The 144,179-nt window shown below is 39.4% G+C and overlaps 1 protein-coding gene across 1 annotated transcript; it reads left to right on the forward strand.

The window, feature by feature from the left end:
• Positions 1-16,786: 16,786 nt before the first annotated feature.
• itgb8.S (integrin subunit beta 8 S homeolog) lies at positions 16,787-96,835 on the forward strand. Its single transcript, XM_041567494.1, has 14 exons — positions 16,787-17,673; positions 45,713-45,798; positions 54,156-54,330; positions 58,800-59,046; positions 62,031-62,196; positions 63,177-63,335; positions 64,737-64,832; positions 64,917-65,006; positions 67,563-67,697; positions 73,876-74,281; positions 80,046-80,250; positions 85,648-85,751; positions 92,304-92,467; positions 96,026-96,835. Exons 1-14 carry the CDS (start codon positions 17,568-17,570, stop codon positions 96,146-96,148), a joined length of 2,262 nt encoding a protein of 753 aa, XP_041423428.1. The 5' UTR covers positions 16,787-17,567; the 3' UTR covers positions 96,149-96,835.
• Positions 96,836-144,179: the final 47,344 nt, after the last annotated feature.

Raw genomic sequence — 144,179 nt, forward strand, 5'->3', positions numbered from 1 at the left:
TTTAATATCACACCCAAAAAGGCCAATTTTTTCTGATTATCGCCCAAAAACCACAAATTATTCTGATTATTGTACAAAAGCTTAGAGCAAAAAAAAATTGGACTTTAATAATAAATAACCCCTTAAAAGATGTGGGGGGAAAAAGAGATCAGATAAAAAGAAAAAATATATTCATGTAAAAAAAATTTTTGCTGCCCTTGTAATCTAGGATGTAAAGAAGTTCCTGGGTTAAGACTCCCTTTGTGACCCAAGTCTCTGTTCCATATGTAATATGCCCTAAAGGTTCATTTTTGTATATTTACCAGCATCTGGAGTTAGTGTCTGATTGTTTTTCTTAGTAGACGGTTACTATGAAATGTGTCAGAATGGATTGCTAGTGCCTTCTGTTTTTTTTTACTTCTAGTTTTTTTGTAGAAATAAACCAACAAGAAGATGAGAAATTTAAGACAAGATGCAGGATGGATATAGTTGAGGCCAAGTCACCCAACACACATTCCTTAATTCAGAAGTCCTTTCAAGTCCACAAAGATTCATATTGATTCAAATCTGAAATGTAGGAAAGCTATTTAGTGTGCAAGTTGCATTTGTGACACAGATGGCCCACACTCAATTTTACATTGTTTTATAAATCTATTGATTTATTCGATTTTATTAGTCAGTCAATGTCTTGCCTTCTTTGAGCCAACAGGGATGGTCTTACTTACAAGAGTAGGATGGATATAGTTGAGGCCAAGTCACCCGACACACATTCCTTAATTCAGAAGTCCTTTCAGTCCACAAAGATTCATATTGATTCAAATCTGAAATGTAGGAAAGCTATTTAGTGTGCAAGTTGCATTTGTGACACAGATGGCCCACACTCAATTTTAAATTGTTTTATAAATCTATTGATTTATTAGATTTTATTAGTCAGTCAATGTCTTGCGGTCTTTGAGCCAACAGGGATGGTCTTACTTGCAAGAGTCTTTGGTTGGATCAGTACCATTCACAAGTGAATATATTACACAATATATCAGCCCATGGTCAATCTGAAAACTGGCATCTGTTAGTCAAATCATAACACCATCAGTTGTCTTTTTTAGCATACTTTGGTCCCTAAGAAATTGCTCTCTTTATTAAACCATTACTACATATGCATTAACTACAAAAAAGGAGATTCCCCAGAGGATGAATGGGAAGCATTATTATATGCAAATTCAGCCCAAGTAGACTGGTTATGGGACACATAACATCGAAGATATTGCTCAAGGGATTGGTTGACCCTTTCAGTTTGGCCATTTGTCTGGGGATGATAGGCAGAAGAAAAGGACAACTCAGTACCAACTAAAGAACAAAAAGCACGCCAACATTTAGAAACAAACTGAACCCCTCTGTCAGAAACAATATTTTCAGGAAAACCGTGTAACTTAAAAATATGAGTAATAAACAGATCAACCAGGGTTTTAGCAGAAGGAAGGTGAGGTAGAGGAATAAAATGAGCCATTTTACTGAACCTGTCTACCACCACCCAAATCACAGTTTTCCCTTGATATCCACAATAAAATCCATGGAAATGTGGGACCATGGTTTTGCAGGGATGGGTAATAGATTTAGCAGACCCTGGGATAAACTATGAGAGGATTTGGATCTTTGACAAATTGGAAATGAATTAACAAAAGCCTTAGTATCCAACTTAAAAGAAGGCCACCAAACATGACGGGAAAGTAGAGAAATTGTCTTTGCAATACCTGGATGACCTGCCACCTTAGAGTCATGAACCTCCCTCAACACTTGTTCTCTAAGCCCCTCAGGTACGAACCATCTACCAGATGGAGTTTCAGCAGGAGCAGAAGACTGTAAAGGGGACAATATGGAAGAGAGGTCAGACTCTAAGGCTGCAACAATTATTTCTCTGGGAATGATGGGAGTACACTCACTAGAGTCAGATGAAAGTGCTTCGAAACTCCTAGAGAGTGCATCTGCATTGACATTTTTCGATCCAGGACGAAAAGTTAAAGAAAAGTTAAACCTTGAAAAGAATAGGGCCCATCTGGCTTGCCTAGGATTGAGGCGCTTAACAGACTCTATATACAAAAGATTCTTATGGTCTGTATAGACCGTAACAGGATGTTTCGCACCTTCAAGAAGATTCCTCATTCCTTAAAGGCCCACTTGACAGCCAGCAATTCACTGTTCCCAATATCATAATTCACCTCTGCCGGTGAAAATTTCTTAGAGAAGAAGGCACAGGGATGCATCTTGTTGGTTGTCGGGTGCCTTTGAGAAAGGACTGCCCCAGCTCCTACTTCAGAGGCATCTACCTCCACAATAAATGGAAGAGAAGAATCGGGATAACGGAGTATAGGGGCCGAACTGAACTCTCTTTTAAGAATTTCAAAGGCTTGCACTGCATCTGGGGGCCATAAGCTGGGATCAGCTCCCTTCTTGGTTAAACTGGTAATAGGGGCAACAAGAATGGAAAAATTTTTAATGAATTGACGATAGTAATTCGAGAAACCGAGAAACCTTTGAGTTGCACGTAACAAAAGGGGTTGGGTCCAGTCCAGGACTGCTCTCACCTTGCTTGGATCCATTTCTAGACCCTTGCTGGAAATTATAAACCCCAAAAACTGAACAGAAGCAACCTCAAAGGTACATTTCTCCAGTTTCGCATAGAGATTATTTTTTCTTAGCCTACGTAACACCTCACAGACATGTTTACGATGTTCAGATAAATTGGAAGAAAAAATTAGAATATCGTCAAGGTAGACCGCTACGAATATTCCCAACAGGTCCCGAAAAATGTCATTGATAAACTCCTAAAACACAGCAGGAGCTTTTCAAAGACCGAACGGCATTACAAGATATTCGTAGTGGCCGTCCCTGGTGTTAAATGCAGTCTTCCACTCGTCCCCCTCTCTGATTCGAATTAGATTATAATTCCCCCTAAAATCAAGCTTGGTAAAAATCTTAGCAAATCTAATTTGGTCAAAGAGTTCAGATATGAAGGGAAGGGGATAGCTGTTTTTAATAGTGATCTTGTTTAGTCCCCTGTAATCAATACAGGGACGAAGACCTCCATCCTTCTTCCCTACAAAAAATTAGAAGGTCTAATGAAACCCCTCTCCAGGTTTTCACTAATATACTCCTTAATTGCCTGGGCTTCGGGCAATGAAAGAGGATAGGTTCTACCCCGGAGAGGAGTTGACACAGGAACCAGATACATTGGGAAGTCATACTGCCGATGTGGGGGTAGAGTCTCGGCTGCCTTTTTTGAAAACACATCAGAGTAACCAGAGTAGACAGAAGGTAACCTTTCTAGTATGGTAGTGGCCACTACCGAAGGAATACAAACACCCCAACACTGAGACCCCCACTGAGTAAGCTCCCCAGCCACCCAATCAATAAGGGGGTTATGGACCTGAAGCCAAGGTAATCCCAATATAAGGGGGGAAGAAGCACCTTCAAAAAGGAAAAAGGCTATTTCCTCACAGTGGAGATTATTTATACACATTGATAAAAACATAGTCTTTCTAGAAATTTTCCCTGACCCTAAGGGTCTCTTGTCCACCGCTAAAATTTTCATGGGGACACTTAATGAGACGGAAGGAATATTATGTTTGGCTGCGAAAGCAGCATCCAAGAAATTTCCCTCCGCCCCCGAGTCCACAAAGGCGGACACAAAAACGGAGCTCGTAGGCCAGGTTAATTTGACCGGTAACAGAATCCTTGAGGCAGATTGGGGAGAGGAAACTCCTGTACCCAAATGGAGCTCCTCTTCTCCTTTAGGCTTGGGAGTTTCCTGGCCTCTTAGGACACAAGTTTAGAAAATGACCTTTCTCTCCACAATATAGGCAAAGACCCAAGGAGTGCCTGCGTGCCTTTTCCTCAGGGGTTAGATGAGAAGTGCCCATTTGCATAGGTTCCTCCTGAGGAGAGGGCGCAGAGGCCTTAGAAAACTTATCAGATGTAACGTAGGCAGATTTATCACTGGAAGCCCCAGGAAAATTAGACGAACCCTTTTTACCCCTTCTCTCTCTCTCTGTCTCCTATCCACCTGAATAACCAGGGACATGAGATCGTCCAGGTTAGACGACAGAGGATAATGAACCAGACTGTCTTTGACATGATCTGACAGCCCTATACGGAACTGGCTATGTAGAGCCATATCATTCCACACGGTCTCTACTGCCCACCGGCGGAACTCAGTTCAGTAAATCTCCGCATCCCGTTTCCCCTGACGTAACCTACGAATCGTGGTATCGGCCGAAGAGGCACGATCCGGGTTATCGTAAAGTATGGCCATGGTCTCAAAGAAAGTATCTAAGGAGAAACGGGCTGGATCTGAGGCGGGAAGTCTAAGAGCCCAAATTTGGGGATCACCCTGTAATAGGGTCATGGCAAACCTTACTTTCTCCTCACCTGTAGGAAATGAGTAAGGGAAGAAACCAAGGTAAAAAAAAATGTTGCTCTATCCCCACTGAACTTATCAGGAAAAGCTATTTTGGGTTCCTGGGGTCTAGCAGAATTACCCCACATTGCAGAGGAACCCACAGGGGAAGAAACAACAGGACTGATTGGCTGCTGTGAAGTTTCAAGCTTGCGGGTCAGACTGTGAAACCCCTGAAGCAAGTAGTTTTGTTTCCGCTCATGGTCCTCCATGCGCTGAAGCAGGGCAGTAAGGAGTGCTTCGGTGGTAGTTGGAGGAGGCATAACAGAAGCAGCAGCAGAAGCACCGTCTAGACTTTCGTCCTCCATGGCCCGTGATAATGTCACAGCCGGCACCCAATACCAGAACAAGTGCCAAGCACCCTGGTCTCGGCTCGGCTTCACCAGTAGTGTGACCACCGTTGGGCTTCGGGAGGCGCCCTCAGCTTACTTGGGTGCCACCTGGACTTAACGAGGGGTGCAAGGCGAGATGTTCTGGCTGGAGAAGGGGCACGGCTGTTTAGCAGAGTCTTTAGGCCGAAGGTCACGGTACAAAGGACAAGGCAAGCGGATGGTCAGACAGGCTGGGTTGAGGCAGGCGGATAACAGAATCGTCAGGCAGGCAAGGGTCAAAACCGGGTATCAATCAGACAGATGGGATCAGGCAAAAGAGTGGTCAAAGTTCAGGCTGGGACAATATTCAGAGTTCAGAGTAGTCAGTATACAGGCAGGGTCAAACACGGATTATCAAACAAGATTTAGGTTCAGGAACAGAAAGCACAAGGCTAAGAAGCACCAGGATAACAATCCTATCACAGGCAATGACAAAACAGTAAAGTACCCCTTTAATACTTTTAAATTTCGCGTCTTTACGCGCTGACGTCATTACATGCGCCTACATATCACGGAAGTGCGTGCTGCACGCACACTAAGGGGAAGGCAGCGCATGAGAAGAGGAGCGGCGCTGGACCACCAGGGTGAGTTACCTTCCATACACTACGATAGGTGACTGGCATAAAGTTTTTCTGTTGCTGTTTTCCTGCACAGAAGGTCAACCCTTACTATTGGAAAGTTTTTTAGATTCTAATCACATTTTAAAGACTTCTTTTCGGGCAATGTGTTTGCCTATTGCACTTCATGCTTGAGTTGTTTCCATTGTGACCATGAACTTTCCTGGAGTTGCAATATGCTGTTTACCTTAGTTTTAACTTGCAAGTTTCAGGGAATTTATTTTTTTAAAAAGAAACTGGAACTAAAATGTGTATGGCCAGGAAACACTGATAGGTATTGTGCTCATGTTTACGTTCACTTTAGATTAAATTACTTCTCATTATTTTGTGCATTTGATCTGTTCCTGCTTCCCTGCATTTATTATCTTTTTTTAACAAGATCTAAAAGAACAGTCATGAGCCGAATATAAGGGAGTTTCCCTTCAGCACATAATTATCATTTCAAGGCTGCAGCAGTAGGTTTTCAAAAGCTCAGTACTTTCCAACAGCCTCAGAGACAAGTTTTCAGTTTTTCTTTTCTAGTTATAAATAAACAGTGTCAGACTGGCCCACCAGGATACCAGGAAAAATCCCTGTGGGCCCAGGTGTCAGTGGGCCTCTTGCTTCTAACCATTTGGCCTATTTCATGGTCATTCTCTATTTCTTTATGGGAAAAAAGAGGCAGAATGGAAGATTATAGTAAGTAGATATAAAAGACTAGGAGAATAAAGAGGTCGAGTGAGGAGAGGAGGAATAATAGTTTGGAAAGTGGGCACACAATCTAAGGTTTCTGGTGGGCCCATGGCCTAAGGTTTTCTGATGGGCCCCTGGCATCCCAGTCCAACACTGTATATGAATTGCTGTTTGGGATTGGGACCCATATAATCTCAATGGAAAAGCAATGTCAGATCAGCATTGTCCCCTTAATAATTCCCCATAATTTATGTGTGGCCACCACTGTGGCTGCCACAGAAAGAACCCCAGGTCCCCCAGCCTCTTAATTAGTCTTTGCCCCCTTGGCCAGAATGCACATCAGGGGGTTTGGGAATTCTGGTGGGCCCTTTTTTTTGTTGGTACTTTTGCTTCCTTTACTGACACAGATACCCTCTCTTCTAACTCTGAGGCAGCTTTTCGTTCACTTGATATTCTCTGCAGTAACATATTAAGCAGTAGCTTGGCTACTGAATTTTTGCCTTGGTACAGTTATTAAGGGGCAGGACTTGATTCGGGGGTATTCATTGCTCACAGACTCTGTCACAAATAATGTTCTAAATATGAACATAAATCTGTTTTTGGGATCTCCATATGCCCATGTCACATGTGTCTCTCTCTAACATTAGTCTAGATCCAGCAGTCTTACTACATGTGAAGGCCACTTTTCCCCTGCAATCCAATGCTATATAAAAAGCATGAAAAAACCCAGCAAGGCATTACTAAAAGGGAAGCTACTTACAAAGAAATAAAAGGAGACATATAGGATAAGTGAAATCCCCCTAATCTTGTAGGCAATAGTGAATAGTATATAGTGTTGGCTTTACTTTGGGCTAAACATGATAATTAACTTTAAACATTTTCCCTATAGATCTGCTACAGTCCATGTTTGTGTTTCAAATAAGGGGTGGGTGTGCCCTATTGGTCCCTGCCAGAAGGACAAGTATTTCCTTCTACAGTATTTTACTCCTTTTGAACTTTCATCTTACATTGGCTGAATGCAAGTTATGATGATATTGTGCAGGAATAGTAAATTAAATTGCTTAACTCCAAATATGAATAATATAATATAATTTCAGCTAAATCTCTTATTAATAACCCCTGTTGTATTGAAACATTATTAACAATAAATTAATCTTAGAACCAAGTTATTTCCGTCTCGTTGTTCTTGACATTTCTACTATGCAGAAAGGGGTAGCTTGGACTAAAAGTTCTACCTGTTTATTTCTTCTACATATTTTGTGTCTTTTTGCACTGCCCTTACCCCTAGAACTAATAAGTGACTACAAAAATAAAAGAGAGAGAAACAAAAGCATTTTCAAACAGGTTCTTCTCCAAAGGTGTGGCAGTTGTAGCAATTTTCATCATGCTTCAGATCATGTAGACAAACATTGCCCAATCTTTTAGCTACCAAACATAAATAAAGGGGCACACTTAGCCAGAGGAACAGTGATGGATCAAAGGAATACTGTTATAACACAATTACCGCCTTTTTGCAGCAGTTTTGACTTCAACTCAAGGGGCAGATTTACTAAGGTTCAAATTAGAATTAGAATCCCACATTCACCAACTTGAACCTGGGAGCTTTTTGTGTCATTTAGCTAGAGTTTGGAGAGCTATCTGTTTGAGTCAATGCAAGTGGAAGTATTGGATTTCAGTGTACTGTTTTCCTTTAGGGTGAGGCCACACTGGGCGTTTTGGGGAGATTTGGTCGCCTGGCGACTAATCACCTCGTTTTTGCGGCGACCAATGTCCCCAAACTCCTTCCCTCACTCTGCGCCGGCTAAAATGAAAAAAACGCTGGCACTAATCACACGCGGCGATTCGTTTTCCGAAGTCGCCCAAAGTTTCCTCATGAGGCATCTTCGGAAAATGGTGGTGATTAGCGCCGCCGTTTTTTAATTTTAAGCCGGCACAGAGTCAGGGAAGGCGTTTGGGGAGATTGGTCACCGCAAAGACGAGGTGATTAGTCGCCAGGCGACCAAATCTCCCCAAAACGCCCAGTGTGGACCCTAATGCTTGACTGCTCAGCATTGAGTTTCAAGAGCCACTGCAGATTTGTCATCACTACAGTCAACAAGACTTCTTTAGGAAAAAAGTGGAAAAAAAGGTGCCACGAAAAAATGCCTTTCATTTACTTCACAACAAAAACATCACTAAGATTAAAAAGTCATTGTGATAAAAACATCTATCACAATTTTTGCTAAATTTTCACCATTTCTCAAATTTTTGCAGTCCTGTCGAAGAGCCCCATACACAGGTCCATCGCCAGTTTTTATTGGCTTCTGTGTGGTCACATTTAGGGACTGAGGTCAATATTAAGCAGTATTGTGTAGCACCAGAATAGTTGCATCCATAAGTCAGGTCTAAAGAAATATCTCTCCAGGGTTGTTTCAACCAGTTAAACTATTCCTCTAGGAAATTGAGATGGAAATACATGAAACAATTGTAAATAGCTAAAAAGCATCCTGGAGGGAAACTGGACATCTCACTGCAGATCAAAAATTTTTAAAGAAAGGTCCCATTTTCATAGATGAAATAGTTTAGTAGTTTGTTCTTTCTGATTCCGAACTGATCTGATTCAGGAACCTTTCTTCTTTAACTGATTGCATGCCTCTATAACCAGCATCATTGTAAGTGTACCCTGAAAAAGAATTTTCCTTTTTGCAAGATTCAATAGCTGCCACTCTTTTTCTGACTCTATGATTAGAATTCAACTGTAAAAAACAGCATTGGACTGGGGGGTCTGGGACCCACTGGGGCTGCTACATCAGGGATCTAGCACATCCCCCCCAGGTCCACTGCCCCAGCTACAAGATAAAAATAACAACGCTCCTCACTTTTTTTTCATTGAAACATCTAAATACTATGGCAGGAATCTAACCTACATAATCAGGCCATAAAGTATCCATTTTAATATGATGTGATGTAAATATCCCAAATTAAAAACTGTAAGCAGAGACTAGTCAATGCAATTTTAACAGAAGTATAACAGTAAAATTGAAACATTAATTTTCTTAGTTTAATTGAGCTCAGAATAAAGAAGTATACTGTATATTATGTTGACAATGAAAAAATGATTGCTGTGCCTCTTCTACATATAAGGCCTATGAAATATAGAAATATAAAAAAGATACCAGAACTTCTCTTCATATTTCTAGACCTCTTAGACCTCCCACAACTGAAATGACAGGGGAATATGTGCATTCTTCTGTAACACACAGTTTAAACAGTATTTACGATGCAATAAAAACATCCAGGAAGTTGAAGAGTACATCTCGTAGCATTTCTGATCAGGGTTATAAAATTTTATGTTTGTATCGGAGGTATTTTTAACTCTTATTTCCATGGGTCCAACAACTAATTCACACTTGAGAATTTATTACTATAGATAAATGCTTTAGATAGATGATAGATAGATAGATAATAGATGATAGATAGATAGATAGATAGATAGATAGATAGATAGATAGATAGATAGATAGATGATAGATAGATAGATAGATAGATAGATAGATAGATAGATAGATAGATAGATAGATAGTGAAAGCCCCATTGGTGACCTCTATTAACAGTGGACAGGGCCCAGATAAATGCTTTAGATAGATAGATAGATAGATAGATAGATAGATAGATAGATAGATAGATAGATAGATAGATAGATAGATAGATGATAGATGATAGATAGATAGATAGATAGATAGATAGATAGATAGATAGATAGATAGGGAAAGCCCCATTGGTGACCTCTATTAACAGTGGACAGGGCCCAGATAAATGCTTTAGATAGATAGATAGATAGATAGATAGATAGATAGATAGATAGATAGATGATAGATAGATAGATAGATAGATAGATAGATAGATAGATAGATAGATAGATAGATAGATAGATAGATAGATAGATAGATAGATAGATAGTGAAAGCCCCATTGGTGACCTCTATTAACAGTGGACAGGGCCCAGATAAATGCTTTAGATAGATAGATAGATAGATAGATGATAGATAGATAGATAGATAGATAGATAGATAGATAGATAGATAGATAGATAGGGAAAGCCCCATTGGTGACCACTATTAACAGTGGACAGAGCCCAGGATGAAGGTTGATTAGGGTGAAATTTAGGACGAATTCTAATTTTTCTGTCCTAGATACTAATGGAATTTTAGAATGTAGTGATACTGTTTACCAAGCTGATATTAATCCAGGAGGTAGGGCTAAAACATCATTGCACTCTGTAAGAACTGAGGGCACCTGGATGAGTATTTGTAAGAGATTATCATAGAGGGCAATGATGTTTTGGCCATGCCTCCTGGGTTACTAGAAAACATTACCTTTTTTGACATGGACTACTTAGACATGAAGTGTACTAATTCAGAAACCAATATGCTATATATAGCATATACATATAGCATATATTTAAAGTGAAACATTGCATCCCATAGAGCAAACAGTTTAAAATATCTTACTTACTTAATAGGGTCAGAAAATACAGTCAGTTTTAGACAACAAAAAGCATCTCTTTTTTTGAAGTGTTATCTTCAATCCACTTAGAATTTATAACAGAGAAAGCTTATATAAGAATTCCTGAACAGCACATCTTACATAAGAAATAGTGCCCCAGGCAGAAAAATAGCTTTACATCTATAGAAGTAAGAAGAAATTCCAAGATTCATTTTTCATGTTTTACTTTCTCTCCATCAAAGCATTTCAAGAAAACTTTACAGTGCTGTTTAAATTAGTGGGGGTTTAAGTTATAATAAATGAAAAGTCAGACAAAAGGTTGCATGTTAGAACATCTGAACAGGTCATGGAGGGTGACAGTCTCAAGAGCAATATCACGTGTTGTTATTTTTCACAAAGGTTACTGGATTTATAGAGCCATTTTTCAACACAGTAGATATATATTACTTTAGGAAAATTAATAGTATACCACTTCGGCAGAGACAATACCCAGATCTACAGGATTTCTCTGCCTCTGACCTTTTTTATTTGAAGTTCATAAAAGGTAGAAGAATGTCTACTGCTGCCTTATGGATGAACCTTCATTGTCTTAAACCTAACATGTACAAAAAAAAAATCTTACTTTTCCCTCCCAGACCTGGTCATGATCCCTAAATTTTAATCTCGACTAATTGTACCACTGTGCTTTCATTTCCAAAACCACACCGAAGGCCGAGTGTTTTTATACAGGTCATGGAATTCCGAGGTAACTTCTAATATCCTCACATTTTGCAACTGGGGGTACTTTATTTATTATAATACACAAATTTCAGTGAGTCATGTGACAGAAATGACATCAGAACTCACCGTTTATAACTGATGACATCAGAACTCACCGTTTATAAGGATATAATTTACAAGATATTCATAGCTTTTGTGTATTATATATATATAATACACAAAAGCCATGAATATCCTGTAAATTATATTCTTATAAACGGTGAGTTCTGATGTCATCAGTTATAAACGGTGAGTTCTGATGTCATTTCTGTCACATGACTCATTGAAATTTGTGTATTATAATAAATAAAGTACCCCCGGTTGTAAAATATGTGGATATTAGAAGTTATCTCGGAGTTCCATGACCTGTATAAAAACACTCGGCCTTCGGCCTCGTGTTTTTATATGGTCATGAAACTCCTCGGTAACTTATAATATCCCTATATTTTACAAAAGGGGGTACTTTATTCACTATATATATATATATATATATATATATATATATATATATATATATATATATATATATATATACACAGCATGGCAATTGACACTTTTGATTGGCTAAAAGATGAATATGCCATTATGTGTGAATTATTATGATGTTAAATTCTTTGTTACTTTAGTTTGCTGAATAAATTACTTGCCCTGTTCATTATTGAATATTGTGCACTGCAAGTTTTTCATAGCTGTAAACATGGTTACACTGGCAGCAAATGATGTGAATAGTTTGTTGAAGTGTGAGTAAATTATCCAAAATGTATGTATGTCCCAGTCCTTTCAGGACAGAAAAAAACTTGTCAAAATGTCCTTGCGCATCTGCAGTTGCTTCACCTTTATTTGAATGGTAAATGCGTTGCCTATGGCAGACAGGGGTAACTTGAGCAGGCGTGAGTGTGCAACAGTGCAAAAATAGGAACAAACTGTGATTTTTGTGCTGTCACTTTTGCCTTAAATTCAGCATAGACTGAGGCATGTGGTTAAAATTGTAAAGCAGCTTTGAAATCAATATAGTGGATGTGAGGACATATACAATGCATAGGCATGACAAACACAGGATCATCATTAGCAATCATATATAGAATGAATAAACTGTACTTTGTACAATACAGATATTTAGGTTGAGGTGGTGGCAGTAATGTAACTATCACTGGCAGGGCCCAGATACAGGACGTGTTCCGTGTTTTATATGTAAATATTTTCATTTTGCTTATACTTTGATTGTGTACACACCCTAGTTAATTACAGACTAGAGAGAGTGTGTAATTCTTGAATGGAGGCAAACACCCCTAAAGCTGTGTTATTTTTGGTACAGCAAAATAAATATATGATTATTTCCTGGTGTGTGTTTGCCCCAATATCTGGCTAATCCAATTGTTTTGCTCTTGAGCCAAACAATTGGATCGCACCAACGTCAATGCAGGGACAATACTGATTCAGTCCTCATTCAGAAAGGATTTCTATACCCACTCGATAAATAGCTGGACCATTTTTGGATAAATATTGGTAAGAATGCTAGTAGCAGGTGCAGAGCAACTTGTAAGAAATCCCATCAAACAGAAAGTAAAGTTATTGAAAGCAAGTAACAGCATTTTCAACCCTACCCCTAATAGAAGCAAAGTGCTGAGTGTGCCATACACCCTAAGCCATTTTATGTATGTTTCTCAGACTGTATAAGAAAAAACTACCAGGCTTTCTATATTTTTATCACTCTTTCTCATTAATAGGTGGCAAGTATCTGTTATACAATGTGCTTGTTATATGCATATAACCAAATAGAGCACTGCACCTGGTGTCTGTGACAGTTAAGAGGACTGGACTCTGGGTTACAGGTAAAGGCAGGGCTGATCCTATCAAATGTGGGGCCCAATTGGGACCATGTTGGCGGGGCCCCTAGACAAAGTGTTGCTGGCTACTGACACACCAAGTATTTAGTAAAATAAGGGCATACAGGCACAAAATAGAAAGGAAAGGGGTAGACAAGGTAAGAGAGTGAGAGGGATGAAATAGGGGCACATAATAGGGGCACACAGGGTAAGAGAGAGAGGGAGGAAATAGGAGAGTGGACTGGGCCAATTAGTTTGGGGCAGGCTGGGCCAATTCAGCTTGGGAGCAGGTTTTGTTGGATTGGGATTGGGGGCAGGCAGGGCCTATCAAGGTTGGAGGAAAGCTGGGCCTATGAGAGTTGGGGGCAAGCTAGACCTATGGAGTTGGGGGATAGACTGGCTTATCAGAGTTGGGGGTGGACTGGACCTATGGATTTGGGGATGGGCTGGACTCTCAAAGTTGGGGGCAGGCCAGGCAGCATCATGTGCTGAGGGAAATATTATCTGTGCTGCCCTGTGGTGCGGGGCCCCCAGAGGTGCGGGGCCCTATTGGTCCCAATTGGTCCAATAGGCCTAAGGCCGGCCCTGGGTAAAGGATTCCTTAACAGGAAAACTGAAAGCTCTGAGTTATAGGAAGGACATCTCCCTTGAAGGGGTGGTTCACCTTAAAGTTAACTTTTAGTATATTATAGAATAGCTAATTCTAACAACTTTTCAATTGGCCTTAATTTTTCTCTTTTTTTATAGTTTTTTTAATTATTTGCCTTCACTGACCTCATCTAAAAACAAATGCTCTATGAGGCTACAAATTTATTGTTATTGCTACTTTTTTATTTCTTATCTTTCTATTTAGGCCTCTCCTATTCATATTCCAGTCTCTTACTCACATTAATGCATGTTTGCTAGGGTAATTTGGAGAGTTGTTGGAGAGCTGCTGGATAGAAAGCTAAATAACTCAAAAACTACAATTAATAATCATCATCATACTAAAATTTAACTCAAACGTGAACCACCCCTTTAAGGTATGTGGTCCAAATTACAGAAAGATGCCTTATCTGGAAAACCCCAAGTCCCAAGCATTCCAAATAATTCCGATCCTATACATTTATACTGTAAATATATATTAAATCCCTCTATGATGTTAATTTGTGTTGTCAGGAAACACATGCCACAGCACAAATCAAAGAGGAAAGTATAGAATCCATGTAGCTTGCTGGCAGGTACTTGATCTGCAGCAAACAATTAAATCAATTTATGCTGCTCCCATGACTGCAGTAGGAGTCAATATGATTGCTTTTCAAATAGGAGTGCCAATCTAAATAGAACTAATGCATTCTATTATTATTAGAATAGGACAGTGTTGTTTGGTGATAATGATCAGGGGCGGATTGATACACAGGCTCCTGTCTGGAAAGGGGTGGGTCTTCCTCATAGCTCTTGGTGTCCTTCCAGCTAGGTTGTTCCCATTGAGCCTGGGTACACCAAGGCCCAGTAAAGCCACCGCCCTAAAGGGACCTGTACCTTTAGTGTTCAAGTCAGGGACCAGAGAACCCTGTGAATGAGGATTAGTAAGAGCAGGATAGATCTTTTATAGACTCTCTAGGAGAGTGAGAAATACAGGTTATATAGCAAGAGCAGGTGTGTGCTCCATCGAGGAGCAGTAGCAGGGAGTAGCTTCCCAAAAGGCTTCCTTGTATGCCTTTAGTGAAGGGACCACTGTGGATATGGTATTAGGCTAGACTTCTTTTCCCTAACCACTCCACTGGATGGGATCCGGACCACTTCGGCCTGAGAGAATTGATGTACACTTGAATACTGTGCCTTATGAGAGTCACATCCTTCATTGCTGTATCATCCTACTCTATCCATTCTCATATCTGATATACTAAAACCTCCTAATACGTGAGTAAAACCTGTGGTAATTTATCTTGTATAAATAAATCATCCTTTTTGTTCATACTAAGAACCTCCTGGTGTCCATTCATTCCTATTTTTTGTACAGTATCCTGATTGTTGTAGTTCCACTACATCCCTATGGGAACCTTCCACTTAGGCCCTGACCTGAAGTGTGAGTCGCAGTGTAACCCATGCTCCTATAACTAGCTGGACACTTAACTATCTGTGGTCTGGATAGCCCAGGTCAGCGTTACATTATCTTTATTTGCTCTGCCAGCTCCGGTCAGGCAGACCTTCTGGGAGAAGAAGGCAGGCAAGGCTTGACCTGTCGTAGAAAGCTTGGGTGCACTCATGCCTGGATCTGCACCCATCCAGACCCAGCAGTAGCCTAAAATGGAGGCATGTGGCAGCTGTGAAGTGGGATTTGCCTATGGATGCACTGAATCCACTGTTTTAGGATTTGGACAAAACAAGAATCCATTGCAAAGGATTTGGCCGAATACTGAACCAAATCTGAACCCTAACTTGCATATGCACAGTAGGGAAACAAGGGGGAACAGTGTCGGACTGGGATGCCAGGGGCCTACCAGAAAACCTTAGACTGTGGGCCCACTTTCCAAACTATTATTCCTTCTCTCCTCACTCAACCTCTTTATTCTCCTAGACTTATATATCTACTTACTATTAGGGATGCACCGAATCCAGGATTCGGTTCGGGATTCGGCCTTTTTCAGCAGGATTCGGATTCGGCCGAATCCTTCTGCCCGGCCGAACCGAATCCGAATTTGCATATGCAAATTAGGGGCGGGGAGGGAAATCGCGTGACTTTTTGTCACAAAACAAGGAAATAAAAAATATTTTCCCCTTTCAACCCCTAATTTGCATATGCAAATTAGGGTTCGGATTTGGTTCGGTATTCGGCCGAATCTTTCACGAAGGATTCGGGGGTTCGGCCGAATCCAAAATAGTGGATTCGGTGCATCCCTACTTACTATATTCTTCCATTATTACAAAAAGAAATAGGGAATGGCCACGAAATAGGCTAAATGCTTAGAAGCAAGAGGGCCGACACTGAGGGGGAAGAGAACCATGTACACTGTGTTTGTGCAAAGAAAAAGCCACATGATTTTTGGGATTCGGTTCAGCCAGGCATTTGGATTCGATCAGGGCCGGATTTACATAGTGGGCGCCCTTAGGCCCACTGTCGTTTGTCACCCCTGTCCCCTCCCCTTTATTTGTGCAAATTTTCATCATCTGACTGGAGCAATGGTGATTGGCACATGGGAAATTTAAAAAATGTATCCGCAGCGCATCCCCAGTGTTTTTGAACCAATGTGGGTGTGGTTAGGCAGCATGCTGCCCCCCTAAAAATAAATCCTTTCCACAAATCCGGGCCTGGATTCGATTGAATCTTGCTGAAGAGGGTGAAATCTTAGCAGAATCTAGAATCAAATCGTGGATTTGGTGAATCCCTACTACTATTGCCTCAGATTGGGTTGCCTGTAGTAACAGATACAAGTAGACAAATGCATCCAGTGCAACCAGGGAGCACTTGTCTTTGCCAGAGCAGGTGAGTAGTAGTTGTTCTGGGCCACTTTGCTTTGTCCTTGTTTTTTGCCCAATATATGTATTAGGTGAAGCCAGCATCCCTCCCACAGCTTTCCCTTAATCCTCAAAGTCGCACTTGGGCCAAGGAAAGTGAAGGAGTTTTTATTTTCCCTGGAGCAGGGCTGGTGTGACCCTGAGCCCCCCTGTGGCAATGAAGGGGTTTCTTCAGAACAAGGGAGCCTGTGAGGGCGAGCCAGAGGGAAACAAAGAAGAGTGGGAGACTGCTCCAGTGACATCACGCTCCACCAATGTCCCGCCTACGCTCACACAGAAAGCCTTGCGGATTTATAGAGTGTGAGGTCCGGGTCTCCTAGCAACATCCGAACCCGGAGCGGGTCACGAGCAGCAATCATTCTGCATTGAGCGGGACCGTGATCTTGAACTGGCACGGGCGTATATAGGACCTGGCTTAGTGCATGAGCTCCCCCGCCTGCTGCTGCTGCTGCGATACACAAGGAAGCCGGGGACAGGTTTCTTTGTTATCAGTCAGTGGGCAGCGTCACCACTGGTACCTCAGCAAAGATGTGGCATGAAGGCGCGGAGCTTTCTTTTTAAGTGGCTTTGATTGCACTGAGCATGCGCAGAAGCTGTGCCATAGAGCTGACTCGCTCGCTTATAAGCCCACCTGTGCGCTCCGCTACTCTCAGTCTGGAGTCACATCTCCGGGGTAGGAACTTGTTATTGTGCCGGCGGGGAATGGAATCAGGGCTGGACACGTTCCACTGGCAGCACTTCGGTACCTACTGCACATGGAGCGCTTGGTGAGGGGCACATGTGGGTAGCCGCTATGCAAGTCGGATCGTCCCGAGAATATCTTCACTCTGGAGACAGCAACTGCCAAGGATCCCATTCCCATTGGACACATTCTGCTTTGCACCCCAAAAACCTGCTTGAGCCGGACTATAATGAGCCCAGCAGCGGCTCCTCATTGTGCTGCTTCCCCCCGGTGTCCTGTGAGAATCCTGCCGGCCCTCGGGCTCCTCTTCCTCCTACTGGGACTCTGCCAGTCTGGTGAGTGATCCACTAACAGGTGCCAGTGCCCTGCACTTACTGCTTGACTCCATTGGCCAGCTACATGTGTACTATCTCTATGCACGGGTCACTAGTCATCAGGGGTTAAAATGCCACTATTCTAAGCATTTTCCATTATTCACACCTCCTTCATCCATATATATATATATATGTGTGTGTCTGGAGTCAGTGGGGGCCACTTATCAACACTGGGCAAATTTGCCCATGGGCAGTAACCCATGGCAACCAATCAAATTGCAGCATTCATTGTTCTACTTGCAGCTGGCTTTAAAACACTAATCTCTGATTGGTTGCTATAGGTAACTGCCCATGGATGGGCAAATTTGCCCAGTGTTGATAAATGAGCCCCAGTGTGACCAGCGGCATGAACATCTTGTCGGATGAATCAGTTCATCATACTCACATTCAGCCTTGTGGTTTGGAATCAGTGGCAGCCTAGCACTTTTGTTTGACCCATTGTACAGTGGCATGCATGTTACTTTTCCGATTACTCAGTTTAAGGGGAAAATAGGTCAAACTGCAACATACGCTTATTATACGTTAACAGTTGCCTGATATTTTCACTCTAATGATCAGGGAGCTCCAGCCTGCAGCCCTCCAGCTATTCCACCACATCTACCAGCATCCCATAGACATCGTTATCCCTCATTTATGTACTCCCTTTCCCTAGGGTTCCTGCAATGCCGCCCCTTAGGGATGCACCAAATCCACTATTTTGGATTCGGCCGAACCCCCGAATCCTTCACAAGAGATTTGGCCGAATACCAAACTGAATCCGAATTTGTATATGCAAATTAGGGGTGGGAAGGGTAAAACATTTTTTTTACATCCTTGTTTTGTGACAAAAAGTCACGCAGTTTCCCTCCCCGCCCCTAACTTGCATATGCAAATTAGGATTTGGTTCGGCTGAGGAGAAGGATTTGGCAGAATCCAAATCCTGCTGAAAAAGTCCAAATCCCGAACCGAATCCTAGATTCGGTGCATCCCTAATATATATATATATATATATATATATATATATATATATATATATATATATATATATATATATATATATAGTGAATAAAGTACCCCTCTTGTAAAATATAAGGATATTATAAGTTACAGAGGCGTTTCATGACCATATAAAAACACGAGGCCCACATTGCCCGCATTCCAATATAGATGAAGCCAGAGGTGCATGATCAATATGTTGAATATATGTAGAAGCAATATCAGCACACTCTGTTAGTAGTGAAAATGTGATTGTTTATTCTACAAAAAGAAGCATTTTATCCGACGGATAAAATGCTTCTTTTTGTGGAATAAACAATCACATATTCACTACTAACAGAGTGTGCTGATCCTGCTTCTACACATATATCTATATATATATATATATATATATATATATATATATATATATATATATATATATCTATATATATATATATATCTATATATCTATATCTATATCTATATATATATATAGATAGATATATATAAGATATATATAAGGTTCTGCTAGTATTGGTTTTTGATTTGATGTGAAGTTGGCCATAATAATTGTGCTAAGCTTGCTGGAATCATAAACTGATTTTTTTTTTACATCACTTGACTTCTACCCTGCAGTCTGGTATCTCTGTGTACATTCTTCCAGCTCCACTACACCCTGCACTGGGTTATCACAGGCAGCACCTACTATGTATAAACAAAAAGCACTGTGTTTAAATAGCACATCCCAATAACGCTGTATTGTTTTATCCAAGTGGGGATATGATGCAATAATTTAATATCAGACTAACCGTGCACTCTGTGATTCACAAGGAAGAATCAACAGTAGCATAATAATATCCATTAAAGACAAATCCAGGGTAGGTGCCGGTTTGTACAGACTGTCGTACTGGCAAAGGTTTGCATGGGGGTATTACGCGGAGTTTACACTATACATATACAACAAATTAAAACCATATCTCTGGCGTAAGTGTTTCCTATAGCATAAAGAGATGTACAGTACAGAGCTCACCCTGCTGCTCACTGCAGCTTTTGAACAAAGGATACTAGGAGCACATTTCTGCAGGCAGTGGTACATTTAAACATCAGACCCATCCGTATGAGCAGGTATTAGCTGCACAGGCTTTCAGGAGAAACTGCAACAAATGAAAGGTTTGATTTAGCCTAGGGATGTCCTTTTGCTTCATCCTGACGGCCAGAAATGGTACTTTAGAGACGAGTGTGTGTGTGTGTGAATGCAGTTCAGAATTAAAGTTCAGGTTTAACTTAACTCTTATATTTATTCAGAGAGTAGTTTAGTAGCATAATTTGCAGTATGCTGGCATTTTTGTATATCATAGATTTTGAGTACTTATTTTTTTTGTACTGAAGTTTACAGACTGAACCCAAATAAATTCTTATACTGAAATTATTCTGATTAAATGTCTGTCTATGATATAGTTTAAGCTAACTGCCCTATTAACAACTGGAGTGCTGTAGATGTGAGCCTGTGTTTCCTCTTTTCTCCCCATGAATTCTTGCAGTTCAAAAAAACGATAATCCTTCAGTATTTACTCTATGACTTCCTGCTGCGGGAAGGTGAAGTCACAATGTGGCTGTTACATTAGCCAACATCTTTAGCTTTGTTTATCTAGTAAGATCTAATCACATGGCACTGAATAGGCTGCTTAGAGAATACTGCATTCAGAACCTGCATTACAATACCCTACATAATAGGAGTAAAAGCAAATGTAAAATGATGCTCTTGTGTCTAATTTCAAAATCACTTCCTCTGCAGAATCTGCTGGAGCAATTGATAGTGTTATTATTGTCCAATGAGAGGATAATCCTAAAACTCTTGAATGTTACCAGAGAGGCCATCTGTCCTGGGCTTTAGTTTAAAGGGTATATATTCCTTCTATATTGCTGCATTATTTGTACACTTATTTCTGGAATGTGATTAAGGTAAAGGATCAAGCTAGTTAGTAAAGCTGGCTAAATGTCTTTGATCTTTGAAAAGTGGTCCTACAATTTACTGAATAGAATTCCTACATTTATGTGAAGCCCAAAATAACCCTGATCCTCTCGGGGAGCAGTGGCTATCAGTATGTCATTGACTGCCAGCAGCCCATTGAAAGAAACTAAAGCTCAACAAAGAACTAAACTGCACTATTGATTCGATCCGACAGAAGATGGTAAGCGTGGTGATGAGGGGGAGTCACCGGACCCACCTCAAGGCGGCCAACGGGGTCCAAGTCGCCCCTATGTAGACCTTTTGTTAAGCTCCTTAGCTAGCCCACTAAAGCCCAGAGACCTAAAAGGAGGCAGTAAAGATGCGTGCCCTCAATAGGTTCCATCTGTTGGTACAACCTAGCATACCATATAACAGGCAGATTCAACAATTCCCTTCTTTCAGGAGATTTTCTTGGTACTTGGCGTTGCATTCCATTGCAAACAACAACAAAAAAATCTCCTTATTGCCTTGTCATAGTTGAAACAACAGGAAAAAGTATGTTCAACAGAACCCTATTCATTGACCCAGTAGTGCTCAGTGGGGGTTTACTGCCTCTGTCAGCCAAAAACTGTACTTCACCCACACTAACCTGGAGTGATTTCATTTAAAGGTAAACTAAAGTTACAAGTACTGGGGGTGCCAAAATGTTAGCCCCTCCCCAGTGATTTTAATCACTTACCTGATGCCCCAGGTGGCTAAAAACTGCACCGGTCTGGGGTATTCCTGTAGAAATTTTTTGTCACCATCTTCTTTGGCTTCTTCTGTCTTTTTTGTTCCAGGCAGGTGCATGCACAGGGTGGAAAGCCAAATGCAGACACACAAATCTGGCTTTTCACTGTACTGTGCATTTAACTGCCCACGCCTGGAGAAAGGAAGGCAAGTAAGATTGCACCGAATAAGCTTCTACATAAGTACCCTGGGATGGTGCAATTTTGTGCTGACAGGAGCACCAAAGTGTCAGGCAAGTTGTGCCCAACAATACCTTTAAAAAAGTACATTAACTGAAAAGGAAAGTGACTGCTGCTTAGATATCACTAGGCTGAATCATTCTTGTATGCAGGCCCGGATTTGTGGTGAGACCACAAAGGCCTGGGCCTAGGGTGGCAGATTATTAGGGGCAGCATGCAGCTCAGCCGCTATATGGGGAGCACTGGGGATGCGCTGTTCCTCAGGTCTCCGGCACTTTTGTTCGTCCACTGGGGGTAGGGTGGGCACTAGGACCATGTGGTCGGGTGCTATGACCACGCAGCCTACAGGAGCCCGCCCCGCAAATCCGGCGCTGCTTGTATGACTTCATTAACTTGGAAGCATGTAATCAACATTGTTCACATCAGTAAGCCCATAAGAGTTCTGGAGAATGTTTGCTTATAATAAACCTCAGATGAACTTGTATGTAAAATGTATTTAAAATATGTTCACAATCTGAAACATGCATCCCAGTTAGTAGTTTTAAGTCACAATTTACTTTGCTGCTGTTATGTGTAAATAAAGTATATATACATTTTGAGGGAAATTGAGCTCTAATGAGCAGGGCCCTTTTAAACTTCTGTATTGATTAGTATGTGTATGTATTTACATGCCGCACCTATCACACCTTAAAACAAAAATGAAAGGTTTTAACTCTCACATAAGGAATTATGGGGAGAGACATGCAGTGCTGTGAGTGCAGCATAAAGCATAAAGGATACCTTTAGTGAGAAGGCTTTACACTGCATGTCTTGCATTGCGATGGGATCTTTAGCCCCTTTTAGCCCATCTCACCCTCACCAGGTTTGGTTTCTCTGTTTTGAATTTGTATGCAATCTGTATCTGAATCTGTATGTAGTCTGTATTCGATGTATACACCTTTTTAGTGAACAGTGCATGCAGCATGTGTTTACAATAGAGACCCATAGAAATAAGCGTTAAATGTTGTCTTATTTACGCACAGATAATAGAAGAAGTAAGATGTGTGTTGCATTAAAGGAGAAGGAAAGGTTTTAAGTTAAAAGACTTTTCTCCTTCAAAGCCAAACAAAGTTTCATTAGTGTTTTATAGAGTTTTATATGATAGGTGGAAAATGTGCTTCTAGTCACTTCAGCAAGTAGTATTTCTGAGTCTTATGTTTAAAAGCAACATCTGATCGGTTGCTGTCAATTACAAGACATTGACTTTGCTTTCTAATGACATTAACGTTGTTTTCACTTGATTTGTAAAGGAGAGCTCTTGCTATTACAAAAAAAGAAATCTAGTTAACTATAGGGGAGAGTTGTTGAGAAATTAGTATTAGTGTGTACCTAACTTTTCTATTTCTATAAACAACTCAATCATTTGCTGTTTGTCAGAAGTGCATTGCAAATGGAATCATTGTACGAAACGAATTACCGTACGATATTGGGTGGGTGTACGACGGCAGACGAGCCGACCAATAGTGGAAGAAGGCTTGAATATCAGTCGACTTGTCGATTGGCCCAGGTGGAAAATTTTGATCAGTTGCCTTTAAAGGCACCCAAACATCAGCCATTGGAAAGTGCTGAATTGTCAAAATGTATATCTGACCATATATATGCCGGCTATAATGAGAAATCGCCAGCGGGATGGCACTCGCGGCGCTTCGTTTTCCAAAGTTGCCTGAAGTTGCTTCACAAGGAAACTTCGGGCAACTTCGGAAAACGAAGCGCCGCGAGTGCCATCCCGCTGGCAATTTTTCATTATAGCCGGCGGGAAGGTAGGGGAAGGCAGTTCGGGGAGATTGCTCCGAAGAAGACGCCATTAGTCGCTGGATGACTAAATCTCCCGGAATCTGCCAGTGTGCCCTTACCGTTAGATTGCATTGTCAGGCACATTGGAATGTAGTCCATATCTCTGGCTTAAGGTGGCCATAAACGCAAAGATCGCCAAGGATCTTTCCCCGATATGCCATTAACGAGCATGGCTATATTGGGGGTAATATATTATACATCAATTGGGAGTCCACATCTGATTTCCATTTAGTTAAGCCTAAGGGACTCGCCCCAGTTCTCAGGCGATAACATATAAGGGCCTGGTGGGGTTGTTTGTAACTGAATTTTAATGCTAATTTAAATAAAATAATATTTTTTATGGAAAAAAAAGCCTTGGGACAGTTATCTTTGGATAAAGGATTTTCTTATATATCGGGGGTAACCTGAACTTTCCGATTACGATGCGCAATGGGCTCCGGCTGGATCGGTCAGGTCAAAATCAAACCTGTCCGATCTACGCCGGACAAAAGAAGTCTGTACTCACCACACACAATCCGAAAATCGTACGAATCCTCGATTCTTAGGATAGGATCTGTGCGTCTATGGCCACCATTAAGCATAGAAATGCAGATTTAAGCTTCTTATCTTACGAATGGTCTTATGGCCCTATCTCCTGACCTGCAACTAATCATTCAGATTAAATACAGTAGTAAAAGAACAAATCAGATTATGTTCTGCCCGTGACAACAATCGTACGAAGGTTATGTCCGACAAATACTAGTGACTAGTGTCACCCATTGAGATCGTCAGATTATCGTTTATCGTCAGAAATCTTTCTAACCTGTCCGATCAACTAAACGACCGATTGACATGGTACGAAAAAATGTCAGGACAATCCACACACGGTCCATAAATCATACGAAAATAATTTTCGTTCATCTTTATCTTTGCATCTATGGCCAGCTTTAGACATCTGCAGGGGTTGGTATATGTGCGTCTTCTGGAAGACATCAGATCTGGTTTACAGGGTTACCCGTGTGCTGACCAAGCAGCCCATGCTCTTAGCCACGGGATAATTGTTATTTACATGCACTGCATGGATTGGTTGTAGAAAATAAGTGAATTGAACCTAATTTGGTAAAATCTTAAAACATGAGCTTTTTTTGCCTGCTCTGTCTCAGTTTACCAGTTCCAGATTTTCTGACCTATCTGTTCCAAAGCAACACGCATGGAGCTCTGCACACGTGTTACTTATTCTGAGTACAGTGAGGCTGAGATCACATACTGTATTTGTGTCAGACAGCTTTGTGGCTAAGCTCAGAGCCAGCTATGCTTACACAGTGAAAAAGGCAGTCATGTTCTGAAATATCAGGCTTTTCTCTCTAAGAATAAACGGGGGCGTAGTTTATGTAGAGATTCTGAAGGGAATATTAGCTTAAGTTAAATAGAAAACTTGTTTTTTTCTATTTTAAATGGTCAACAGGTCACTTGTATTTCTGTATACTAAGGAATACCTGTAGTTCCTAGCTAAAGCTGGCCATAGACGCAAAGATCCGATCGTTCGAATCATCGGACTTCCCCATCTCCCGACCTGCCACTAACCATTCCGATCAAATAAAGTAGTAAAAGAACAGATTATCCAATGTTCTGCCCCTGACAGCAATCGTACGAAATTTTATGTCCGACAAAGCTGGTGACAGTCATTGAAAATCGTACGATCGGCAATACATGCAGAGAAATTATCAGCAGTTTTTATAAACTCCCATAAACTCTAAATTCGACCCTTGATAAATATGTCCCTTACAGTTAACTCCAAAACCAATGAAAATATTTAATGTGTAATGACTTTTATTATGGAAAAAATAGTTGGATTGCTGCCCTAAATGTTCTTGGGACTTTGAATGGCTGATTCTGCAGTGTTTCCATGTGCAACTTCATTATCAGCTTGGAGACCAAGATAAAATGCTAAACCTTAAAAGTGAACTAGAGATTAGAAAGTATATAAAGGGCATAATTATATTCAGAGCTGTAAAATCCCCTTTTAGAGCAGAATATCTCTTCTACAGTATACTGTAACTCAAAGGTAGAAGTGAAAGTAGAGTATGTAAGATAAGAGGTGGTGAGATAAGGGGGAACTTTTTCTGGTAAGCAATATGGAAAAAGATGTATTAAGGAGAAGGTAAATTTTGTTTGGTTTTGTTAACTTAGCATGGGTATACATCATGGATCCCTACAGTTTGGCAGCTGGAGACTACACCAGGGTTTTCATAGTTGCTGGCCACGTCTGCTTCCTACAGGTGACTTGTGAATGCAGGGAGTGTACCTTACACTAATGAATTTTGGTAGAATGGAGGTTTTCTGCCAGACCTGGCCTGCCAACCCTTTCATTTTGGCAAATGCCAGTATATTGTCCAAAGATGCCATAAACAGTTAGTATTATTGGGCATGTGTTTGGGTTTTCATGTATTTGAAATTCCATGGCCTATTTTTCACATTGCCTCCAATAACCCTCTTCCCCCATTGCTCTCTGTGGGAATCACATCGTAATGCCAACACAAGCAATTTTTACATTGTTATGAATATCACGTTATACTGATGAATTTCAAATCTATATACCTTCCGCTTGTATAATCCATAAATCCCAGCACCCTCCAACAACTGCTGGCTAATAAGTGGATCAGTGGACTTTGGATGCCTTCAATAATGAGGCTAAATTGTAGCTGGTTACATGGATTTTGCTATGAGCCTGGCAAACCTGTCCTTGCCAATGGGCTCATAAAAAATTCCAAAACATCAGAGTTAAAAAAGTTTCCTTTTAATTTTATTTAGTTTATTTGAGTGTTATTCGGTGCACAGATTTCTATTATAAGAAATTTCCATCTCTTGTTTCAGAGAGTAAAATGTATCAATCACTCACAGGTTGTAAAATATTTGTTAAAATGATGCCAAGGCTGCAGGCACCATCTGAAAATAGCTTGCCCAATGCAGCTGGAAGAACGTGCGCTCTATCCCAGATTTGAACAAATTATGGGAAGTTTTCCTGAAATATCCAAATGACACAATGTACCCTATCATATGGAAATATACTTTAAGCATTACTTTGGCTTAAAAAGATGTACACACCCATCATCAGTATACAGAGAACAGCTTATGTTGTAACTGCTGTATGGGGGGCCCTGGCAGATCTCACTAGGCAGGGTGTAGCATTCTCAGGATATAGACACTCAACACATTCCAAAAAATATTGTAAAGTAGCAACTGCCTGCTTGATGCAGTACTTAAAGGGATACTGTCATGGGAAAAAAAATTTTTTTCAAAATGAATCAGTTAATAGTGCTGCTCCAGCAGAATTCTGCACTGAAATCCATTTCTCAAAAGAGCAAACAGATTTTTTTATATTCAATTTTGAAATCTGACACGAGGCTAGACATTTTGTCAATTTCCCAGCTGCCCCATGTCATGTGACTTGTGCCTGCACTTCAGGAGAGTAATGCTTTTTGGCAGGCTGCTGTTTCTCCTTCTCAATGTAACTGAAGGAGTCACAGTGGGACATGGGTTTTTACGATTGAGTGTTGTTCTTAGATCTACCAGGCAGCTGTTATCTTGTGTTAGGGAGCTGTTATCTGGTTACCTTCCCATTGTTCTTTTGTTTGGCTGCTGGGGGGAAAAGGGAGGGGGTGATAATCACTCCAACTTGCAGTACAGCAGTAAAGAGTGATTGAAGTTTATCAGAGCACAAGTCACATGACATGGGGCAGCTGGGAAATTGACAAAATGTCTAGCCCCATGTCAGATTTCAAAATTGAATATAAAAAAATCTGTTTGCTCTTTTGAGAAATGGATTTCAGTGCAGAATTCTGCTGGAGCAGCACTATTAACTGATTCATTTTGAAAAAAAAATTTTTTCCCATGACAGTATCCCTTTAATGTGCTTTTGATTAAAGCAAAGAGTGAAATTAATGAGGACTCTCTCGAACGATCGGACTTCCCCATCTCCCGACCTGCCACTAACCGCAATGCACTCGCGGCGTTTTGATTTCCAACGTCGCCTGAGGTTTCCTCGTGAGGCAACTTCAGGCGACTTCGGAAATCGAAGCGCCGCGAGTGCCATTGCGCTGGCGTTTTCTCATTATAGCAGGGGGAAGTCAGTTCGGGGAGATTGTCGTCCCAAAGGAGAGGCGATTAGTCGCCAGGCCCATGTGCCCCTGCCCTAACTCAAAGGTAGAAGTGAAAGTAGAGTATGTAAGAGAAGAGGTGGTGAGATAAGGGGAAAGTTTTTCCGGTCCCTTACTCTTTCAGGTAAGCAATATGGAAAAAGATATAATAAGGAGAAGGTAAATTTTGTTTGGTTTTGTTAACTTAGCATGGGTATACATCATGGCTCCCTACAGTTTGGCAGCTGGAGACTACACCAGAGTTTTCATAGTTGCTGGCCACGTCTGCATCCTGCAGGTGACTTGTGAATGCAGGGAGTGTACCTTACACTGTGCCTTGGCTGAACGGAGTTAAAAAAAAAACAGGGTTTCTGCCAGACCTGACCTGCCAATCCTTACATTAAGCAAATGCCAGTATATTGCCCGAAGATGCCATAAATAGTTACTATTATTGGGCATGTGTTTGGGTTTTCATGTATTTGAAATTCCATGGCCTATTTTTCCCATTGCCTCCAATAACCCTCTGCCCCCATTGCTCTCTGTGGGAATCACACCGTAATGCCAACTATTGCATTATACTTATGAATATCAAATCTATATACATTCTGCTTATATAATCCATAAATCCCAGCACCCTCCAACAACTGCTGGCTAATAAGTGAATCAGTGGAATTTGGATGCCTTCAATAATGAGGCTAAATTGTGGCTGGTTACATGGATTTTGCTATGAGCCTGGCATACCTGTCCTTGCCAATGGGCTCATAAAAAGTTCCAAAACATTGGAGTTAAAAAAGTTTTCTTTTAATTTTATTTAGTTTATTTGAGTGTTATTCGGTGCACAGATTTCTATTATAAGAAATTTCCATCTCTTGTTTCAGAGAGTAAAATGTATTAATCACAGGTTGTAAAATATTTGTTAAAATGATGCCAAGGCTGCAGGCACCATCTGAAAATAGCTTGCCCAATGCAGCTGGAAGAGCGTGCGCTCTATCCCAGATTTGAACAAATTATGGGAAGTTTTCCTGAAATATCTGGAGGTCACAACATACCCTATTATACGGAAACATACTTTAAGCATTACTTTGGCTTAAAAAGATGCACACACCCATCATCAGTATACAGAGAACAGCTTATGTTGTAACTGCTGTATGGGGGGCTCTGGCAGATCTCACTAGGCAGGGTGTAGCATTCTCAGGATATAGAAACCACATTCCAAAAATATAATATTGTAAAGTAGCAACTGCCTGCTTGATGCAGTACTTAATGTGCTTTTCATTAAAGCAAAGAGTGAAATTACTGAGGACTGAGTGTTACTGCAGTTCCTATGGCAGCTATGAACATATCAGTGGGCAAGCACCCATAACCACTGTCTAAAGTTGGTCATACATGATAAGATCCGCTCATTTGGCGAAATCTTTCCCCTGTATGCCCAACAACGTCAAGGAGATATTGGGTTAATCCGATCGTTCAGCTCTAGGGCCAATCGATCGGATTATAATGAAGGAAATTGACAGAACGAGGATCATTGCGACCCTCAATCACATAGAAAAATCAAACCTGCCTGATCAATATCTGCCCAATTTTTGGCCAGAGATCAATCGGGAAGAACCATCGGAAGCCCCCATACACGTGCAGAATCGGTAGCTTTTATCTGCCTGTGTATGGCCACCTTTACTCTCATGAATTTAAAAGCTTCCATATGGATAGACACATTTTTGGGGGATTCTTTGTTGACTCTTATGGTACCACACAAAAAACAATATGTTTATTGTAAGTAACTGACTTGACATGCAGGTAAAATCTGATTACATGGATATTATGCACTGTGATCCCAGGTCTTTATACATACACTTAGCTACATCAGCTCAGTCTCACATGACTTATGTACCATTGTTCGGCCACACTCAGCATTTCAAACGATGCACAGGCTTTCTGTGCTGCTACTCCCTGAACGCTTGGTAATGTTTTTTACAGTCAATAGAACTTCACACATTTTTATACAAAGTGACATGATTGATCCATTTTTTAGCCACACCCATTTTACTGTTTTGGGAGGAGGATCCAGGTATATATGTTTACAAATAGTTGTGCACCCGTCACAAGCACCTCAGTATTTTATCTGGCAGAGTAAGTGCAGGGTTTTGGGGACTCCTATTCACATAATTGAAAGGTGTATCATTGACAAAGGTGACCCATGTCTGTCTGTCACTGGCACTGCTTAATCTGTATATGCCCTGTCTCTGTTCTCTTTTGCACCCTAAAGAATTACCCTAAATGACTTTCTGTTTCTAACATTTCTGGCTGACACTAAGAGCACGTCAGTTGCCCCGGCAGGCCTAGCTGTAGTGTAATAAAGGCAACCCGGCACTGTGCCTGTATAACTTGTTTTTCCTGATAATATTCCCCTTATGCTATTTTACTTTTACTCACTTTTACTGGGTAATTTTTATTAGCAGATGTACAAATGACTATGACGATTTTCATTCACTCAGGTTATAGTATGTCTAATATAAGTAATTCTAAAACAACTGGACTTGCTGAATAATTATTGAAGACGTTTCACTACTCATGTGAGCAGCTTCTTCAGTTCAACTGACTGGTATGGGAAATCCTCGTCATATAAACTCTTCCACTTATCCAATCACAATGGCACATTGTAACTCTTCAGAGTGGTGACATCTGTAATTCACAGAGGTGTTGATTCTGTGTAGTTACTGTGATAGGATTAAAAATGTGTCATGTAACTGCTAGAAACAGGTGTAACTTGTGAGAGTTGCATGAATGGATGTGTGAAGTGTTCTGAAACCTCCGGGGTACAGCATTGTATGTAGCAGACATGTGGTGTCGAAGGCCCCCGCCTCTGTTCAGGGATGGTTTCTGCACCTTGAATTAAAGCGTAGATGGTTTCAATAGTCTGCCAGTTTTCTATCTGTTCTTTCACATTCCCGAACCAGTTTAAGAGTATTCTCTTCAAAATGAATGGCAATATGACTATGAAGATTTTCATTTATCCAGGTCATGTTATTCTGTATATATATATACAGGTCATGGTATCTAATATAAGTGATTCTAAAACAACTGGACTTGCTGAGTAATTATTGAAGACGTTTCACTACTAATCCGAGCAGCTTCTTCAATTCAGTTGACTGGTGTGGGAAGTCCTCGGCATATAAACTTTTCCACTAATCCAGTCTCAATGGCACATTGTAACTCTTCCAAGAGGTGATATCTGAAACTCACAGGGGTGTTGATTCTGTGTAGTTCTGTGTAGGAGAAACAGTAGATCTTGCTGTTTGTAATACACAGGGAAACTGGAACACTGAATAGCTGTTTTAGAAAACAAAGAATGTCACAGGAATTGCCATCGACCAGTGACTTATAAGGAACATTTAGCAGGTAGCATTTACTGTTTTTTGAAGCAATATATGCTTGCAATGCATCCCTTGATGTTCTATTGGCTTACTGTTGACGATATATAGGGGTAGGTGGTTCTTCACAGTGAGGACAATGGGGTTGTGGAATGCACTGCCGGGTGATGTTGTGATGGCTGATTCAGTTAATGCCTTTAAGAATGGCTTGGATGATTTCTTGGACAGACATAATATCAAAGGCTATTGTGATACTAAACTCTGTAGTTAGTATAGGTATGGGTATATAGAATTTATTAAAAGTAGGGAGGGGTGTGTGTATGTGGGTTTTCATTTGGAGGGGTTGAACTTGATGGACTTTGTCTTTTTTCAACCCAATTTAACTATGTAACCATATACCAAAAATGTCTGCTGGGGCATTGTCCCAATATATAATTGTTTCACTAGCTATAACACTGCATTATTAATTTTTTCTATCTCATTAAAGGTCAGATGGGGAGGCATATTATCAAGGGAACTCACGAATTTGATTTTACTCGAAATTCGATTATTTATTAAAAAAATCGAATATGTAAAACTCCAGGGGAATTTTACCGACCCAGAAAACACATTTGATTTGAATTCGACCAAACTGAAATGAAGTTTTTTCTCCGAAAAAACTCGAATGTCAGATTGGTCACTGGACATCTCCCCTTGACATACATGAATTCGGCAGGTTTTAGGTGGCGAATAGTCGATAGCTCAAATTCTTAAAGGGCCAGATAAATCTTGAAAATCAAATTAATTTTTTTTTACAATTTTAATTGAGTGTGGATAATTCCCTAGTCGAATTTGACAATTTTTAACATACATTTTTAAAAAAAAAAAAAAAAAAATCTAATTTGATTTTTCAATTCAACTTTTAATAAATTTGCCCCTTAATGTATTATGCATTTTAAGGAAGCAGTAGTTAAATAGTTCTGCCTCAGAAGATCAAGCACCTTTATTCTTTCATCTCTTCCCTTGTTATAGCTATGTTAAAAGTAACCAAAAGAAGCTTGTTGGCGCATCAAGGGCAGAGACACACGGTCAGATTCCGGGACAAATCTCCTCTTCTTTGGGGCGACTAATCTCCCTGAACTGCCTTCCCGCTGGCTAGAATGTAAATCGCCCCGTGAGGCAACTTCGGGCGACTATGGAAAACTAAGCGCTCCGAGTTCCTTGGTCATTTGTAATAAAAAGTGGCTACTTCAAGCATTTGCACCAACATCTCTAATAAAGACGTCCATACAAATTTAATGTACCGCCCTGTTCAAATTGACTTAAGCGTAAGATCACTAGCGACTTTTTGCTAGGCATAAACGAACAAAAAGTCGCCAGCGTTCGGCACCCAGGACACAACTTCACATTGTAGTGAATTAGCGTAGTGGTGTGAATCGGTTGTTAACAATTCGCCCTTTAGTGAATCTGCCCCTATGGGAGATGGCCTTCCATCCAATAAGGGATCCAATCAATACCTGTATATCCAGCTGCTGCCTCAGATAAATTATAGCCTGTAATGATCTTTTCTTACTCTAATTACCCTTTGATTACATGGTTCTGAAAGTCCATAGATTCTAAATGATTGGGTTCCTGATTACTCCGTGCAGTTTAGTATTCACTGCATGGGGGGAGGCTTGTAGCTGTGCAAGGTTGGACGTCTGGAGGAAGGCCCTTCCATTTGCATGAAGGACACTGACACCCCAGTCTGACCCTGACTCCATGTTGGCCAGCTTGTGCAATATCAGGTCTCAAAAGTTTAAATGGCAACACAAATTCTTTCTTGTCACAGATCCCATAGCATAAAAGTGAATATTTGCTAAGAGTGCGTTCTCTGTAGGCAGAGGGTAAATGTGCCGGCTGAAGTCTGCAGTACTGCAATTTGCGCTTCCTGAATGGCAGAGGCCTTGAATTGTCCCTAAAGATAGTAATGTTTGGGGAGTGAGCCTATGTAACAAGTTTAAGGCTGCTTGTAGCAATACAATCATTTCTTTTACATATGTTATTACATATACTAATCAGCCACCCACCATCTCCCACTTGTATTCCTCTCTGTCTACAGCCTGTGCACAGAGCACTTCCCCATTTTTTCACTTTTTTTTCTGTTAAAAGCCTGTACCTTACGTATCTATATTTTTTTTAAAGAAATTGTAAAACTCCATACTTATGAAACATTACTGTTTTCAGCCTAACTGAGTTATAAGGAACAGTAATTACTTCCAGGTTCATAAACAGACCCAGCCCTATAAGAAATTATGTAGAAGAATTCAGCCTTAATATGTCTGCTTATATCTGTAACTTGTCTGGCTTTTAGCTTTGGCTACCAGTGCAGACCAGGTGCTATACTGAGGCTTTAGATATCTATTTGGACAATTTTATTACAGATGCACCGAATCCAGGATTCGGTTCAGGATTCGGCCTTTTCAGCAGGATTCGGCCGAATCCCTGTGCCTGGCCGAACCGAATCCTAATTTGCATATGCAAATTAGGGGTGGGGAGGGAAATCGCGTGACTTTTTGTCACAAAACAAGGAAGTAAAAAATGGGTTCCCGTTCCCACCACTAATTTGCATATGCAAATTAGGGTTCGGATTCGGTCGAGATTCACCGAATCTTTTGCAAAGGATTCGGGGGTTCAGCCGAATCCAAAATAGTGGATTCAGTGCATCCTTACATTTTATGTAATTCATTCCTCTGAGATTCCCCTTTAGATACAGTAAGTTATGGGAAATGTGTGCATGCAGAGCCATGTTTTCGGGTGACTTCAGAAAACGGATCGCTCCGAGTGCCATCCCATTAGGAGATTAGTCCCCCGAAGAAGAGGAGATTTGTCTCCGGGCCCTGAATCTGAGTGTGTGCCCTGACCCTAAAGAAGAAAATGCATTTATATATTTCCACTGATTTAGTTCCAACTTCAGAAAGGGTGGTTTATGAGCTGTCAGCAGAAAGGACCTGGTGCTGTTGTAGGTGTCACCGACTATAGGTTAAACCTGAGGTGGCATCATGTCTGTGGAGGTAGTTTTTACATTAGGTACTGAACAAAGCCTCACCTTTAAATTGTCATCATGGTGAACCCTGTGCTCACATAATATAGAAATGCCCATTATCTACATTAGAAACATGTTCCTCTTTCACAGGACAACATTACTGTAATTTCTGCCGAATAGTCTAATAAAGTTAAATCAGACACGCCTATGGGCCAGGCCTTTTTAGTTAGAGTACAGTACTTTCCTATGCACACAAAGGCTTGCATCCTTCAAAATGCTTTATATATATATATATTGGTGATTATACTTATTACTTAGTGTAACACGGTTAACACAGTTAAGTTAAATATATAAATGTTCGCCAAATATCTCAGATCTGCAAGAGGTTAAATTCCTGACAGGAAGAATCACTTGGACTATACCAAAATACTGACCAAAAGTGCAGAATATACCTTTGAATGTTTTACTGTTAATTATGTTCTAGTTAAGAAATAAATAGTTCTAACAGAGCAGCTAACTTCTGTGGGAAAGATCATAGCCACACTCTAAACAGAATCTTTACCAGACCACAATCCTTAATGGACTTTCCCTTACCCCCTGTCTATATCCTACCATTTGGTCTGGTCCCTCCTCAGTGCTTTAGTTCCACAGAAGAGGTAAGATGTCTGTTACTGCTCTAATCACCTCAAAAGTTTTATGGTTGATTTTAAGAGTTATTCTTTTGCTGAATCAACTTGTCTTACCTCCAGCTATAGCAGCATTATGCTTTTATCAGGTTAGTAGTTTGTAGCATATTCCCAAAGTGATTAATGGAGACAGGCAGAGCACATGGGATCTAAAATGTCTGCCATGAGAAAACCTGTATGCTGTAATCCTCACAGTTATAAACTGCTTATTGTACTATGCTGAGGTTGTTATGTACTAATGTGCTATGTATATTAGCTATGTTGCTTTTCCTTACATTTTCCTGTAATATGTCAGTGGGGGTGTATTGAATTAACTGCCTGTTGTAATGTAGGTGGGCTGGTGGCCTGTGATGTACCTGAAATTGGCAGCGTTCTCCTTACTGTTTTACAGGTATGTTTATACTTTATGTTAAACTTCCTCTGTTATGTAAAATCCACTATACGATCACTGTTCTGTTCCTGAGTGCTTTAGTTCCACAGAAGAGGTGGGCTGGTGGCCTGTGATGTACCTGAAATTGGCAGCGTTCTCCTTACTGTTTTACAGGTCCCCAGCAGACAGTGCCAATCAATAAAGCATTGTAAAGTTATGATATCTCTGCCTGTGTTCGAGTCCTTATGCCTGTTGCAGTAACAACCCCTACACTGGTGGAGTGTGTGGAATAGAGGGCCACGTGGGTCGGTGTGACAGAAACAGAGGGTTACATTTGGTGCCGTGACTCGGATTTCATCGATTTGCACCGGTGACCAGTGAGGATTCTCATATTCGCCAGCGGTAACTGCAGCTGATAAACAAATAAGTGGACTTTGTTCAAAGGTTTGAGAGACTATTTTACAAGGACTCTGTAAGTGGTATAGAAAGACAATATGTCTGAGCATCGCACAACACCTCCAGGGCACTTACAATCAACCCCTGCACCACGGGGAAGAGGTATTCAATCACGTGACAAAATAAGTAATGTAAATTTAAGTTTTGGCATGTCAGCAATTCAGCCTGAAAGTTCACTGACCAGGTCTGGTTCACCTGCACTAACTGGTCATGGTGTAGCTGAACTGCAACATCAGCACGCTGCACAGGTAGGAGGAACAATACAAAATAGTGACCCTTATTGCAGAGGTGCAGCTAGCTACATGCAGGGTACATCTGAAAACCCTCAGTTTTTGTCCGATCTTATAAAAGAAGTTGGACAACAGATTAGCCACTCAATTATAACAGGGTTAGCAGCCCAAAACACCAGACTTGGTGACACTGCGCCAGTGAGTGACAAGCAAACTGAGGAGTGGGCTAAATTAAATTGGATACTCAATGCAAAAGTAAAGGAACCCCCTGTATTTAGGGGAGATGAAAATGATAAATGTACTGTATATGAATGGGAGGAAATTATGCAGTCTTACCTTACTAAAAAGGGTTACCAACTTGCTGAGCATGGTAAAGAGATTATGGATAGACTTATGGGTCGTGCAAAAGAACTAGTGAAAATTGGGGTCAGAAATAACCCATCTATAGATATTAAACGTGACCCAAGAGCGATTTACAGTATCTTGAAGCAACATTTTGGGGAAGCCATATCCTCCGCAACCCCATTAGCAGACTTTTATTCCACACTCCCAAAGCTTGGTGAGAGTAGTCTAGACTACTGGATTCATTTAAATCAAGTCATTGATCTTGCCAATGAGTGTTTAAAAAGGCAAGGGAAATGTGTGGAAGACCCAGGTCACGAGGTGGCAATGATGTTTATTAGACACTGCCCAGAGCCAGATTTGCAGTGTGTATTCAGGTGTAAACCCGCTGAAAAGTGGACTGTGGGTGAGGTTCAAGAAATGATGGATAGTTATCATAGAGACAAGAGACTGAGGCCCGAATGTAAGCCAGTCAAAACCATAGCTAGCAAGAAGGGGGAGATCTTAAATGTATCAACTGATTCCCACTTTTCTGAACCTCCAGTAAAAGAGAACCTTCCATCTTATATTAAAGAGGAAGATAATACAAATGTTGAGAGATTAATTACATTGCTAGAGAAGGTAATCCCAGTTCAAGGGGCCTATCAGCACCCGGTGCTGCCTGTAACAGCTGGGTTAACCCATTCAAGGAGGCACAATACTTGTGATATATGCAAAGATGGCAAACACTCTACAAAAGCACATTGTATGATGAACAATTTATGTTTCCTGTGCTGGCAATCAGGTCATAAGAGGCAGGAATGTCCAAAAAGGAAACTGACACATCAGTTAAACTAGAAAGCCTGCATGTAGAGGGGTGTAGTGTGGGCACAAATTCACAAACCCCAATTTCCCATGATGTCCATGACCTAGAGAATTGCTATAGGGAACATGCTCAATCCATAACTGACAAGACATTGGTAGTATTTCAACGAACACAAAGGGTCGCACCATATGACAACTTGTTCTATACTACTGTTGTTGTTCAAGAAAAATGTGAACTAAATGCTATGATTGATAGTGGCTCAATGGCCTGTACAATCAGTGAACAAGTAGAGGAGAAATTAGTGCAAGCTAATTTACTAAAACAATGTTCTGGTTCACCAAGTGGTATTGTACTTGTAGGTTGTGGTGGCAACAGAGTAAACCCAAGAGCTCAGTACGAAATACTGTTAGAAATGTTTAACTGTAAAATGATTGTGCCAATACTAGTGGTGCCAGGGCAAACTGATGATATAATTATTGGTACAAATGTTATCAAACATATTATCCATCAGCTAAAAAAAGATGACAATTTTTGGAAAGTGCTAGCGGCTCCTGAAAAGCATAGCGATGAAGATTCAAATTCCTTTTTACACCTTTTAGCTAATGTAAGCCGATGGAAAGGTGACATGATCCCAGAGAAAGTAGGCACCGTAAAGCTTAATACTTGTATTGTCTTACAACCCCATCAGGAACATTTAGTATGGGGTAAACTCCCAGAGAAGTGTAGCTTATCAGTTGGGAGCACAGTTATTATAGAGCCTACTACTTCCAAGTCTTGCCCACGTAATGTATTGGTAGGGCGCTCAGTTACATCATTATGGGGTGACAGATGGATTCCCATGAAGGTGATTAATACATCTGATAAGCAAATAACCATTCGGAGAAATGCAAAAATTGCTGATGTCCACCCTTGTATTGCTTTAGAAGACTTTGAACTGGACTGTCAGGAAAAAGCAAAGCTGTTACAATATCACACAGTACATGAAAATACTTGCACTGGTAATTCTATGAAAAGAGAATGTTCCATACCTGAGGAGTATAAACCTCATGAAGATATGAGGATCGTACTGAAAAATCTTGGCTTGGAAGAGTTGAATATAGATTTATGTGAGGTCTCAGAGTTCTGGAAACAAAAACTGGGAGAACTAATTACTCATTATGAACAGATCTTTTCCAGGGGGAAGTTGGACTGTGGTGAGGCCAAAGACGTTATACATCGTATAAGACTAACAGATGACCGACCTTTTCGCCTTCCATACCGAAGAGTCCCTCCTGCACATTTTCAAAAAATGCGAGAAGTCTTGAATGAAATGGAGGAGAAGGGAATTATTCGGAAATCCAATAGCGAGTGGGCCTCACCACTTGTCTTAGCATGGAAACCGTCTGGGGAACCCAGGATTTGTACAGATTTCAGGTGGCTGAATGCTCGTACAATAAAGGATGCATATCCCTTACCAAATCAAACAGATGCTCTAGCTTCTCTTAGTGGGAATTGCTGGTTTAGCACTATGGACTTAACATCAGGTTTTTATAACATCCCAATACACGAAGATGACAAGAAGTACACCGCTTGCATTACACCTGTTGGACTGTTTGAGTATAACAGAATGGCACAGGGATTATGCAATAGCCCTGCAACTTTTGCCCGTATGATGACATCAATCTTCGGTGACCAAAATTACCTAAGTTTGTTATGTTATTTGGATGACCTCTTGGTGTTTGGAAAGACTGAACAGGAAGCCATTGACAGAATCGAGATGGTCTTTAGTCGGCTTAGTGAACATAACCTGAAACTAGCTCCCAAGAAATGTAAACTATTAAGGCAATCTGTCAAGTTTTTGGGACATTTCATCACAAGGGAAGGAATAAAAGCTGACCCAGAGAAAATCTCAGCAATAACCAATGTTGCTGTGAGTGACCTGATGGAGATGGATAAGAGAACACCATCAGTAAAGAAAATACGGTCATTTTTAGGACTAGCAAATTATTATTCTCATTTCATTCCAGGACTTTCGAAAACAGCTAAGCCACTTTACCAGTTAACAGCTGAGCCAAAACAAGGCAGGCATATGTCAAAGAGAAATGGACAAAGAAAAACCATTATAAGGAAAATTTGCCCTGAAGACTGGACTATAGAGTGTCAGAAGGCTTTTGATGATTTGAAAGCAGATTTCCAAAACACGGTGATGCTAGCACACCCAGACTTTAGCAAGCCTTTTATACTGTCAACAGATGCATCTATGGATGGACTTGGCGCAGTACTTAGTCAGATGTCGGAATGCGGGAAGAGGGCTCAGCCTATTTCATTTGCTAGCAAGGCTCTAACTAAGTCCCAGTCAAAGTACCCAGCACATCGCCTTGAATTCCTAGCTCTAAAGTGGGCAGTGTGTGACAAGTTTAGCCACTGGTTAAAAGGACACCGCTTCACTGCATGGACTGACAACAACCCCCTCACATACATAATGAGCAAACCAAAGTTGGATGCTTGTGAGCAGAGGTGGGTTGCCAAACTTTCACCGTATGATTTTGACTTGAAATATGTGCCAGGAACACAGAATATACCAGCTGATCTCCTAAGTCGTCAACCATTTGTAAAGACAAGAATCAACAACAGAATCGTAGCAGAACCCTACCAAGATCTGTTGGAAACTTGCCAAACTTTTGATAAGGATGCAGTTCAGGAATCATTTAGACTTTCAGTGAGTGTCCAAGGAGTGGAGCATACGCCACTTCATACAGTCCCTAATTCCTGTTTGATGACAAGTGAAGAAGTTAAAGCAGTAATGCAAAACCACTTGCAACCTGCATATGGTCAAATACGCCACACAGTACTGATACAACCAAGAGTGAATACTCTGATACAGCAAGTATCAATTCCACTTCCAAAGTTCTCCTTAAAGGATCTTCAAACTAAGCAGAGTGAAGATGATGACCTTTCCAGGGCCATATACTTTGTCCAAAGAGGGAGAAGACCATCCCGTAGGGAACGTTCTTATGAATCCCAAAAGACTTTGAGATTGCTAAAGCACTGGGATAAGCTCAAGTTGGACAATGGAATTCTTTACAGAGTTTCAAGGAACAGGTCTGGAATTAAGAGATACCAGTTTGTGGTCCCTTCTTCTCTAAAAAGGGAAGTTCTGAAAGGAATCCATGATGATGCTGGACACCAAGGTCAAGACAGAACAAACTTTCTAGCGCGTGAAAGATTTTTCTGGACTCAGATGGAAGACGATATTAAAACATATGTAAGACAATGTAAGAGATGTGTTGTCAGTAAAACTCTAGAACCAGAAGGAAGAGCGCCTCTTGAATCCATTCTTACTACCCACCCAATGGAACTTGTATGTATTGATTTTTGGTCCGCTGAGGACAGAAATAATGAAAGTGTTGATGTTCTAGTTGTTACAGACCATTTTACAAAAATAGCTCATGCATTCCCATGTTTAAACCAGACAGCCAAGCAAGTAGCCCGTAAACTTTGGGATAATTTCTTCTGTATATATGGATTTCCTGAAAGATTACATTCAGATAGAGGATCAAATTTTGAAAGTGAACTGATCAATGAGCTTCTACAAATTGCTGGAGTAGAAAAATCTCACACAACACCCTATCATCCTATGGGAAATGGTCAAGCAGAACGTTTTAACCGTACTCTAGGAAATATGTTAAGGTCCTTAACTCCGAGAGCAAAAAGTAAATGGCCACAGATGATCCAAACACTGACCTTTGCATACAATTGCACTGTGCATGAAACCACAGGGTATCCACCATTTTTTCTTATGTTTGGACGTACCCCACGGTTGCCTGTAGACATCTTGTTCAGAAGTGTATTAAAGGATGAGACAGTTACAAGCCATGATGAATTTGTTGCATCTATGGAGAAATGTTTGCAGGAAGCAATAAGTATAGCACAGAAACATTCAAGTCAAGAAAAAAAGAGACAGGCCAGGAAATACAACCAAAAAGTAAAAGGCTTTCAAATTCATACTGGTGATCATGTTCTACTTGTAAACAGAAAAGAACGAGGAAAACGTAAACTAGCTGACATTTGGGAGTCTACAGTGTATGAAGTTGTCAAGGCCAATCCAAAAATACACATTTTTCAGATACGTGATCCAAAAACTGGAAAGATCCAAGTAGTGCATCGCAACTTAATACTACCAGTTAATTTTCTGCCTTTAGAGATCCCTGATGAAGATTCATCAGACAATTCTTCTACTGTGTCCAGTTTGGAAGCAGAAGATCATCATGACTCTTTTGGTGAGGAAGGAGATACTGAAAGTACCCTGAATTGGGTTTTGCAAAATAAAGAGAGTAGTAGCCCAATAAATAATACAGAGAGAGGAGATTCACTACAGTCATGTAATGATATAAATACAGCACAAACAGAAGGCATTGGAAATGAAGTTTTATTTGACCTACAAGTACCCAATGATTTGTCGGATTCACAGCTTAGTAACCAACAAGGTGACTTTGTTTTCCAGTCAGATAGGCAAAGTGATGTTACTCATGCTTCAAGTGACAAAGAATCTTCCCATTTACCCAGAGTTCCACAAAGTCCAGTAGAAGGTTTAACTCAAACAAGTTCTGGTAGGATTGTAAAGCCAGTGGACAGACTTATTTGCTCAATGAATGCCATAATATCTAGCTGCCAAACTGAAAGTCAGTTGCTAGAAGTACTTAAATTGCTAGGCAATGCCCTTAACAAATAAAGGATAGAACAAACTATCACTCTACTAGCGCTTTGATAGGAATATGTAAGAGCTTATTTTACAAAAATAAGGCAAGACAAATGGTGTGTGTATGCATAGTTTAGTGGCATAAAAACCAGAAATTGATAAGGGGTTTAGTACCATATGTAAATAGTATCTCCTCATTTAAGCATTGTGTAAATGGCACTTTGTGTTACCTACTGTACGAGGGTAGTGCACACCCTCTAAGTAGTTCTTAAATGAACCTTTGCTAAAGGGCTGAGGAAAAGGCTCTATTACCTTATATTGTAAGCACAGATACCTATATAGCTTATTGTAATATAAGAACGCTATGTTATATTATTCCAATTTAATGAGTAGATGTGAATTTTGGTAAGTCTCACAACATACTATGTAAAGTTTTGATTCAGTTGGTGTAACAAATATTTGGCGAAATTAAGGAGGGGTGAATGTAACACGGTTAACACAGTTAAGTTAAATATATAAATGTTCGCCAAATATCTCAGATCTGCAAGAGGTTAAATTCCTGACAGGAAGAATCACTTGGACTATACCAAAATACTGACCAAAAGTGCAGAATATACCTTTGAATGTTTTACTGTTAATTATGTTCTAGTTAAGAAATAAATAGTTCTAACAGAGCAGCTAACTTCTGTGGGAAAGATCATAGCCACACTCTAAACAGAATCTTTACCAGACCACAATCCTTAATGGACTTTCCCTTACCCCCTGTCTATATCCTACCATTTGGTCTGGTCCCTCCTCAGTGCTTTAGTTCCACAGAAGAGGTAAGATGTCTGTTACTGCTCTAATCACCTCAAAAGTTTTATGGTTGATTTTAAGAGTTATTCTTTTGCTGAATCAACTTGTCTTACCTCCAGCTATAGCAGCATTATGCTTTTATCAGGTTAGTAGTTTGTAGCATATTCCCAAAGTGATTAATGGAGACAGGCAGAGCACATGGGATCTAAAATGTCTGCCATGAGAAAACCTGTATGCTGTAATCCTCACAGTTATAAACTGCTTATTGTACTATGCTGAGGTTGTTATGTACTAATGTGCTATGTATATTAGCTATGTTGCTTTTCCTTACATTTTCCTGTAATATGTCAGTGGGGGTGTATTGAATTAACTGCCTGTTGTAATGTAGGTGGGCTGGTGGCCTGTGATGTACCTGAAATTGGCAGCGTTCTCCTTACTGTTTTACAGGTATGTTTATACTTTATGTTAAACTTCCTCTGTTATGTAAAATCCACTATACGATCACTGTTCTGTTCCTGAGTGCTTTAGTTCCACAGAAGAGGTGGGCTGGTGGCCTGTGATGTACCTGAAATTGGCAGCGTTCTCCTTACTGTTTTACAGGTCCCCAGCAGACAGTGCCAATCAATAAAGCATTGTAAAGTTATGATATCTCTGCCTGTGTTCGAGTCCTTATGCCTGTTGCAGTAACAACCCCTACACTGGTGGAGTGTGTGGAATAGAGGGCCACGTGGGTCGGTGTGACAGAAACAGAGGGTTACATTAGGCTTATTGCATGTGGCTTAGTATTTGTCTTTCATTCCCTGGAAAATGTAGTGATTAAGCAATATACATTAGTTCACAGCTGTATAGAGGTAATGGGTGTGTTATCTGGAAATCCATTATCCAGAAAGCTCCAAATTATGGAATGGACATCTCCCATAGACTCCATTTTCATAAAATAATTAAAAAATGTCAAAATGATTTCCTTTTTCCCTGTAAAATAAAACTGCACCTTGTACATGATCATAACTAAGATATAGTAGATCTTTAGTGAGGCAAAACAATCCTACTGAGTTTATCTAATAGTCATATGATTGTTTAGAAGACTTAAAATATGGATGTCCAGATTACGGAAAGACCCCTTATCCAGAAAACCCCTGGTCCCAAGCGTTCTAGATAATAGATCCCATACATATTCTCTACATTTATGGGGGATTATCTTGCACTTACATTGAGGTCAGTCAAAAAATATAAAAAAATATATATATTTTTTCATTTGTTTGCTTGATGGGTTTATGTGTTCCCCAAATATTGCTTATTCCCAAATCCCCTGCATTGATTTACTCAGTACAGTTGCAGCTGGCTCAATTTACATACCAGAGCTGGAAAAAAAAACTGTTTTAAGTGTGCTTCAATCCATACTGCTATTTAAAATAAAAAGTGGCACAAGAATTAGGGGAACACCCTTTCCTCAGGTGCACATTTCTCTCCCCTCCCCACCCAAAAATTAACCAAAAGTTCACCATTATGCACTAATTTTGTTTGGACTCTGCCCAGTTGAAAACAGAGGTTTCTTCTGTTCACTGGCATAATTTTTTCCTATCCAAATGACCTAACTAGTCATTTTCCAGTTTATGTTTGTATTCCTATCCCTAATAATCAAAAACAGTAGGTTCAGGAGCTCTCTGCGAGTTTCCCCTCATTAAGGCATCAAGGCAGTTTTCTATTGCTGGAATGTTTCAGAATCATAAGTAACTCTTTGTCCCTGTTACCAGCTGCCTGAACTGACTGCTATAGATATTTATTATGCCCCATTCAACTATATGTATGTATTCAGCCTATTTCTAGGCAGTGTAGTTACAGCTGGGGCTCATCTATAATGATCTGCAGGTAACAGAAGAGATAATGGAGTAAGTTTAAATTAAAACCAGGCGCCATTATAATATCTCATTACCTGGCAAAGTTCTGAGTCTATGAGCCATATAAATGTCCTATGTATTTAATGGCAACATACAGCATGTCAAGATCAAAGGTGTGATCAAAAGACAGCGGTTTAAATATTATTTTTAAAAAAGTGAATTATTTGATTAAAATAGAGTTTATGGGAGCTTTCTGGATAATGGTGCTCTTACCTGTTTAAGCAAGTAGGTGGCAGTCAGCTGAATGCAGGTGTAACAAGTAAACAAGTAAAAAGCCTATGAGTTAGGGCTCTTACACATGAGCGTTCTGACCTGCGCTCCCCTGCGTTCCGTTTTTTGGCGTTCAGCCACAGGGGAGCGCAGGAATAGACGCAAGTCATTATTTCAAATGGGGCTGTACTCACTCAGGCGCGTGTAGGCGCTGAACGCAGGAAAAATGCAGCATGTTGCGTCTGAACCTGCGTTCGGCCCCTACACGCGCCTGAGTGAGTACAGCCCCATTTGAAATAATGACTTGCGTCTATATGAACGCCAAAAAACGGAACGCAGGGGAGCGCAGGTCAGAACGCTCATGTGTAAGAGCCCTAAGTGCCCACAAAGGCACGCGTTCGGCCTATGAATGTCTTAATAAAACCTTTTTAACTCAATGAAATCCAGAGCTACTGCTTTACTTGGAAATGGGTATCACCCTATTTGGAGTAAAGGAATGAAACCTGCTCAAGACAGTCATTATATAAATATTTTAAATGATAAAAAGCCATGTAGATTTCTTAAAAATTAATTGTTTGGTAAAGTTACAGACTAAGAATTCATGTTTAATGATTCTACTTTTGGACATTTGAACCAATTCTACTTAACTCATTCTAATGGCTAATTTTCATTAAAAAACATCTATAAACCTTTGGCTTTTGTTGATTTACACGGATCACAGTGTTAATTGTGGGTATTTAAGGCATTGATGCCCAAGATGATGATACATTTCTGGAGATATGAACTTGCTTTCTCTCAAAAAGCTGCCAAATGCTCAGTGCTAGTGGTTCTACGTTTGGTTTAACGCGATCTAGGTGGAAATAAATCTCACAGATGGACTTACCCTGAGCAAACTTGCTGGTCATCTAAAGCAGGAAAAGTTGAATTTGAATTCAAATGTGAGATTTATCACAGCTTGACCCTGGATTACTGAGCTGCCAGAATGAAAGTACAGAGTAGAGAGCTAAATTACTAATAAGGGCACTATCGCTTTAGGTCCCTTTGCAAAAAATTTTTTTAACCCACTCAAAATCTCACATTTTGCCCTCGGTTGTCAGTGGAAATTGTGTGCAATCACAAGGGCTGTTTTTTTTAACAAGCCTCATTAACAATAGTAGGAGGGGGGAATTTTGATTCCGAGAATCACCCAGGCCTAATTCCAGACTGGAAAAACCTTTGCCTTTGTTGCTATATGAGCCTGTAAATTCTGTATTTGTCCCACACCATAAGAAAGCTGCTTTCAGTCTGGTGGTGAGAGTAAACAGCACAAATGATATTTATATTTTGTTTTACAGTGGAAAACAGGTGTTCCTCCTCTGGTGCAACGACATGTGGGAAATGCCTTGCCCTGGGACCAGAATGCGGATGGTGTACTCAAGAGGTGAGCGTCTTGTTTGATTTTCTCATGTGCTGTTTGCTGTCAATCGTTGTTTGTTACCCTTTGTCTGTTTTATGATTTTTTTCTAGAATTCTCTGCACCTTTTTTTTTTTCATCTTGTGGCCTTGTAGTAGTCCCTGAACCTTAACTCTAAGCATGCCTTAACAAATGTGCAGGGAGTTGCTTTTCACCAATACCTGGTTGAACCTACCTGGTGTACTGGCCTGTATAACCTCTATTATTGTATTGGAATAACAACTGGGGGTGGGGGGGGGGATGGGGTCAGGGCAAGCAGGCTAGGCAACTTTACCCCTTTTATTCTGACCCACATGTGAAATAGATGTTTATTTATGGCAATAATTGAGTGCGTCTACTCCTGCACTCCCCTGCAGCTGGATCCAGGATTACCCCAGGTCCCAAGTATTCTGGATACTAGGCCCCATACCTGTACGTGGGGTGTACAGAGGAAGGTTTGATGGTCATATAGAACTAAAAACTCTGCATTTCATATATGGGATTCTTTCCTTTAATGTGAAAACATGATGTATATCCTCATACATGGCATATCCCTCATTTTACATTCTAATTCCTGTGCATGTGCTTTGACTGGTTCCCACTATTATCTGTTTAGTTTGGGGGGGGGACCACTGCAATTTAACCAAACAGGTGTTTTTTGACAACATGCACCTATTTCCAGTAGGGATGCACCGAATCCACTATTTTGGATTCGGTCGAACCCACCCATTTGCGAAATATTTGGCCAAATACAGAACCAAATCCGAATCCTGATTTGCATATGCAAATTAGGGGTGAGAAGGGGAAAGCATTTTTTACTTCCTTGTTTTGTGACAAAAAGTCACGGAATTTCCCACCCCTATTTTGCATACACAAATTTCGGCTCCGACGGGCAGAAGGATTTGGCCAATCCTGCTGAAAAAGGCAGAATCCTGGCCGAATCCTGGATTTGGCACATCCCTAATTTCCAGCCAATCAAATTCTTTTTTAGGACAGCCCTCTTGGCCAATATTTTATTTTAAAGGTGGCCATAGACGTAAAGATCCTATCGTACGAATCGTGGATTCGTACACTTTTCGGACCGTGTGTGGAGAGTCCCGCCATTTTTCGCCCGGCAGAGATCGGTCGTTTGGTCGATCAGACAGGTTTGATTTTGTCCCGACCGTCCCGTCGGAGCCCATTGTGCTCTCATCGTAATCCGATTGTTCGGCCCTATGAGATCACCCCCGATATAGCCATGCCCGTTAGTGGCATATCGGGGAAAGATCGGCTTGTTTGGCCATGTCTCCAAACTAGTGGATTTTTGCGTCTATGGTCACCTTTAGGCATTTTTTCGGGCAATTTTATTAACAGTTTTAAAGTTATATATGTAATACATATTACTTATCACTAGGAAAGCAAATAGGGTTTGGAAAGGGTGCATGGTAAGGGTGGATCAGAGGATCAGTGTTTTTTTAAAGTTTTTTTTATATATTACTTATCACTTGGAAAAGCAAATTGAAATTGGAAAGGGTGCATGGTATGGGTGGATCAGAGGCATCAATGATATTTAACCTTTTATTTGTCTGTTCAGCATAGATCAAAGAGCAGCCTGGAATTCTACACCAGGCAAGTGAACTACATCCTTGGCAGAGTGCTGGTTATGCTGGGAGAGATGTAGTTCAACAGTGGTTAGACTGAGGACAATAGACTGTACATGCCTGCACCTAGCATGTGCTAAAATGAATATGTTTACTCTCCGAGAACAGGACAGACTGAATATCTCCTGCTCAGCATTCTCTTACTAGGAGATTATTTTAGCAAGTGAATATGACACTGTAATGTTTTATCTTGAGTTCATTTCCATTTCATTTCCTGAGTCTTGTGGAAAAACTGATGTTCATATGAAACCTCAGGGGTGTTTTTTGTCTGCTATCTTCTCATTTTAATATTCCTTTGTAATCTCTTGCCATTCACTAGCAGTGAGCTAATGTTTTGGAACAGTTCTCTTTTTTTTTCAGTTATTCTGCTTTAGCAGAGTTTTAATTTTAGTTACCAGGTTATGTAATTAGCAGTGGTTATGTGGGCTAAATATAGTGCACTTGGTAATCACTTCCTTTTATTATTTTAGCTTCGGTGTGGGTATTTGTTCACTTTCACAACTCAAATTTATTTTTAATCCCAAAAGTGATTTTGGACACTACTCTGTAATCCAATGTGCTGATCAGATGCAACGGGAAAATGTAAAATATCAAGCTTTATATTTATGCTTTTTGTAGAAAAAAAGCCATAAACACAAACATTTTAACATAGGTTCAGCTCACCTCTTCTTTAAGAAAAAAAACCTGCTGGTCCTGGGATCTATCTTCCAGAGTGCTGCAGCTTAATTTTTTCCCAGGTCCTCCATTGGCCCTGCTCCGCTAAGTAATTAACTGCAGTTAACCAAGAAGCCCCTGTATAAAGAACTGTTTCTTATCTCAAAGCCTAACAGACTGCAACTAGGCGAATGTGGGCTAAATATAGTGCACTTGGTAATCACTTCCTTTTATTATTTTAGCTTTAGTTTGGGTATTTGTTCCTGTTCACATAACTCAAATTTATTTTTAAGCACAAAAGTGATTTTGGACACTACTCTGTAATCCAATGTGCTGGTCAGATGCAGTGGGAAAAATGTAAAATATCAAGTTAATATTTATGCTTTTTGTAGAAAAAAAGCCGTAAACACACATTTTAACATTGGGTCAGCTCACCTCTTTTTTAAGAAAAAAACCTGCTGGTCCTGGGAACTATCCTCCCGATTGCTGCACTTTCATTTTCCCCAGGTTCTTCCTTGGCCCTGCTCAGCTAATTGATTAAGTGCAGTTCATCAAGCCCCTGTATAAAGAGCTGCTTCTTATCTCAAAGCCTAACAGGCTGCAACTGGGGGAAGGGAGGGGTTTGTTGATACCAAGACTCCTAAGTGGACTCACCTTTAAGTTAACATTCAGTATGTTATAGAATGTTTTGTTCCTAGCAAATTTGTCCTTGGTCTGCAAGATCTGATCTTTACAGTTTTTTGTTATTTATTTTTTCCTCTTCTTCTTCTTCCTCTTTCCAGCTTTCAAATATCAGTCACTGACCCTGGCAGACTAAAACACATCACTCTATTTTGCTAAAAGTTTTATTGTTATTACTTTTTATTACTCATCTTCCTATTCAGTCCCCTTCCTGTATTTATTTCAGTCTCTTATTCAAACCACTGCCTGGTGACTAGAAAAAAATAAAACCCCAGCAACCAGATAGCTGCTATAATAACAAAATGGAGAGCTGCTAGACAAAAATCTAAATAACTGAAAAAAAACATTAAAATTTACAAAAATTAACATAATTGCTTATTGTCTCTGAATATCACTGTCTATGGCATGCTTAATTTAAACGTGAACTTTCCCTTATAGCCAACTTATATAAACCAGGAAACTGGAATGAGGCTTATTTACTGCTCTGTTTAGTGAAAGAAATCCATGATCAGGTGCGTAACTACAGAGAACGCAGACCCTGCAGTTGCAAGGGAGCCTAGGAGTGTAGAGGGCCCAGTGAGGTCCTAATTAGTGGGAAATTGCAATATATCATTATTGTATTGGTTAAAATCCCAATGTTTTGGGGTCCTGAATTATATTTGCTGTGGGGCTCAGTAACATCTAGTTACGACACTACCCAACATATCAAGGTATTTCATGATTATTTTCTTGAGCTTATGTTGAAAAGGGTGGTTATACTGGATATTTATTTATTTATTTTTTTGCAAAGATGGATTGAAGGGAAATAGTAATTCAAGCAGTAGTGCAAATATCATTGAAGTTGTCTCTGACAACTTCTCACACTTTGTTTGAATGAATGATCTCCATTAAAAGTATAGTTTCATAAGTAGGCAGTGGAAAAAGAAGGGTTACTTACTCAGAAGTTGTCACAGATGCGACTTTGACCTATTATTCACACTTTGATGCTTTATAAATATCGCCTTAAGTAAATTAAAGGAAAACTGTACCCCCAAAATGAACACTTAAGCAACAGATACTTTATATCAAATTAAGTGGCATATTAAAGAATCTTATCAAACTGGTATATATATATTTAAGTAAATATTGTCTTTTACATCTCTTGCCTTGAACCATCTTTTCGTGATGGTCTGTGTGCTGCCTCAGAGATCACCTGACCAGAAATACTACAATTCTAACTGTAACAGGAAGAAGTGTGGAAGCAAATGACATAACACTGTCTGTTAATTGGCTCATGTGACCTAACATGTATGGTTTGTGTGGTATGTTTATGTGCACCGTGAATCATACGATCCCACGGGGCGGCCGTCATTTTTTAAAATGCCCGTTTTCTATTTATGATTACCCAATGGCACATACTACTAAAAAGTATATTATTATGAAAATGGTTTATTTAAATGAAGCAGGGTTTTATATATGAGCTGTTTTATGGAATATCTTTTTATAGAGGTACATTGTTTGGGGGGTATAGTTTTCCTTTAAGCATTCTATAACGTTTTTTCTATTTCTTTACATTTTTTTCTGTGTGAGTTGAGTTTTAGTATGACAGACGTATTCATTGGAAGAAGTTGCCAATTTTTTAGACACCCCCAGCGGCTCTGATTGCTAAAAGGTGACCTTGGTGCTCCTCTTTCCTAGCCCAAAAAATTTTTCATTAGAGCGCTGCATAGCTTTCTTCTCTTTTTTCCCAATCCACCTGTAAATTTGGCTTTCCTTGGCTTTTAGGAGACAGTGATGCTTTCAAAACCAGTTGCTCTTCATTTAGGGAAATCTTCCACAGGAGGCTGGTTAGTCAAGTTTAAAAAAAGGACCTTCATGAAATAAAGTAATACAATTGGGGAAGAAAATATTCATAATAATTCTATTAATTTGAAATTGTATTAAACTGATACAGAGATATGTTTACAGCAGCTGTTTGTGTTCCCTAGTGGCACTACAGTATTTAGATGGTTTCTAAGGTGTCTCCTATTGTTGAATAGGGATTTACAGCAGAACACTGCACAAACAGACCATAAAGAAGCAAGCGGCTGATCCAGAAGTACACACATAGGCCCCTATTGTACTTGCACAGCTGTTTATTTGATCACATAACATAAGATGGTCAAATACTGAGCAGGTGTAGAATCTGGAAGCACTTTGGTGGGCTCCTAGCTCTACCTCTCCCCATATTGGATTTCTTTCTTTCTTTCTTTCTTTCTTTCTTTCTTTCTTTCTTTCTTTCTTTCTTTCTTTCTTTCTTTCTTTCTTTCTTTCTTTCTTTCTTTCTTTCTTTCTTTCTTTCTTTCTTTCTTTCTTTCTTCCTTTCTTTCTTCCTTCCTTCTGTGTTTTGATTATTCATTCATGAATTGAATTACTTTACATTAACCACGGAGACTGTTTATAATTGTGTGTAAAATCAGCTTAATTATAAAGATTTTTAAACAGACCTTAAGACTTTATTTTACACCACTGAAGCCTATGGGATACATCGAATTGGCAAAGAATTTAAAATACCTAAAACATGGTGTGAAATTTGACAGCCATGGGTTAAGTACAGATTTAATAGTACACTCCCTATATAACTCCTACATAAGAGTTCGAGATGGCACTAGTTCACTCCCAGCTTAATAAAGCTTAAAGGTTGGCAAAAAATGACCATTAGTCTCCATTAGTTTGGTTTTAGTAAATGTTTATTGTTGCTATAGCATTTATGGCGGTAATATAATGATGATGTTAAAAAATAAATTTACAGTACAATTTATTCTCAAAACTAACAAATGACCTGTTTAGTTCTGTATACAAATGTACTACAAAATGACAAATTAAATTAATCAATTCTATTCATAGAATAGGTTAATAGATGAAAGGCTATTTTGATATCCTTTTTGATGCTTAGTTACTGGGAATGACTCCCAGGCGTCTTACAACAAATGTAAAAAAGGGCAGTCCAATCCTCGCTAGATCCCTTCTACAACAGTCCACCCCCTTCCTCTCTACCATAGGGAATGAGTAGAACGTTAACACTTCGCTATAAATGTATGAGTTACAACTCACTTCTGTTTCAGAGATGTCACTGGCGAAAGGCTATCTAGGATAGAGGGCTTGGAAATCTGGTAAAGTAATGTTAACCCTGAGTTTATGCATTAACACTGTTGGTTATCTCCTCCTTCCCCATGTCCCCATTCTCTCTAACAGTTGAATGATCACACTGTATGAATAACATGCTTTATTGTTATAAATTGACTGTCGAGATGTTATTTTCGTGTATGCTATATCAACCAAAAATAAAGATTATATAAAAAAAAAGGGCAGTCCAAGATTGTTAATACTTTGAATGATGTAAAATGTATGCATATTTGAATAAATCATCAAAATCATTTGAATAAATGTACAAATAAAAATATATAAAAAAAAAACATGGTGTACAAATTAGTAGCAACCAGCAACTTAGTGGGGAAAAGGCATTTTTGTTACATTTCAATTGTAATTGTTTTATAAGTAAAGCTTTAATTTCCCACAGACCTAAACTTTTTTTATGGAATCTGTTTAAGGTTTCCTCCTTTTTTTTATATTCACTTTGGTGATTGGCACATATGGCCACTGCCCTGTCCATCTGTCATTGGTCCCAATGTTCTTAGGGCTCTTACACACCTTTGTGCATTCCTCTGCAAGGAACCACATGAAGAATGCAGCCTATTCCTTTAAATGACTTTGCACTCGCTCTGCCATTCCACCTGTGTTCCGCACTTCTCTGCTGGAGAGTGAGTACAAAGAGCCAGTCTCTCATTCAAACCATTGCCTGCTTGCTAGGGTAGATTGGACCCTAGCAACCAGATAGTAGCTGCAATTCCACTAAGGAGAACTGCTGAACAAAAAGCTAAATAAATTAAAAAAGGACAGGAAATAAAAAATGAAGACAAACTGCAGATTGTCTCAGAATGTGACTGTTAAACGTCAATGTATGAAAACCAAATCTTAAAAAGATAAATAAAAATGTATTGCAATAAAATTAACGTAAAAGTCAACTACCCTATATTGACAGGGCAGTCTCTTGTTTAAAATATTATGTACCTGGGTGTTTCTCCTTTGGTCTCTTTGTGTCTCATAGTTATGTTTCTTGATTGTTGCTGCAGAATTTACCAGTCATGCAACTTGTATTGTACGTAGTTCATAACTTGAAGAGCTTTATGCTACAGAGGAATAAAAATATGTCAAATATAGGGGCAAATTCACTAAGATCCGAAGTTATGACAGCTTCGCTGCACTTCGCCAGGCGTATTTTCGCCAGCGCTACGCAAATTCACTAAAATGCGAATTTGCGCTCAGGGAGGCGAATGGCAGCGAAGTTGCGCTAGCGTTAATTCGTCAAACAAAGCGAATTAACGCTAGAGATGCCTCATTTGAATACTGCACCAAGTTAAATGAACGTATATGTAGCAACAAGTACATTGAACTACTCAAGGCTGGGAAAGCTTCATAAAATAAAATAGAGTTGTTATTTTGCCCTATACATGTGTCCATTGTATAGTTTAGGTGCCATATGTTAGGAAATGTAGGGGGGAAGGAGGGTGCCCCCAAAAAAATGTATGATTTTTTTCAGCCTATCACCCTTAAAAAGGAAAAGACGCCAGCGTTTTTTGGGACTTAAAAAAAATGTCAACTATTTTGGGAAATTTTTCAACTTTTTTTTTACAACTCCTATCTACTCTATTGCACTTCCGCCTGCTCTAACCCGGCGAAGTATACTCTGGCGAAGGAGGTCACGTTCAGAAAAAGACCAATGTTAGTAAATTCGCCAGAGTGCAACTTCGCCAGCGTTAGGGTGTGAAGTTGCGCTAGGCTATCATCATAGCTGGCGAATTTTCGCCAGGGTGACTGATAGTAAATTTGCGAAGTTGCGAAATGACTTCACGGCGAATTTTCGCCAGCGTTAGTCACTTCGCCCTTTAGTGAATTTGCCCCATAGTGTGTAAATGTAGGCTCTTGCAGTAGATTTAGCCTAACCAAGCCACCAATATAGTGCAGTACAAAAACAGAAAGTTTGTGTTCAAGAGACAGCCTTTAAGAGTACTCAGTGGCCTTTTTTAAGGTCTGCCCAATTGTTCACACTGCACAGGATACAACTCTAAAAAAAAGTCTCCTTTGAAATTTTCCCCAAACGATGGCAACTATTGGATTGTTTGTGTAAATAAGGCTAGACGTGGTGATGAGAGGAGAGTACTAAGTCGACTATGATGAATTTAGTTATTCAGGAATATTCAAGAACAGCAGTGGTACATTACATACATCTCACAACAGTTATGTTTTTTTATAAGCATATACAATGATCAATGTTTAAATATTTTAAAACAGGATTTCATGGTGGATTCCACGGAAAATGAAAGATGTGACACAGCTCCTAATTTAAAATCTAAAGGGTGCAGACAAGATTCAATAGAATATCCCACAGCCCATGCTCAGCCTCTGAGTAGCAGGGACATTAATAGTCAAGTCACACCAGCAGAGGTTTCTGTACACATTAGACCAGGTAAGTGCAAGATAAATTTGTGTTTTAAATTTCCAGTCCAAAGTTCTGTTGTCATTTAGCAAAATGCTTGACAATGTGCTATCTAAGGGAACGTGTATATTTTCTAAGTCAACAAAAGTGGTTTAAAAGCTCTACTTTAATTAGATGTGAAAGTCATATTGTTATCACATGTTCTACGTATTAGCATTTATCATTGTCCCAGTACTTGTAATTTTTTCTAATTTGGCCTTTAGGGATACTGGGGCTTACTCTTACAAAATATAGGTTTTCATCCATACACAATATCATTTAAATGCTGCATTATTTCAAAATGTTGCCCATTTGAACCATATATGGAGCAAGCTATGTAGACATTTGGTTCAGATGTCAATGTTTACTTCATCTGTACTGTTTAATAATATAGGTACTTAGATGTATATCGCCTCCTGGATCGCTGCAGAGCGTTGATCAAAGTATATCCAGGAGTCCGGTATCTTTAATAACAACTTGACTTTATTTAGGCGCGTAATCAGGTTACATTACAACTGTGGGTGTACAAATCTAACATGCTTCTTGCCTGCAAACTTCTGATGAAGTGGCAAGTTTGCAGGCACAAAACGCGTTAGATTTGCACACCCACCATTGTAATGTAACCTGATTATGCGCCTACTTAAAGCCAAGTTGTTAATAAAGATACCAGACTCCTAGATATACAGTACTTTGATCAGCACTCCGCAGCGTTCCAGGAGGTGATGTTGTAGTGACTGGCATATCGCGAGAGCTGCGATCGGGTAGGAGAGGGACAGACTGGGTGAGCTCCGCCATTGCGACATCGTTGTAGTCTGTTTGTACACTTAGATGTATACTCTGGAACACTGATTCAAAGATGAATAAGGGTAGAGTAGGGGTTGATAAAACTAGATTTTTTTTAAAGAAAATGGACTCATGCTTCTAGGCTGAGCCTTTAATTTGTGAAGGCAGCATGATATCTTATATAAGGGAAATATGTTGTCTGAATTTGCAATTGACTTATAAACCAGTGGAGAAAAGGTAGACATGAGATGAGATGGGCTACTGTTAAAAATAACACCGTACTCACAGGAGCACATCCATCAACCCCCATAACACAGCTCCTCTGAAATACCCAACTCCAAACCCTAAATTGCGTATACTCATCTATAGCTGTCTTGAAATGTCTAGTCGTTTAAAGTTGTGACATAGGTCCAGATTTTTGTTCAGCTGAACACTATGGATTTGGCTGAATCCAATGCACTAGAATTCGTCCAAAGTGAATTGGGAATTTAATGCTTCCATTGTTTAAAGCTGAAAATAATTAGAAGCATTATTTAGGAATAAAGAATCACAAAAGCACTTCTCCTTCCTGCTATCTCCTGCATGCAACCTCACTCAACTAACTGTAACTTTATTCTAACTTTGGTACAGGTATGGGACCTGTTACCCAGAATGCTCGGGACCTGGGTTTTTCAAGATAAGGGATCCTTCGGTAATTTGGATCTCCGTACCATAAGGGTCAGGGCACACACTCAGATTCGGGGAGATTAATCGCCCGGCGACAAATCTCCTCTTCTTTGTGGCGACTAATCTCCCCAAACTGCCTCCCTCTGGCTAGAATGTAAATCGCCTGCGATTATTACAAGGAAAAAATTAATACTTTTTTAAAATCTGAATTATTTGATTATAATGGAGTCTATGGGAGATGGCCTTTCTGTAATTCGGAGCTTTATGGATAACGGGTTTCTGGAAAATGATTTTTTTTGTACTGAATTTTGTTTTTAGAAATAACAAAAGAAAGTTAAAGTATGCTATCTTTAATTAAGATGGAACTCTCATTTTGCTTATTACAATCTTATTACTGTGCAGATAATTCAAGAGTAACGTGCTGTTATCTTCGGCCCCCGCTTAGCGTAGAAATTGTATTCACAGATATAGTTAAACTGGCATAGAACATTATTTTTAAGGATGACTCATGGCGAATTCAGCACTATTTTGTTCACAGCGAGAAACCCCCCCCCCCAGATAGTTTGCAATTTTACATAAACTCATTTTTAATTAGATTTATTTTCCGTGATGAATGCAATGTTTTTATTTCTTACTAGGTTTAAGGCTCATTAAACAACTATTATACAGCTGAAAGAATTCAAATGTTTCTAGTTTGGCCTATTTTAAGTAATCTAGCTAATGATACTTCTCTGAGGATTTATGCAATCCCATTTATTCGAACTGCTGGTCATACTTCCTATTTTATTTTTTCAAGATTTTACTTTTGGCTATAAATTTTCTTTTTTTTTTAAATAGTCATTATGTAGGCAGAGGCCCCTTGATATGAACCTGATACTTCTAGGGGGTTATTTATCAAGGTCCGAAGTATTTGTAACATAAAGATCCGATCAACTCCGACTGCCCAAATGGACCTTATTTATCATTAAAAAAGTCTGAAAAAATTGGGTCGGGAAAAAATCCGTAAAAAAGTAATTTTTCTGAATTTTCAGACTTTTTGGTCCAAAATCCCCGAAATTATTGGATATCAGTACGGACAGCAGCGCAGACACTGGGACCTTCCCCATTGACTTATAAAGGACCTCGAGAGCTTTGAGATGCGGATTTTCGGAGTCAGACTTTTAAGACCATCAGGCTTTAAAAAATTCTGAAAAATTCGTAGTTTTTTTTTTTTAGTTTGAAAACTACGAATTATTAGAATTTCGGATATTCGGAGCATAATAAATAACCCCCCTAATGTGCTCTGAATTTCCAGATTACATAAATATGCACCAACTATAACTGATGGCTTTGAGAGAATGAAGTAAATATAAAAATAATTTTAATAAGTCGAGGCAGCAGGTAGTTCAGCTTTTTTTTTTTTTGCTATACTGGACACATAGCTTGAGTTTACTAGACTCCCCGTCCCATTTTCCAGTAATTTCGGCTTGCCATGCTGCTCGTTGGCTAGACTCAAAAATCAACCCTTAAAACTCTTTTTTAGAGTAAAATACATCCAGGCTGTGGGCTATTAAGCATGACCAATCTCTTGGAAATTTCCACATTCATTCTTTTATGTCTCAATGGCATTGTCCAATTAGCCGTTTATAGTTGAATCTACAAATTGCCCTAGGAATATGAGCTCATAAATGCAACCACTAAAAAAATTCTACAATAACAACTCTATGAAATAATCGAAATTTTAGGTTTAAAAGTGAAGCAAACCTTGGGCTCTAGGTTATGAAAAGTCTAGACTTTTGTTGATGCTGAATTATCAGGTTTTAAGCTGAGCAGAACTGGAACTCAAAGGTATAGCTACTTATAACGTGCAAAATGATCATATTTCTGGAAATTGCAAGTCAACATACCCATTTCATGCTGGGTTATTTTGCATGCAAAGTACCCTAGTAATTATCCACAATTGCATAGAAATATATTACAAGTATTGTTTATATAGTGAATAAAGTACCCCCTCTTGTAAAATATAAGGATATTATAAGTTACAGAGGAGTTTCATGCAGGTCATGGAACTCCGAGGTAACTTCTAATATCCTCATATTTTGCAACAGGGGGTACTTTATTTATTATAATACACAAGTTTCAGTGAGTCATGTGACAGAAATGACATCAAATCTCACTGTTTATAACTGATGACATCAGAAGTCATCGTTTATAAGGATATCATTTACAGGATATTCATGGCTCTTGTGTATTATAGAGATATAATACACAAAAGCCATGAATATCGTGTGTATTATATAGAGATATAATACACAAAAGCCATGAATATCGTGTAAATTATATCCTTATAAACGGTGAGTACTGATGTCACCAGTTATAAACGGTGAGTAGTGATGTCATTTCTGTCACATGACTCGCTGAAATTTGTGTATTATAATAAATAAAGTACCCCCTGTTGCAAAATATGAGGATATTAGAAGTTACCTCAGAGCTCCATGACCTGGAGCTTCGGCCTCTTGTTTTTATATGGTCATGAAACTCCTCAGTAACTTATAATATCCTTATATTTTACAAGAGGGGATACTTTATTCACTATATAATTTACAAGAGGGGATACGTTATTCACTATATACAGTATTTTACAGGATATTTATGGCTCTTGTATATTATGTATAAATAACAATGTGTGAAGTCCACCCTACCAGTATTGTGTACATTGCGAATGGCTATTTGAGGGTATTGAATGGTATATTTCAGCAATGGATGGAGAGCTATGCTCAGAGGTATAATGAATCATCAACGAAAAGACTGCTGTGGTGCCCAGTTGAGGTCCTAATTTTTGTGTGAAATGTTGATCATGTTCCTTAACATTGGTGCCTAAATATTTACCTGAGGGTCCAGTGACTTGTTGTCTATCCTTGCTTACACTCTGCCAGTCTGTATCATCAAAATACTTATAATTTTAATGCTGTAATGATGATAACTGGCAGACATACTGATATTTTATTTCATTTTCTTTTACCCTAAATTAGGAGCAACGGTTAACTTTCTGCTAAAAGTGCACCATCTAGAGAAGTATCCATTGGATATCTATTATCTGGTCGATATATCCGCTTCAATGCACAAAAGTATAGCGAGGCTAAATTCTGTCGGATTTGATCTTTCCCAGAAAATGGCGAATTTTTCGGATGACATAAAATATGGTTTTGGATCATTTGTGGATAAGCCAGTCTCACCCTATATAAGTATTCATCCACAGAAAATTAAAAATCAGTGCAGGTATGTATAAATATGTTTTATAAGTGTGCTGTTATGTTTGCAGAATAAATATCTGTTGAGCCATATTTGAAGGAAAACTATGCCTAAATGGACCTTACTCTCTGAAACTAAAATCTAAAAATACCTGCAAAGGCTGGAGCAAATTTACTGTAGATTTCTATTTACCTATTGTTCTACCCCAATACCTGCAGTGGACCCTATTCTCCCTTCCCCCTCTGTCAACCATGCCCAACTTACCAAATGTCTCCTTCATAGGTGGCCGATCGCCTTAAATGTCATTGCTCCACCCCTTTTGTGTTATCACCCTCCCCTCACTGTCCCGCCCCCTGTCCCTTTTAGACTGGCTGGAAAAATTTTCTTAGAAAGATGTCAACCCTAGCTGTCAGTCATTTACACCCCAATTTTTCCTTTCCAGTTCCATTAAAATAAAATGCTGGGAATGGAGCTGACAGGGCCAAAGATGCATATCTCATTGTGATTGCTACTTCCCATGATTCCTACCTACATAAAATAATTTCTAATAAAAGTAATATGTCAGCTCAGATACGTACAGCGGTTGTTTACGTAATTAATTTTCAGTATGGTATAGATAGCAGAATTTCAAGACAATTTTCAATGGATCTTTGTTGTTTTTTTTGGGTGGGGGGGTTGAATTATTTTTTGTACTGCAGCTCTCAGGCTTAGAATTCAGGCGGTTTTCTTGTTGCTAGGGGTAAACTACCCTAGGAACCAAGGAGCAGTTTTGAAATAAAAATGGAAATGGAATAGTAGAGAGCTTAAAAAATGAGAAAACACACAAGGAAAAATTAGATTGATTATAAATCTGAAGCCTTACTGTAAATTTGATTTTGGCTGGGTCTTCATAAGTGACACAGGCAGCATGTTCATTTGCTGGAAAAAAAAATCAGAAAGCAGAATTAAAAGCCTAATCATTCAAAACCTTACATATTAATAGGATACTTAATGCAGAATTGATCCATCTATAACACATTAAACATTAATGGACTGGTAAACTTCCCCTTTAACAGACTTACAGAGAAAGTATGTTTTATTTTATTTTTACCATTTGTTTGGGGAAATATAAATCACAGATTATCTCTCATAAACTGGATTTATTTTCCTGTCAGGATTAATAATTATGTCATTATGCTTTAGTGGAAAAAAAGCACAATTATCCCAAGCCACATGTGTATAATGGTAGTCTGACATTTAAGAGGTCAGTTAAACAAATAACTTCATGCAGGGCTATTGCTTTATCCCCCCTTATCTTTCAGGCCGGGCAATGGAGCCTAAAAATACCACAAGTTTTCTTTTCTCACAGAACAATATAAAAATGTAAACATGTAACGCAGGAGATAAGCAAACCTGCAATAACATTTTTGGATTAGGCTGGAATGGGTTATTATCAAGAACTCTAAAAATGGAACCTTGGTAATTCCTCCGTAAATAACTGCTGATTTCTACATGCATGTGTTAAATGGGAAAGACCCTCATATAACAGGACTCAGACTGTTACTGTTTATTAGTGCTGCTATATCAGTGCTGCCCAGTGACAGGAATGTTATTTACTCTGTGCTAGTGACCCACTGCTCTGAGACTAAGGGACTGCTCTTCTCTTTCTCAGTGAAAAAACTACCTTACTTTTTTATATGAACTCATTCAGTTTAAAAAAAGAAAAATGTGCATAACAAATATATATATTATATATATAGAGAGAGAGAGAGAGAGAGAGAGAGAGAGAGAGAGAGAGAGAGAGAGAGAGAGAGAGAGAGAGAGAGACAAAAAGAAACAAATCTGGTGCACAACGATAATGAGAAAACGCCTGTGTGCTGGTCAAATGTCCATGATAATCATATCCAAAAAATACAGCCGCACCGACAGGACTTTTATGAAAACAAACAGTGTTTTTTATTCCAATATATATATATATATATATATATTTTTTTTTTATTTTTTTTATTATTATTATTTATTTATTTTAAACACAGAATACTTGATTACTCAGATTGACGAGAAACCATGATAGTTTGCCCCGACTCAAATTCCTTTAGGCTGGCAGAGTCATTCAACACCTCCCTTACCTTATGCCATGTTCAAGTGATAGATTCTGGTCCCTCTGCTTATAGTGGATAGTGTACAGATTTCCACAAATCAGAAAGACTTCAAGTCCTAGAATCAAGCACTTCAACATAAAACAGACTTGAGTTCCCTATGCTTCATATATCTGTATCAAAATTATATACAGTATGTATCCTTTTTGGCAGCTCAAAAAGTGTATATTTACCCTTTTTTTACATATATATTCTCCTTAAAGGGATACTGTCATGGGAAAAAACATTTTTTTCAAAATGAATCAGTTAATAGTGCATCTCCAGCAGAATTCAGCATTGAAATCCATTTCTCAAAAGAGCAAACAGATTTTTTTTATATTCAATTTTGAAATCTGACATGGGGCTAGACATATTGTCAATTTCCCAGCTGCCCCAAGTCATGTGACTTGTGCTCTGATAAACGTCAATCACTTTTTACTGCTGTACTGCAAGTTAGAGTGATATCACCCCCCTCCCCTTTCCCCCCCCCCAGCAGCCAAACAAAAGAACAATGGGAAGGTAACCAGATAGCAGCTCCCTAACACAAGATAACAACTGCCTGGTAGATCTAAGAACAACACTCAATAGTAAAAACCCATGTCCCACTGAGACACATTCAGTTACATTGAGAGGGAAAAACAGCAGCCTGCCAGAAAGCATTTCTCTCCTAAAGGCACAAGTCACATGACCAGAGGCAGCTCCTATGTCTCCTATGCAGACAAAATATGAACTGATCTAGACATTATATCTAATATATTGAAATAAAGCACTGCTTTAGAAAAGATATGTTTTAGTTTCTGAAGGTTTGTACATGCAAATCATGTTACTGTCTCTTAACTATATTTAAGTATGGATATACTGAACTCATTTTCTGCTTTTCTTTTTCCCTTGCAGCGTTGTAGATCAGGTTTGCATGCCGCCCCACGGATACATTAATGTGTTGCCCTTAACGTACAATACAACAAAATTCAAAAATATTGTTGGTAAGCAGAGAATTGCCGGGAATATTGATACCCCTGAAGGTGCATTTGATGCAATGCTGCAGGCAGCTGTTTGCAATGTAAGTTTATGATGACTAAACCACTGAGGTGCCATTGGATTGTTAATTTAATCAGGAGGGTTAGGAGTTGTCTGCCCACTGTTACACACTACCAGGTTAACTGTGCTGCAGAGATTGAAGAATTGTTAATGGTTACTATAAATCACTTTATTCTGCATGGTTCCCCACCTCATATACACTGTACTGATTTTTTTCTTCAAAAGATTTAGGAAAAAGATTTATCCCCTCGACTAAAATGGTAACTAATGCTGGTATATTTTACTAGATTTACCCATTATTAATCTTACTAGATTCATAATGGGTAAATGTTATAAAAAGGGTGAAGTTTGATACTGGTATAGAAACCCATAGCAGCCAATCATTGAGTTGCATTTTGAAAAGCACGGGTTACATGACTTGGTTATGCTTTAATATTGCATTACATTTGCCTATTAGTTGTCTTTTTTAATTGTGCAGCCAATCACAAGGGAGGTTTTGATCTGTATATAGCAAATGGCCACACAACCAAGCAAAAGGAAAGCATCCAATTTTGCAGGAGTCATTTTCTGGGCACTGTTATTAAGACAAGTTGCGTATAACCCCGAAATCTTGTGTATGTGCCCGAATGGGGGACCTAATGCCCTACACAATTACAGAGTGTGAGGAGGGACGGCAAATGTAAGGAGAGCAGTGACATCTAGAAAGTGCTGATTGGAAAGTGAAAGTAATTGACTGTCCCACCTCTGTGCCTCAGGCATAGAGATGGGGCAGGTAATATTTGATTGACAGCTCAGATATTTAAACACATTTAAAACAGGTATGGATGCTTTATTGAAAACAATAATGTGGGTTCCATGTTTAATTTGCCAATGACTTTTGTTATACAGCTATTTATGTGTAGGTTACAGGTCCACTTTAAGTAAATTGATTATTTTTTATCTTGGATCTAACGTATCAGAATTTAGTGCCGCCTTATAATTGACTTGTTTTTCCTGTTCCAGACAGATATTGGCTGGCGCAAAGAAGCAAGGCATTTGCTCATTTTGATGACAGACCAAACCTCTCACTTAGCACTTGATAGCAAATTAGCAGGGATCGTCACTCCTAATGATGGTGGTTGCCACCTTAAAGACAACGTTTACATCAGGTCGTCGGCTATGGTAAAGAATCACTCATTTCAATATAAGGATGGTTAACATAACATGCCTCTGGGCGGAATAAAGCAGATTTGGCACATTTGGGTATTTTTAGTAACGGGGCACTCTTTGCCCAAAATCAGTAACTGATTACATGTAATGAGATGTTTGCTTTGATTATTTAAACAGCTCTAAACCAGAAAAGGTGAACAATTCATTCGTTTCTATGTGTTACCTGACTAGGGTAAGCGTTGCTCTGGTACTAAAAATATTTATAGATTAATGATACTTATGTTTATTGCATTATATGCTGAATTAGAATAGTCATAAGCAGCGGGTTCTTTCACTTCTACATCTGCCGATGGCCTATCTGTATCCTAGGGTGGGCTAGGAAAGATGACATTTTCCATACAGACAGGCTGAGTGCAATCTGCTACAATTTGCTACATAGTACCGTCAGTCGAAACAATATGTGCCAAACCAAGTTTTGTTGTGTATGGTTACTTTAAAGCTAGCCAGACATGCACAATTTTTTTAGAAACATTTCATTTGAGGTGCCCAGCTCATGTTTGATAATTTGTACATATGTAGCCCTGGCTGACCAATCAAAATGTACCCAGTTCTGTGACTTCTAGGGCTTATTAGAGAACCTGACACCCATTCTCACAACAGTTACATTGTGACAATGCCAAGTGGTATAGAGGCTATATACAGTAGGCCTATGGTCAAAATAAGAAATGGATAATGTTACATTAACTAATCCTTTAAAGTGGTTGTTCACCTTCAAGCAATTTTTCAGTTCAGTTGTTTTCACCAGAAATAAAGACTTTTTCCAATTACTTTCTATTTTTGATTTGTCACAATTTTTCTACCGTTGAAGTGTAAAATTAAATTTTTCACCTTCTGAAGCAGCTCTGGGGGGGGGTCGCCGACTCTTTAACTGTTTAAAATTGATAATTTAAGTTGATACATTTCTTATGCTTGTCCCTGCTGAGCCGAACCCTTGAGTTTCATTACAGGCAGCTGTTAGAATTGATACTATAGTTGCTAATATTCCACAGATACTGTTGAGAAATGTATCAACTATTGTAGCAAATTGTAACAGTTCAGAATCTGCACCTGGATCACTGAGCTGCCAGACTGAAACACCGGACACTGGAACATTAAACTTAAATTTTGGGAAAACTAAAAAAAAATAAAAGATGGAAAGCAATTGAAAAAAAGTCTTCATTACTGGTGAACAATCTGAAAACAACTGAACTGAAAAAAAGAGTTTGAAAGGTAAACAGCCTATTTAATATAAAAACAATGGAAGATAACAGGTTATAAGAAAAAAAGGTATAGTTTTCCACTAACCTTGCAAACCTCTACACTTGCAAAGACTGATGTTTTTATTTATTTACATGTGTTTCTCTCTTGCTGCAGGAGCATCCATCCTTGGGTCTTCTTGGCGAAAAATTAACAGAAAACCACATAAGTGGAGTTTTTGCTGTGCAAGGACCTCAATTTAATTGGTATAAGGTAACATTTACATCATTTGTAATGTATCATGGGGTAGGGATTATTACTGTATTTTCAAAGCACTCCAACAATTTAATTTTACAGGATCTGTTACCATTATTACCTGGGACAGCTGCAAGACAGTTGGACCCCTTTGCATCAAACATGAAAGACTTGGTGTTTGATGCCTATCAGGTCAGTGCTACCCATGTATTTTCATGTTTAATAACATGTCTTGTTTACTATCCTGAAACACAAGGACACATTTTATAATTATTTTAATAGGACAGGGATGTCCTACCCTTTCAAGCAGCTGTTGCACTGAGCATCTATATCATGTGCTAGAAGTCCGAAGAACCCCTAGGTTGGACTTCACTGTTATAAGCAGAATCTTAGCAATTTTATAACATTTAGGACAAGCAAAAGTTTAAATGCCTGTCCACAACTGTGGTCTGGCTCTTCTACACCTATATATTTTTGTACACTCTTTTATGGATGAATTTGGCACTTGCGCTGCTGATTCTTATTTTCATAGTACTGCATTGACATCTGGCACCTCTCCAGATTCTCGAAACATTTTTGCTTTCAGTAATCTACCTCCGTGAATGAACCGGTACCACGTGGCAAACTAGGGAAAAATACTAGCTTGATAATGCAAGTTTACTGTAGTTTATTTACCCGTGGAATCTGACCTTTTTGTGCAATAGCTTCCTCTAAACATTTTTAAAACAAAAGTCACATCGCTATTAAGATTACTTAGTATCAGCCGTATGATACAGGGGATTACCACTTGATGAATTCCAGGATCTGTGTTAGATGACAGCTTGACTTTAAAATAAACACCAAATGAGTAACCTATAATAATATGAAGCTGTTATTAGTATCACTGAGAAGGTAGTGGTAAGGATAGCGGAGTTCAGTAAGCTTTTTTTTTTTTTTTGGAATACTTCAATTACTTTCATTATCCATTATCATCATTTTTTAATATAATATTTTTGGCTAGTGAATGATTTATCTTCAGCAAAGATGTGTCACCTGGCAAGGTAACAACTCTGGAGCTCTGCATTCTCAGTTCTATCTCCATAGGGAAGAGAAGGATGAAGCCATGCCTAGTACCCTTTTCTAAGCCAAATGTGTCAGATTGTGTACTATTAACCTGGTCCACTTTAACTGGACTCTTATATAGGAATTTAATACTGGGAATACTGGTAATATATCTTTATATGGTTTGGTATACACACATCACAAATTTATGGACATTTTATTGGGCATAAAGCCAACTTGGTCTAATGGACCATGGCTATGATTTTATTAAAGAAAAAAAGCAGGGCCGGCACTCAAACAGATCCACAGGATCAGAGAAATTTAATTAAAAGAATATTTTATTCATACAAAGTTAAAAATATAAATCTGCATCTCCATCCACCCTACACATTTCACACCCATTCAGAGCGTTTAGTCATGGGCTCCTATGATTTTATTAGTCTATTTGCCAGGATTTTTTTTCGCATTCCAGTGTCTGTAATTGTCAAGGAGATGGACAACTCCGTGACAGTGGCATATTGGGTGGGTTTTGGGCATTATATTTAGTATTTATAGACTGGGAAGAAATGGAAATAGTTGCTACCCTGAGTTTGGCAGGGTAAACCATTGAGTAGTGTGGCAGCACTTCCAAATTCACCTCTTGAATCCCTAAAATAAGGTTCATTGTTTGGAATAATTGAGGAAGAGACCAATGTTATGTCATTCCACGTGAGTTGTCAAACAGTATTTAATAAAGGGGGTTGGGGCTAGTGCCTTTACTTAATTAGACCAATTATGTAAATCCTCAGCCTATGTTTTAAGGGCTGACAGCTGTTGTCGAGTAACTGCAAGATTTTTGGGCCAGGTTTTAATGTGCCGTCTAGATATATGGGCCTTAGCTTTAGCCATAGAGGCTGGAGTGTGGAGTGCTTGTCTAATCAATTGTGATAGTGTGCTTTGTTAGAAAGAAGTTTGGACAACTTATTTCTAACCCCCCCCCCATGTGTGCATTTCATCTAGGACAGGTGCAAATATAAGTTTCTGCATATTTTATCTGTGGGACCAGTTCCTGTGTTTCCTATATTGTTATGCTGATGCAGCTAGTGCATAACATGACATTTTAGCTTTTTGTTCAGGCTAAGTGCTCAGCTTTTTGGCTATGCCCCCTATGATCACTTTCTATATCATTTTCCCATTTTGGTGTCAGTCACAGTCACTGCAACCAGCACCCAAAAGGTTAATGTACGAAGCCTTTGCAGTTGTTTTTTACTTGCTGATGTTTGTTAGCAGAAAATACATTTTATGATGATACCAGTATACTCCTATGGGTGTAATTTCTCTTCTGTATTATTTACTTGCAGGAAACCTTTCCTGTTTATTCCGTGTATTGAAACCAATTTGGTAAAATCATTAAAATATTAAGACTGTATTTAGCTTTGCTTTTGGCCCACAACCAGTAACATAGTATGAATATCTTTACTAATAAAATCTTTGCTACACGCTGTATCTATGTCCTTTGTTTTCTGGAAAAGAATAAAAGAGAATGGCCTGTACTCGAATTCTGTCATTTGTTTCCATCTTACTGGTAAATAGTACAGAGGGTTCTTTATATGAGAAACAGGGAATGAGTTCACTCACACAAATAAGCGGGTCATTTCTGTGGCAAGCAAAAAAAAAAAAGGATGACATTTTGGGAAATGCACAATTTAATTTGTTTTGGTCTTTCAGATGCTTCTATCAGAAGTGAAAATTGAAGTGGATAATCCTATTAAAGGGATTCATGTTCATGTTACTGCTATATGTCCCGATGGGACTAGACGTTCGGGGAAAGAAGGATGTCAAAATGTTAAAACCAATGAAAAGGTAAAGTATAGAATGATACGGTAAAGTATGGTTAATTAACACCCATTTCTTGTTCCTAAACACCTTCCCTTAATAAATGTCAAGTTCATCATACACAGCAGATCAGTAATTGGCAATTATTGATTTGTTGCCATGGGCTTCTAAAGTTGTAGCAAACGTTGCTCATGAGAGAAGTAACTACACAGCAAGCAGACACTTTAACTACATGGGGCCCAGGAGAAAAAGGTCCCCCATGAGCCAGTAAATTATTATTGATTTCAATGTATATTGGTATAACAGGTCAACTCTGGACATTTTGGGGGCCCTACAATTAATTTCCTGTGGGACCCTGTAGCGTCTAGTTACGAAACTGAATACCTACACCCTGGATATGTGTATGCCTTGTTTTCACTATGCGTTAGGCTTTGAGGAGCTGGAAGGCTAGACAGGGCCTGCTGGTTAGGCATCAAAATGTAAGACAATGTAGTTTTCCTTGTAAACTGGCATACAGAGTAAAGGCATTAAATGGAATCTAGAAGGGGAATATCAGTGTTTGTTACAAAATCCTTCTGGTTCATGTTGATTTGTGTATCATATTTCATCTCTAGGGAATCCTTTGTTTTAGCAGTCCCTTTGGCTGACTGCCCATTATGAGCCAACATAAAGCAAATGGCATTCTGCACAGAACTGCCTAGAAAGTTCAGATAGCGGGCCTTTTTTATACTTTTGTATTCCTGCCAAATTTTTTGTTTTGTTTTTATGCTGAATATAGGGCATATAAAAGTCCTACTATATCACCACAAAGGCCTTGAATAATAAGCAGCCTCATCCTGGCAAAGCTTTAGAAATCTAGATTTACAGTGGGCGATTTATAGTACTCAATTGATCCTAGCATGGGTAACCTCTGTTACCATCATCCCCCCATGAGCTGCTACAATGGGCTTTCATATGTGTGTCTCCAGATCCTGAAAAAACATGACAAACCTGCATCAATTTCTGAGACATGTTCTGTTTATTTACTAAAGATACAATAGAAATGAAATGTGACTGACTAGTTTTGTGCCTTCTTCTGTATCTTTTGGGGTCTTTGTAGATAACAAGTTGTCCCTGGTAAGGCCTCATCTGGAGTATGCCGTGCAGTTTTGGACTTCAGTCCTTAAGAGGGATATAAATGAGCTGGAGAGAGTGCAGCGACTAAATGCAACTAAACTGGTTAGAGGGACGGAAGACTTAAATTATGAGGGTAGACTGTCAAGGTTGGGGTTGTTTTCTCTGGAAAAAAAAGGCGCTTGCGAGGGGACATGATTACACTTTACAAGTACATTAGAGGACATTATAGACAAATAGCAGGGGACCTTTTTACCCATAAAGTGGATCACCGTACCAGAGACCAGAGAAGCGACGTAGAGGGTTCTTCACAGTCAGGACAGTGAGGTTGTGGAATGCACTGCCGGGTGATGTTGTGATGGCTGATTCAGTAAATGCCTTTAAGAATGGCTTGGATGATTTTATGATCTAATTGATTAATTAACCCACCCTGGGAAGGGGAGGGGTTTCACCAATATAGGGACTGTTCACATTTGTATTCTTATCCTGATGAAGGGAGGTTTATCCCCCCGAAACGTTGATCACGAGGTGATATAATAAAGAGGGGTGTCCCCCCAACTGCTGATTATAGCGTGTGTGCGGATCCGTTTCTTGTTTGCTGTTGCTAAGGGACCTGGCCGGGGTCGACGGAGAAACCAGCACCACCAACACAGTGAGAGGAAAGGCGAGTGTGCGGTAGGAACATATATTACAGAATTTGGATGATTTTATGGACAGACATAATATCAAAGGCTATTGTGATACTAATCTCTATAGTTAGTATAAGTATGGGTATATAGAATTTGATAAAATTAGGGAGGGGTGTGTGTATGGATGCTGGGTTTTCATTTGGAGGGGTTGAACTTGATGGACTTTGTCTTTTTTCAACCCAATTTAACTATGTAACTAACTATTTAACTATGTATCAGCATCACATACACAATATAACTGCTGATGTGATATATTATTTTGTCCTGCACGTTGTGTTATATTTTAGTCCTGATGAGGTAACTCTCACAATATATGTGTTCCCTTTACCATATTCTTAATAGTTTCCTTTTATGTTATTATTAGTATTGTAAAGGAGAACTCGATTTTAGCACCCTGGGTGTGTTGTGCTAATGCACTCACCCCCAGTGATGCAAATCATTTATCCTGTGGCCCTGGCTGTTGTGTCTCTTCCACAAAAATTGTAGAAGCTTGGAAGGTTTTCTTTAAAGTTGTTGTGTCATTATAATAGATCAACCTACTGTATTTCCTGTGCCCCCCTAAACAGATGAATATGAATTATAGAAATGTTGGTGAATACTATAGGAACATGGCACCTTAGAAGAAACTACCCTGGGTCAGTTCAATGTTATACAAGGTGCCTGGGCTAACATTTTACCTTAATGGAGGGTACCCAACATATTGGCAGTCCCAGTGTTTTCATCTCTTTTAAAAAGAATGCAGGAATATATAGACCTCAAATGTTCAAGACTGGCCTGATGACATCACTGAGCATATACAGATTTAATTGATTGATATTTGCACATGATCCCTGAGCACCACTGCTAGCCCAGGACATGGCTAGGATAAGCAGGGCTGCCTACATAAATGAAGAAATGGCTTTGTCGTTGATCAGACTGCGACAGTTTTAAAAAAGGCTGATATGATGTACCTTTATTTTTGTAGGGCTGCTGCTTAAAATGATTGGCTGAAAAAGTGGAATTGTTCTATAGAGAGTCACAGCTAAACCATAAGTGTCAATACAGCCAGAAGACAAAGGTGATAAAGACAGGGATGAGGCAGTTGATAGCCTTGTTTTAAATTGCTCCCTGGGTTTCAATAATTTTAGTGGAAATATATTTAAAAAAAAAAAAACAATCATAGCTGACAGTTAAGTGCATGAACTTTTAAAAATTAGCCTCACCTATAAAATTTAACGCAGTGCATTTAGCCTTTGCTTGACCCGCACATCTGTTATGGGAAATTATTGCAAAAACTGTAGATTAAACGTGTCAAGCTATTCCATCTGCATTTTCCACTTTGAGTTAAATTTTTCATCATTATGCGCTCTTGCCAGATTTTTTAACCGTGTCCCAGTTCCAGCGCTTAGGAGAGTTGTAAAGGTCACGTCATTAATCTTTGCATGGTGGAAAAGCTCCTGTCGTGAAAAGCAGAACCCAGCAGTGTCCCAGCCGTGTTGTGAACTACAGCTTACAGCATCTAAGGATAGAAGGGAGTTGTAGAACAGGAATTGCTGAAGGGTTATAATTAAAGCAAATATACTGCTGCCCAAAATCCTTACTGTGCAGTGTTTGATCCGTTGCAGACCAGGCATGGCACCTTGAGCTTGCACGGCACTGACTGTAAGGTATAGACCATTTGCTGAATTATATGTATTGGTGCCAAAACACTTACAGGAAAAGCTGAAGTAATTTCTTTGGCAGTGACAATCTGTTCTCACAAAAAAAGATAATAACTCATAGGTGGGATTATTGGTGCTATAAACAAGATTAAGGTTAGAAATTGCTGTAAGCATTAAAAAAAATCAAGTGAAGCATTGGTGTTATAAGACCCTCTTCTTCCACGGGGAAACTAAAGAGTTGAAGAAATGAGCCAGGATGATTGACTCTTAACTGATTAAGTCAAGGGCCAGTTCCTATGTCAGCACCTTGTGACCTCGGGGAGGTCAGTCATTTCTCTGTGCTTCAGGCATCAAGTCCTAGTTAGAAATCTCAAAAAGGCTGGGTCTCTCTGTTCCTGAAAATGTTTATATTCAGGATTATGGGAAAAATAGCAATGAGCCAAAATGTTTTTAAAGGGCAAGTTATACACTGAATGGTGTACTGTTTCGGTAATCTCCTTCTCAAACAGCCCTTTATTTTTAACTTTTGTAATAATTATACCATTTTCTATATGTTTATTTTATTTTGGCTTGAATAAGTCGAAAGAGGCTGTTTTTATGTGGCCAGAGGTATAAAGTAAATTGTTATTTTCAAACTTTAAAAAAAAAAAGATATGTAATTTTCTGAGAAATTAGGTGTTTATTTCACAGGCATGTCGTGCCCCACACCTTAGGCCTCATTTATTAATCCCTGAGTCGCAAGTCATAAGGGAAGCAAATTCTTTTACAAATAGATTAGTTGGTTAGTTGCACCCATGGGTCTTTAGTAGCCTGTACTTTGCACCATGCACGGAATCCGGCAGAGAGCAGCCTTGTACTTAATGCTTGCTTCTAGGGGGCATTATTATGTGTCTATAAAAGAGATTGTTCACCTTTTAGTATGACATTTTTTATTATGATTTAGAGCAGTGATCCCCAACCTTTTTTACCTGTGAGCCACATTCAATTGTTGAAAGAGTTGGGGAGCAACACAAGCATGGAAAATGTTCCTGAGGCGAGGGTGTTAAGTAAGTGCTGTGATTTGCTATTTGGTAGCCCCTATGTGGACTGGCAGCCTATAGGAGACACTGTTTGGCAGTAAACTTGGTTTTTATGCAATCAAAACTTGTCTCCAAGCCAAGAATTAAAAAATAAGCACCTGCTTTGAGGCCTCGGGGGGGGGCAATAACCAAGGGGTTGGTGAGCAACTTGTCAGGGAACATTGACCTGAAGAGTGATATTCTGAGACAATTTGCAAATGGTTTACATTTTTTATTATTTGTGGTTTTTGAGTTAGTGTATTTAGCTTTTTATTCAGCAGTTCTCCAGCTTGCAATTTTAGCAACCTAGCATCTGTGCATTGGTTTGTATAAACATGTAGCCTTACAGAGCATTTGCTTTCAAGAGGGGGTCAGTAACCAAAATTTGAAAACTTGTCACAGGGGGTCACCATCTTGGAAAGTGACACTCACATGCTCAGTGGGCTCTGAGTAGCTGTTGAGAAGCTAAGCTTAGGGGTCATCACAAATTATCAAGCCGAAAATGAGGTTTGTCTTTAATATAAGCTGATGCTACAGGGCTGATTATTAAATTCTGATGCTAGTTGTGTTACTTGCAATGGTTTCTGCACTGACGTAGTAATTATCTTATATTGTAACATTTATATTCATTATATACAGTATATTGTGAGTTGGTCCCTAAGCTCAGTAAGTGACAGCAGCACAGAGCATGTGCAGTGAATCAGCAGAAAAGAAGATGGGGAGCTATTGGGGCATCTTTGGAGACACAGATCTTTACTGTGGACTGTGGTTGCCTTGGGCTGGTACAGAAGCCCAAAACATAATTTACAACTTTTCTAGCCTACTTCTTTTGTTACACTTTAGTTCTCCTTTAAAGGTAAAACACCCCGCCTGCATTTATGAAATTTTGCACCTCACCCAGCACTTTGTAAACAAGGTATTTTGTCTATATGCAAGATGGACTTAATTTTGTGTGCAGGATATGTTTTTGGAAGGACATATGTGAACTTGTATCAAAACACGGATTTGCTATACAGTTCTTGTCAAAGCAACTATATTTACTAGGGATGCACCGAATCCACTATTTTAGATTCGGCTGAACCCCCAAATCCTTTGTGAAAGATTCAGCCGAATACCGAAATGAATCCTGATTTGCATATGCAAATTAGGGGTGGGAAGGGAAAATAATTTTTTACTTCCTTGTTTTGTGACAAAAAGTCACATGATCTCCCTCCACAGCCCTAATTTGCATATGCAAATTAGGATTCGGTAGGCCGAATCCTAGATTCGGTGCGTCCCTAATATTTACTACTTCTGCAATTGGCAATTCACCCTTTCATATTAGCAGTTTTACAGTGCATGTACCACAATTTCAACAGCAGTGCTTCCATCTGGCCTCCAGAAGGTCAAGTTGACTGATCTGGGATGCGTCTCCCAGCACTTCTCTGTACTCCTCTTTGGCTGTCTAATTTAAAGTCTAAACTGAAGAGGAGAAAAAATATCTCTGGGGACTGGCCAAGACAGCAGCCAAGCACTGCTATTGAAAATTAAAATATAAGTAATGTAAAACGGCTAATATGATGAAAGTTAATGAACAATTTTGCTTTACTTGCCCTTTAACACTTGTAGTTCCCTCAAATATCTCTTTTTACAAAAATGGTTAAAATATATTCTGTGCACCGCTGTGTGATATTAACATATGATTATTTATTTCTGATTTGTTTAGGTATTTTTCAATGTAACCCTTACAATGGACACTTGTGATTTAGGTAATGGACGTGACTACATTGTACTTCGACCCCTTGGTTTCAATGAAACTGCTATAATAAAGGTGCACAGAGACTGTACCTGTCAGTGTAACAGTGTATCACAGGCCAAAGGAAAGTGTGTGACAGATGATTCTACAGACTGTCAAACCATCCCATGTAAAGAAGAAATCTGCAGCTCCGCTGAGTTAGACTATGCGTCTGAAAGCTGCAGGGCTTCCCCATCTCAGTCAGTCTGCACCGGCCAAGGCGTGTGCTTGTGCGGAAAATGCTTTTGTCAAAAAACTAAACTGGGAGCAATATATGGAAAATACTGTGAAATGGACAACTTTTCTTGCCCATACCATCATGGGAAACTGTGTTCTGGTGAGTTCAACCACGTTGTTTATATTTTTATTCTAGCAGCACAGCCTGAAGTGAAAATGTTGACAAAAAGCTTAGTCTAGCACCAGGCAGGGGTGCTTCACAAATGAGGCGAGTTGAGGCTGTCGCCTCAGGCAGCAGCGCCCCACTAGGTACCAGGGGCAGCAAAAATACTGCTCCTGGTACTTTAAGAGCGAATTTCTGGGGTAGGGGGGGCAGCAGCAACTGCTGCTGCCTCAGGTGGCAGAGGGGCCAGGATCGCCCCTGGCACCAGGGGTTCCCCAACCTTTTTACTCGTGAGCCACAATCAAATGTAAAAAGAATTGGGGAGCAACACAAGCATGAATAAAGCCCTTGGGGCACCAAATAAATTCTGTGAATGTCTATTTGGTAGCCCCTACGTGAACTAGACGCCTACAGGAGCCTCTATTCAGCAGTACACAGGGTTTTTATGCAACCAAAACTTGCCTCCAAACCTGGAATTCAAAAATAAGCACCTGCTTTGAGGCTACTGGGAGCAACATCCAAGGGGTTGGTGAGCAACATGTTTATTGAGCTACTGGTTGGGGATCACTGGTCTTAGCAGTGGATTCTGGACCAGACCATTTCATAGTTGGTTGCAATATATGCACACAGATTTATAATATGATCACACCCTAGTGACAAAAGGACAGAGCTCTTTATATTTTGCAGTACATTTCAACCCCTAAATACTGAATTAAGCCAATTTCAAAACTCAGTTTTAACAAGCATTGTAGCATGAAGGTATCAGCTCCTCTGCCTTCAGCATAATATAACTCTTTTGGCCTCAGGGTAAAACTCTAGGAGGATAAGATTAAAATCTGCAGTGACTATAATAACATTCTTCTGTATTACAAGCAAATCTTATGGTGTAAGAATGCAATCATTTGGGACTGCAAGGAACTCTACACTCCAACCCCCCCCCCCCTACACCACTACCACCACCACCTCATCAACAATTCAAGGTTGTACAGTTGTTGTGCAGAAAAAAATCACGAACTCTAGAATGCATAAAGAAATAAAATACCACATTTGCCCATCAGCAGCCGGAATTAATGGCACACAGTATGAAACAAAAAAATATCAGGGAACAGCTTTTTGTGCAGTTAGCCTTCCTTTTTCTCAAACAAACATTTGTACATATTAATGGGAAATATCATACTTCAATATCATATATTCTGTGAAGGCATTCTCCATATTATTAGAACAATACAGTTTACTACCAACCCTAGTTTTGTTCATGCCACCCAGTTATGTACTATGCGTTCACCAATTCTAAAGACAAGCTGGGAGTATCTGGATAGGTAGGGGATGATGGTGATGGGCTCTCTTGCTGAAACCTATTCAGGACTAAGAGGTAAGTGTTAGGGTTTGCCAAACAAATTGCCAGTGACGCTATCATTCATTATTCTTTAGTGAGAATTCTTGTCATTTTACCTATATTGGATACTGGCCTGACAGTATGGCTATGACTACTTAAAAATATCTCTTGTTACAGGTCAGTATTGTTTAAAAGCCTTAGGGCAGAGACACACGGTCAGATTTGGGGAGATTAGTCGCCCAGTGACAAATCTCCTCTTCTTCAGGGCGATTAATCTCCATGAACTGCCTTCCCGCCAGTTAGAATGTAAATTGCCGGCGGGATGGCACTCAGAGTCCAAAGTTTCCAACTTCGGGGGACTTTGGAAAACGAAGCGCTCCGAGTGCCATAACGCCGGCAATCTACATTCTAGTCGGTGTGAAGGCAGCTAGGGGAGATTAGTCGCCAAGAAGAAGAGGAGATTTGTCGCCGGGCAACTAATCTCCCCTAATCTGACTGTGTGTCTTTGCCCTTACAAATACACTTATTAAATTGTGTTTTTATGTAAGCATGGCTGTACAGTTAGTAGGCACGCTTGGGGAAGTATAAACACTAGCTAGAGGTTTATCTATTTTTTGACTGTGTGACTTATTTGATTTTACTTGGAACCCCTATTTCACAGTGGAAGGCACATTATGCACAGCATGCGGCGGTGCATAAGCCATGAAAGCTAGGGGCTGGAGTTCAGAGGATCTCTGCTGTTTATTGTTTTAAGCAGACATTCCTCTGCAGGACAACCATTAAAAACAGAAATGACCTGAACTTGTTCATGGAATGCTTTCCCTGGGAACCCCTAGAACCGGAAAATATATTCTGGAACTACATATATATAAATATTGTCAGTTGCTTGTGATTGCCCTGCATATAACATATAATTGTTTATTATTATTATTGAAAGGTATACCTTGATATAATTATGTATATAAAGAGCTGCAGTGTAAAGCTTTCTGAAAACAGAAGTTATTCAAATGGCTCAGGCTATACACATAACACTGCCCTTATACCAAAAATGTGAAGCTTTAACTCTCACATATGGAATTATAGGCGGAGACATGCAAATGACTAATGTCCCTGTGGTCAACTATGCATCCAGAACCGCTGGTTTTATAGCACAGATACAGCCTATTAGTTCAAAACATATCTCCAAACTTGCAGACAGCCTGTTTTGATCTTCTTAGATTAGTGCAAGATATTGAGACATGGCTTCTGAGGCTTCAGCAAAGCAGAGAACCTCTTTTCAGCTATTCTCACCTCCTTTTAACTCTCCTCACCCTAACTAAATTGGTTCTCTGTTTCACATGAGGAATGTGAATACCTTTTCAGAAGGCCATAGCGTGCATTTCTTACTTTGTTAAGGATTCTTTGGCTTCTTTTCTCCCTTCTCATCCTAACCAAGGTGATTCTCTGTGTATAAAGAGCAAATATATAGCCATAAAGTAAATGGCCCCAATGAAATCAATAGAATAAAAAAAGCAGTATATTGACTGAAACATTGGTCAGGGCAGGACAAAGCACAATGAAGACTTTGTAGTTCTTATACAGAACCAGATAGATTATTTATATGGGAAAATTACCAGATAATACCATTCTAGTTCCGACATAATTAATGATAATCTGGGTGTGAAAGCTGCACCATCTCACAGTCATGACAATCTTTATTAATATAACAAATACAGTCATATGAAAACGTTTGGGAACTCCTCTCGGCCTGCATAATAATTTACTCCACTTTCAACAAAAAAGATAACAGTGGTATGTCTTTCATTTCCCAGGAACATTGAGTACTGGGGTGTTTTCTGAACAAAGATTGTTAGTGAAGCAGTATTCATTTGTATGAAATTAAATCAAATGTGAAAAACTGGCTTTGCAAAAATGTGGGTACCCTTGTAATTTTGCTAATTTGAATGCATGTAATTGCTCAATACTGATTACTTGCAACACCAAATTGGTTGGATTTTCTTGTTAAGTCTTGAACTTCATAGGCAGGTGTGTCCAATCCTGAGTAAAGGTATTTAAGGTGGCCAATTGCAAGTTCTGCTTCTGTTTGACTCTCCTCTGAAGAGTGACAGCATGGGATCCTCAAAGCAACTCTCAAAAGATCCAAAAACAAAGATTGTTCAGTATCATGGTTTAGGAGAAGTCTACTAAAAGATATCTCAGAGGTTTAAACTGTCAGTTTCAACTGTAAGGAATGTAATCAGGAAATGGAAGGCCACAGGCACAGTTGCTGTAGAACCCAGGTCTGGCAGGCCAAGTACAGGAGCGGCATACAGTATGCGGAAGATTGTGAGAATGGTTACAGACAACGATCACCTCCAAAGACCTGCAAGAACATCTTGCTGCAGTTTGTGTATCTGTAAATCGTTCAGCGCAGTTTGCACAAAGAACATCTGTATGGCAGGGTGATGAGAAAGAAGCCCTTTCTGCACTCACGCCACAAACAGAGTCGCCTGTTGTATGCAAAAGTTCATTTAGACAAACCACAGTCATTTTGGAACAAAGTGCTTTGGACTGATGAGACAAAAATTTAGTTATTTGGTCATAACAAAAAGTGGTTTGCATGGTGGAAGAAGAACACCGCATTCCAAGAAAAACACCTACTATCAAATTTGGTGTAGGTTCCATCATGCTGTGGGGCTGTGTGGCTAGTTCAGGGACTGGAGTCCTTGTTAAAGTCAGGTTCGGATGAATTCAACCCAATATCAACAAATTGTTCAGGATAATGTTCAAACATCAGTCACAAAGTTGGAGTTAAGCAGGGGTTGGATATTCCAACAAGACAATGACCCTAAACACACTTTGAAATCTAAAAGGCATTTATGCAGAGGGAGAAGTACAATATTCTGGAATGGCCGTCACATTTCCCTGACTTGAATATCATGGAAAATCTATGGGATGATTTGAAGCAGGCTGTCCATGCTCGGCAGCCATCACATTTAACTGAACTGGAGAGATTTTGTATAGATGAATGGTCAAAAATACCAAAGGCTATAGGAGGCGTCTAGAGGCTGTTACATTTGCAAAAGGAGGCTCAACTAAGTATTGATGTAATATCTCTGTTGGGGGTGCCCAAATTTATGCACCTGTCTAATTTTGTTATGATGCATATTGCATATATTCTGTTAATCCAATAAACTTTATGTCACTGCAGAAATAATACTGTTTCCATAAGGCATGTTATATATTAAAAGGAAGTTGCTACTTTGAAAGCTCAGCCAATGATAAACAAAACTCCAAAGAATTAGGAGGGGTTCCCAAACTTTTTCATATGACTGTGTATGTTTAAATGGCACTTCCAGATAAGTTACAGAGAAAGAGGAAATCATTTATAAAAATTTCTGTTATTTGAAAAAATAATAATATAAGTTATTTGAATAAAATGGAGTCTATTGGAATCAGTCTTTCCATAATTGATCTTTCTGGATAACGAATTTCCATATAGCAAATCCTATACCTGTACATGGAAAAAGGAAATTATTTTTAAAAATTTTAATTATTTTATTAGAATTGAGCCTAATTCAGAGCTTTTTCCGGATAACAGACCTCATACCTGTATATTTATTTATTATAGAGATTTAGTGGCTTTGCTTTTTCTGCCAGCAGCTTAGTAAATATATATATATTTTTCAGATCATGAGAAACAGATCCTGCACATTTACCTGAGGGAATATATATACTGTATAATCACTGCCCTAAAACAACCCATGGCTGCTGCTAAAAATAGCCTTAGTAGTATCTAGAATTGCATTTTTCAGTGTAAAGTAAATTCACTATTTATAAATGAAGGAAACAAAATTTTCTCCCCAAACCACACTCATTTAAAATACTTTATATTACACACTGTTTTAAGACATAAGAATTCTGCTGATGGAATCCTGTAACAAGTATGGCCCAGCTACAACCCCTCCGTCATTTCAGGGAAAGCGTGCCATAAGCTTGTTGACATTCATAGATTATTAAAAGTCATATTCGACACACTCCCATGTTGGAAACTCTGCTCTTCTGTAAAATGCATTTATATTTAGAAAAAGCAAGAGGCTTGTGAGGATAAGGGCCTTTGTTCTATGCAGAAAGCCTGACTGGATCCGGAATCAAACAATTGCACAGTCGCTTATCAGTCTAATTTCATTGTTTGTGGCTCTTTTGAGGTTGTAGATTATTTTGGTAGAAATAAGCAGTGAATCATGAAAAGGTACATGAAAGTTATTTCCCTTATAGATCAATCCAGGAAAAAATCAGTTATGTTTGCAGCAGTACATACAATGGGTGTGCTCTAAATGTGTTTCGCTTTATGCCCTATATATTTTGTTCTGTGTTTTTACAGAAGAGTATACACTGCAGAGCTGCTGTGTTTCTCTATAATAATACCATTTCTTTGTATTGCAGGTAATGGAGATTGTGAAGATGGGAAATGCAGATGCTTTAAGGGCTGGGAAAGTGACCGCTGCCATTGTGCTTCCTCACTCAGAAAACACTGTATGAATTCTAAAGGCCTCGTGTGCAGCGGCAGAGGGGTGTGCCAGTGTGGGAAATGCCAGTGCACTGATGCTAAAAGCTTTGGCCCTTTGTGTCAGTACTGCATGGATAACTGGTAGGAGGCTTGAATTAAATTCACTGGATACATTTGATATCTCCCTGTGGTCCCTAAGCAAAGTCTTACAAGGGGATAGTGCTAGACATAGTGGAGGCACATTTTTATCAAAAGGAAAGAAATTATCATTTTGCATTGGTCAAAGTGACACAAACAGCTGACAGATCACACTTTGTCGGGGAGCCACTCATGTAAAGACCTCAATGCTAATAATTTCTCTTATGGCTACCCCTTTATGGAATCTGTCTTGCAATTTACACAACCAGTAGTTACTCAGGGCATTGCCGCTGGTTTGGTAATATGCAGTCATTCAAATTCACCTTTAAATTAATATTCAGTATGACATAAACATTCATATTCTGAGACAATTTGCAATTGATTTAAATTGTTTATGGTTTTTCGGTTATTTCGCTTTTTGTTCAGCAGCTCTGCAGTTTGGAGTTGCAGCAGCTATCTGGTTGCTCTTGTTTACTTCCCGTAAACTCAGGCAGTGGTTAGAACAAGAGACTGAAATATGAATGAGAGAGAGGCTGAATAAATAGATAAGGAATAAAAAGTGACAACAATAAGATTGTAGCCTCACAGAGCAATCGTTTTTTGGCCGCCAGGGACAGTGGCCCATTTGAAAGCTGGAAAGATGTAGAAGGGGAACGGAAATAGTTTGAAAACTATAAAAAACAAATGAAAACCAATAGCAAATTTTTATAGGACATGCTATAACATACTAAATTTAACTTAGAGGCACATTTACTATTGGTCAAATATCGAGGGTTAATTAACCCTCGATATTCGGCCGTCGAAGTAAAATCCTTTGAATATCGAAGTCGAAGGATTTACCGAAATTCGTTCGTTCGAAAAATGTTATGTTGTAAAAATGTTTTACACTTGAATTATCTGTGGATTTGGTATGGAATCAATTAACCAATTAAGGGTGGAGTGAGCACGAAGACACGGATTGGTTGGGTATGAGACACATGGTTATTTAATGTTTGGTTTTATCACATTTTGTATCATCCTTGAAAAAGGTCCCAAAAGGGACCGAAACGTTGGATAAAGATGCAATAAAAAGATTGTTTATATATCATATCAAAGGGAGTGCTGGTCTGTGAAGCATTGGTATATATATATATATATATATATATATATAAATATATATATATATATAAATATATATATATATATATATATATATATATATCAGTCCAGCGAAAGCACTCACGGCATTGACTCCTCAAAAATACATCAAAAGGTTTTTATTAGTGCATGGTGCATCAACGCGTCGCATGGAGCTGTCGCTGGACTAATATTTATGAATTTGGTTAGCACCCGGCTCTTAACTTAAAATATATATACATACATATATATATATATATAGGTCAAAGGAACTGTGATGGTGTCCCATGTGTTGACATCTAGAATGCAAGATCAAGTCAGTACCAGTGAATAAAAAAAAGAGTAAAGACCATTAAAATAACGATAATAATCTTCCACTACATCTACATCCATGGAAATTACAATGCTCCTATAGTTATTATTGTAATCTATCACAGGGAGCAGATTTATCATGCATGAGAGGTAACAATATGCGCAATATTAATCTTCAAGGAAGTAATTACACACTTCCAGGAATATATGGTATAAGTTTTTATAGTGTTCTGTAAAATTAAAGTGGCCCCTGTCGCCTGCTCTCATGCCTACTAAAAATTATCTGAGATCTGGCTGTAGATATAGGTATGGGATGTGTTATCCAGAATCTAGAGAGCTCTGAAATACAGAAATCTTCTATAAAGTCAATTTTAAGCAAGCAGTTCTTATGTTTTTTTTAATGATTTCCTATTTCTTGGTAATCATAAGACTATACTTTGTACTAGTTGGTAACTAAGCTACATAAATCCATACTGGGGGCAAAATCAGTCTGTTTTTTAGTAGAATTAAGGTATGGAGATCCCAATTATGGAAAGACCCCTTATCCGGTAAACCCCAGGTCCAAAGCATTCCAGATAGTAGAGCCTAAAAATGTGCACAAAATAAAACTAGCAGCCACAAATCTCATCTCACATGATCACATATATGTGATTTTCCCAGGGAACAGAAAAAATTATGCTTTGTAATAAATAGGGATGCGCCGAATCCAAGATTCGGTTCGGGATTCGGCTTTTTCAGCATCTGAATCCTTCTGCCTGGCTGAACCAAATCCTAATTCTGATTTGACTATGCCAATTAGGGACGGGGAGGGAAATCGCGTGACTTTTTGTCACAAAACAAGGATATTTTCCCCTTCCCACCCCTAATTTGCATATGATTTGAATTCAGTTCAGTATTTAGCCGAATCTTTCGCGAAGGATTCGTGGGTTCGGCTGAATCCAAAATAGTGGATTCAGTGCATCCCTAGTAATAAAGTATGTCAATATGAATTTTTGACTCAATGTTCCTTTTTCTAAATAAGTTTGTTCTCTAAAGGCTTTTTAGGAATACATATAAATAATAGAAGGGCTCTGAATATTGTTTTGGTTTATTGTGTATGCTTTCCATAAAAGTGTATCTCTCATAACGTGAACATTACTTGTTTTTTCTCTTATTACCTTTTCTGTCCAAAACTATTAAGCTTAGCATAAAACATTTAAATAGTGTATCCTGTTTTTTAAAAAAAAAAAACAAGGCTCGACTGAAACAAAAGGCCGTCTGTGCTGCAAGTCACAGTCTTTAGTATGTTTATATTACTACTCCCTTCAGTCTACCATGCAAAAAATGTCTTTGTAGTGCCAGGCCAACCTTTTCATGGTTTGTGTGCCTAGCACGTAGCAGAACATCTTTAATTTGTCACTATGGTACATTCTAAATAAGAGTGATGGCCACAAGGCCACTTCATTTATTGGTACATATACTCCCAGGCAGTCAGAAGCAATTATATACTTATAGTAAGTCTGCAAGGCAGTGAGTATACTTTAATGCTTTAGATTAGTTGGGTCATTCATGACCTCTGGGGGCACAAGTGCAAGAACTCTCTTTTTTTGATAAAAATCTTTGAGGAAGGAGTGATGTCTATGTGCTTGATTAATATAAGGATGGTAATGAGTGGGTTGAGTAACAGAACACAAATCCAACCCTACCTAGTCATTTATAGCCCCCACGTGTAGTTATCCACAGTGGGCACCTATGGGAAAGTGTAGTGTCAGTGTTGTCTTGACCCACAAAGCATCATAATCTACACAGTAATGATTCACTTAGGGGGTTATTTATCAAAGTCCGAATTTATCTCAATATTTTCTGCTACAAACTCCGATCAAATCCGCTCGGGTTTTTTACACTTATTTATTATTACATTTTCCCAAAAATTTGTGTTGCGAGGAAAAAATCAGATTTTCACAAATTTTTCTGAATTTTTTATCCGATTTTTCATCCGAAAACCTCGGGGTATTGCATGAAATCCAGCGCACATCAAAAAATCATTGGGACCTCCCATTGACTTATATGCAACGTCGACAGGTCTGAGATGCTGGATATTCAGATTCAGACTTTTTCATCCTCGGGGTTTAATAAATTCCGAAAAATCTGGGATTTTTTTAAAAGTGATTTTTGCATTCGTAAATAACCCCCTATCAGTCCAAACCCACCTAATGTACTGGTGCCATGGGTTTTAGGTCTAACTATTCATTACCAGTTGTTTATGTGGTTCTGCAATGCTGTTTATTCCAGGATAAAGGGTTTATATCATTCCTTTCTGTTTTATGAAATCATTGGTTTGTTATTAACCAACCAATTGGCTAACTGAGCCTAACTTGTTTCAGTATCATACAGAACCACTGGCTAGCATGGGGCTGCATTTAGAATTGTACCACATGGCCTGAACAGTGCTAGTAGGAATCACAAATGGGAATCATGAAGTCATTTGTCCCCAGACCACAATTAATGGTTAGGTATTTACTTTAATTAATCTGTCTCCACTAGGACATTAATGATTGATTATCTGGCTTACTGGAACATGATCTCAGAATCAGACAGAATCTGAATTTGTTGAACTGAAATGCTGATATGTTTGTTCAGCTGCTGATAAATTTCATATCCAGAGCCAGTAGATTGGAAACCCTTTGCCATAAAAGTTACAAAATCTTCAACCTTCCTATGCTTTGTTCCTATTACCCCTTCCCCTGTGGTTTACCTCTCTCTTGAGTCTCAAACAGCTCTACTTCTCACAGCTGAGGTCAAACTGCTTCCGACCCTCTAGAGTAGGGGTCCCCAACATTTTTTACCCATGAGCCACATTCAAATGTAAAAAGAGTTGGGGAACAACACAAGCATGACAAGTCAGTGGGGTGCTAATTAAGGCTGTGATTGGCTATTTGGTTTCCCCTGTGTGGACTGGCAGCCTTCGGGAGTTTCTGTTTGGCAGTACACATGGTTTTTATGCAACTAAAACTTGCCTCCAAGCCTAGAAATCAAAAATAGGCAGATGCTTTGAGGCCACTGGGAGCAACATCCAAGGGGTGGAAGAGCAACATGTTCCTCACGAGCTACTGGTTGGGGCCCACTGCTCTAAGGTCTCATCCATGTAAGTGAGTAAACCTGGGCAAGCACTGACTTTAATATGTGCTAATAATAAGATGTTCTACTGAGGTCAGTGCTCTGCTTATACAAATGTAAATGTGTTCTAATTTTGAACAGAGTAACAATACGGGTCTTTAAAGTAGATCTGTCAGCTTATGGTCTCATGCTTTAATTTGACAAGTTGATGGTGAATTAACAATAGTTATTGTTAGAGAACTTGCTTATTTCTCTCTCATATCCCATATAAGGGGGAAGATTCTTTCTTTGGGGCATATTTATTTTGCTGTGTAAAATGAAATTTGGCGGCGAAAACGGTGTAAAAAGCTGTGTAAAATAAATGGCGAGTTTATCAAAGTGTGTGTAATTTTATGCCATTAGAACGCCAGATTTGACGCGGTTAATTTACATTGCTTCTAAAGGGTCACTCCAAGAAAAAAATCTTAACATTTTACGTCGTTTTTTTACATGGTGAGGCCTGGTGATGTGTGGTGTATTATCTAGCTGTTTTTTTATACAAGTTAATAAATATGCCCCTTAGTGTACATGGAAGATGCCACTTTGAAATGAGACTTTAGCAGTCTGAAGGAATCTGGTAGCAAATTTTTCATAATTTTTGCATACAAATTTGCACTAATCTGTATACGATTAGTGTAAACCACCTCCGCTTACAATCATCTATGAATACATATACAGGCTATAAAATTTAACTTTTGCCTTAATCTAATGTTTTTGATTTGGAATTCCTTCCAGTAAGTTTGGGCTGTATAATTACTTATAATGCATTTGTGGGGCTGTACATAAATTCTCTAGATTTTCACAAGTATCCAATTGCCATTATTGTGTCTTTTATAGGAATTGTGAACACTTCCGAGGCTCCATCAATGTTTCTGAATCTGAAGGGAATCTGTATAAAACTGCATGTGATATGCTGGTTTATTACATTGATCAGACACCAGGTATGAATAGAGTAATCCTTCCACTGCATTTAATTTGACTAATTGTTTTACTTGACTTGTCTATGTATACAGCATTAAGTGTATATATTTTGTTTTAATATTTGTGTGATTGATGTAGAGCCATATTTATTAAAGTTTACAAGGTTGTTTGGTTTATTCACTTATATAATTTTTCTGAATAGATATAAATTCATATTGATCTTATAGGAAACCACTAGTGATGTACAGGTCACAAAAACTTTGACCCGATCCTATATTTACGCTAGGGAAGCCACATCCACCCATTCACACAAACCATTACTTTTAGCTTAGGGGGTGGGGCCTGCTATTTACATGATCAACGGGTAGGTTTCTCAGGAATATGAATCAGAAGTAATGCTCAGGGGCTCAAGGTGGTCTGACAATACCAAAACTGCCAATTCTTTGTTACCCAATCTTACCTCGCACATGACTAGATCGATACTGTTGATCGATACCAAACAATATTAATTGATTGCTTCTGAAAAGAGACCCCATTGAATGAGAAAAAATATTCAGGCGGATCAGGTCTTTAAATTTTAGATGGATTTATGTTTTATATTTGACCCAATATTCGCAGGGACTAGTAAAGGACCCATTGAAGCCTGAAACATTGTATTGAATTGGAACTGGCATGCGCATTAATTTTGGTTCTGTCTCAAACTTATCTGAACTGTGATTGGATCAAATAAACATGTCTGCTATAAGTAAAAGACACATTGACCCTTACTTACCCATTCACTTTCACTTACATACTATGTAATGATGATGAACACTCCCTCTTACTTGTTTTGGGAATGTGTCCAGTTGTGCAAAATATTTATCCTGCAGAAACCTCAGGAACTCTTGCTAGTGATCCATATAAGGTGGCTTGCTGATATAAATAAGGCAAATAGTCCTGACCTTGTCTCAAGCATATACACAGATAGGCATCCTGGAACATGATGGTGTCCAGATGAATTCCAGACATAGCATACACACCTATGAAGGTCAGTTTCAATGGCAAGGTCATGTTGACTGATAGATAGAAAGATGAGGTAAGTTGCAGCCACGCCAAAACATATTTCATTATTTCAACTATTTCAAGGTTATCGCAGGGTCTTATGGTATCAGATACTGTCCACAGCCTGTCTGGGTAATCAACAGGATTTAATTGTGCTGAAGACATGAGGGAGTTAGGATGAAGTGAATAGTCTTACTTGTTGGCAGATAACCGGCAGCCCTTTAGTGGGAGTTGGCTGTGGGGCAGAAAGGCTCTAACTGTGGAAAGATCAGATAGATAAACGTCATATAAAATATCTCTGGTTAATCATCACATTTCCACTCACACATCTAAGCAGATTCTATTTTAAATTGTATTTTATCTAGAATGGTGAATCATCATCATCATCATTTATTTATATAGCGCTGTCAAGATATGCAGTGAATGTGCACACATGAGAACAAATGTGGTTAGAACCAATACATTTACAAAATAATAATGCCAACTAGTGATGGGCAAATTCACAGAACAGCTAAAAAGTTAGACAAATGCATTAAAGTCAACGTGCAATCATTTTCAAACCACGCTACATTTTTTAACTATACACTAGAGTCTTTGGGGGTTATTTACTAAAATCTGCAAATTTCTCATTATTTTCTTAAAACCGCTTTGACCAAACTTCTGTGCACGTTTTTACCAATAAATGTATTCAAAAAAATCTGGTGTGGGAAAAGACTCCATAAAATCCAAATTGTATGTTTTTTTTTTTTTTTTTTGGATTATCGCCCTGATAACCACAAATTTTTCAGATTATTGTTTGAAACCCAGTGCAGATCATGATATCTTCCAATTGTAAATGGGACATTTGCCATTGACCTCGGCAGGTTTGAGATGGACTACTTCTTTAGCAGTTTCTGAGTTGGAAAAAAGTGCATTCTCGAAAACATTTTCTTTTTTTTTTAAAGAAAATGTCCAAATTCTGTCACATGTCCAAATTCTGAATACATGTCACTGTACAAGATATATGTTTTGTAAATATTGGAATTATTGAGCTTGCAATGGTAAATGGAGCACATTCTTACTAGACCAGTGTTAGTGGAGTACCATAGGGGTCTGTTCTTGGTCCTTTGGTTTTTAACTTGTTTATCGGTGACCTGGAGGTGGGCATTATAGTTAGTATAGGTATGGTACCTATTATGCAGAATGCTGTAGACCTCAGGTTTTCTGGATAACGCATCGTTCTGTAATTTGGATCTTCATAACTTAAGTCTACTAGCAAATCATGTTAACATTAAATAAACCCAATAGGCTGGTTTTTCTTCCAATAAGGATTAATTATATCTTAGTTGGGATCAAGTACAAAGTACAGGAAAAAGGGAAATCATTTTAAAAAATTTAGATCATTTGGACAAAATGGAGTCTAAGGGAAATGGCCTTTCCGTAATTTGGAATTTTCTGGATTACAGGTTTCCAGATAACAGATCCCATACCTGTACTGTTTCTATTTTTGTAAATTGTGTAGAACTATAAGATCCATGCAGGATGCTGCCACTTTGCTTCCCAGTTTTCCTATTTAGTCAAATCACTGCAAATTGGAAATTGAGGTTTATTGTTGATAAATGCAAGGTTATGCACTTTGGTATAAATAACACAAGTGCGAGTTATACACTCATGGGGGAATTTAATAAAAGTCGCAAAGAGAAAACTTGCAGAAATAAGAGTAAAAATGCACATTTCCTAATGTAATATTCTTACTTCAACTGTTATTGAATTGCAAATTTTAATTGCCCACTTTTAAGAAGTGCTTGAAGGTAGTGTAATATTTTTTCTTGGAGCAAACAAAACAAATTTTTCAGTAAGAACTTTTATTACATTTACGGAGCACTGGCGCAAACTATAACATTTGCAAAACTTCTTTCACTGTCGGAGTTGGTTGCTAAAGTTGGGTTCAGAAAAGCTTTATTAAATTCGCACAAGGGAAAATTTGTTCGTTCAAAGGCATAACATAATAATGTTACCATTACAGACTTTTATTACATTCCCCCATAAATGTATTATACACTAGTGTATTGAGGGTATCCTTATTTGAAAATAATCTGAGGATTTTTTGTATATAACAAGTTGTCTAATTACAGGCAATGTCACTTTGGGGCTTCTAAAGCAAATAAAGTTCTGTCTTGCATAAAAAAGGCATTAACTTGAGGGATGAAAACATCATTTTTGCCCTAGATAGCAGGGGATCTTTTTTCTATAGAGAATATCACTGCACCAGATGCCACGCCTCCAGACTAGAGGAAAAGAACTTTCATTTGAAGCAGCACAGGTGGTTTTTCACACTGAGGACAGTGAGGTTGTGGAATGCACTGCCGGTTGATGTGATGGCTGATTCTGATCTTAAGAACTACGGTTAAGGTGGCCATACACGGGCCGATAAAAGCTGCCGATAGACCAAGTCGGCAGCTTATTGGCCCGTGTATGGGGCCCCCCGACGGGCTTCCCTGATCAAGATCTGGCCGAAAGTTGGCCAGATCTCTATCGGATGGGACAAAAAATCCCGTCAGATCGCGGCCGCATCTTTTCGTTGATGCGGTCCCGCGATCCGACCCCCATTCCCATTCGTTGGGATCCGATCGTTGGGCCCTATGGACCCACGATCGGATCAGCCTGATATTGCCCACCTCAAGGTGGGCATATCAGAGAGAGATCCGCTCGTTTGGCGACATCGCCAAACGAGTGGATCTCTCCATGTATGGCCACCTTAAGTTAGTATAGGTATTGGTGTGTATATAGCTCTATGAATGTATAGAAAGGCAGTATGAGTATATGTACAGTTAGGGCCATAAATATTTGCACAGACAACTTGTTTTTCTAATTTTAGTTCTGTACATTACCACAATGAATTTTAAATGAAACAACTCAGATGCAAATTTGAGGAACTAAAGCCTTTTTTTTTTTTTTTTTTTTTTTTTATAATCTCTTTTATTTTTCAAAATTAGATACATTGACAAAGAATAATGTAAATATCATTATCAGTACAGAACATTTCAACTGGTTCATATCAGTACAGCTTCATTCAGTATAACATACATCAACAGCATCGTTTTACTCAAGGTTGTAGAAATACATTCCATGGGGCCCAAATTTGTGTATGTTTCTCTACCCTGTCTTCTAATAAAGCCGTTAAATACAACAGATTCTGTGTTTGGGTAATTCTTGCAATTACGGCATGAACATCTATAGTATGTTGTAGCCAGTGTTTCGCTAAATTGGTTCGTGCGGCAGCTAAAATTTGTCCCATCAAGGTATTCTGGAGCTTCGTGAGGCCTTTGGATGGACAGGCTAAAAGAGTCGTAGTGGCCTCAGGGACTATATGCGTATGAAATACTCGCCCAAGTAGGTTATAAACTTCCGCCCAATATTGCTTTGCCACAGGACACGTCCACCAGATATGCAGATAATCCCCAACTGCTGTACAACCCCTGAAGCAAGAATCGGGAGTGGAAGGACTAAAGCCTTTTTTTAGGTCAATTACTTCATTTCAGGGGCTCAAAAGTAATTGGAAAATTAAACAACTAAAATTAAAGGGTTCATTTCTAATACTTGGTTGAAAACCCTTTGTTGGCATTGACAGCCTGAAGTCTTGAACATCACCAGATTCTGGGTGTTCTCCTTTAATGCTCTGCCCGGCCTTTACTGCAGCGGCTTTCAGTTGCTGTTTGTTTGTGGGCCTTTCTGTCCCAAGTTTAGTCTTCAACAAGTGAAATGCATGCTCAATTGGGTTCAGATCAGGTGACTGACCTGGCATTTCAAGGATATTCCACTTCTTTGCTTTAATAAACCCCTGGGTAGTTTTGGCTGTATATTTTGGGTCATTGTCCCAATCAATTTGACTGCATGTAGCTGGATTTGAGCAGACAGTGTCTCTGAACATCTCAGAATTCATTCAGCTGCTTCTGTCCTGTGTCACATCATGGATAAACACTAGTGTCCCAGTGCCATTGGCAGTGATGCACGCCCAAGCCATCACATTGCCTCCACCATGTTTTACAGAAGATGTGGTATGCTTTGGATTATGAGCTGTTCCACGCCTTCTCCATACTTTTTTCTTGCCATCATTCTGGTAGAGGTTGATCTTGGTTTCATCTGTCCAAAGAACTTTTTTCCAGAACTGTGCTGGCTTTTTTAGATGTTTTTAGCAAAGTCCAATCTAGCCTTTCTATTCTTGATGCTTATGAGTGGCTTGCACCTTGCAGTGCACCCTCTGTATTTACTTTCATGCAGTCTTCTCTTTATGGTAGATATCGATACGCCTACCTCCAGGAGAATGTTGTTCACTTTTTTGACTGTTGTGAAGGGGTTTCTCTTCATCATGGAAAAGATTCTGCGATCATCCACCACTGTTGTCTTCCATGGACGTCCAGGTCTTTTTGCGTTGCTGAGTTCACCAGTGCTTTCTTTCTTTCTCAGGATGTACCAAACTATAGATTTTGCCACTCCTAATATTGTAGCAATTTCTCGGATGGGTTTTTTCTGTTATTGCAGCTTAAGGATGACTTGTTTCATCTGCATGGAGAGCTCCTTTGACCAATGTTGTCTGTTCACAGCAAAATCTTCCACATACAAGCACCCCCTCCTCAAATCAACTCCAGGGCTTTTATCTGCTTAGTTGATAATGACTTAACAAATGAATTGCCCACACCTGCCATTGAAATAGCTTTTGAGTCAGTGTCCAATAACTTTTGAGCCTCTGATCCAATTACTTTTGAGCCCCTGAAATGAAGAGATTGTGTTAAAAAAAGGCTTTAGTTCCTCACATTTTTATGCAATCTTTTTGTTCAACCCACTGAATTTAAGCTGAAAGTCTGCAGTTCAACTGCATCTGAAACTAAAAGTTTTGTGGTAATGTACAGAACCATGAATAGAAAAAAAGTTGTCTCTGTCCAAATATTTATGGGCCTAACTGTATATATATGTGCATTGGGGAGATTTCGAGGGGTTGAATTTGGACTTTGGTCCATATCTATAAAAAGATTGATAAATAAATGGGGCAACCCTGCAGCTAAACTGCTCCATCAAATGTCCAAATTATTGTGGTTGGGTTGGTTAACAAGCGCTGTCATTAGTAATATGAGCCTATTAGTCTCAGCAGCAATGATAGGCTATGAGTGTTAATGATCTCAGCAGTGATAGACTACGAGTGGTTCTCTTCTCAGCAGTGATACCTTTCATTTAACAAATGTTTGTGCAGAGTGAGCTCAGAATATCTTTATTAGCCACAGGCAGACATATGTCTAGCATTGTCATTTGGGCAATCTGTGGTAAAATTACTTCCTTCCTTGATTATCCTAATTTATCCAAAGTACATGATTTGTGCACAAAATATCAGGCAAGTTAGTGCAGGGAGACCTGTCCTATGATGTTGTACTAGCATGTACTTTGTTAAAGACAATCTTTAATAAAATATTTTTACAATTCTGTGTAATTGCTCCTTTAATAACATGGCATTAACTTCAGATTCCCGCCTGCTAAAAATGTATTTTCTTTTTGCACAGAATGCTTCTCAGATCCTCGGATCCTCACCATATTTTTCATTATTTCTATTGTCACATTTCTGCTGGGAATTCTGACTGTGCTTCTAACTAGACATATAATCCTCAACCACCATAAAGCCAGAGACAGGTCTGCGTCCAGTTACAGGACACCTACACACAAGAAGGTATGTGCTGCTCCACATCCTAATACTGTTACTTACAGGGCTCAGAACATCAGCAGTGATGTTTTTTCATGAATACATAACCAAAACTATGGAGCAGATTAGCCTTGTCCATTTATTAAAGGGGTGGTTCACCTTTAAGTTCACTTTTAGAATATTATAGTGGCTTTTTCTAAGCCACTTTTCAATTGGTCTTCTTTTTCTAAAAATAGTTTTTAAATCATTTTCCTTGTTCTTCGAATTCTTGCCAGCTTTCAAATGTGGGTCATTGTCCCCATCTAAAGATAAATGCTCTGCAAGGCTACACATTTTTTATTATTCCTTTTTTTTTTTTTTATTGATCAACTTTTTATTCAGACCCTCCCCTATTCCTATTACAGTCTCTTATTCAAATCAAGGTTGCTAGGGTAATTTGCATCCTAGCAACCAGTTGAAATGGCAAACTGGATAGCTGCTGATAAAAAAGCTAAATAACTCAAAACTCACAAATAAAAAATAATAATATATCATACTTGGGGGCACATTTACTATTGGTCGAAGTTAAATCCTTTGACTTCGAATAGCGAAGTCGAAGGATTTACCGCAATTCGTTCGTTCGAACGATTAAATCCTTCAAATTGAACGATTCGAATGATTTTAATCCATCGATCAAACGATTTTCCTTCGATCCCAAATTGCCTGGAAAGCTTATGGGGACCTTCCCCATTGGCTAACATTGGTGCTCGGTAGGTTTTAGGTGGCGAAGTAGGTGGTCAAAGTTTTTTTTAAAGAGACAGTACTTTGACTATCGAATGGTCAAATAGTCGAACGATTTTTAGTTCGAATCGTTCGATTCAAAGTTATAGTCGAAGGTCGAAGTAGCCAATTCCATGGTCGAAGTAGACAAAAAAAACTTTGATCCTTCACTCGAACTTAGTAAATGTGCCCCTAAAAGTCAACTCAAATGTGAACAACCTTTTTAAATTAGCAATGATTATGTCCTAGAAACAATAAAGAGCACTTTTTTATTTCACTGAGCATTTTACACAGTACTACCAATTCATAGCAATGCAGAAAAATGATTATTCACTGGTTTGTTAAGCCCCCAGGTATGTGCACTGCATTCAATTTAATGCAATGCTTGTAATTTTCATGGGATCCGTGAGTCAGATGGGGTGTTAGAGCACGGCGGTTGATTCTGTTTAGTTGAACAAATCGGTGAAAATGTAAAACCAGGGAAATATATTATGCATTATATACAGTATTGGTGGGAACACAAAAAAGGTGCAAAATGGAGGAAAAATTTGGTTTCGATGCAAAAATAGCATCTTGTATAACAGGGGTTATGTTTACTTATCATGTTTAAATGTTACAGTAATTCACAACTACTGGCTAAAGATGTAGTTCATGTAGCACACTCTAAGGGGGTTATTTAACAAAGGTCAAATTTTAGAGGAATGTGAATTTTTTTAACCTCTTATGTTATTTATGAATAAATTCGAACATCTAAAATCCAATCGAATGATCCCGACCCGAAAAGTCATATTTATTTCAAATCGAGTTTTCCTCCAGGGAAAAAAAACGTCACTTTTGTGCGTCAAATTTGTTCTCCCATTGAAATCTATTTTCGCAGCGAAACTTGGCAAAAATTTGGCACATCAATACTATGAAATAGTTCAAGAGACCTTTGCCATTGACTTCTACATGAACTCTGCAGTTTTTAGGAGAATATTCGAATTAGAATAGTTTCCAGGGTTGAGTTGTGATAAATCTCACATTCAAATTCAAATACGAGTTGGTGCGTTTAAATTCAAAATTGTGAGTTTTGACCAAAAAAACAAATTCCAATTTACCAGTCGAACCTTAGTAAATCTGCCCCAAAATCATCTGTGTGTATTGCGCTCTGCTCCATGGTTTACAATAACGTATTGGTTTTAAAGTTTGTAAATGTAATTGCTTTTGAAAGCAGTATCTGCCTGACTGGTGATATTTTTTGCACTATTGACTCCAAGGACAATGTAGCAAAAGCTGATCTGATTAACAAATATGGAGGACTGACTTGCGCTACACTGTTTGAAGCGTCAGAACCTGGAGTCTGCAGAGAACAGAAAGGCATAAACAAATACAGCTTTCAGCATTTACAAAAAAATTTAAAGCCTTTGAAATGCTTAAAGGAAAACTATACCCCCAAAATGAAAACTTGAGCAACAGATAGTTTATATCAAATTAAGTGGTATATTAAAGAATCTTACCAAACTGTTATATATATTTAAGTAAATTTTGCTCTTTTACATCTCTTGCCTTGAACCCCCTTTTTGTGATGGTCTGTGTGCTGCCTCAGAGATCAGCTGACCAGAAATACTACAACTCTAACTGTAACAGGAAGAAGTGTGGAAGCAAAAGACAAAACTCTGTCTGTTAATTGGCTCATGTGACCTAACATGTATAGTTTGTTTGGTATGTTTGTGTGCACAGTGAATCATACGATCCTTATTTTTAAAATGGCACTTTTCTATTTATGATTACCCAATGGCACATACTACTAAGAAAGTTTATTATTATGAAAATGGTTTATTTACATGAAGCAGGGTTTTACATATGAGCTGTTTTATGCAATATATTTTTATAGAGACCTACATTGTTTGAGGGGTATAGTTTTCCTTTAATACATAATGGAAAGTTGTTCGACTTGCACACTATTCAAAAAAACTGTTTTTATCAGGAGATCCCCTTTAAATTCAGTAGGGATGTACTGAATCCAGGATTCGGTTCAAGATTTGGCCAGGATTCTGCCTTTTTCAGCAGGATTCGGATTCAGCCAAATCCTTCTGCCGAATTCACTATTTTGGATTCGGCTGAACCCTCGAAACTTTCGCAAAAGATTTGGGCCGAATACCAAACCAAATTTGATTTTGAATATGCAAATTAGGGGCGGGAGGGAAACCGTGACGTTTTATCACAAAACAAGGAAGTAAAAAAATTGCTAATTTGCATATGCAAATTCAATTTTGGTTCAGTAATCGCCCGAATCTTTCGCGAAGGATTCGGGGGTTCAGCCGAATCCAAAATAGTGGATTCGGTGCATCCCTAAAATTCGTTAGCTTGAAAAATCAATATATAATAGAAAAATGACTAAATGGGAGGAGTTGTCAAATTTACATATATAGCAAAGTAGTCATTTTAGAGTATATATATATCTTAATTCTGTTAATAATAATTTAAATTAAATTAATTAACTAAACACAATAGGGTTGTTTTGCCACCAGTATTATTACGGTTAATAATTTGAATAATTTACTTATAGTGGAGTGTATGGGAGATGGCTACTGTTTTATTATTAAAGACAATAGGAAATCTTTTTTCAAATTATAATTCTATGCTTTAGATGGATGGGCAGATGGTTTTCCTGAAATTTGGATCTTTCTGGATATTAAGTTTTAGATATGGGATTCCATACATGCCTACACAAAAATAATGGAAATCTTGGATAGAGAATAACAGATCAGTTCTAATGAATCATTGTGCATGTTATGTTATAGTCTGGAACGCATGAATTAACACATATTTTTGTGTCTCTTGAAGGATAAAAGTGTGTTACACAATGTGTATACGAGAACAGTGACGTACACCCGTGAAAAACCCGATGACATCAATATAGACATCAGTAAAATGGAAGCGCCTGAAACATTCAAGTGTAACTTCTGAAGAACTGTGTGTTTACCTAGTAATGTTTCACTACGTTGGTTCCGGTATGTCGGCTGCCAGTATTGTCGCTGGTATATTACAACAACAACTAAAACCAACTGTTATATTTAATGACGTAGCTGCTGTAAGGCCTATGGCACCAGGGCGGATTTTGGGCATTCGGCTGACTCCCTTCCCTTTCTGCGTGTGCAAAATCACCTATTCTTATAGTTGAATGGCGGCAGCATAGTTACTTGTCAGCTACATGAAAATGCTTTAGTGCAATTGGTCGGGCAGCAGTTTTCTGACTCAAGCAGTTGCCATTGATGAGAGGCAGCAGGGGGTTATCAGCCATTTTTTTCACGTGGCAAAAAACATCCATAATCTGCCCCGTGTGCCATAGGCCAATTCAATGTGCATTACTACTGTGTGGTACCACTGATCAATTTAGCACTTTATTTTATTTGTGCCTTCTCTATTTTATAACTGTTTTCTATATTTTAATAAGATAAAGCAAAACAAAGCACTGGTAACACTTTAGCTATGAATTTGTGCACTCAGAATGTTCCATTGAAAATCTTGAACAGACTTAGCCAAAAAAAAAAATGCACAATATTTTTGTATGCAGATATGGGACCTATTATGCAGAATACTCTGGACCTGGGGCTTTCTGGATAAGGATCTTTCTGTAATTTGGATCTCCATGCCTTAAGTCTGCTAAAAATCATAAAAGCATTAAATTAAGCCAATAGGATTGTTTTGCCATCAATATGGATTAATGCAGCTTGGTTACCATCCAAGTACAAGGTACTGATTTATCATTACAGAATAAAAGGGAATCATTTTGTGCTTCATATGGACTCTATGAGAGAGGGCCTTCCTGTAATTCAGAGCTTTCTAGATAAGATATCCTACGGTAAGGGGCATATTTATCAAGGTTCGAATTTTGAATTTGAAAAACTTTTTTGGCCGAATTGGGCCGTTTTCGATCGAATTGGGCCGCATTCGGCTGAATTCGAATTGTACGAATCTAAGTAATAGCGCATTCGATCGAATTCGAATCAAAGTTTTTCCCAAAAAAAACTTTGATTTTTCAAAGTTCACCAGTTGACTCCAAATAGGTTCTATGAGGTCCCCCATAGGCTAAAACACCAATTCAGCAGGTTTTAGATGGCGAACGGTCAAAATTGAATTTTTAAAGAGACAGTACATGATAAATTTCGATATCTGAATTTTCGAAAAAAAATTTAATCGAATTCGGACTATTCCCTAGTCGAAGTTCACAAAAAATAGCATTTTTTGAATTTGAAAATTCAACACGACCTTTGATAAGTCTGCCCCTAAGTGTATACATTATTAATTAACCGGTACAGCAATTGTTATCAAATCTTTAAATGACTCCTGCCCTATGCTTTGTGCTTGTGTCAGATTGTTGGTGGCAAGGAGGGGGGATAACAGGGTGAATGAAATTATTTATACAGTTATATGATACAGGTCTGGGATTTAGCTAAATAAAGGCTTAGTTACTATGGGTACTGGCGCAAAGGTACCATTTAGAGCTCCCTATGCACTAAGGACTTACACCTCTACCGATAGGGAGCTGCTGGCTGCAGTCTTTGACTTGTCCAGATCAAGAAGCAGAACACAGCACTCACAAGTGCAAGGGGTATCTGTAGATAAAGCCTGCACTGAGTAGGCACTATGTAAAGGGCCCCAAATCACCTAGTATCCACTGGCACTCATTCCCAGCACCTCCTGAATGAAATGCAAGGAGTGTCAGGGTCTCTTTATTCAGCACAGACAGGAGTAAACAGTGACGCACACAAGGATGGGCCTTTCTGGTGATGGCTGGTGTATTGTTAATGAAGTATCTGCCAGGATCCATTTCCTAGGCTCTACAGAACTGAATAAGGTTTATTGCTAAGCATTATGACCTACTGTTTTGGAATTTCAGGACATAGAAACCTCAAAAATGTGTTGCCTGGGGATCTAGACCTAAGTGTAATGTACCCATTGTTATGAGGATGTTAGAAATCAGAAAAGAGTTTCTGGAGATTCTGACCCTGTTTTTTTTATTATATATTATGTTAAATCCAAAGTTGAAAATGTCTTTGTCTGTCTGAAGAGTGTGTCTGTGTGTATGTATATAGCAGTACTTATGTGCACGATGTTGTACATCTGATAAAGTGTTCTACTGTCATTCTTCCCTTTAAATATAGCAGGGGTACTTCATAAATATCCCGATTAACTGAAGCCGGGGGACGCTTTTGCTTTGTTGAATTGTTTTCTGTTTAAATTTGCAGCCACATATATTAAATATTTGGCATTGGCACTTCTCAGCCAGTGGCATTCTGTCAGACCTGGTAACTGGATGGCTGTCAACAAAGGTATTTTCCTATGTCATTGCACCCACAGGGGCACTTGACCCCCCCCCCCACACACACACACACACTTAGGTGGTTATTTACTAAACTCCGAATGCAAAAATCCCCAAAACATTGTGACTTTTTTTAATAAAATCAGACTTTTAAAAAAATCAAGATTTTTTCGGGAATTTATTAAACCCGAGGATAGAAAAGTCAGAATCTAAAAAAACCGGCATCTCAGACATGTCAAGGTGGCATATAATTCAATGGGCGAAGACTCAATGATTTTTTGATGTGCTCTGGGTTTCATGCAATACCCCGAAGTTTTCGGGCAAAAAGCATAAGAAATCAGAGTTTTCGTGTGAAAAATCCAAAAAAATCATGTTAATCAGAGGGAAAAAATCTAGAAAATCTGATTTTTTTCCTGCAAAGCAAATTTTTGGGAATATGTAATAATAAATAAGCGTAAAAAAAAACCAGCGGATTTGATTGGAGTTTGTAGCAGAAAATATTGAGATAAATTCGCACTTTTGTAAATAACCCCCTAACAGTACAAACACACACAGTTGCAGCCGATGTATCAAATCAATGTACTGTAAATTTTGCAGGTGCATTTGCAGATCAAATGCAGTTTGCAGCATTAACGCTTGTTTATTTTGGCGCAAGTCTGCTGCACTTATTGACACGGCCTTCTGCGAGAACCCTGGAATATTTAGGTTAGTCGTAACTCCCAAAATGAGGTGCCATTGCACACAATTCAGCAGAAGAGGCAGGACAGATGCAATGTTGTTTAGTGAAACTATATGGACACTCGATTGGTCATTGGATAATGTTCAGAGAAGTCCTAAACATCGCACCAATGGTACATATTTCTGCCCTGTGTGCACCCTAATGCACATACATGTTAACACTCCCATTGGACAACTCTTCATATGTTGACCCTTCAGCCATCTCCCCTTTCATTCCCAAAAATTCCTGCTATGTGAGAGTGACACTAAAATGAAGTTTGGAGTGCTAGGCTAATGTTGTTGCAATATTTAAATCAATAACTGTGTTCAAACACCTTATTTTGGACGCATGTCAGAATAGTTGCTCGTGTCTAAACCGTCACGATTCAACATTATTCGGACGCCCATTGACTTTAATGCCTGCAGCAATATTGTTTTGTGAATTTTCCCTGTTTCGCGAATTGTGCGGACAATTCACTAATTTTTCGGGATAAATTCACCTATCACTACTTATTATTTCTCAGCAGGCTTTGACTGGGTGTTGAATACAGTTGCCCCGTTTCATCTATGGTTTCACTCCAGTAGGAAGTCAGCTCGATTCCATTGTATAGAGGGAAAGCATGTACCAAGAAATGTTTTGTTATGTGGTTGGCAATTGATACAGTTTGCTCACATGAATTTCTCATGCAGTATACACACCATCTATACAAACTGTATAATCATTTGTGCATATGTAACTCCTTTCATCCGTTTGGCAGCTCAACCTTCAGTGTGAACAAACTAAAGCTGAGAACTCTACAGTTGTAAACTAATCCAACCAGTGACTCAATTTGGGCATATGTTAGGCCTGGCACTTGCTCCCCCCCCCCACATCCAACTAGTAATGTTCATAACTGGCTTAGGGTCCACATATATGACTGGTGGGGCCAAATATCAGACTTAGATTCTGGGGAAAGAGGAACTAGGAGTGAGACTCAAAAAACCATAGACACATAAAAATATCTGAGCTCATGTTCAAAGACCATAGCAACCAGAAAGCAATTTAGAAAGTGGTAGTAATTCAAAACCTCAAAACAATAACTTAGTTGTAACTCGTTTTTAACTAATATGTTCATTTTACAGTGAACTTCTCTTTAGTTCTGAGTATACTTAGTATACTTTTGAGAATATACATGATAGAGAAGAATTTGGGGCCTTGTTACAATTGGCCAGTTATTATAGCTGCATTCGTGAGAAACGGAGGAATGCAGATTCTTTTAATTTTTGTTTTGTTCCTTTGGTTCTTCATATTTCATCTGTAATGATAAAAATGTGTCTTATTTTTTCCTTAATATATTATGACTTAGCGGAGTGAATCGGAAATACCAGCATTTATTGTACATACATGTGCCAAGACTTTAAACCGAAAACATATTCTGAAGACTGTTAGAACAGGGGAATAATTTACATTGCTTGAATGTAACGATCAAAAAGCATCTTGCAGGGAAGATGGGCCCTAAGGCTAGGGCCACACGGGGGGGCAAAATCAGATAGCCGTTATCTGCTGGACGATTTAAGTCATACCACAGGCAGTAGCCTCCTCTCCGCATTAAATCAGCACAAACAGATGGCAGATTTCGGCTCAAAATGCAAATACTCTCTGTTCTTCACCAAAACACTCAGAGTTTGTTTGTGCCGATCCAATTCAATGCGCTAAAGAGAGGAGGCTACTGCCCGCGGTAGGACTGAAATAAGCCGGTGGATTTAGGCTAGTTGATTTTAGCCCTCATGTTGCCGTAGCCTAAAAGATCAAACTTATTCAAGGACATTATAGTCAAGGCAGTCTTTATCACCAGCCTAGAAACAGTCGCTTCATTTATGTAACTTCACCCAGGTGGGAATACATATACTGTACATCCCAAATCTCACACTATCTGATCTTCAAGCTTAGCTTTCTGGTGTATCTAGGAGAGCAGATGACCATTCTCCTCTTATCTCACCATGTTTAGTCTGAGCACCACTTGCCATTGTTTCAACCCCCATAGAGATGGCCAGCTCTACAGTTTAGGGACCACTGCATTAGAGTAAATATGATGAAATAGGGACAACATTTAAAGCAGTGAATGTTCTTTTAAAGCTGTTGGTGGGTTTGAGTTGTCCGTAGAGAGTAAAAGTGGCCATAGATGCACCAATATTATCGTACAAAATCTATTGTACAATAAATAGGCGACTGATATCTGTAAAATCCTTGGAAATCGGTCGTCTTGTCAATTGGGCTGTACTAAAAATTTTGATGGTGCCCAGACATTGTAACGTTAATACTGAATCATCAGATAGAGCTAAAGAAATATTTTTGTTTTTACCTGCATATCTGACGATTCAGCTCTTAACGTTAGTAGAGTAGAAAAGATCTTTCGTACGACTAATGGTCATGGGGAAAGATGGCCACCTTTAGAGTGATTCAGCTGGATTCTTTTTTCTTGTTAAAAGGTAGTTATCTAGTTGAGTTATTGGTACATTGCTAGTGCTTCTTGCACCTTGCTGCTGTCTTCATGGGTCCCAAACAAGACCTTATTTGCCCATAGATCTACATGGAGCTGGCTCCTCTCCATTTGTACGGGTATGGGACCTGTTATCCAGAATGCTGGGGACCTGGAGTTTTCCCAAATATTTTCCCAAATATTTCTGTCATTTGGATCCTCATATCTTAAGTCTACTAGAAAATATTTAATTTTGAAACCCAATAGGCTGGTTCTGCCTTCAATAAGGATTAATTATATCTTAATTTGGAGCAAGTACAAGCTACTGTTTTATTATTACAGAGAAAATCATTTATAAAAATTTGGATAAATATGGGAGATAGCCTTTCCATAATTTGGAGATTTCCGGATAATGGGTTTCCAGATAATGGATCCCATACCTGTATTTTGAGGATCAGCTGAAAGAGCACTAGGACAAACTGTTCATTTTTCATAAGAGGTCATACAATTAATTTAAAGGACGAGGAAATTTTTAAATACTGGTGGGTGACAATCTAGGCTCCACCCAGTCATTCTAATTAATAATCTTAATAATCTGGTTATGGAACCAGCCTGGGAGTTAGAACTGGACACACTTTCCTCAGCAAGTTTACTCCCTTTGAGGCCAGACTGCATGCCGGGGATTGTAGTAAATAGTGATGGGTGAATTTATTCGGCAGGCATGGATTTTTGGCGAATTTACACCCTTTGCTGCCCATGAATGTTTTCGCAAAACTGTTGCTAAAATACGCCGTGGAAATTGTTGCGTGCATAAAAATGGCTGCATGGCAAAATTATTCGGACGCCGATTGACTTTAATGCCTTTAGAAAAAAGAATTGCGCATATAAAAATTGTCGCGCACGTCAAAATTATTTTGACGCCCATTGACTTCAAATTTTTCGACGAGGCGAAACAGGACAGATTCGTCCATCACTAGTAGTAAAGTTAGGTGTTAGCAGCTGGTTTCAACAGTATTTGTGCTCTACCTGAAGAGCTGAATGTACTCCTTAGGTAATTGCAAATTTGTTTGATAGGTCACAAAATTAGCTCAAGCAGCTGATGTCCCCTAAGTCAATAGAAAATTTGATTTGTGAACTAATGACCATATTATTTTATATAAGTAATGGCAAATATTTGTTCATCAATGACAAATTTGGACATATTAACACTTTATGGAGTGTGCTTCGTGGTGCCAAAGTGCTGACAGAGGTGAATGTCTCTAGAATAAAGACAACAGTGATGGAGAAAGGGTATTGAAATTGGAAACAATTTATTTGAAGCTTTAATGCAGAGAAAATAGGTAGCAGTTTAAATGCAGATCCACAGTCCCCCAGCTGCTCTGAATTACAAGTCACGGGGGCAGAGAACGCTGGGGTCGCCAGTTTCCCAGCAGAGCAGGGTCTGAAAGCCCTGGGGTAAGTGCTGACTGTAATCCACTGATGTTTTCCTTCTAGTCAGAGGTATGTGTTATATCCAGGGCTGATTAGCTTGGAGTTTTCTATAAGAAGATTAAAGAGCATGTTCCATACCCTGTTGTTAGTTATGAAGGTCTCTGTGATTGCTTTGAAGCAGGACATGACCTGATCCAGGTTCCGTGGAATAGCTGAAGGAGATATATAGAGAATAACAGGAACTACATGTTCTATAGCATTAAGCTGCTGTGCAGAACCCGCATGCAACATTTTTTCAATGTTAAAATTCAGTTCAGTAACAATTCTAAAGATCATTTAAAGGCATATAATGGGAGACATGTGGATAGAAATGTGTGTTTTGCTGTTTTTATTTCTTACGTATGAATGTAGCGCAAGATGTAAAATGAAATCAAGCCTGTAATTCTTACATTGTTATAATATATTTTTTTACATAAATTATTTACATGTGGTGTTTGTGTGTTTGTAACTGTACTAGTCTTGCCACACCAAAAAAAAGGTGAGATGGGGTTATAATTTTTTTTTTTATATAAACATACCTACATTGAGCTTATTGTTTGCCCACTGTTAAATCTTTATCATAATGTTTTTATTCCTGGGTCTCCGATCGTAAGACCCATTAGTTCATTCTTTCTTGAGTCGATCTCTATCGGCTTGTATGAAAATAATAAAAGTCATAAACAAATAAATGCAATCCCATTATGAATTAACAGCAGCTAGCAAGATAATAATACCTACTATGTTTGTATGTGCTTCCCAAACCAATTCATAGTGTGGGGATTATTTGCCTCTGTTGTTGAGCTATAACGTATATATATATATGTCATAAGCCAATGAGATTTGCCAAAGACTTATGGAGGATATAGCTAAAGTTCACCAAGAGCTGAAGCCAGGGGTGTAATTAATGGGGTTATGTAATAAAAGGCACTGAGTTTACCCAGGAGCAATAACCTATAGCAACCAATCAGCATATAGTGGTCACCTGTTTAAAAGCACCTTATTGGTTGCCACTGGTTACTGCTCCTGGGCAAACTTAAAGAGATACTGTCATGGGAAAGGTTTTTTTCAAAACACATCAGTTAATAGTGCTGCTCCAGCAGAATTCTGCACTGAAATCCAATTCTCAAAAGAGCAAACAGATGTTTTTATATTCAATTTAAGAAATCTGACAAGGGGCTAGACATATTGTCAGTTTCCCATCTGCCCCCAGTCATGTAACTTGTGCTCTGATAAAACTCTTTACTGCAAGTTGGAGTGATATCACTGCCCCCCCCCCCCACCAGCAGCCTAACAAAAGAACAATGGGAAGGTAACCAGATAACAGCTCCCTGGTAGATCTAAAAACAACACTCAATAGTAAAAGCCAAGTCCCACTGAGACACATTCAGTTACATTAAGTAGGAGAAATAACAGCCTGCCAGAAAGTAGTTCTTCCTAAAGTGCAGGCACAAGTCACATGACTTGGGGCAGCTGGGAAACTGACAATATGTCAGTTATTGAATATAAAAAATCCGTTTGCTCTTTTTTTTCTGGATTTCAGTGCAGAATTCTGCTGGAGAAGCACTAATAACTGATGGATTTTGAAAAAAAACATGTTTTCCCATGACAGTATCCCTTTAATGCCTTATATTGCATATGGGGACTAGAGTGTATAGGGCTAGGTTTGCTACCTGTTCGATTTTGACCCGGACATCCTGGTTTACGGAAGGGCTGTCTGGGTCAAAACTGTCTGCCTGGTTTTCTAAATTAGGAAAACCAGGCAAGATTTTCAGAAACTGACACAGCATTTGGCCAATTGCCTTCACATCATAGCCCTGCCCCTGTGATAGTACTATTCCGGCCCATGACATCACAGCCCCACCCAGTGACATCACTTCCCACCCCCATTGTCTGGACCTAGCAGCGGGGAAAGGTGACAACCCTCTAGAGATCCCAGTGGGGCACTAGTTAATGAGCAATTTTAATATATCTTGGTAGAATATAACATCTAGGTATAGTACTGTCTGAGGCTCAGTCATAGAACACTAGTTTCTAACCAATGGCTAAACTATCCAGTACTCACCAACGGCCAAAGGCTAAAGGACCCAGAACTGACCCTGGGGACTTGTATCATCTTTTTATCAATAGATTGGAGTGCCAATTAGTAGGCAGAGGAAAATAAGAGCAGTGTAAAGTTTGTAGTTGTACAAATGGATAGGCTGAGAAAAATCACACTAATTCTTTCCAATTCCTTTTTGTGTTTTTACTTGTACTTGTGGGTGTTGTTTGATTCTTTAAAAAAAACATTTGTTCTTTTGTTATGCCATGACTACTAAATGTTATTTTAAGAAACTGACACTGTAGAGTATAGCTTTTATTTTTATAATAAAGTTTGTATTGTTTTAACTTCTGTGTCTGTTTTATTGGCTAAGGCAAAGCTATGACAAATAGATCTATGACAAGGAGTCACTAGGTGGCAGTGAGGAGTTGCAAACTAGAGTGTCGGCCATTACTGTGTTTTCTGTAGTTCAGAAATGCAAATATGCTATGGTATAAGAAATATAATCAGTTCCTGAGGTAATGGATAGAACTTGCTGTTTATATTTCAAATATATTTAAGAGAACATGTGCCCTGTATGAAACGGTCTGTCTGGTATTTTTATATATAGAGAGCATTGTACTGCCTTTACACCACCAACAGTTGTTGAACATTCAAGGCAAACAAAAATAATTAACACAACAAAATAGCATCTGCTGAAAGGGGTGGTTCATCTTTTAGTTAACATTTAGGGGCACATTTACTTCGTACGAGTGAAGGAATAGAATAAAAAAAACTTTGAATTTCGAATGATTTTTTTGGCTACTTCGACCATCGAATTGGCTACTTCGACCTTCGACTTCGAACCGAACGATTTGAACTAAAAATCGTTCGACTATTCGATAGTCAAAGTACTGTCTCTTTAAAAAAAACTTCGACCCCCTACTTCGCCAACTAAAACCTACGGAACCTCAATGTTAGCCTATGGGGAAGGTCCCCATAGGCTTTCTAACAAATTTTTGTGAAGGAAAATCGTTCGATCAATGGATTAAAAAATCCTTCGAACGATTTTTCCTTCGATCGAACGAATTGCGGTAAATCCTTCGACTTCGATATTCGAAGTCGAAGTATTTAACTTCGACGGTTGAATATTGAGGGTTAATTAACCCTCGATATTCGACCCTAAGTAAATGTGCCCCTATGTATGTTATAGAATGTCCAAATGTCCTAGTAACTTTGCAATTGATCTTCATTATTTATTTTTTTATAGTTTGTAAGTCATTTGCCTTCCCTTTCTGACTCTTTTCAGCTTTCAAATGGGGGTCTCTGATAACTATTATTTTATAATGTTTTATTCATCTACCAGGCCCTCTCCTATTCATATTCCAGTCTCTCATTTAAACCAATGCCTGGTTGCCAAGGAAAATAAGTCCCTAGCAACAAGTTAGCTACCCAAACTGGAGAGCTTCTGAGCGAAAGCTAAATAACCGAAAAACCTTTAAAAAATGAAGACCAATTGCAAATTGTCGAAGGAATATCATTATCTACATCATATTAAAATGTAATGTAACAGTGAATTAACCTTTAAAGGGCATATCCCCCCAAACTCTAAAATTATCTAATATATAGTGATAAAAAATATCCAATGAGTTTGAAGCCTGTCTGTCCTTTGCTATCCTTTTTACTACATGTCCCTGTGCTAAAACAATGTTGCAAAATGCAGCTCTCCCTCAGCCAGATCCCATAATGCCTTGCACACTTCTTCTATTCTCCATTGTATCAGGTCTGTTCATCAAAGGAAAAGTAAGGCATTGTGGGAAATGGAGTTTCAGCTGGAGGAGATTTGATTATAGATACAATGGGGCAAATTCACTAAGATTTGTAGTTGCGCCAGCGTCCGCTTCGCCGCACTTCGCCAGGCGTATTTTCGCCAGCGCTGCGCAAATTCACTAAAATCCGAAGTTGCGCACAGGGGAAGCGTAAGGTTGCGAAGTTGCGCTAGCGTTAATTCGCCAAGCAAAGCGAAGTTACGCTAGCGATGATTAATTTGCATACGGCGCAAAATTGAAGTTACAATGGAGGTATATATAGCATCACTACACAAGCCTGGGAAACCTTCAAAACAGCAAATAAAATTTTTATTTTGCCCTACACATGTGCCCACTGTATAGTTAAGGATGAGTTAGGAAATGTAGGGGGTAAGGAGGGTAGCCCCAAAAAAAATTTGAATCTTTTTCAGCCTATCACCCATAAAAAAAGAAAAAACGCTAGTGTTTTTCGGACTTAGAAAAATTTTAAACTTTTTTTGAAGCAATCCCTATCTACTCTATTGCGCTTCACCTGGTCTGAGGTGGCGAAGGAATTCTGGAGTAAAAAGTAGCGTTCAGAAAAATGCGCGCGTCATTGAATTTGCGTAGTTACGTCCGTTGCGCAAATTGGCCAGGCGTAAGGATGCGAAGTAACACTAGCGAAGTTACGCCAGCGCCCGTTAGTGAATCGGCGAATTAACGGAAATGCGCTACGCTAGCGAATTAACGCTAGCGTTAGGCGCTTCGTCCTTTAGTGAATTTGCCCCAATGTTTCAGTGGCAGGAGTAGTAAGAACAATAAAGAAGTACATTTACTAGCAGCTTTATAATCATTTGGGGAGAATTAGTCGTCCGGCGACAAATCGCCTCTTCTTCGGGCGACTAATTTTCCTGAACTGCCTTCCCGCCTGCTCGAAATTGCAGGTGGGATGGCACTCGGAAGTGCTTCGTTTTCCGAAATCACCTGAAATTTCCTCGTGAGGGAAAGCAGTTTAGTCACCTGAAGAAGAGGCGATTTGTCTCCGGGCGACTAATCTCCCTTAATCTCCACGTGTGTCTTTGCCCTAAACATTCATTTATTTTGTATTCAAAACTAAGGGCACAATAGGCTGATACGTATATCTCTATTCTTGCTTCCAATGAAGAGGTTAGAAATAAGTAATCACAGGTCACATACAGTACGTAGGTCTCATCACATTATAGCTCAGTGTACATGATTTACTTAATTTATTTCCCATGCATATTTTCCTATGAGGCCTTAATTAAATCTGGGGGGGGGGAGTTTTTGTAAGCCCAAAGCAATGGCAGCAATTAATCACCTTTAATGGAATGTCACTGTTTGCTCTGGATTGCATCTCCTGTATTTTTCGGGAGGAAAATCATAAAGAGAGGAAGTTACAGTGATTAAATAAAATGGTAAGGAAGCATGTAATGGCTGTGTATCAACAAATGATAAACAGAAGAGGCTGACAATTAAGTCTGGAGAATGGCTAGGAGGTGTGCGAAAGATACAACACAGGACAATTGTGATCACTGCTGCCAATCACACTGGAACCCCCTAACTTCCATGCATCTTGTACTTCTGCTGGTATCTACATGCCTACAAACTGGAGCAAGGGTAATGGGAGACATTACTAGGGTGTAAGTATCACAAATTAAACTGCCAACCTAAGAAATAAGGGATATACAGTATGTACTGTTAACATGAATGAATTCTGATGCAACTACAGGTGGCGCTGTTGTAACAAAATGCTTTCATGTTAACAGTACATGTATCCTTTAATATCTTGGAATAAAAAAGAAATCAATAATGAATGTACATTGCAAAAGTTCAATCAATTATTTTAAAGGTTTACTTAATAGTAGTGTTTTAAGGGAATGGCACTGATAAAAACTGGTGTATTTGCTTCAGAAGCACAGCTACAGTTTATATAAACAAGCTGCTGTATATAGGTGTATACAGTCATATGAAAAAGTTTGGGAACCCCCTCTTAATTCTTTGGAGTTTTGTTTATCATTGGCCGAGCAACTTCCTTTTAATATATAACATGACTTATGGAAACCGTAGTATTTCCGCAGTGACAACGTTTATTAGATTAACAGATAATATGCAATAACAAAATTAGACGGGTGCATAAATTTGGGCACCCAACAGAGATATTACATCAATACTTAGTTGAGCTCCTTTTGCAAATGTAACAACCTCTAGATGCCTCCTATAGCCTTTGATGAATGTCTGGATGGCGATACTTTCGACCATTCATCTATACAAAATCTCTCCAGTTCAGTTAAATTTGATGGCTGCAGAGCATGGACAGTCTGCTTCAAATCATCCCATAGATTTTCAATGATATTCCAGAATATTGTACTTCTCCCTCTGCATAAATGCCTTTGTAGATTTTGAAGTGTGTTTAGGGTCATTGTCTTGTTGGAATATCCAACCCTTGTCTAACTTCAACTTTGTGACTGATGCTTGAACATTAGCCCGATTTACATTTTTATGTACTTTCTTAGACCAGATAAATATTTGTTTGCATTTTGGCCTTTGTTGCCACCTGTTTCTTTGAAAGAATAACTACTTGTCAAATGTTCTTTCAAAATAAAGTTCTTTTTTATACTCTGCCAAGAAAGCATTGTGGAGCCTGTTTGTAGCCTACTGACAACAAGACTTCAATCCCAAACCGTTTCCTCCAATTCTCCGTGGGAGGAAATAGTCAAACTCTTTTTTTTTGTGCAAATAATATATAATTGTAGTCGTTACTTTGTACAATTTTGCACTACTTTAATTAATACTTGATATAAGTCAACAGTAATCTCTGTTCCTATAAATTCAGCACAATGTATACCAATTAATCTGATTTAGAATCAGGGACAGCTCACTTGAGGGTTTACTTTATAAATAAAAGGCAGTTTGATGACCTTTCTTTTACAGTAAATCCGAAGCTTATACAATGTATACTATAAACAATGGACAACAATATGCTTTGCTAGAGTAACAATATTCTTTTTAACCAATAGAATAGAATGGCTGGAACCACTGTTAGTTTATATTCAATTCAGGAAAATAAAACTCAACCTGTGCTAAATTCAAATGTCTATTTAGTCTTTGCTTTGCAATGTTGATGCCTTCAGAAAACAAAAATGTGATTCTGAAAAAAATAAACATAGATAGAGCTATTGATAAAGAATAGATAGAGCTATTGATACAGCTATACAAGGCTCATACCTCCTTTGTATGTACAGCATCAGACCATGTAAATTGTAAGTTTTGGCATTTTAAATATCAGCCTCTTTTGCTAATGTTTTGTATTAAGGCCAGAGCTGGACGGACCATAATTGTAATAGGTCATCGACTACTCATCATTTCACGAGTGGTAGTTAAGAAAAGATTACACAAGAAGGGCATCTAATATTCTCTTGTTGTGCTTCAAGTACTGTGACATGGTGAACCCCAAATAACTAATAAGTAAAATGTAATTGTCTTATATAAAGATGAACTCACATGTTCTGTAAAGGGGAAGGATTACCCTTCATCTCGTGACTTGGACAATTTTTGTGTATTGTCTGCTCACAGTTTTCCAATATTACCCCCAACACTAATGAATGTATTACCACATTTTGACACCAGTTTCTCAGGTTCTACCTTAATATAAATATTTGCTCATAGTAATTAACAAAATTATTTGGAAATCTCATGTATGTTTGTATTCACATGCCTTCTTCTTTAGAATGATAGCTCTTATGAGCCGAGTCACCCATTAAAGTAGAAACTAAAAGAAAAATAAGGACATTAATTATATGACCTTTTGCCGATAAGAAAGAGACAGAGCTATGGCTGATTTCTGTGTTCTAGAAACAAGGTGAAGACAGTGATCTTGAAGACAATAGACAGGAAGAACATCCCTTCTCTGAGACAGAAGAGACATACTTAAAGGGATACTGTCATGGGAAAAAAACATTTTTTCAAAATGAATCAGTTAATAGTGCTGCTCCAGCAGAATTCTGCACTGAAATCCATTTCTCAAAAGAGCAAACAGATTTTTTTATATTCAATTTTGAAATCTGACATGGGGCTAGACATATTGTCAATTTCCCAGCTGCCCCAAGTCATGTGACTTGAACTCTGATAAACTTCAATCACTCTTTACTGCAAGTTGGAGTGATATCACCCCCTCTCTTTCCCCCCCCCCAGCAGCCAAACAAAAGAACAATGGGAAGGTAACCAGATAACAGCTCCCTAACACAAGATAACAGCTGCCTGGTAGATCTAAGAACAACACTCAATAGTAAAAACCCATGTCCCACTGAGACACATTCAGTTACATTGAGAAGGAAAAACAGCAGCCTGCCAGAAAGCATTTCTCTCCTAAAGTGCAGGCACAAGTCACATGACCAGGGGCAGCTGGAAATTTGACAAAATGTCCAGCCCCATGTCAGATTTCAAAATTGAATATAATAAATCTGTTTGCTCTTTTGAGAAATGGATTTCAGTGCAGAAGTCTGCTGGAGTAGCACTATTAACTGATGCGTTTAGAAAAAAACATGTTTTCCGATGACAGGATCCCTTTAAATGAAAGTTCTCCAGAGGCTGGTCGAGCTTTTCAAGTGCTTGAAGGCCAAGACTTTATTAGAAAAGTTTTCCAGCTCAAACTGACTCGTTAAAGAATAAGAAATCAACACTAAGGGGCACATTTACAAAGCTCGAGTGAAGGATTCGAATTAAAAAAACTTCGAATTTCGAAGTGTTTTTTTGGCTACTTCGACCATCGAATGGGCTACTTCGACCTTCGACTACTACTTCGACTTCGAATCGAACGATTCGAACTAAAAATCGTTCGACTATTCGACCATTCAATAATCGAAGTACTGTCTCTTTAAGAAAAACTTCGACCCCCTACTTCGGCAGCTAAAAGCTACCGAAGTCAATGTTAGCCTATGGGGAAGGTCCCCATAGGCTTGCCTGTGATTTTTTGATCGAAGGATATTCCTTCGATCGTTGTATTAAAATCCTTCGAATCGTTCGATTCGAAGGATTTAATCGTTCGATCGAACGAATAATCCTTCGATCGCGTTCGATCGCAGGATTTGCGCTAAATCGTTCGACTTCGATATTCGAAGTCGAACGATTTTAGTTCCTGGTCGAACATCGAGGGTTAATTAACCCTCGATATTCGACCCTTCTTAAATCTGCCCCTTGGAAATCTACTTAGCTGGAAACCATAAAAGAGGTAATATGTCCCATTACTATGGTACAATACAGATATTGTTTTGGTGAATTGTAGAATTGTGACAAGGCCAGAATGCTGCCTACTAAACTTAAATAAAATCTGGATGATTTCTCATGATAACACCTTCAAAGATTAGACTGGATGTCCTCCATGGGAACCTATAGATAAAAATCCAATTTGGCATTTGGGGGAGTAAAGGTCTATATTTATGAAACAGTGAAAATAATGTCCAGGAAGAAAAAAGCTCTCTCCATCTTGTGTTATTACAGTTACAGAGCCGAGTTATCACAGTGTTTATACGATGGTGTTGTTTGAGAACCAGGCTCCACAGGCAGGCATTTCTCACTGCTCAGACAGATTGTTCTTACTGTTTGATGAATCTACTCACTCATCTGCATCATAATTCAAGGTTAAAATCTTTTTGCCATGACATAAACAGAAAAGACTAAGCTGAATCTGTCATTCCGCATTAGATGGGAATTAAGGAGGATGTCTTGTTAGTGTTTGCTTATCTTGTTTTTATGACAAGGCCATATCATGTTCTACAAATGTATAATCAGTCACATAGCAGATGCAGAACTGCTTCACCCCTACCTATCAAGTATTCTACATGGAAAGCGAAGCCTTAGGTAAAGCTCATTCTTCTAACTCTGTGATTAACATGTGTAGTAGCATTAAAGGAAAACACTGTGTAGTGCTAGAAACCCTTTTCTGAGCCAAATTTATAAATACAAGCACAAGTAAAATGATGCCAAATAGATGCCGACCCTGTCAGCCCAATATAGTTTAAAGAGAGTCAGATGATATAAAAACTCACAAATGAAAAGAAATAAAAACAAGACCAATTGCAGATTATCCCTGGGTATCAAGGCCAGCATCAGTGAAAGGTTAATTCAAATATTAGCTTCTCTTATTATAGCAGCTATAAAAATGAAGAAAGAAGACGGGGGCTGAAGGCCTAATAAGAAAAAACAGATTGGAAGACATTCTTCCCAACTCTCCAGTTTTTCATGAGACAGTCCCGATTTTGACAGTCCAGCCTGCAGTTCAGGATCGTTAATAAAAAGGCCCGAGTTTCACTTTGCTCTTCTGCACTGATTCCAGAAAAAGATAAAAGTTTCTAAAACTTAATTAAATAATAATCTTTTTGACAGAGAGCCTGGAAAAACCAAATACCTGCCCTTAGATACAATTGTAACTATTTATGATAAGTAGGTCTTTTGGCACATAAAACATGACCATAAATCTCCCAGAAATGTGTTCAGACTTTCCATAACCTGACAAATTTTGTAAAATGGACATAGTATTTATGGGGGTGGGGCCACAAAATGATTGTGGTCAAAAAATTTGTTTTTTAAATGTTGGGAGGTATGAAGGTCATCATATGACTGAGTATTCCTGCTTTCTGGAAGGGTCTTAAATTGAAATGATGTTTGAGACCAGGGTTCCCACAGAATGCCAGGAACCACTTTGCACCAGAACAAATAGAATAAAGAGCCGTCATGCTGCAGCCAATTCAATTTAGGCAGTTTACATTGTATTTACATTTTGTAGCCATGTGGTTTCTCCAAGAACTGAATTGTTGTTTCACTACCATATCTATTTTCTCTTTAAACTTGCTGTAAAAATGTAAATTCAAGGGCCTCTTCTTTTGGGGTTTTTTTTTAATTTATATTAGACAATATTCTAAGAGAGCCATCTAGTGGCAAAAATAGTGCATTGAACTGGATTTAACGTCATTTAACAATATTCTGAATTTAGCTGAATTTAAGAAGCTTTTAGGCCACATTGAATGTAGACACTGAATGTGGATAAACTACATTGTAAATGCCTTGACAAAGATTCAATTTTGTCTGTTCCAAGCTAAAGAAATTCTTCCAAGAATTCTGGAGCTTAACAAACTGGAATATTAACTGGTATATTGCTATTGGTGTTGGTGCAATTTCTGGAGGAATATACCAAACATTTGCTGTTGTCTTTGGAAAAGTTATTGGGGTCTGTGTCCAAATTCTCTATCCACTCTACAATTATTATTCTTTCTGATTAATCCGGCAGTCAGCCCAGATTTAATCAGGTTTAATGCTGACATTGGGTTCATTGTTAGTTTTGCACATCACTGAATTAAAAGGCATCAGGGAGACCCACTCTCTATACAAGAGTGACTAATTTTGGATTAAAGAATGTCCACCCTAAGGGAAAGAGCACACGTGGCTTTTTTTCAGTTTTCCCAATTAGCTTTATTGGATTACGCAAAATCTGAAGCGGTGTAGATTGAAGCCATCAAATACGGCGTAAAAACTTTGATAAATTATGATTTTTGTGCTATTTTAATTTTATACAGTATAATAAAAGTGTCCTCTATACAATGTCATTTTGACACATTTCTTAATTAATGAATTAGTAAATTAATTAAGAGGCACTGCTTCTCCTGACTCTTGAAACAATGCAACAGCATAAGTCAACTTTTATCCAGGCAAGAATTCAGTTCCTATATGTTTGTTTGTTTCTTTAAGAAACACTCATATATAATTACAATATTTAAGGAAACACCGTTTTATTGTGGAATTCAGCCTTTAGAAACACTGTGCTGCAGCATTGTCTGTGCCCTAGAACTGCAATTAGCAGACAATAATATTAGTGCTAATTAGTATGCTACTGTGCCCACCAATTTATGACGATATCAGTGAAATTTTAGTGCAGCTGAGAATAGGGTGGATGTTAATCATCATATGCCAAATCATTTTAAAGTGGTTGTTCACCTTCCAAAACACTTTTTTCAATTGATTGTTCACCAAAGACTTTTTCAATTGCTTTCCATCTTTTATTTTTTACTATTTTTCCAAAATTGAAGTTGGATGTTCGTGTCTCTGGTGTTTCAGTCTGGCAGGTCAGTGATCCAGGTGCAGAATATAATTTGCTACATTTAAATCGAATTTAGTTGATACATTTCTCAGCAGTATCTTTGGAATATTAGCAACTATTGTATCAATTCTAACAGCTGCCTGTAATGAAACTCAGGGATTCTGCTCAGCAGGGACAAATATAACAAATGTATCAACTAAATGTATCCATTTAGAACATTTTAGAGGGTCGGCGACCCCCCTCCTCCCAGGGCTGCTTCAGAAGGTGAAAAATTAAACTTTAGACAAAAAGTGTTTGAAGGTGAACAACCCCTTTAATATAGGTGAGCTATCAAATTTAATATAAAGGTAAGCTGTTGTTCTTTCTTTATATTGTACAGGGATTCATGTTTGGAAAATCAGGAGAAACTCTAACAATGAACACAGGAGGGCTTTATTGTAAAAATACCACTGCACTGCTAGAAAACACCTATATTGTAATCCCTCAAAGATTATCATAATATTAAGTATCTAGCTAATGTGACATCATAATAGAAAAAGAGGTTATGAAAATGTTTTCAGCATGGTTATCTTCTTTTAATAGCCGTATGCTTACTGCACAAATAGCTTGAGACTGTATATGAAATGCAATGAAACCTACAGATGTTACCTATTTTAGAAATTCCTTTGGCTCCACTTCTAAAAGTTCTGCTGGTGTAGCTCAGTTTTCTACATGTACGTAAAGAAACATTTGCCACAAGGAACATATTATGTTCAGTGCAATGTTCAACAAAGTGTATATCTAGAAGTGTCAGATGCTAAACACTTATAAGGGGAAATTATAGGCTTTAGACATATCTGGCTTGTAACATGGGGCTGTGATGGGGTTTACCAACATAGCACCCCACTATCGAGAGCCGAAACCATGTTTGAACACACAAAAAGCCTTGTTCTATTTTTCCTGCATGGATTATTAGTCTCTTCCCATGGGTACAGGCCATCTGAGACCATTTAATGCACATAGTGCCATGAGCTCTAACTCAAGGGAATGTATCTCTCAGCAACCAAAAAAGAGGCTCTCGTAGGTACATGCCCTAACTGTATACACCTGTGCATGATGCTAGTATTCATTTTCTAAGGTCTAAAAATGGCCATATTTCATCAACTTTGTGTTCCGTAAAATGCAGATATTCCCGGTAATGAACTTACTATTTTCCCTCTCAGTCTTAGATCTAAAAACAATGCAGTTGATTTGGTTAATATACATATCAAGGATGATTTTCATTTTAACACATTGATCCTCAAGAAGCATTCAGCAGGTGCCCAAATGTATTATATTTCTGCATGAAGGCCATAGTATAGTTAATTATACTAAATCATTTTAAATCACCCAAGAATATGTCGTCTTTCAACCTAAGACTAGGGATGTAGCGAACTGCCGATTTGGTGTTCGCGAACGCCGTTCGCGAACACCGGCAAAAAATGCGAACGTTCGCGAACAGTTCGCGAACTTCGAACACCCGCTAAAATCGTTCGATTCGAACGATCGAAGGATTTTAATCGTTCGATCGAAGGATTTTCATTCGAATCGAACGATCGAAGCCATTCGATCGAATGATTTTCATTCGATCGAATGCTTACAATCGTTCGAACGAATGGAAATCGTTCGATTTTTAGCGGTCGAAGGAATTCGAATGGTCGAATGGTCGAACGATCGAACGCGAACTCAAAATGCGAACGTTCCCAAACGTTCGCGAACATTCGGCGGACGCGAACGGTCGAAGTTCGCGCGAACTAGTTCGCGGGCGAACAGTTCGCTACATCCCTACCTAAGACTGAGTGGAGCTAAAAAGAAAAAAAATTTGATAGTAACACTGTAAGTTGCATACAGAAGAAAGCAGTGTAAATAGAGAAATGAGGAAAGCTGAAAGCCAAGGTGCTCCGCCAGGCAGATATAGTTAGGTTCATAAATATTTGGACAGAGACAACTTTTTTCTACTCAGATGCAGTTGAACTGCAGACTTTCAGCTTTAATTCAGTGGGTTGAACAAAAAGATTGTATAAATATGTGAGGAACTAAAGCCTTTTTTAAACACAATCACTTCATTACAGTGGCAATGGCATTATTCTGGAGTTCTTCTGGTTCCCATATTCAGGGCACTTTTTGTTTTTGCTCTGTACCAGGGACAGTTGCTTGCATGTTCCCAGCTTTTGTTTAGGATTCTGTTATCACTGCCTTTGCCAAGAGGAGTTGTGTTAATTCACTGTACAGCAGTTAGTCTGGTGGTCAGACAATTTAAGGTCATTTTCATTTATACTTGCTCATGCAGTCAATGGCTTTGTGTTTCTAGAGACTGTTGCAACAGGACCCCCACATGGGCCTCACAGTCTTAGAATGCAGTGTATCTAGTGGCCAGTAGGGATGTAGCGAACGTCGGAAAAAAAGTTCGCGAACATATTCGCGAACTTGTGTCAAAAATGCGAACGGTTCGCGAACGTCGCGAACCCCATAGACTTCAATGGGAAGGCGAATTTTAAAAGCTAGAAAAGACATTTCTGGCCAGAAAAATGATTTTAAAGTTGTTTAAAGGGTGCAACGACCTGGACAGTGCCATGCCAGAGGGGGATCAAGGGCAAAAATGTTTCTAAAAAATCCATTGTTGACACAGCGCTGCGTTTTGTGCTGTAAAGGGCAGAAATCACACTACATTTCTAAACCTGTGTAATAAAATGCTTTAAAACGTCCGGCGTCTACATGCCAATCAAGTCGTGTAAAAGTTACAGCCTGTTCACACGCAAAGACGAAACGCGGTGCTTACTGCAACGCAAAAAGACGCAAAGAGCTTTAATGAATGATACCGTCAAGTGAGCAAATAATAGTTTTTAATTACTAGTTGCTTGTCACCTCCAGGATGTTCGTCCTGTTGGTGGCAATATTTCTGTAGTGGTGTGTTTAGCAGTCACCGTGCTTGTGCGCACGTGCACGGTCAGGCAGAGGTAATTCAATGTACAGTGAAGCGAACCAAAAAACACTGATTCTGCAGTGTGGGCCCAGTTTTGGTCTACTTTATTGATCACCTGCGGTGACCATAAAAGATGCGATTTTGCCACTGTTGCAGAACCCTGAAAAATTAGGCATGTGTACTTTCCTGAAAAATTATGTTTTTTTTGTCGCAGCCACTGAACCAGAAGTCCAGAAACAATATGCCATATAAATGCTGAAAATATTAATTTTTTTTTGTGGCAGCCACTGCAGCACAGAGGCCAGAAAAAATATGCCATATAAATGCAAACAATATTAATTTTTTTTTTGTCGCAGCCACTGCAGCACAGAGGCCAGGAAAAAATATGCCATATAAATGCTAACAATATAAATTTTTTTGGTCGCAGCCACTGAAGCACAGAGGCCAGGAAAAATATGCCATATAAATGCTGAAAATATTCTGTTTTTTTGGTCGCAGCCACTGAAGCACAGAGGCCAGGAAAAATATGCCATATAAATGCTGAAAATATTCTGTTTTTTTTAGTCGCAGCCACTGAAGCACAGAGGCCAGAAAAAATATGCCATATAAATGCTGAAAATATTCATTTTTTTGTCACAGCCACTGAAGCACAGAGGCCAGAAAAAATATGCCATATAAATGCTGAAAATATTCATTTATTTTTGTCGCAGCCACTGAAGCACAGAGGCCAGAAAAAATATGCCATATAAATGCTGAAAATATTCAATTTTTTTGGTCGCAGCCACTGAAGCACAGAGGCCAGGAAAAATATGCCATATAAATGCTGAAAATATTCTGTTTTTTTAGTCGCAGCCACTGAAGCACAGAGGCCAGAAAAAATATGCCATATAAATGCTGAAAATATTCATTTTTTTGTCACAGCCACTGAAGCACAGAGGCCAGAAAAAATATGCCATATAAATGCTGAAAATATTCATTTATTTTTGTCGCAGCCACTGAAGCACAGAGGCCAGAAAAATATGCCATATAAATGCTGAAAATATTCAATTTTTTTGGTCGCAGCCACTGAAGCACAGAGGCCAGGAAAAATATGCCATATAAATGCTGAAAATATTCTGTTTTTTTTAGTCGCAGCCACTGAAGCACAGAGGCCAGAAAAAATATGCCATATAAATGCTGAAAATATTCAATTTTTTTGGTCGCAGCCACTGAAGCACAGAGGCCAGGAAAAATATGCCATATAAATGCTGAAAATATTCTGTTTTTTTTGGTCGCAGCCACTGAAGCACAGAGGCCAGAAAAAATATGCCATATAAATGCTGAAAATATTCTGTTTTTTTTGGTCGCAGCCACTGAAGCACAGAGGCCAGAAAAACTCAGGATTTACCTGGATTCAAATTAAACCAGTAGGGTTTGCACCCTAGTTTGTAACGGTGGTGGAGGGAGGAGGACGCTAAAGGACAGCTGTATGTGGAGTCATGAGGCGTGCAGAGAAGGACAGCTGCATGGGGAGTCAGAATCAGAAACTCAGAACAAGTCTTCCGGCGTGCAGTAACCCTCCGAGATCCACCCCTCATTCATTTTAATAAAGGTCAGGTAATCCACACTTTTGTGACCTAGGCGAGTTCTCTTCTCAGTTACAATCCCTCCTGCTGCACTGAAGGTCCTTTCTGAGAGGACACTTGAGGCGGGGCAAGACAAGAGGTTCATGGCAAATTGTGACAGCTCTGGCCACAGATCAAGCCTGCGCACCCAGTAGTCCAGGGGTTCATCGCTCCTCAGAGTGTCGATATCTGCAGTTAATGCCAGGTAGTCCGCTACCTGCCGGTCGAGGCGTTCTTTGAGGGTGGATCCCGAAGGGTTCTGCCGCTGCCTTGGGCTGAAAAACATTTGCATGTCTGACGTTACAGAGTGGCCAAAGTGCTTTGTCCTTGCAGGTGCGCTCGTGGCAGGATTACTGGCACCTCTGCCCTGGAATGTTGATGAGTTCCTGAAGTGACATCACCCTTAAAAGCATTGTACAACATGTTTTGCAGGCTGGTTTGTAAATGCAGCATCCTTTCAGACTTGTGGTATGTTAGTAACATTTCTGCCACTTTATGCTTGTACCGAGGGTCTAGTAGAGTCGCGACCCAGTACAGGTCCTTCTCCTTAAGCCTCTTGATACGGGGGTCCTTCAACAGGCATGACAGCATGAAAGACCCCATTCTCACAAGGTTGGATGCAGAGGTATCCATCTCCGCTTCCTCGTTATCAAGGACTGCATCATCCACGGTCTCCTCCCCCCAGCCACGTACAAGACCAGGGGTCCCCAAAAGGTCACCACCAGCCCCCTGGGAAGCCTGCTCCTGTTGGTCCTCCTCCTCCACAAAGCCACCTTCCTCCTCTGACTCCACTTCTGACACCTCTCCCTGCGTTGCAGCAGGTGCCTGGGTTCGTTCTGGTGATTCCGACCAGAAATCGTGCGCTTCCTGCTCCTCGTCACGCTGGTCTACAGCCTCATCTGTCACTCGTCGCACGGCACGCTCCAGGAAGAAAGCAAAGGGTATTAGGTCGCTGATGGTGCCTTCGGTGCGACTGACCATATTTGTAACCTCTTCAAAAGGGCGCATGAGCCTGCAGGCATCGCGCATAAGCACCCCAGTAACGGGGGAAAAAAATCCCCAGCTCTGCAGATCCAGTCCTACCACCCAGTTCAAACAGGTATTCGTTGACGGCTCTTTGTTGTTGCAGCAGACGTTCCAACATGAGGAGCGTTGAATTCCAGCGAGTCTGGCTGTCGCAAATCAAACGCCTGACTGGCATGTTGTACCGCTGCTGAATGTCAGCAAGGCGTGCCATGGCTGTATAGGAACGTCTGAAATGGGCCGACACCTTCCTGGACTGCCTGAGAACGTCCTGGAATCCTGGGTACTTTGAGACAAAACGTTGTACTATTAAATTCAGAACATGTGCCATGCAGGGCACATGTGTTAAATTGCCCAGTCTCAGTGCTGCCAACAGATTGCTTCCATTGTCACACACCACTTTTCCGATCTTCAGTTGGTGTGGGGTCAGCCACCGATCGGCCTGTGACTGCAGAGATGACAGGAGTACAGATCCGGTATGGTTTTTGCTTTCCAGGCACGTCATCCCCAAGACAGCATGACAACGGCGTACCTGGCACGTCGAATAGCCTAGGGGGAGCTGGGGGTGCACAGGTGTGGAGGAGGAGGAGGACCCAGCAGCAGAGGACGAAGAAGAGGAAGAAGACGAGGTAGAGAGCGAAGGAGGAGTAGAGGTGGTGGCAGAACCGCGTGCAATCCGTGGCGGTGACACCAACTCCACTGTCGTTGTTGAGCCACACATTTCCTGCTTCCCAGCCATGACCAAGTTCACCCAGTGGGCAGTGTAGGTGACATACCTGCCCTGACCATGCTTGGAGGACCATGCGTCAGTAGTCATATGGACCTTTGGCCCAACACTAAGTGACAGAGATGCGGTGACTTGGCTCTGCACATGGTGGTACAGGTGTGGTATTCCCTTTTTTGAAAAAAAATTGCGGCTGGGTACCTTCCACTGCGGTGTCCCAATTGCTACAAATTTGCGGAAGGCCTCAGAGTCCACCAGCTGGTATGGTAAAAGCTGGCGGGCTAAGAGTGCAGACAAGCCAGCTTTCAGACGCCGGGCAAGGGGGTGACTCGCAGACATTGGCTTCTTACGCTCAAACATGGCCCTCACAGAAACTTGGCTGGGGGCAGATGACTGGGAATGGGAACTGGTGGTCAAGGTGGAAGGCGGAGTGGAGGGTGGTTCAGACGGGTCAAGGACAGCAGAGGTAGAGCAGTAAGATGCTGGACCAGAAGGAGGGTGGCTTTTAGTTTGCCTGTTGCCTTTGAGGTGTTGCTCCCAAAGTGCTTTGTGCTTGCCGTTCATGTGCCTTCGCATAGAAGTTGTACCTATGTGGCTGTTGGGCTTCCCAAGACTCAGTTTCTGACTGCACTCATTGCAAATTACAACGCTTTTGTCAGAGGCACACACATTAAAAAAATCCCACACTGCTGACCTTTTTGAGGCTGGCAATCTGGGGGTAAAAGTAGAAGTCGGCGGCGTTGGCGGGTGCGTTGGCCGGCTGACCACAGGTGCCGATACATGTTGTTGCCCTACTGTTCCCTGCGAGCTGTCCTCCCTGCTTCTTCTAAGTCTTATTCTCCTCCTGCCTCTCTGACTCTCCGTCTCTCCATCTGAACTATCCTCCTCTTGCTCTCTTCTACTGGGCACCCACAAAACATCAATCTCCTCATCATCATTCTCCTCAGATGCATCAATTTCTTCTAACAGCTCACAGAAGGAAGCAGCAGCGGGGACCTCCTCGTCATCACTCATTATGTCCATCTCTGTTGTGTTCTCTGCCAGAATTAAATCTGGTGTAACGTCCTCATCTCCTTCATCTTCTTCTGCCAATAATGGTTGCGCATCACTCAGTTCAAGAAACTCATGTGAAAATAACTCCTCTGACTCCAGTGAAGAAGGGGCGCCGGTGGTGGAGGAAGTGTTACGTGGGGTGCCCATAGCAGTGGAGGATGAGGATGTTGTGGTAAAGTTAGAAACGGTAGAGGATGGGGTGTGCTGTGTAAGCCTCTTCAGCATTTTGGGAGTTCAGGGTCATTGCCTTTTTAAAACTGGGCAATTTCCTAGGGCCACAGGATAGCATAGCAGCACGGCCCCTAGTGCCTCTGCGTGGCGGCCTGCCTTTGCCTGGCATTATTTTTAAAACAAAAACAACAACAACTCAGGTGGTGTTTCTGGAGACGGTATTATTATTGATATTTAGACAGAATGTGAAAAAGCTCACACAGCTAAGTGGCAGTGGTTTGAAAATGAAGAACACACTGGGCAAATAATGCCTACAAGGTCAACGTATACACTACAGCAGTGGTGGATACGGAATATATTATTGCTGCTTGAAAAACGTCACTCAGGTGGTGTTTCTGGAGACGGTATTATTATTGATATTTAGACAGAATGTGAAAAAGCTCACACAGCTAAGTGGCAGTGGTTTGAAAATGAAGAACACACTGGGCAAATAATGCCTACAAGGTCAACGTATACACTACAGCAGTGGTGGATACGGAATATATTATTGCTGCTTGAAAAACGGTCACTCAGGTGGTGTTTCTGGAGACGGTATTATTATTGATATTTAGACAGAATGTGAAAAAGCTCACACAGCTAAGTGGCAGTGGTTTGAAAATGAAGAACACACTGGGCAAATAATGCCTACAAGGTCAACGTATACACTACAGCAGTGGTGGATACAGAATATATTATTGCTGCTTGAAAAACGTCACTCAGGTGGTGTTTCTGGAGACGGTATTATTATTGATATTTAGACAGAATGTGAACAAGCTCACACAGCTAAAGTGGCAGTGGTTTGAAAATGAAGAACACACTGGGCAAATAATGCCTACAAGGTCAACGTATACACTACAGCAGTGGTGGATACGGAATATATTATTGCTGCTTGAAAAACGTCACTCAGGTGGTGTTTCTGGAGACGGTATTATTATTGATATTTAGACAGAATGTGAAAAAGCTCACACAGCTAAGTGGCAGTGGTTTGAAAATGAAGAACACACTGGGCAAATAATGCCTACAAGGTCAACGTATACACTACAGCAGTGGTGGATACGGAATATATTATTGCTGCTTGAAAAACGTCACTCAGGTGGTGTTTCTGGAGACGGTATTATTATTGATATTTAGACAGAATGTGAAAAAGCTCACACAGCTAAGTGGCAGTGGTTTGAAAATGAAGAACACACTGGGCAAATAATGCTACAAGGTCAACGTATACACTACAGCAGTGGTGGATACGGAATATATTATTGCTGCTTGAAAAACGTCACTCAGGTGGTGTTTCTGGAGACGGTATTATTATTGATATTTAGACAGAATGTGAACAAGCTCACACAGCTAAGTGGCAGTGGTTTGAAAATGAAGAACACACTGGGCAAATAATGCCTACAAGGTCAACGTATACACTACAGCAGTGGTGGATACGGAATATATTATTGCTGCTTGAAAAACGTCACTCAGGTGGTGTTTCTGGAGACGGTATTATTATTGATATTTAGACAGAATGTGAACAAGCTCACACAGCTAAGTGGCAGTGGTTTGAAAATGAAGAACACACTGGGCAAATAATGCCTACAAGGTCAACGTATACACTACAGCAGTGGTGGATACGGAATATATTATTGCTGCTTGAAAAACGTCACTCAGGTGGTGTTTCTGGAGACGGTATTATTATTGATATTTAGACAGAATGTGAAAAAGCTCACACAGCTAAGTGGCAGTGGTTTGAAAATGAAGAACACACTGGGCAAATAATGCCTACAAGGTCAACGTATACACTACAGCAGTGGTGGATACGGAATATATTATTGCTGCTTGAAAAACGTCACTCAGGTGGTGTTTCTGGAGACGGTATTATTATTGATATTTAGACAGAATGTGAACAAGCTCACACAGCTAAGTGGCAGTGGTTTGAAAATGAAGAACACACTGGGCAAATAATGCCTACAAGGTCAACGTATACACTACAGCAGTGGTGGATACGGAATATATTATTGCTGCTTGAAAAACGTCACTCAGGTGGTGTTTCTGGAGACGGTATTATTATTGATATTTAGACAGAATGTGAAAAAGCTCACACAGCTAAGTGGCAGTGGTTTGAAAATGAAGAACACACTGGGCAAATAATGCCTACAAGGTCAACGTATACACTACAGCAGTGGTGGATACGGAATATATTATTGCTGCTTGAAAAACGTCACTCAGGTGGTGTTTCTGGAGACGGTATTATTATTGATATTTAGACAGAATGTGAACAAGCTCACACAGCTAGATGGCCACTGGGCAAATAATGCCTGCAAGTGCACTACTATTGGTGCACTACTATGAAGAACAGCAAACAGCACTGGACACCTTAAAGAACAGTAAGATAAGTAAAATAAAAAAAAAATTATATGTATATTAAAAAAAATATATATTCTCGGGTTGGTGCTGCTGAACTACTAGGAGCAGCACAGTAGCACACCAGTCCCACTCCCCAACACTGCTAGACTAATAGCACTTGGCTGTTAAAGTAGCAAAGTAAAACAACAAAAAAGAAAATAAAAGCAGTCCTTACAAGGACTATTGGGTTATTACAGCAGTCAGCAGATGAGATCAGAAGAGATCAGTGCCCACAGCAGGCAGCTACATACAGAGCACTGCAGTAGAAGGTAGATTACTAGCCAGCAAAGCTACCCTAAAATGTCCCTCAAATCCCTGCAGACTTCTGTCCCTCCAATACAGAGCAGTATCAAGTAGATTACTAGCCAGCAAACTTACTATCAACTGTCCCTCAAATCAGTGAAATCACTAGCAGCTCTCTCCCTACACTAGCTCTTCCAAGCACACACAGGCAGAATGAAAAAACGCTGCAGGGCTTCAGTTTATATATGGAAGGGGAGTGGTCCAGGGGGTGTGGGGGTGGTCCAGGAGGGAGAGCTTCCTGATTGGCTGCCATGTATCTGCTGGTCTGGGGTGAGAGGTCAAAAAAAAGCGCCAGGTAAGGCGAACCCAAAATGGCGAACGTCGCGCGACGTTCGCGAACTTGCGGCGGACGCGAACAGCCGATGTTCGTGCGAACAAGTTCGCCGGCGAACAGTCCGCGACATCCCTAGTGGCCAGTGATTTTTATTAACTGTACCCTTGGGGCGGCAGTTTTTATTGTGCTTCGCTCTTGTACTAGGAGCTTTTATGTTCTCAACACCAGCCAGAACAGACATATCAAGACACAATAATTCGATTTCATATAACTTTTCAGTCATTTTATGTAGATATTACAAACACCAATCATCATCATGTATTGATGGCTTGTTCCATTGCACTCTTGTTGCATACTAAATTGATATTTTTAGGCCTGTGCTAATTCTGTTTTGGATAGATCTATTAAGTACAAAGCTCACCTGTATGTAGACCGCTTCTTGCACAAATCAATATCCAGTACCAACAATTCATTTGAATCTTATTTCCACAGGATATAGGGTTCTTCAATGACCATCAAAATGCTGTAGGAGTTCTGCTCAACAGGCTTGCAACAGATGCATCGCAGATCAAAGGGGTGTATAGCTCAGGTTATCTCAATACAAACATTCAGCCCATTGTGTTATTTCATATTGACAGAATGAAATGGGCTAATGTTTATTTTCATAAATTCTTTTTCCTGTGTGTAGGCTGCTGGAAGCCAGCTGGGATTGATCACCATGACAGTGTGTATCTCCTTGCCGCAATGCTGAATGCTTTTATCCATGGCTGGAAGCTGACTCAGCTTATTTTGGCCTGTATTCCATTTTTGATTGGTACAAATATCATTAGATGCACCTAAGGACTAAAAGGCCCCAGAGGAAGCTGGAAGGCTGAGTTGAGTTGCCTTATTTTTTTTTTAAACAATGAATTTGTTTTTACCAAATAGAAATAAATAGGATTTGATATCAAATGGAATGGATAGAAATGTCAGCAGTGTACAATTATTTGTTTGAAGTGACGTATCAATTATTTCTATAAATGTGTACTGGGCAAACTTAATAAATGTAAAATAATTGATGTTAATTAAGAACATTTTAGAGAGAATTTTGAGAACGTATTTCTCACTGTTTATGCTTCTGTTATGTCTGCAGATGTATTAAATCTGTTGTGTGCACTAACACCCACCAATGTGTATTGCCTTCGCTAAAGCACTATGATGTATAACACACAAAACGTGATACTGGCTCTTGCCTATGGGTCTTAGTGCTGGGGCGGTGGACCTATTAGTACAAATTATTTAATGCAAAAGAGTAATTTAAGGCACATGGTGCTGCTGCACAGCTAAATGTATGTAATTCCAATGAGGCCCACATTGTGTTACCAATAAATGAATGGGGCCAGCATCACTACCTTGCCTAGAACTCCATATATCCCTCTTTGAGACTTATGGACTGTTAATTGCTAGCTATAAGCTAAACTGTCCTGTTTTGCTCCACCAAAAAAATAGTGGAAACATTAGGCAAATCGTGAAATTTTGGCGGAACAAAATGAGTCAGTGGGCTTTTTTACTTATACTTTGAGTCATTGCACTGGATACTTTCTTCCACTAATACAAAAGAAATTATATATATATAATATATATATAGAGTCCAACAGCAAATGCGATGTGTGCAGTATCGCCACCAACCCAGGTACGGAGTATACGTATAGAAGAACAGATCCCACTACTGCTAATGTCGTTACAGAGCTCGTTACACCGCTTCCTGTTGCAGCAAACACCGTCAGAACGGCCCAATCCAAGCGAGCGCATCCGCTCGTCACTCACACAGCCTCCTTAGTGCCTGCTACTCGAGACCGATATATAGGTAGTACCCCATTTGCGCAAAGCGAAACTGCTCAGTACGCTAGATGCCTATTGAACTGGGGTCAACTTCAGGCCCACTTGACGGTAACACCGTATCTCTTCACCCAAACGCTTGGAAAGTGGCTCGTGCACCCAACCCTACTTACTGTCAAACAGCGAGTAAAGGCGAGTAACAACTTCGAGCTGTACCCCCCTCTGAGGGGTGCTACTTGGTGGAATGTAGAAGTGGAGTATCTATTGGTTTTAGGCACCGGGGCATAACAAAATAGTATACAGATCTTGGGACACTACGAGGCACTGTAGGTATGTGTAACTGCTCTTACAATGCATCAATAATTTACCTTCATATGTTATGTTAGTAGGTACTGCTGCACGTAATCCGAAACCCTGTGTGGGGCCCGTTATCCTTCATAGCTGAACTGGACCTCCCAGCGGAGACAGAAGATATCCTAAGGCGACGGAAGAAAAAGGAAACATATTAATGAAAATGTACTTAAAAATAAAGTAACAAAATAACTGATTTTTGATAAACTTGTCATTGTGGCTAAATTTGATTATACATGTTGCAATCTGTCACTCGTAGCTACATGCTGTAGTATACAAAAATAGCAAGACCGTTCTTGGAATATCGTTAAGTACCCTGAATAGTTCCTGACTATGAAAAACATGGGCAAAAATTAAAATAGAAAAAAGGATAAAAAATGAAGATACTGAACAAAAATGCAAAAAACAAAAAATGCAAAAAATTAGAAGAATGAAAAAAACTTTTTTTCTCAAAGGGCAGGGATATTTTCATAGTTGCATTATAATATTACCCCGGCTGCATTCACAGCTACTGACAGAGTCATATTTAGATATGGCATGAAATCTTGAAAATGTCCATCAAGGGAGCCCAGCGATCCAAGTAAAGAGGGCATATTGCTCCTACATGGTAGAATGTAAGTTCAGCCGAGGGTCAAAAAAACACAAATGTCAAAAAAAATAAACAGGTGTCAGAAAAAACCGGTTCCAAAAAAGAAAATTCTTTTTCTCCAAAAAGATCCTTCAAAAGAAAGGAGACATAGGTAGGGTTTCCTTTAACCCTTTCGGGGCCAGAGTCTCAAGCTTATAAATCCACATGGATTCCCTTTGCACCAGTAGCAAATCTCTGTTTCCCCCCCTCCGTGTGACTGTTATGTGGTCTATTAGCATGTGGCGGAACTGAGGCAGGGTGTGTTTGCATTTTAACCAATGCAAACAGCTTTCCCTGATGATAGTGCCAGTCTGATCGCACTCCTGTGGTTATTCATCCTCTCACGGTAAGTAGTAGCTGTCTTCCCCACGTAATGTAAACCACAGGGGCATCATGCCATGTAAACGACATGATCCGTGGTGCATGTAAGTCTGTGGTTAATTGGAAATTTTTTGCTGGTCCGGGGGTGCGTAAAGCGAGAACCCTATAACATCCCATTACAGGTAAGGCAATTAGAACACTTGAAGCAGCCATTTTTAAGTGGTTTATTCAGCCATGTAAGACCGCTTTTCTGTTCTATAAGAACATCTTTCACAACCAGGAAGTCACTTAAATTACGTCCTCTTCTATAGGCTAGGAGGGGTCGTTTATTATCAAAAAAAGGGAGATGGTGGTCCGTGTTGACAATCTCCCACTGAAACTGGTCAGCAAGGATAGACAGTTGACATGCAGCTTTATCTGGATCAGTGTTATTCCTTATGACTCTAAGGAACTGTGAGTAGAGAACCCCTCGGGACATATGCGGGGGATGATGTGAACTGGCATAAATCAGACTATTCCTGTCTGTGGGTTTTTTGTAAAGTGTAGTGCCTAGAAATTCTCTATCTTTGTATATAGTCAAGTCTAGATAATGGATTTGCTGTTGGTCAAAAGACAGGGTCAGTCTAATGGGGGAGTCAAGTGTATTCAAGGCCTCTGTAAAGGTTAGGAGTTCTTCCGTCGTGCCGGACCACAGTAACAAGATATCGTCAATGTAGAGCTTGTAAAACACCACGTTTTTCCCACCCATTGGTAACAAGTATTCCGTCTCATAATGCTCCATGTACAGGTTGGCAAAAGAGGGAGCAACATTCGAACCCATTGCCGTCCCTGACACTTGCAAGAAAAAACTATCTTGAAACATGAAGTAATTGTGTGACAAAACCAAGTCAAGCAGAGAAATTAGAAATTCAACAGGGGGTAAACCTGAATGGTGTTTCTGCAGTGCCCTTTTACATGTCTCTATGCCTTCAGCATGGGGAATCACTGTATATAGGCTAGAGACGTCCATTGTGACAAGAATGCAGTTCTTGGGTAGTCTAACTTCTTTCAATAAAGTCAGTAAATGCTTAGTGTCCTTTATGTAAGACTCCATGTGTTGTACCAAAGGTTGTAAATAAAAATCAAGAAATTTGGCCACTGGTTGAAACAGAGACCCTATTGCCGAAATGATGGGACGTCCAGGAGGAGCAGACAAAGACTTGTGTATTTTAGGTATCGTGTAAATAAAAGGAATCCTAGGAAAATCAGTCACAAGGTATTGTCCTGTATTGCTTGTTATCCACCCTGCGGTAATCCCCATTTCAACAAAACTATCCAAATTCTGTTTATATCTAGTGGTACGGTCCTGGGATAATTTGGTGTACGTGTTGATGTCAGTTAGTTGTTCAAGGATCTCTTTTACATAATACTCTTTGTCCAGTAAAACTATAGCTCCCCCCTTGTCTGCTTATCTAATCACAATGTCCTTGTTGTCCCTTAGTGAGTGTATGGCCTCCTTTTCCAGTCTAGTTAAATTGGAATAACTTTTCTGCACTGTCTGATGTATTTTATTAGAGTCTTTAGATAAAAGTCGCGTGAACGTAGGTTAGTCAGGGCCGTATTGGGAGGATCGAAAGAACTCTTTTTTGTGTAAAGTGGTTTGTCAATCTGTACATTCCCTTTAAAATGGTCCTTCAGTTTCAATTGCCTTTTAAATCTGTGAATATCCTTGTACATATTGAAAGGTGCTGAATGGTTAGTGGGGACAAATTTTAACCCATGATTAAGAAGTCTTGATTCTCCCATTGTGAGTATATGTTTAGATAGGTTAACTATTATGTTTTCCTCCTGCCTCTCCTGGGAGGTTTGTCTCTTATGTTTTTTACCCCCCCTCCTGGTTCTCCCTCCCCTTCTGTATCTGTATGTAGTTGTGTCCTGGGGGTGTTGCCTAAAAAAGACTGTGTAGAAGTTGTCGTTAAGCCAGGGTCAGAGTCAGTGGAGTCCCCAGAACTGTCAACAGTCAATAGAGATGTGGGTTTATTTCTATGAGTTACACGTCTCCCTCTGGTTTCTAGAATGCCCAGCAACCACCTATAGACTTTTTTTGTCTATAATCTTCTTTTTTTTTTTTTTTTTTTTTTTATTAAAGTTTTATTGGGTTTTACAAAAACAAGCAAGATATAACATTTGTCCATTGAAGGACTATAACACAAACTTATACAGCTTAGAGAGTTAGGTGTCCTAGAAGAATTTGATGATGGAGAATACACCTAAGCTGTTATTAGAACTAAGTAAGAAAACAAAAGTAAAACAAAACATATTAAGCTAATAATGCTCAGCTAATCTTGAAAGTTGAACAAGAAAGATAAAATTAAGGATATGCTGGAACATATAAGTGACTACAAACACATCACAAATGTAAATAAACATTTTAAAATGAGTTACAATCTTCAATTATAAATGTAGCAGTCCAAGTGAACGGAGTTTGTTAGTAGAGTCAAAAACGTCCCAATATAACGACCAATTATTAATGAAATCTTGTTTAAGGTGAGGGTCAGCAGTCTTAATCCTTATCGCTTCTTGCCAGCATAAGTGATTTAAGAGGGACAAGATATCCTTTATCGTTGGTGTAGATACAGATAACCAGTTTAAGAATAACAATTTCTTTGTAGCTGCTGTCAACAATGTAATAACGTTGTTAAGATTATTGAATAAAGATTTTGGTTGTGGCTTCAAAGATGAATCAGGATAATTCAGGTGTAGTAATGCCCAAACTGGGTTTAATTTGATATGGAGGTTAAGTTTGTGGTTCAGAAACTTTTCTAGGGCGAGCCAGACTTTATGGATTTCAGGGCAGCTCCACAAGTAATGAAACAAGTCAACATTTAATTGAGTTCTATAATCTTCTTTTACAAATCCTAACTTCTTCTCTTTAAAGGAGATCAAATCTTGTTTATATTTATTGACATTAGATTCTATGTTCTGAAGCCAATCCACTGTCTTGTCTTGTGTCAGTTGTGTCAGATGGTCAGTCTCAAAAGATGAAATATCTGTTCTGGTAACTTGCAAGTCTCTACCTACAAACTCAATAACAAGTAGCATTAAATCTGAGGAGCATATTATTAAGAATCCTGCACCACTTGCTGCAAAAATCAGCATTAGATCTGCCTAAGGTGGGCACATTTCTGACTCGAAAACCCCTGGGGATAAGTTTCTTCCTGTTGTAACTAGATAGATATGTACCATGCAATAATAGATCTATTTCCCTTTTCTTTAAATTCAAAAGTTGATGGTAAGCGCCCCGAGGGGTCCTACCTGGGATAGAGTGTGTGGGAAGGTCAGCAAACAGGATCCTCTCCGCATCGGCAGAAAAAGTGTGTTCACCAGTAGTTTCAACTTCGGTGTGTAGTGACAGATCTTCCATACTACACTAAACCAATCAAGAAAGCCAAAAAATAGAGTATAGTGTACGTATGTTCAGAGTTAGGGCTGTGTGTTTGCTGACCTTCCCACCTATCCCAGGTAGGACCCCTCGGGACGCTTACCATCAACTTTTGAATTTAAAGAAAAGGGAAATAGATCTATTATTGCATGCTACATATCTATCTAGTTACCACAGGCAGAAACTTATCCCCAGGGGTTTTCGAGTCAGAAATGTGCCCACCTTAGGCAGATCTAATGCTGATTTTTGCAGCAAGTGGTGCAGGATTCTTAATAAATGCTCCTCAGATTTAATGCTTCTTGTTATTGAGTTTGTAGGTAGAGACTTGCAAGTTACCAGAACAGATATTTCATCTTTTGAGACTGACCATCTGACATATCTGACACAAGACAAGAAAGTGGATTGGCTTAAGAACATAGAATCTAATGTCAATAAATATAAACAAGATTTGATCTCCTTTAAAGAGAAGAAGTTAGGATTTGTTAAAGAAGATTATAGACAAAAAAAGTCTATAGGTGGTTGCTGGGCATTCCAGAAACCAAAGGGACACGTGTGACTCAGAAATAAACTCACATCTCTATTGACTGTTGACAGTTCTGGGGACTCCACTGACTCTGACCCTGGCTTAACTACAACTTCTACACAGTCTTTTTTAGGCAACACCCCCACGACACAACTACATACAGATCCAGAAGGGGAGGGAGAACCAGGAGGGGGTTGGGGGTAAAAAGATTAGAGACAAACCTCCCAGGAGAGGCAGGAGGAAAACATAATAGTTAACCTATCTAAACATATACTCACAATGGAAGAATCAAGACTTCTTAATCGTGGGTTAAAATTTGTCCCCACTAACCATTCAGCACCTTTCAATATGTACAAGGATATTCACAGATTTAAAAGGCAATTGGAACTGAAGAACCATTTTAAAGGGAATGTACAGATTGACAAACCACTTTTCGCAAAAAAAAAGAGTTCTTTCGATCCTCCCAATACGGCCCAGACTATCTCTACGTTCACACGACTTTTATCTAAAGACTCTAATAAAATACATCAGACAGTGCAGAAAAGTTATTCCAATTTATCTAGACTGGAAAAGGTGGCCATACACTCACTAAGGGACAACAAGGACATTGTGATTAGACAAGCAGACAAGAGGGGAGCTATAGTTTTACTGGACAAAGAGTATTATGTAAAAGTGATCCTTGAACAACTAACTGACATCAACACGTATGCCAAATTATCCCAGGACCCTACCACTAGATATAAACAGAATTTGGATAGTTTTGTTGAAATGGGGATTACCGCAGGGTGGATAACAAGCAGTACAGGACAATACCTTGTGACCGATTTTCCTAGGATTCCTTTTATTTACACAATACCTAAAATACACAAGTCTTTGTCTGCTCCTCCTGGACGTCCCATCATTTCAGCAATAGGGTCTCTGTTTCAACCAGTGGCCAAATTTCTTGATTTTTATTTACAACCTTTGGTACAACACATGGAGTCTTACATAAAGGACACAAAGCATTTACTGACTTTATTGAAAGAAGTTAGACTACCCAAGAACTGCATTCTTGTCACAATGGACGTCTCTAGCCTATATACAGTGATTCCCCATGCTGAAGGCATAGAGACATGTGAAAGGGCACTGCAGAAACACCATTCAGGTCTACCCCCTGTTGAATTTCTCATTTCTCTGCTTGACATGGTTTTGTCACACAATTACTTCATGTTTCAAGATAGTTTTTTCTTGCAAGTGTCAGGGACGGCAATGGGTTCGAATGTTGCTCCCTCTTTTGCCAACCTGTACATGGAGCATTATGAGACGGAATACTTGTTACCAATGGGTGGGAAAAACGTGGTGTTTTACAAGCTCTACATTGACGATCTCTTGTTACTGTGGTCCGGCACGACGGAAGAACTCCTAACCTTTACAGAGGCCTTGAATACACTTGACTCCCCCATTAGACTGACCCTGTCTTTTGACCAACAGCAAATCCATTATCTAGACTTGACTATATACAAAGATAGAGAATTTCTGGGCACTACACTTTACAAAAAACCCACAGACAGGAATAGTCTGATTTATGCCAGTTCACATCATCCCCCGCATATGTCCCGAGGGGTTCTCTACTCACAGTTCCTTAGAGTCATAAGGAATAACACTGATCCAGATGAAGCTGCATGTCAACTGTCTATCCTTGCTGACCAGTTTCAGTGGGAGATTGTCAACACGGACCACCATCTCCCTTTTTTTGATAAAAAACGACCCCTCCTAGACTATAGAAGAGGACGTAATTTAAGTGACTTCCTGGTTGTGAAAGATGTTCCTATAGAACAGAAAAGCGGTCTTACATGGCTGAATAAATCACTTAAAATGGCTGCTTCAAGTGTTCTAATTGCCTTACCTGTAATGGGATGTTATAGGGTTCTCACTTTACGCACCCCCGGACTGGCAAAAAATTTCCAATTAACCACAGACTTACATGCACCACGGATCATGTCGTTTACATGGCATGGTGCCCCTGTGGTTTACATTACGTGGGGAAGACAGCTACTACTTACCGTGAGAGGATGAATAACCACAGGAGTGCGATCAGACTGGCACTATCATCAGGGAAAGCTGATCAACCCGTTCCCAAGCATTGGTTAAAATGCAAACACACCCTGCCTCAGTTCCGCCACATGCTAATAGACCACATACCAGTCCCACGGAGGGGGGGAAACAGAGACTTGCTACTGGTGCAAAGGGAATCCATGTGGATTTATAAACTTGAGACTCTGGCCCCGAAAGGGTTAAATGAAACCCTACCTATGTCTCCTTTCTTTTGAAGGATCTTTTTGGAGAAAAAGAATTTTCTTTTTTTTCTGACACCTGTTTATTTTTTTGACATTTGTGGTTTTTTTTACCTATTTTAGAACATCTCTAGATGTTCAACTCTTGACCCTCGGCTAAACTTACATTTTACCATGTAGGAGCAATATGCCCTCTTTACTTGGATCGCTGGGCTCCCTTGATGGACATTTTCAAGATTTAATGCCTGGACTGGATCTAATTATGACTCGTGTAACCAACATTTCGGTCCTCATTGGGGCCTTTATCAAGGATCATTGATAAAGGCCCCAATGAGGGGCGAAACGTTGGTTACACGAGTGACAACTCAATAAACACATTTGTTTGAAGATTATTGGAGTGCTGGTCCATTTTTGAATTCTACATAATACTTCTTTGACCAAGCACCCAACATCGAATAATGGAATAAGAGTGCGAGTACGTTTGGACCTTCCTCCTCCTTATAAATATTTTAATGCTATGTCCTCAAAGTGTGTCATGTATCATAATCATTTTCTGCCAGCAACAGCTTGGATTTTTTCCAGGCAACATGCAAAAATGATATAACAGCTAAGAATAGGCTATATAAACAGTAAAACTACAGAATTAAGATTACGCCCTTCAACGGACCGACGCCCTGATGTCTTCTAGCATCCCCATTGCAAAAAACAAAGAATGACTGCAAATATTTGTATACACCTTATCCAGCAGCTAATGGGGGAGCATTCCAGGAAATAAATAAAGGCACCATATATCTCTCATTCCTCTTCAATAGAAGGTATTCTCTAACAATACATTGGGTTAATAACCTCCCCCTTTATTTTCTTTTAAAGTTATCAACAGAAGCTGTTGAAAAAAATCAGGACAGGGGAATCTTTAACAAATGAAGAGGCATTTTATGAGAGATATAATACAAGCTTGGGTTATTATTATTATTTTTTTTGCTACATTATTCTGGTAAGAGTAGCTTGTAATTCACAAACCAACAATAAGGACTGCAAAACCATTAACAACCTCCTATACATTATTCATTACTTTTGCTTGAGATTAATGTCACCTTTGTAGCTCTAAAGATGCCATTGGGAACAAGGCTATAGTTTGTCATTTGAACCAAAAGGGGCACAAATATGCTTAGAGGCAAACATAGTATCTACATTTTGGTCCAATGTTGTAGACATGTCAGATATTTTGACCTGAGGGAGAGCTTCTCCCCAACTCCTCTCCAAAAGGCATTTTTAAAAGGGTGGTTCACCTTTAAGCCAACTTTTAGTGTGTTATAGAATGGCCAGTTCTAAGCAACTTTTCAATTGGTCTTTATTTTCCATAGTTTTTTAATTATTTGCCTTCTTCTTCAGACTCTTTCCCGCTTTTACATGGCGGTCACTGACTCCATCTAAAAAACAAATGTTCTGTAAGGCTACAGATATATTGTTACTGCTATTTGTCTACTCATCTTTCTATTGAGGCCTCTGCTATTCATATACCAGTCTCTTTTTCAAATCAATACATGGTTGCTAGGGTACTTGGAGGGGTTGAACTTGATGGACTTTGTCTTTTTTCAACTCGATTTAACTATGTCATTTAAACCCTAGCAGCCAGATAGCTGAAATTGCAAACTGGAGAACTGCTGAATAAAAACTAAACTCAAAAAACAAAAATAATAAAAATGAAAACCAATTGCAATCTTACTAAAAGTTCATTTAAAAGTGAACAACCCCTTTAAAGCTCTTCTAATACTGAGATTCCTTCAACAGGATCCTCCATTTCGTTACTCTGCTTCTTTAATTTGTGTTGTGGTAAAGGTAGCCCATGCGTCATGTCCCCATTTTATACAAATATAAAATGAATCGGCAACCGGGTTGTTTCTCTATATTACGGTTACTGACCCCTTTCTCATTCCCCAAAATTTGTAAACACCTATAGGCATTTTTTAAGAGAGACTTGAATTTGCGGGACATGCTACAGGGAACTTTGGTCATTTAAAATTCCGAAGGTTGGTAAATTTATCTCCTACTCCCCAGAATCACTAAATACTTTAGCAAATTTCATACCTGTTTTTCACCATTCACAAGGATATTATTTATAAAATATTAATTTCATCTTACTTGTCAGCAATATAACCTTTAAAACAAGATATGCAGGAAAACATGTCCCGGTGACCAACATGTGGCCCTATAATAAATTATATCATAAGGTAGTTACCTAGCCTCTACAACCTCTTTCAGGAGAGAGATACATTCAGAAGGAACAAGAAACTGTTCTAATGTTGCTCTGCTCACAAATGACATAGTTAAGGCCATCTGGGGCTCCTGATCTCTTTCCTGAATAGAGCAACATCAGAATAGTATCACCTTTACACCACTTTTGTTATGCTTCATATAAAAAAAATGAACGCCGGCGTCAAAAACGAGACGCCGGATTTTTCAACGAAGCGAAAAGGCGCAAATTTGCCCATCACTAGTTCTGTCAGTTTATCAAAATACGCAGAATAGTATGTCCATGCTTCTAAATGGCGTTTTGATCTTTGAATGGCATTTTGACATGTGTATAATGTATGTGGTTTCTCCATAGTAGTGTTTTTATATGACTGAGCTGGCATGACATTTAGGGGCCGATTCATGAAGCTCGAGTGAAGGATTCGAATTAAAAAAACTTCGAATTTCGAAGTATTTTTTGGGTACTTCGACCATCGAATTGGTTAAATTCGATCGAATTCGATCGAATTCGAACGATTCGAACGATTCGAAGTACAAATCGTTCGACTATTCGACCATTCGATAATCGAAGTACTGTCTCTTTAAAAAATACTTCGACCACCTACTTCGGTAGATAAAACCTACCGAAGTCAATGTTAGCCTATGGGGAAGGTCCCCATAGGCTTGCCTGTGATTTTTTGATCGAAGGATTTTCCTTCGATCGTTGGATTCAAATCCTTCAAATCGTTCGATTCGAAGGATTTAATCGAAGGATCGATCCTTTGATCGATCGATCGCAGGATTTGCGCAAAATCGTTCGACTTCGATATTCGAAGTCGAACGATTTTAGTTCCCAGTCGAATATCGAGGGTTAATTAACCCTCGATATTCGACTCTTGATGAATCGGCCCCTAAAACTACCCCTCTCACGGCATCTTTTTCATTCTTCCCTCTACATTCTTTTTATCAGTCTTTTGTGGTTCATCTCAGGATTTTATAATAGAGATAACTCAATGGCTTCAGGGTAGCATAATGTGGTCCTAACCGACATGTCCAGACTCATTGTTAGATTTCAAAATTAAATACAAAAAATATATAGTTTGCTCTTTTTAAAAATGGATTTCAGTGCGAAATTCTCCTGGAGCAGCACTATAACTGATGCTTTTTTATAAAAAAAACCATGTTTTTCTCTTACAGTAGTAGAGTAAGTAGGTTGAGGCGCAACGTGCTGCATTTTTCCTGCGTTCGGCGCCTACATGCGCCTGTGTGAGTACAGCCCCATTTGAAAACATGAAATGCGTCTATTCCTGCGCTACCCGGCAGCTGAATGCCGAAAAACGGAATGCAGGAGAGCGCAGGTAAAAACACTCGTGAGTAAGAGCCCTAAGCGTCAGGACAGCAAAACGTCTCTTAAAGAAAAATGGCTTTTATTTCATAAATTTACTAAATAAAGTACAAAATAAAGGCAGTTATCTTTCCAAACAACAAAAATAGCTTTTGGCAGCAGTATAAGTAATAATAACAAAAAGGCAGTCAAATTACAGACCTTCCACACGTTGACAGTGTGTGCACAGGCACATAGGATCCTTTGTGTCAAGATCTTAGACACTCTCTCAGTGGGGCAAATTCACTAAGATTCGTAGTTGCGCCAGGCGCAACTTCGCAGCGCTTCGCCGCGCTTCGCCACACTTCGCCAGGCGTAGTTTCGCCAGCGCTCCGCAAATTCACTAAAATCCGAAGTTACGCACAGGGGTAGCGTAAGGTTGAGAAGTTGCGCTAGCGTTGATTCGCTAAGTGAAGCGAAGTTACGCTAGCAAAGGTTAATTTGCATATGGCGCCAAATTCAAATTTCAATGGAGGAATACGTATCAGCACTACAAATGCCTAGAAAACCTTCAAAACATCAAATAAAAATTTTATTTTGCCCTACACATGTGCCCACTGTCTAGGTAAGTTGCCATGAGTCAGGAAATGTAGGGGGGGAAGGAGGGGTGCCCCAAAAAAATTTCGATTTTTTTTTCAGCCTATCACCCATAATGTAGAAAACACACCAGCGTTTTTTGGGACTTAGAAAAAATTTTGACTTTTTTTGAAGCAATCCCTATCTACTCTATTGCGCTTCGCCTGGTCTGAGGTGGCGAAGGAAGTCTAGCGTAAAAGGTAGTGTTCAGTACATTGCGCACGTTAGTGAATTTGCGTAGTTACGTCCGTAGCGAAAATTCGCCAGGCGTAAGGGTGCGAAGTAACACTAGCGAATCTACGCCAGCGTTCGTTAGTGAATTTGCAAGTAACGAAAATGCCCAACGCTAGCGAATTGACGCTAGCGTTCGGCGCTTCGGCGCTTAGTGAATTTGCCCCAGTTGTTCTCCTAGCTAGTTCTGCTGAGAGACTGACCAGCCTGGGTTTTAAGGAGTGCTGATTAGCCACCTGAGGCTTATCAGACCCAGCTGGTTAGTCAGTAGCACGCCACTCTGCTACAATTAGGGTAGGCCTCCACGGGCGATCTGCGCGCGATCCGACGCGTTGTGCAAAAACGCAGGCATCATGCTGGATGCCACAGAAATAAGGTAAGAGATGGAAATGACGGATGGTGTTGCAGCGTTGATCCGACGCGACAGCATGCAGCATCTGCAACCTTATTTCTGCGTTTTTGTGCAGCGCGTCGGATCTCCCGTGGACTAGTCCTACCCTTATATTACATTGGAATCAAACATGGGAATAAGAGACAGACATGCTCAGTGCTTAATGTTCCCAACTCCAAATACAGGAACAAAGATCATGGAACCATATTTTCTTCAGCTGAGATTCTCACTGGAGGATTATTTTGCATCTTAATGTTGCCCTGGGCCCTTGAGTGGGGAAAAGTTTTACTGAGCAGTATTGCTTTCAGGGCCAGATTTAATGTGTGACTGCCCCAAGATTAGCATCATCCTCCGCCCCCCGTGCCTGCCTGCACCCACGCCCCTCAGGATCGCGCGCATGCTGGGGAAGGGACACCAGGCAAGCATCTTCAGCCTTTGCCCCCCCCAGGATCACGCACACACACTGTCACTTGCAAAGTGTCAGGAAGCACAGAGACCTGTGAGCATAGTCCCCAGAGTGCCCCACATGCAGCTGGGCAGTATGCCTGATTGCTTTAAGGATTCAACCATGTCTTAGCTGTGATAATATGTTAAATTATTCTGGGATTTGGTTACAGCTGAGTCAAGTGTAATTGAGCAGGGCAGTGCAGCAGGGTTTAGTGTCCCGTTAATCAAAGATGATTAAAATTTAAAGATTTGAATACAGATAACCCAGCATATTATTTTTATCCTTGACATAATAAGACAATAGGAACCCAAGATGAACTTATTGTTGAGAATGGCATTACGGTATATTGCTGAATTTTTTTCTTTGTTGTTGTTGCAAATTGTTTTCCAGTAGGCAGTAATGGGACCTGGGGGATGTTGGCAACCACTGACACAAAAACAACTGATTTTCAAATGCCCCTATGCATTGGTCACCACTATAGCATATGTAAGAGTATAAGGAAGACCTCTGCTTTTCTAATTGTGACATTGCCAGGAAAATAAGTGGTCTCGCTTAGGGGCACAACTAATATCTTCAGAGGGGTCTGGCACAAGGCAGTCCCTACCCACCTGCCTACTACCCACCTACTGCCATCCCACCCCCATTCTGATGTTTCCCTGTGTCCTTTCTCCCCAAAGATCAAACTCAAGGTTCCCTCTATGGCCTGTCTGTCACAAATGTAAAGCATTTTCAAGAATTTCATGACAAAGTCATTTCTTAAATTACATTTCTTTAATGCAAATATATTTTAAACCATTCAGGGCTGGCTTCAGAGTTATATGCCCCTCGCAATTGTGCGCTCGCATGAAAGAAAGAACCGATAGGGCTCCCAACTGTCCTGTTTTTCATGGGACAGTCCCGACTTTGGCATCTCAGTCCTCCGTCCCGGTTTCTGACTGAAATGTCGCGCATTTCTCTTTGATCTCCTGCACTGATTCAAAGTTTCTGAAACCTAATTAAATAAGAGATCCCAAAATACTCAGTACCTGCATTTTAATAAACAGGTCTCTTGGGAGAATTGAGACTTGCAGCTTAGGGCAATTAACCTTCATGAGCAAAACTGTAATAACACATAACAATTTCCCCAGAAATGTGTTCAAGCTTTCTATACCCTGCCAAATTTTGTAAACTGAACATGGTATTTAGGAGGCGTGATCACGACTTTGGAGAACTAAGTGCAGGGTATATTTTCCTGCTGGTGATTTATTTTATTGCCATTGGGAAAGCATTTTCAGGATAGCACAAATGTTACTTCCTTTTTCTCTGGATGCAGGAAAAGAGCATCATTGGATTTCTGTCAACGAGCACAGCCCAAAGGTAATGCCTTATTAATATTAGTCCTCTTTGGGGTATATTTATCAAAGAGTGAAGTTAATAGTGAAGTTCCGCCACTAGAGTGAATATCCGCCACTCTCCATTCATTTCTATGGGATTTTTATAGGCGTATTTATCAAAGGGTGAACTTTCACTTTCACCCATTGATAAATACGCCTTTCAAAATCCCATAGAAATGAATTGAGAGCTGCAGAATTTCACTCTAGTGGCGGAACTTCACTCTTTGATAAATTTACCCTTGGTGTCTACATGTCACTCTAGAAAACAATTCAGGTAACATTTCCTTAAAGTGGACCTGTCACCCAGACATAAAAAGCTGTATAAAAAAGTCCTTTTCAAATTAAACATGAAATCCAAATTGGTTTTTTTAAGCATTCGTAGCTGTTGTAAGCTCATTTAGAAATCTCAGCTGACAATCAAATATTGGCTGCCCCTCCTCTATGCCTTAGGTATAGAGGTGGGGCAGACAATTACTTTCACTTTCCATTCAGCACTTCCTAGATGTCACTGCTCTCCCCACATTCCCCCTCTCTCTTTACCATTTAATTGTGTAACCAGGGCATGGGGATGGACATCAGGTCCCCCATTCTGGTGCACAAATAAGATTCTGAGATGATACAAGGCTTGCCTTAATAACAGTGTCCATAAAATGACTCCTGCCTGCTTGCTATAATTATGAATTCCCAGACTGATGGAAACAAGATTCAAATAATGTATACAATGTAATTAAAGTTCATTTTGCTTGACTAAGATGATAAAATAGGATTTGGAATAATTTTTTTGGTGACGGCCCCCTTTAAGGACTAAACATCATTTAAGTATATGTCTGTTTTAATAGGGGTTCTATGAGTCTCTCTCGGAAATAATTGATACACAACACCTAATTATAAGCAAAGGTTTTATTACAGATAATAGAAGAAAAAAATATACATCACCGAGTGAGAAAACGAGCAAAGCACTCCTCTCTGCAACCAAGACTGGGAGATCCTGATTAGGGATGTAGCGAACTGCCGATTTGGTGTTCGCGAACGGCGTTCGCGAACACCGGCAAAAAATGTGAACGTTCGCGAACAGTTTGCGAACTTCGAACACCCGCTAAAATCGTTCGATTCGAACGTTCGAAGGATTTTTCATTCGAATCGAACGTTCGAAGGATTTTAATCGTTCGATCGAAGGATTTTCATTCGAATCGAACATTCGAAGGATTTTAATTGTTTGAATTAATGGAAATCGTTCGAACGAATGGAAATCGTTCGAACGAATGGAAATCGTTCGAACGAATGGAAATCGTTCGAACGAATGGAAATCGTTCGAACGAATGGAAATCGTTCGAACGAATGGAAATCGTTCGATTTTAGCGGTCGAATGGTCGAATGGTCGAACGATTTGTATTCGAATCGAACGCGAACTCAACATTAGGCGGACGCGAACGGTCGAAGTTCGCGCGAACAGTTCGCTACATCCCTAATCCTGATACAGTCAGCAAAGCGGAGCCTCAAACCATCCACAAAGTCCTGGGAAGTACGTACGCAAACCCACAGGAGAGATCTCATGGATACAAAACGGAGACCCCCAGTTTTATATGCTCAAAAACAATGAGCTCATACATTAAACTACTTGGTAAATAACAGATCTCGCTTCCCATGCGCTCATCAGGATCTGGCCAGACTCCCAACAAGCACATCCATAGCAAAGATTTTATCCAATCAGTTGGTAGTGCATATTCTGCCCCTGGCTATAATAAAGGAAAGCCCCATGAGAACTTCCAGAAGTCACAAACATATAAGGAACAAATACGAGTATTAGGTCATCGACTACTTGAATTCGAAAGTTTCTCTCGTACAAAGCTCCTTATGCAAGATTATATTATAAAGCTGTCTTGTATACCATATTGGGTTCAGCAGTTAAACAGTTATTTGTCCTATATTTCTATCACAGTATTACTATGAGCCGCCATTGATAACAGTTATTTGTCTTATTTTTATATCAAAGCCTTATATTTGTATCAAAGTAATACCATAATAAAAATCCTCTCATTACAATGTCTCGGGCCAACAACTCAACATTGTAAGACTTGAGTACTACTGGGTTTATTCATCATTTATTCATTATTGTGTTTTGCTTGCAATTGTGTCATTCAACCTACAGTGAACATATGTTAGTATAGTGAATACATATGAAGTGCCTCAGGGGATACATTTCTGTCTGATGCACAAAGCAATAGCAACGATGAAAGTTCTATGCCCTGTACATAAAGTTCTTATGTGTCTTTGTGACACATATTGGAAAGGGGTATTCAATTGAAATCCACATATAGAAATCTCTGAATTGCTTCTACATGTAAAGCATACTGGGGATGTAGCCAGAAGGGCAGCCCAGCAAGTGATGATTGATGTGACAGGCATGTTCACTAACATTATACATGGACTCTGGCCTTTCACAACTAAAAAACCATAAAGCAACAACATCAGCAATAATGGGACCCCTTGCCACTAAGTTACATGGGGCCTTCCCCAAGTATTAATGCTTTGGTCACCTGTGTCCCCTGGGTGGTGGGCCACAGTTGAAAGAAAAATGCCCCTCACATAGATGGCCATGTCCCTGATCCACCCCATCCAATCTAAGGT

The sequence above is a fragment of the Xenopus laevis genome, chromosome 6S (genome assembly GCF_017654675.1).
Source record: "Xenopus laevis strain J_2021 chromosome 6S, Xenopus_laevis_v10.1, whole genome shotgun sequence".
Taxonomy (NCBI): Eukaryota; Metazoa; Chordata; class Amphibia; order Anura; family Pipidae; genus Xenopus; species Xenopus laevis.

Bases quoted from the DNA above. Each gene is read 5' to 3' on its own strand.
- itgb8.S (XM_041567494.1), top strand. From the start codon at position 17,568: ATGAGCCCAGCAGCGGCTCCTCATTGTGCTGCTTCCCCCCGGTGTCCT. The intron at 59,047-62,030 runs GTATGTATAAAT...TTTCCCTTGCAG, and splicing joins AAAATTAAAAATCAGTGCAG to CGTTGTAGATCAGGTTTGCA. The intron at 80,251-85,647 runs GTAGGAGGCTTG...TGTCTTTTATAG, and splicing joins CAGTACTGCATGGATAACTG to GAATTGTGAACACTTCCGAG.